Genomic DNA, 144,179 nt, shown 5'->3' with positions numbered 1-144,179 from the left:
TTTTCTGAGTATCCATCCATCGGTTCGCTTCCGCTTATCCTTCTTCAGGGTTGCGGGGAGCGCTGGAGCCTATCCCAGCTAGGTGAGAAGCAGGGTACATCCTGGACAGGTCGCCAGTCTGTCCAGTCAACCTATTTCCAATCAACCTATCCCCACTTATTTTCCCCACTAATTTAATGCTGCATTCAAAGAGAAATAAAAAGTCAAAATTCTGTACATTTTGTGCATTTTCATAAGCAGTCTTCATATCAGTAGGTTTGAAGAACCAAATATTGTAATTTTGCCTCGTTACACCACTGTCAGGGTTCCTGGGTGGTTTTCAGTTTTGTCATGTTCAGTTTATTTTTCACATCCATGTTTTTCACTTCCTGTTTTTTGTGCCAGCCTGTCTACCTGTGTATTGTGTTCCAGTTTATTCCATGCATCATTAGTCAGTCAAGTTCAGCCGCGTACTCACCTGTCTCCAATCGTCGTCATCGTTAGTCTTGTATTTAAGCCCTCAGTTCCCGCCAGTCCTTCGTCTTGTCATTGATGTTGTCATTCCCGTGAGTGCCGTATGCGCAGTCAGCCATTCGTAGGCGGCATCCTTTGGAGGACCCGGCCTTCGTGGTCTACGTGCGCTTGGTCCTTCGAAGGATGCAGCCTACGTTTTGGGACACAACTTTTCAGTTGTCCAGTCAGTCAGTCGTCTTATGTTCTGTTCATTTCTCCATTATCTACAATAAATCACCAATTCTCACCTAGCAGCGAGTTCTGCGTTTGGGTCCTCTCTTCCTCTCATCCACACACACCCATGACAACCACCACACAGGATTTTAATGAAAAATTCTACCCTTTAATTTAAGATGTTTGACCAAAGTATTCCATTAACTGCTCCATTTTCACAGGATCATTTGTAACTTGAAAAACTAAATATTTTTAAACAAGATATTTTTTTCTGTTACATTTTCCTTTTATCAATAATTTATCACTGGCCCGATGATGCCCATACAAAGAACATGGTCAGGCCTTGAAGCCATATGCTCAAATCATAGCTTGTACTGGTCAGATCTAACACTTTACCTAAGAAAAACACAGATTCTTTAAGGCACTTGAGGACATGAAGAGAATTCATAAATGGCCATGAAAAACAGCACGCCCTGTTAAACACGGCAGCCACATTCCCAGAGGAAAGAGTCATGTATGCTGAACTATAATAGGCAGTGGATAATTCTACCATGAAGGAAAATAAGTGTAAAAGTGTTTTCATCACTGAGCCTTGGACCAAGTCCAACCTCATCAGGAGGGTGAATTTATTTCAGAGTCAGAAATGCATTGGCTTTAATTTCACGCTGCACGCATTTTGATACCAGCAAAAGGAGAGGGCAGAAAGGAGGGACAGAGAGAGAGAGAGAGAGACAAAGAAGTACAGAGAGAAAATATGAAGTTTAATTTTCTGCCAAAAAGAATTAAAGTTGATACACTTACAAACAAAAGAGGGAAAATAAGATAAGGGGACAGGGGGAATGGAATAAACACTTTATATAAATTCGGAGGAGGTAATTGGAATTTTGTTTTGGAAATAATTTAATTCATTCAGAATTTAATGTTCGGCTTTGTATAACCCGTCTTCATGAATGCTGCAGTGCTTGTAAAATGTCTCCATTTTATTTCTGGATGTAGACTCAAAGGAAGACTATTAACAGAAGGAACTGGTACTTTAAGAAAAAAGAAATACTTTGTTGTGAGCCTGTATGTGTGTGTGTATTTTTAGCTCTTATATTGGAGAGAAATGCTCCGTTTTAATCTCTTGGATGTGCCATGCCTCTTGGTGTCTTACATTTGGCCACTTTTAGCATGGTGATACTTGCCAGGTAAGACTCTGCCTGCGCAATGAGCTGCTGGGTGTTTTACTTGTGGCCTTTGGTCTTTTTGCATCGTGTCCAAAGCTTTTCTCCATTGTTTGCACGAGTATGACATGCAAAAGGAATTAGTGTAAAGGTGTATTGTGACTTTAATAAAAGGACTCTATCATGATTTTGTGTAGCCTGATAATATATACCAATCACTGACAGGTGAAGTGAATGACACTGACCATCTCTTCCTCATGCACCTGTTAGGTGGTGGGGTATTTTAGGGAACAAGTGAATTAGAAGCAGGAAAAATAAAACTGAATAACCGAGATGGTGTATTAGCAAAGTCACTGTTTAACTGGTTTCTTATGTACTAATCTGCAAAGGCAGACTGTAACAAAGCAAAAATAGTTTGTTACTAGAATTTTCAGCTATCTGCACTTTATTTGAATATTTATTTTTCTCGCAACTTTAGCTATTATACATTCTAAAACAGATATCTGTCATTTCCATCCCTTGCATTTTCAAAAAAGGTTCATTAGTTTAGGTTTAAGCCATTTCAGGGGAGTTATTTCCTCTCCCTGCAAACCTTCAAACATCAAACCAATTTAAATTAAAATTGACAGAACAATAACACATAAACAACAGTGTTATTGGTGTATCCATAACCACTGCTTATCACACAAAAGATGCAAGACACAAAAGCATATCATTTCTGTATCATTTATTGTACGAAGGTGTTAAAGTGGGTTGGAATGATCCAGAATTATGTTTCTTTGTACAGATGTAAATGAAGTTGCAGTCACAGTACAGCTCCAGCATTTAGCTGGAGCAACAGAAGAGGAGCAATCTTTTTTTAAGGTAAGGTAATTTCAAATGCAACATTTCTAACAGCTCAACAAATACCAGCAAACACACAAAGTGTTTCTGTGCAAACTGTGACACAGTGTGTCTGCTAGCTAAAGGTAATGCTGTATTACTCAGGGAGAGAAAATAATGTGAGATGAGGAAGAAGAGAGATTACATTAGAAGGTAAGGAACGTGCAGTGATATTTGATAAACTGGAACTGTAAAGCTTACATCTAATGTCCTCATTTAGTTTAGTTTAGTTTTCTGTTTTTCCTGTCAGATAGAGGATCCATACATGACATGAGGTTGAAGTTAATTTTCTCAAATTGTGAGTGTCCTGAAAAAGAAACTGAAGTATATTAACTTTTTGTTATTTAAAGGTTGCATGAAAACAAAGCAAAGTGCACAAGAGGTTGATTTTCAGCACTGTGATGAAGTTTAGTATATAACAGTAATGCACTATGTTGTAAGGCAGTTGTGATGTTCATGGTTACTGGTAGGTTACATCAAAGCAGATATCATCATTTAAGTGGATAATGGAGATTAGATTAACTCTATATTTATACCACCTTTGTAATATCTAGGATGGGACCATGTGCCATAATGTCTTCCTGCTCTAAGCCAGAATGCATAATTCATGTAATTTAACACTCAATAAGGAGCAGTGATCCTGCCCAGGTTCTGGCAAGTTATAGGAAGTTTGAGATCATTGACTGGGATCTGATAGGTGGGGAAGCAGTGGTTTTGGATGTGTGCTGGTGGGTAGAGGAGGGTACAGCCTCAGTCCTGATAGTTGGAGGACAGTGATGGAGGAGAAATGACAATGGCTGATAGTTGCTGGGTGATTGAGCATTTACAGTCATGATAGCAGGCTTGTTAGCACGTTGGGAGCTGTTCATATACTTGTTTGGGGGTTGCTTGAGCCTTCAATTGTCCAGTATGGTTCCTTTCCATTTTTTCGACTTGGTGCCAGAATGGCCATCTTTTAAATGTTTGCAGCAGTTTGCTCTAGCAGCACTGCCATATTGTGCTGTTTTGCATTTTTCACACATGCTGACAAACTTGATGATGACAGTTAGAATATATTCTAATATCACAAAAATTAGAAAATAGCTTAATAAATCCAAAGATGCCACAAATGCTGTCGCTCTTATAAAGCAACTGCAGCCTTTCGCCTCGAGATGATGTCTTCACTGGGTGTTTTGACCCTTAACTGTGACACCCACCATGTCACCAGTACATATCATTTGTTGTGTGTGTGTGCTTTTAGAAGCTGATAGTAGCTCTTAAAAATGCACACAGCTCTTGGTATTGTTCACGTAAAGAACAAACAACAAAACGAACACCAATAAACTAACATTTAACAAAGTATTTTGAAAATAATTTCCCAGAGGACCTACTGAGTTGAGCATCCATTCAGCTATCCTTTTTTTTGAAAACTTACCTAACATCCTAGTTAGTCACTGGGAAACTTTGTGTGGACCAATAGAGAAGATGCTAACAATCCCCATCCCTTCGGCTCTCCAGTCTCCAGCTGAATTGAAACTGGCCACTTGACAAACCAAAAATCCCTCAGAAAAAAGTACTTTAGGCTCTGTTAGAATTTTCTCTTTCTTAGCTTGCAGCAGTCTGCTGTCTGCTTTACAGTACCTGCCAAAAGCAGAGAAACTGCTGCATATAAGCATATCAATACAATACAGGCACAGAGCGTCACTTCATTCATGTGATTATTGCACAGATGATAAAAAAGAAGTCTTAGACATTACATAAAAAAATTCAGCTTGGTTTTTAAAAGATCCTCAAATCAGCCATTGACTCAATGTTTCATTTTTTTTTTTCTAGACAGAGGCCTAGGGATGCTCTAAAAATGACAACTGCACGGGAAGCTTGTTGCACAGCTGAGTCACCGCTCTGCTGCTTGTGTGTGGGAGATGTATATGCAGGGCAAAGGTAAGCAGACTGCAGAGCAGGTACCTCCCATAAACACACACGACCTGGCAATGTGTCACAAAAAGTATGGCATATTTAGCAGTAGCTGATTGTCTGTACCCTGTGATAGACTGGAGACATGTCCAGGGTGTGCACTGTCTCTTGACCCATGTCAGCTGGGATAGACTTCAGTGCCCCCGCAGCCCTGGGGATAGTTGGATACGTGGTTAAGAAACTGAATGGATTCTTTCCTGATTTTCTAGGATGTAAGGATATTTATGCATGGTTAAATATTTCTTTGTTGTACTGATGCTTCATGGGGATGTTGGAAAGCCCGTTTATTCCCCCCTAATGGTGCCACATTTGTAAGGAAGATGCATTTGTGGGTTGAGCAGCAACGTTGAGTATGTGGGTTGCGACAAAAAAACCACTTGCCAGATCTTCTCTGCTGGTGCCAAACAGCTTATTCTGCTATTGACTCTTTTTTTGGAGCTTCTAGTTCTGACACATATCACCTATAAATAATCACTGAAACACTAAGTGCTATATCATATAACCTTTTTGATATTTTTTGCCTGGAGCATTGCATTTGGACCCAAAACCATTTTAGCTATAACAGCATTTGAAAATGATGAGAACAGTTGGGAAGTAAAAGAACATTTGCTAAAATTTCCCTTTGGAGAGATTTGTGTCCTGTGAGGCACCAGAATTTTTTTAGACATCCTAAACCAAATAATTAGGAAATAAATGTGTTTTTAATTAAATTTGTTGGGTGTTAAAAAGGTTTTCCACACCTCATAGAAGAAAAACCCCACTTTCTTAGAGTGGACAGGTTAATCTAGCACACATTGGTGCGATAGTGGACTGGACGACACTAGCATAGATTTTACCAGCTCTTATTCTGGAGAGGTTGCTTATGTAATCTGGGCCATTTCTGCTTTATCAGTGATCAGAATGGATGATGCAGACATTCTGGCCTATTAGTATGGTACTACAGGCACTTAGGTAAAGTACCTGTAGTACAATTAAGGGATTGATATCAGGGATAAGAGTCATTTATTGATCTGATAACCTTTGAAGCAGCTGTACACAGTTAACATATTAACACTATAGGTGTATGAGGTGAAATCATTGTCCCTTAAAACACAATGTGCTGCGAACATTGATTTTGACTATTGTCTGTGTCCAGCAAATCTGATAAACCTCTTCAGCAGTTAAATGTGCCACTGTGTTCAGAAATGAGCCATTATCCTTATCTGTATGAGGGCTGATCATCTTCACTAAGTTTAAGCAGATAATAAGAGTTAAATGAAAATGCCATAAAACCAAAATAGTGAAATAGACGGTGCTTTAGGTTTGCCACTATGCATGCATCCACATCCAAACCATGTGCAGGTATTGGATACATTGTTAAAAAGAGAATGTTGACTAAAGTAACCTTTAATCACTAATTTAAATATGATTTAATTAGACACAATCAAGATATGATCTTCTGCAAGGCTCTACTCTTCTTTACCAGTGCCCTGGTAACCCACTGCTCATCGAGCATGTGACTCTGTTACAGAAAAGGCCCAAGTAAATGTCATGTCTACATGTCGCTCTTTATTTGCAACTCAACATGCTGGATTCTTGAGATAAACTTAAAAACGTTTTGTATCAAGTTCTGTAATTTTAGGTAATTTGTAAGAAAATAGCAGAGCAAACGATTAGCCTGTTAACTTTGCAGCGAAACAGAGAGGCCATCAAAGGGTGCCTGCAGCCTGTAGAGCAAGCAGCCCTTTGCTGACTGAGCACTCAGCAGTCACAAGCATGCATCCTGACACATAAAGGCAGACACTGAAACCATCGCATCGTAATGTGCCTCTATCTTTACGACATGTTCATATTGAATTTGTGCTACAAACTATGTGGTGGCATGAGGACGATGATGGATGACTTACAAAACCGAGTCCGTCATGGAGATGCATGTTACATGCACAACTGAGAAAGCAATTACGGCAGATATAATTCTCACATATACACAAATGTCAACCCGCTAGTGTCGTTCCTCTTCATCCGACTTCCCCTGCCGGTCTGTGTCTCCTTCACTGCCACTTCCTTTTTCAAATATTTGAACAACTCAAGCAACACCGTGGGTATTTGATGTGATTCATTCATTCAGCAGACTCAGAAAGACATGCAGCAGTGTATGAGAAGGATACATGGAGAGTGATTACACTTAAAGAAAGCCGTGCCCTTTATATTTGTAATGTAAGTTTCTTTGAAGGTCGACTAAATGGTTTAAAGAAATGTTTGTACACTGCGTTTAAAGCACTTTGTTCATTTGCCTTTGCATACGTGAACTTGGGTGACGTCCCATTCTTAATCCATAGGGATGAGATGTGAGACAATCCTTTGCAGCTATAACAGCTTCAGCTCTTCTGAGAAGGCTTTCCACAAAGTTTAGGAGTATGTTTGACCATTCTTCCAGAAGCCAAACCCTGATGTTGGATGAAACGCCCTGAAATGCAGTCTCTGCCCTAATTCATCCCAAAGATGTTCCATCAGGTCACAACTCTGACCTTCCTTATCGAGCTTGTTCAACCGCGTTTTTATGGACCTAACTTAGTGCGCTGGTAGACAGTCATGGTGGAACAGGAAGGGGCCATCCCCAAACTGTTCCCACAAAGAAGAATGAAATTTTCCGAATTGTCTTGGTATGCTGAAGGAGTTCCTTTCACTGTAACTTAGGGACCAAACCCAACTCCTGAAAAACCTCCCCACACCACAATCACCCCCAGCTGTTTGTAGAAGCAGTCTGCATGCCTACGTGCTTGATTTTATACAACTGAGGCCATGGAAGTGATTGGAACACCTGATTTGGATGTGGTGAGTGAATACTTTTGGCAATATAGTGAGGTTAGTGAGCACTTAAATTGCTTCACACCAGGAAAGGAATGTAAGAAGGTGTTGATTACACGAAAGGTGGCAGGCTCCATCAATTACTCAAACAATAATAATGATAAAGTTGCAGCTTGCTCGTCTTCTAACAGAGAGAAGGAAAAAATCCCCCACTGCTGTGCCCCACCTTGCTACTTTTGACCAACTCCCCTCTTTTATTTTCTCAGTGCAGTATTCCTGAGCTCTAATACAGAATTAGGACACCCTCCCCCCAAAAACGATGTCTTGCATACACAAATCATCTACTGACTGGTTCTATTTCCAATGAATAAAACACTAACTTGTCTTTACTGTGACATCTGTGAGATGTTAATTCATAAAGCAACTCAATAAAAGGTCCAGGATTCAGGGAGCCTATAAACACACCAAAAAACAACCCTATTTCTTTCTCCCGTCTTGGCTGTGCGCACACACACACACACACACACACACAATTTGCTAAGGCAGACAGTTGTTGTTTTAACCCATGTAGGCATACACACACACAGGCTTATAGGATACTTACGCTCACACTCCTTATGAGACTTGAGATGACTGTGTTGCTATAGTAACATGAGTAGTGAGATACATGGAGCATCTTGTTTGGTCACTGCCCTTTTCAAAGAATTGTCCCCCGAGGCACTGAAATGAGAATGTAGCCTAAAGATGTGGACTATATAGGACTGCAGCAGCTATAGAAAAGATCTGAACATGTTGAACTCTGTGTGTGTTTGTGTGTTCAACTCTCTGGCCTCAGTGCATTAAATAAGTACTTGTTCAATGCGGCTTGGACACAGTGTAACTCGTGGATTTGTAGACACAATTTACTGATTTTACTGTCCCCTAAAACATCACATGCAGGAAATCATTAAGTACCTGTTTTAAAAAGGGTACAGAGGACTGAAAAGTTGCTCTATGGATACAGTGTGTGTGTAATTGTGCCCGCTCAAGACGAGACTATGGGGAAGAGACATATTGTGGCAGATTACAGGTTGCAGCTTTTGTCCCAAAAAAATATGAGCAAGTAACTGAAGTTATTTGATACAGGAGCCATTGACAAAATAAATAAATAAATGAACAATAACCCGTCAAACTATCAGAACCTTTCCAGCTCATTTTTCCTCACACTTTCAAAGGCCTGTTTGAGTGGAAAGACTTTGTTTTAGGATTTAGGTTAGACCTAGGTTCATGTTAGGGTTAGGATAAGTCTACTCTACTGAGCAATTATTCAACATGCCTATTTCACCCATTTATACTTTTTTCTGCATCTAATTGTTTTCTATCTAACGTTCTGAAAACATTAATATGGTGACGAATGCATTAGAGAGCAACCTGGGGATCAGTATCAAGGATACATAGGTTTGCGTACTGGTGCAGCCAGGGATTGAACCACCAACCTTCCAAATATTCAATGACCTACTCTGCTTTATAAGCTGCAGCCACCCAGGCCTAAGGTTACGAGGCATGGAGATGCTTGACTCTCAGTTTGTCATAGCAGAGGCTATGCCAGTGAATTTTCTCAAAAAGGCTAAACAAGCCTATATGTATGAGCAGGCCCCTCAAGATAGGTAGAAAATGTACAGACGGACATCCAGAAATTACTCAAATAATTAGGTGTGTTCTTTAGACTGTAATTAGATGCAATTGTCATGCAATTCCTTCTTAGTCGAATCTATCTTGCAGTATCAGTTGGTTAGCCTTGGTAAAAGTGCATTTTTGCATGCTGTTTTTGAGCATTTGAAAATATGTTGAAGAGATTGAGCATCATATGAAACATCACATTTGATTGTTTATGTAGCGTTTCTGTCTCTAAAGATTCCTTGTGTTCCATTTGTAATGTGGAGCTACCTCAGTGTTAAGTGGAAGCTGTTGCAGCAGCTTGTTTACACAGCACAAGTGGTGTGTCAAATAAAATAGGTACATCATTTTGGGGAAATTCATCATTTGCATCGGAGTCATGTTGCAGTGTACAATTAGTCCCCAATTCAAAAGACACGGAGCATTATGTGACGTACTCCGGTGATCTGTGAGCCACAATCAGTCACCTGTTCCAGATTAACTATCACTGTCTGAATCAGGGTGTGAATGCTTTCATTTTGCAACAACTTTCAAGCAAATGACATTAAATTACTTCTTTTCACTGAAAATCCACTAACACAATTAATGTGATACATTTACTGTGTATTTGCTGTACTTCACTATGCCCTTATAACACAGCAGTGGCATTTCAGTTCTGTCAACATGACTATCATTAATGGTGTGCGAGAATTGAATTTTGGAATCTGTAGACTGATTCATGATTGAGTGGTTCTGAGGCTGTAAATCAAGTCTGGCAGGATAACAAATAAATTGCATCAATATTCAATTGTTCACCTTGCAATTTAAGTCCTGTCTGAACTGTGGGATTATGTAAAGAGACAGATCGTTAGGATGTGAAGGTCGTGGCAGTGCATTGTTGTAGTGAGTCATACTGTCATGCAGAAGCCGACATCCTGCAAATTAATGTTTGTATTCATCATAACCACCATCTTTCTCCTGCCTTAACAAATCTGGGCGTGTTTACCATGAGCACAGCAAGCTTTAGATATTTTAGCCTAAATTCTGTAGTTCTCGTGTGATTTGTAGTACATGCATCAGCTTTTTGCTTTATTGTCCAGTACTAATTGTGTGGATGCTTTAAGCATCCACACTATTGAGTTCCTGTTTCTCTTTATTGTGTGGATGCTTTAAGCATCCACACTATTGAGTTCCTGTTTCTCTTTAGTCTTTATTATTCCGGGTGTTTCCGTACACTTTTCGCCGTGGATCTACTTCCACAATTTTTGTGCTATTTTCACCGTTCAAACTCTAAACTGTTCTGCTCTTTCTGCTAATGCCGGCTATGACTTTTGGTGTTTATTGCTATTATACTTTTTAAAATATTACACTTTTTTCCTTTAATTTGTCCCATTGAAATGAATGGGAAACTTCCACAATTCTGCTAAAACGTTCTTGTCTTTGAAACTTAACTACTTCCTCATACTTTCACCTAGAAACTCCATTCAAACTTTAAAACGTTCTCAAATGATTGGGCTATTCCTGTGTGATTCAGCTTTTTCAGATCTTCTACCGTTTTCATCTTATCTCTCTTTAAGTCTTCAGTTGCAAAATTGTGATTTTTCAGAAAATACATGCGTTGCTATGGTTGCTATGCAATTAAGTCAGAGGGGACAGTGAAACTGTTTGAATTTTCTCTTCATGTCCAAACAACTTCTTGCTGCTCGCTCAATTTCCACTCAAGCCCCACAAATTATACATCAAAACGTAGGTATTTTTGCTGGCTTTCAGAAAATGTCCCTATCATTGTTGTGGGACTCATAGATATTTTGCAAATCTCCTCAGAGTAACACAAAGTGTGAAAACTCTCCATATAAACTCAATGGAGAGTTTGTTCAAAATCACCGCTGGATTTCTGTAATGAGAGGCATTTTCAAATTGTCATATCTCCTTAACGAAGCAAAGTTAAGACATGAGGCTTGTCCCCGTATATCTTCAGACACTCCTGACGCTCACAATTCAAGAATTATTTTCTCACCTATTACCGTTCTGAGATGAGTTAGACTTGTTTGAGGGTAGGAAATTTGTCCCTCGCTCAGATTTCATCAGATTTCAAATTCTGGAAATGAGTCACTTTTTTCTCTCATCATATCTTTTTGATGGATTTCCACAGAGCCCTGAAAATTTCCATGACTGTTCACCAAAGCCTGCTGTTTCTTACGGTGAAAGAATGATTTTGATGCTCCATATAGATTTAGAGTTACCAAAGGTTGTTTGAGAGCAAGTCAAGGCAGTTTTTGCTTCGCCTCTACTCAGTTACAGTGTATTACAAGTCATATATCTTTAATAATTTATATTTTATCTCTGAATTATGAAGACCTGAAGATTCCCCCATCTCTTCTGAACAAAACAATGTCTGAATGACCGTTCTAGCCTCTACGGTTAGGAAATTATGGCCATTTGTTCGAGGGGAATCCTGAATGTCAGAAATACACTGAAGAAAACTCACACCTCTCTCTGTGTCTGCGTGTGTAAGGGCTGACTACAGCAGGTGCAGCTAATTTAACTGACCTACATATACCAAGCCCAGACTCTCAACAGCTCCTGTTCCCTTTACTGTCTGTGTATGTGTGTCTGTGTATCAATATTTCTCCTATGTTTAGGTATTACTCCTCAATCATAGTATTTCTGCTAAAGCAAAGTACTTCTACTACATCTTAGTACTTCTGCTAAATCATAGTATTTTTTGAAAAATCATAGTATATTTGCCAAATCATGGTATTTGTGCAAAATCATGGTTTTGGGGCCAAATCATAATATTTCTGTTATGTTATAGTATATGTGCTGAATATATTATATGTGCCAAATCACAGTATTTATACCAAATTATAGTATTTATGCCAAATTACAGTATTTCTGCTAAAAAGCAGAAATAGTCCTTTTTAGCAGGAATTTCTGCCAAAAGATAGTATTTATGTTAAAACATAGTATTTCTGCTAAATCAGAGTATTCCTGCCAAATCATAGTATTTGTACTGAAACATAGTACTTCTGCCCAATCACATTATTTGTACTAAATGATAGTACTTGTGCCAAATCATAGTATTTGTGCCAAAGCATCGTATTTGTATGGAGTCATAGTATTTCTTCTAAATCATAGTATTTCAATCAAATCTCAGTAGTTGTTGTTAAAACGCAGTATTATTGCTAAATCATAGCATTTGTGCCAAATCATGGTATTTGTGCAAAAACATAGTATGTCTGCAAAACCATAGTATATCCCTTATGTTATAGTATTACTACTAAGGCATAGTATTTCTGCCAAATCATAGTATTTGTACTAAATCATAGTACTTGTGCCAAATCATAGTATTTGTTGCACATCATAGTATTGGAACCAAAACATAGTATTTGTCCCAAAGCATCGTATTTGTATGGAGTAATAGTATTTCTTCAAAATCATAGTATTTCAATCAAATCTCAGTAGTTGTGTTAAAATGCAGTATTATTGCCAAATCATAGTATTTGTACCCAATCATAGTATTTTTGCCAAATTGTGGTATTTGTGCCCAATTAATAATTCTGTTATGTTATAGTATTACTACTAAGTCGTAGAATATCTGTTATGTTATAGTGTATCTGCGGAATATAGTATATGTGCCAAATCGTAGTATTTATACCAAATCACAGTATTTATGCTAAAACATAGTATTTCTGCCATATTGTGGTATTTGTGCAAGAACATTGAACTGTTATGTTATAGTATTACTACTAAGTCATAGTATTTCTGCCAAATCATAGTATTTGTGTGAATTTGTATACTGTAATATCACTGTAGTATGTAGTGGCTAAGTAGGGGGTGTTTACAGTGTAAATAGGTCATCTCTTGTGTTGGAGTGCCCTCTTGTGGCGCCTTTTGGGTAGTGCCTTAGTAAACGTGAACCCTGTAAGAAGTGGTATCAGACTGATTTGTAGTGGAGGAATTTCTTGCCAGTGTTCTTAATCATAGAAACCACACCATATCACCTCTCCACATCCTCCTACTGTATGCCATGCCTCCCTGTACCATCCATCTGACCGCCAATAAACTCCACCTGTGGTAATCTAATCCCTGGATGTCAGCCTCTCCTTCTGACCGAGGATAGTTACTATTGCAGCACCACCCAGCATTAAACTGACGTACACCATTCTGTACAATAGTATTTGTGCTAAAAAGTAGTATTTCTGCCAAATCATAGTATTACTGCTATTTCATACTATTTAAGCGAAATTACAGTGTTTCTGCAAAAACATGTTTGAGGGGTGGAAATCTGTCCTCCTCTCATTTTTCAAACTCCGAAAATTAAGCCATTTCTTCTCTCGTCATGTCTCCGCCACGGAGATACAAAGAGCTATGTAAATCGTAGTCAAAGTACACCAAAGTCCGCTGATTCACCCAGTGCAAGAATTATGCTTCTATCCCACCTAGTTTTTGAGTACAAATTTATACACTATCACAGACCGGTAATTCATATTGATAATTTATTACAATTCTGCAAAGTTTTATGATTTTAGCAGCTTTTCTAATATGGACCTCACATTCTTGTTAACAGTCTATGGCAGAAATACATACAAGTACACAGCCTGATGAAGCAGACAGAAGCAGTACCTCTGATTGGTTCAGCATTTTCACCTCTTATCAGCACAAATCTCAGCCTCTTCTGATGTTTTCATTAGAATTGTAAGCTTTTCCACCTTTTTTCAGTTACGTGAGAACCAGTTTGGCTCAATGAGTAGCTGAAAAATGTCAGCCTCTTCTGCTGTTTTAGCAGGATTTCAGAGTTCAGCTTTTTCACTTGTTTTAAGCACAAATTTCAGTTTCTTTACCTCATTTCACAACAAAGTTCTTCCTCTTCACCTCTTTTCTGCTAATTTGAGCTTCTGCTCCACAGTGCACATTGTCCCTCTCATCATATCTTTGCTTGTGACCAGAACTCATTTGGCTCAGAGGGTAGGGCATCTGCCGTGAGACCCGGTGGCAGAGGTTTGAATCCTACCTGTGACAGTTGCTACACATGTTCCCTGCTTGCATGCGCTCTGCTTTCTTGTGTGTCACTGCTCTCCAGTGTGTCATTACACATACAGCCATCTTCAGCAAGTACTTCTGCTTCTACACCTCTTTTCAGCTCATCTTTTTGCTTCTTTGCCTCTTTTCAGCAGAAATTCTTCTGATTCACCTCTTTTCTGCCAAATGTTTAGCTTTTTCAGCTCTTATCAGCACAATTCTAAGCAGCTTCTGCTAATTTCACCACAATTGTCACTCTCTCCAACTCTTCTTTGTGTGAATGAGTTTGGTGCAGTGAGGTGAATTGCCGCCTTTAGACCAGAAGGGCAATGTTTTTTGTTGTTTTTTTTTTCAACTTTTTCAGCTTTTTTCAGCAGACATCTTCAGCGTTAAGGCATCCACACAGCATTTTCGCAGGAAATGCAAATTTTTCTAGTTGTGTGGATGCCTTAATAGGCATCCACACTATTGAGTTCCTGTTTCTCTTTATTCTTTATTATTCCGGGTGTTTCCGTACACTTTTCGCCGTGGATCTACTTCCACAATTTTTGTGCTATTTTCACCGTTCAAACTCTAAACTGTTCTGCTCTTTCTGCTAATGCCGGCTATGACTTTTGGTGTTTATTACTATTATACTTTTTAAAATATTACACTTTTTTCCTTTAATTTGTCCCATTGAAATGAATGGGAAACTTCCACAATTCTGCTAAAACTTTCTTGTCTTTGAAACTTAACTACTTCCTCATACTTTCACCTAGAAACTCCATTCAAACTTTAAAACGTTCTCAAATGATTTGGCTATTCCTGTGTGATTCAGCTTTTTCAGATCTTCTACCGTTTTCATCTTATCTCTCTTTAAGTCTTCAGTTGCAAAATTGTGATTTTTCAGAAAATACATGCGTTGCTATGGTTGCTATGCAATTAAGTCAGAGGGGACAGTGAAACTGTTTGAATTTTCTCTTCATGTCCAAACAACTTCTTGCTACTCGCTCAATTTCCACTCAAGCCCCACAAATTATACATCAAAACGTAGGTATTTTTGCTGGCTTTCAGAAAATGTCACTATCATTGTTGTGGGACTTATAGATACTTTGCAAATCTCCTCAGAGTAACACAAAGTCAGAAAACTCTCCATATAAACTCAATGGAGAGTTTGTTCAAAATCACCGCTGGATTTCTCTGATGAGAGGCATTTTCAAATTGTCATATCTCCTTAACGAAGCAAAGTTAAGACATGATGCTTGTCCCCGTATATCTTCAGACACTCCTGACGCTCACAATTCAAGAATTTCTTTCTCACCTATTACCGTTCTGAAATGAGTTGGACTTGTTTGAGGGTAGGAAATTTGTCCCTCGCTCAGATTTCATCAGATTTCAATCTCTGGAAATGAACCACTTTTTTCTCTCGTCATATCTTTTTGATGGATTTCCACAGAGCCCTGAAAATTTCCATGACTGTTCACCAAAGCCTGCTGTTTCTTACGGTGAAAGAATGATTTTGATGCTCCATATAGATTTAGAGTTACCAAAGGTTGTTTGAGAGCAAGTCAAGGCAGTTTTTGCTTCGCCTCTACTCAGTTACAGTGTATTACAAGTCATATATCTTTAATAATTTATATTTTATCTCTGAATTATGAAGACCTGAAGATTCCCCCATCTCTTCTGAATAAAACGATGCCTGAATAACCGTTCTAGCCTCTACGGTTAGGAAATTATGGCCATTTGTTCGAGGGGAATCCTGAATGTCAGAAATACACTGAAGAAAACTCACACCTCTCTCTGTCTCTGTGTGTGTAAGGGCTGACTACAGCAGGTGCAGCTAATTTAACTGACCTACATATACCAAGCCCAGACTCTCCACAGCTCCTGTTCCCTTTACTGTCTGTGTATGTGTGTCTGTGTATCAATATTTCTCCTATGTTTAGGTATTACTCCTCAATCATAGTATTTCTGCTAAAGCAAAGTACTTCTACTACATCTAAGTACTTTTGCCAAATCATAGTATTTCTGCTAAATCATAGTATTTCTGCCAATTCATAGTATTTTTGCAAAATCATGGTATTTGTGCAAAATCATGGTTTTGGGGCCAAATCATAATATTTCTGTTATTTTATAATATATGTGCTGAATATATTATATGTGCCAAATCATAGTATTTATCCCAAATTATAGTATTTATGCCAAATTACAGTATTTCTGCTAAAACGCAGAAATAGTACCTTTTAGCAGGAATTTCTACCAAAAGATAGTACTTCTGCTAAATCAGAGTATTTCTGCTAAACCAGAGTATTCCTGCCAAATCATAGTATTTGTACTGAAACATGGTACTTCTGCCCAATCATAGTATTTATACCCAATCATAGTATTTCTGCTAAATCATAGCATTTGTGCCAAATCATGGTATTTGTGCAAAAACATAGTATGTCTGCAAAACCATAGTATATCTCTTATGTTATAGTATTACTACTAAGGCATAGTATTTCTGCCAAATCATAGTATGTGTGCCAAATCGCAGTATTTATACCAAATCACAGTATTTGTGGTAAAACATAGTATTTCTGCCATATTGTGGTATTTGTGCAAGAACATTGAACTGTTATGTTATAGTATTACTACTAAGTCATAGTATTTCTGCATTGTTATAGTATTTGTACTAAAACGTAGTATCTCTGCCAAGTCATAGAATTACTGCAATTTCATAGTTTTTTTTAGGAAATCTGTTATGTTATAGTATTACTACTAAGTCATAGTATTTCTGCCAAATCACAGTATTTGTGCCAAAGCATCGTATTTGTATGGAGTCATAGTATTTCTTCTAAATCATAGTATTTCAATCAAATCTCAGTAGTTGTTGTTAAAACGCAGTATTATTGCCAAATCATAGTATTTGTACCCAATCATAGTATTTCTGCTAAATCATAGCATTTGTGCCAAATCATGGTATTTGTGCAAAATCATAGTATGTCTGCAAAACCATAGTATATCTTTTATGTCATAGTATTACTACTAAGGCATAGTATTTCTGCCAAATCATAGTATTTGTACTAAATCATAGTACTTGTGCCAAATCATAGTATTTGTTGAACATCATAGTATTGGAACCAAAACATAGTATTTGTCCCAAAGCATCGTATTTGTATGGAGTAATAGTATTTCTTCTAAATCATAGTATTTCAATCAAATCTCAGTAGTTGTGTTAAAATGCAGTATTATTGCCAAATCATAGTATTTGTACCCAATCATAGTATTTTTCCAAATCGTGGTATTTGTGCCCAATTAATAATTCTGTTATGTTATAGTATTACTAATAAGTCGTAGAATATCTGTTATGTTATAGTGTATCTGCGGAATATAGTATGTGTGCCAAATCGTAGTATTTACACCAAATCACAGTATTTTTGCTAAAACATAGTATTTCTGCCATATTGTGGTATTTGTGCAAGAACATTGAACTGTTATGTTATAATATTACTACTAAGTCATAGTATTTCTGCGTTGTTATAGTATTTGTGCTAAAACGTAGTATCTCTGCCAAGTCATAGAATTACTGCAATTTAATAGTTTTTTTTAGGAAATCTGTTATGTTATAGTATTACTACTCAGTCATAGTATTTCTGCCAAATCATAGTATTCGTGTGAATTTGTATACTGTAATATCACTGTATTATGTAGTGGCTAAGTAGGGGCTGTTTACTAAGTGCATCAGTGTAAATAGGTCATCTCTTGTGTTGGAGTGCCCTCTTGTGGCGCCTTTTGGGTAGTGCCTTAGTAAACGGGAACCCTGTAAAAAGTGGCATCAGACTGATTTGTAGTGGAGGAATTTGTTACCAGTTTTCTTAATCTTTAATCTGTATGCATGTTGTAATGCATACCCTGTTCTTAATCATAGAAACCACACCATATCACCTCTCCACATCCTCCTACTGTATGCCATACCTCCCTGTACCATCCATCTGACCGCAATAAACTCCACCTGTGGTAATCGAATCCCTGGATGTCAGCCTCTCCTTCTGACCGAGGATAGTTATAGTATTTGAGCCAAATCATAGTATTTGTGCTAAAACATAGTATTTCTTCCAAATCATAGTATTTGTGCCAAAGTATAGTATTTCTTCCAAATCATAGTATAACTGCACAATAAAGGTTCTTGAGCCACATCAGTGTTTGTGCCAAATCTTAGTATTTCTTCTAAATCCTAGTAATTCTGCTCAATGATAGAATTTCTGCTATGCTTTAGTACTTTTTTCCTAGATTGTAGTACTTCTGCTAAGTCAAAGTATTTCATGTAAATCATAGTATTTCTACCAAGTCCCAATGTTTCTGCTAAATCATAAATAATGTTTTAGTACAAATTGTATGATTTGGTGGAACTTTCTGCTATGATTTGGCAGGAAAAAAATATTATTTAGTATAAATACTAAGTTTTAGCAGAAATGCTATGTTTAAACTTTAAAAAATTCTGCTATTTCTGCTGATGTGTGTTATGACTTTTGACCATTGAAATGAATGGAACACATTATCAATGTGGTCACTGATTTTGCATGATGGGCTGAGCTGTGCTTTACCTCAGTGAGATAAGCATCCGTTCTCAGACTGGGAGGCCTGGGTTCAAATCCAGCTTATGGCAACATTTCTTTCACTTAACAGTTAAACTTTTTTTAAACTCTTTTCAACACAAATTTCATTTTATTCACCCCTTTTCAGCAAAATTTTCAGTTTTTTTAACCCCTTTTCAGCACAAATCCAAACTTTATCAGCTCTTTTTCAGCAAAAACCTCTTTTCAGCAGAATTCTGCTCATTCAACTCTTTTCAGCAAAATTTTCAGTTTTTTCTGCTGTTTTCAGAAAAAAACTCTTTTCAGCAGAATTCTGCTCATTCACCTCTTTTCAGCAGAAATTCTGCTGATGGAACTCTTTTCAGCAGAATTTTCACCCCTTTTTTTTTGCCCAAATTCTGCTAGCACAATTGTCAATCTCTCCACCTTTTCTTTGTGAGAAAGTGTTTGGCTCAGTGAGCTAAATAGCTGCCCTTTGATCAGGAGGGCCAGGTTCGAATCCTGCTCAGGGCATCTTTTTTTTTTTTTTTTTGTTTCAACTTTTTCAGCTTTTTTCAGCAGATATCTTCAGCCGTTAAGGCATCCACACTGCATTTTCGCAGGAAATGCAAATTTTTCTAGTTGTGTGGATGCTTTAAGCATCCACACTATTGAGTTCCTGTTTCTCTTTATTCTTTATCTTTATTATTATTATTCCGGGTGTTTCCGTACACTTTTCGCCGTTAAACTACTTCCACAATTTTCAGCCGATTTTCACCGTTCAAATTTTAAGCTATTCAGCTATTTTTGCTCTTTCCTGCTATGATTTTTGCTATTTTTAACTATTATACTTTTTAAAATATTCCACTTTTTTCCTTTAATTTGTCCCATTGAAATGAATGGGAAACTTCCAAAATTCTGCTAAATTTTGCTTGTTTTTGAAACTTAACTACTTCCTCATATTTTCACCTAGAACAACCATTCAAACTTTAAAATGTTCACAAATTATTGGGCTATTCAGGTATGATTCAGCTTTTTCAAATCTTTTACTATTTTACTTTTATGCCTCTTAAAGTTTTGAGTTGCAAAATTGTGATTTTTCACAAAATACATGTGTTGTTATGGTTGCTATGCTCTTGGCTTCCAGTGTGCCACTGAAGGTTTTGCAATTTTCACTTCATGTCCGAACAACTTCCTGCTACTTGCTCAATTTTCACTCAACTTCCACAAATTATACATCAAAACGTAGGTATTTTTGCTGGCTTTCAGAAAATGTCACCATCATTGTTGTGGGATTTATAGAATTTTTGCAAATCTCCTCAGACTAACACAAGGTCAGAAAACTCTCCATATAAAGTGAATGGAGAGCTTGTTCAAAATCACCGCTGGATTTCTGTAATGAGAGGCATATTCGAATCGTCATATCTCCTTAACGAAGCAAAGTTAAGACATGAGGCTTGTCCCCGAATATCTTCAGACACCCCTGACGCTCACAATTCAAGAATTTCTTTCTCACCTATTACCGTTCTGAAATGAGTTGGACTTGTTTGAGGGTAGGAAATTCGTCCTTCGCTCAGATTTCTTCAGATTTAAAACTGTGGAAATGAACCACTTTTTTCTCTCGTCATAACTTTTTGTTGGATTTCCACAGAGACCTGAAAATTTCCATGATTGTTCACCAAAGCCTGCTGTCTCTTACGGTGAAAGAATGATATCGATACTCCAAATAGATTTCGAGTTACAAAGCGTTGTTTGAGGGCAAGTCAAGGCAGTTTTTGCTTCGCTCTACTCAGTTATGGTGCATTACAAGTCAAATATCTTTAATAATTCATATTTTAATGATAAATTGTAAACACTGGAAGATTCCCCCATCTCTTCTGAACAAAACGGTGTAAGAATGACCGCTCTAGCCCCTACGGTTTGGAAATTATGGTCATTTGTTTGAGGGGAGTCCTCACTATGAGAAATAGGCTGCAATAATCCTGTGCCTCTCTGTGCTGCGTGTGTAAAAAGAGGCACATGTTTTGGCGGGAAAAAGTACACAGGCTCTCTGATTGGTGGATTCAAATTCAGCAGCTCCCAGGCTGACCTAGAAACTTACTTCTCTCTCCCTGTGCATTTTTTTTGCTGATTTTTTCATTTAACAAGTATATTTGAGGGACCCTCAGCATGTTCAGCATTTTTTCAGCTGTCCATTTTGCTTTTCCAATTTTTCTGTTTAACTTATTACTATTGTGCTAAATCATACTATTTCTGCTATTTTATAAGATTTGTGCCTAATATAGTATTTCTGCTAAATTACAATATTTCTGCTTTTTATACTATTTGTGCTAAAACATAGTATTTCTACTAAATGTAGTATTTATGCTTAATCATACTATTTCTGCTTTTTATGGGATTTGTGCCTAATATAGTATTTCTGCTTTTTATAGGATTTTTGCTCAAACATAGTATTTCTACTAAATGTAGTGTTTATGCTTAATCATCCTATTTCTGCTTTTTATAGGATTTGTGCTTAATATAGTATTTCTGCTAAATTATAGTATTTCTGCTTTTTATAGTATTTGTGCTAAAACATAGTATTTCTACTAAATGTAGTATTTATGCTTAATCATAGTATTTCTATATATTTCTGCCAGGTCCCCAGGCAGCCAATCCTCTGTGAGGACTGAGAAATTCAAATTTTCAAATCAGGGCCTGCACGGCTTCCCAGCCAATCATATATGTGTCCTGAGGCATTCAAATTTGCATATTGGGGCCTTCATGGCTTCTAAGCCAGCCAATCATATCTGAGGGCTGAGGAATTCAAATCCACAAATCAGGGCCTGCACAGCTTCCCAGCCAGCCAATCATGTATGTGGGCTCCAGGCATTCAAATTTGCATATTGGGGAATTCGTGGCTTCTAAGTCAACAAGTCATCCATGTCATATATCTCTAAAAATTCATATTTTAATGATAAATTGTCAACACTTGAAGATTCCCCCATCTCTTCTGAACAAAACGGTGTAAGAATGACCGCTCTAGCCCCTATGGTTAGGAAATTATGGTCATTTGTTTGAGGGGAATCCTCACTATGTGAAATAAACTGAAAGAAGCAGGTCTATGTCTCTGTGCTGCGTGTGTAAAAAGATGCACCTGTTTTGGCGGGAAAACGTAAACAGCCTCTCTGATTGGTGGATTCAAATTCAGCAGCTCCCAGGCTGACCTAGAAACTTAGTCCTCTCTCCCTGTGTGTGTGTGTGTGTGTGTGTGTGTGTGTGTGTGTGTGTGTGTGTGTGTGTGTGTGTGTGTGTTTAGTGGGAGAGAGAGGACCCTGCCCTTATTTGACAGCATGTCATTGTAGGATTTAAATTGAACATAGTTAGACTGGTTGACTGGATTAGAGCCTGTGTTTGTGTGTCCCTCTGTGCATTTGTGTTTCAATAAGTTATTACTATTCTGCTAAATCATAGTATTTCTGGTACTTTTCGGTACTTGTGCTAAATACAGTATTTCTACTAAATCATACTATTTCTGCTTTTCATAGGATTTATGCCTAATATAGTATTTCTGCTAAATTATAGTATTTCTGCTTTTTATAGGATTTGTGCCTAACATAGTATTTCTGCTAAATTATAATATTTCTGCTTTTTATAGGATTTGTGCCTAACATAGTATTTCTGCTAAATTATAGTATTTCTGCTTTTTATACTATTTGTTCTAAATTATAGTATTTCTGCTTTTTATAGGATTTGTGCTTAATATAGTATTTCTGCTAAATTATAGTTTTTCTTCTTTTTATAATATTTGTGCTAAAACATAGTATTTCTACTAAATGTAGTATTTATGCTTAATAATAGTATTTCTATATATTTCTGCCAGGTCCCCAGGCAGCCAATCCTCTGTGAGGACTGAGACATTCAAATTTTCAAATCAGGGCCTGCACAGTTTCCCAGCCAATCAAATAAGTGTCCTGAGGCATTCAAATTTGGATATTGGGGCCTTCGTGGCTTCTAAGCCAGCCAATCATATCTGAGGGCTGAGGAATTCAAATCCACAAATCAGGGCCTGCACGGCTTCCCAGCCAGCCAATCACATATGTGGTCTCAGGCATTCAAATTTGCATATTGGGGAATTCGTGGCTTCTAAGTCAACAAGTCATCCATGTCATATATCTCTAAAAATTCATATTTTAATATTAAACTGTCAACACTTGAAGATTCCCCCATCTCTTCTGAACAAAACGGTGTAAGAATGACCGTTCTAGCCCCTACGGTTAGGAAATTACGGTCATTTGTTTGAGGGGAGTCGTCACTATGAGAAATAGACTGCAAAAATCCTGTGTCTCTCTGTGCTGCTGCGTGTGTAAACAGATGCACCTGTTTTGGTGGGGAAAAGTGCACAGCCTCTCTGATTGGTGGATTCAAATTCACCAGCTCCCAGGCTGACCTAGAAACTTACTTCTCTCTCCCTGTGTGTGTGTGTGTGTGTGTGTGTGTGTGTGTGTGTGTGTGTGTGTGTGTGTGTGTGTGTGTGTGTGTGTGTGTGTGTGTGTGACAGAGAGACAGAGAGAGAGAGAGAGAGAGAGAGAGAAAGGCTTTTAATGGGATGATCTCATTCTAAGATTTAAATTCAATATATTTAGACTGGTTGACTGAATTGGATCTTGTGTGTGGGTCTCTCTTTGCATGTGTGTTTCCTCATGTGTACATATTTGTGATTGTGTGGCTGTAATAAATTTTTTTGCAGATTTTTGTCATTTAACAAGTATATTTGAGGGACCCTCAGCATGTTCAGCATTTTTTCAGCTGTCCATTTTGCTTTTCCAATTTTTCTGTTTAACTTATTACTATTGTGCTAAATCATACTATTTCTGCTATTTTATAAGATTTGTGCTTAATATAGTATTTCTGCTAAATGTAGTATTTATGCTTAATCATACTATTTCTGCTTTTCATAGTATTTGTGCTTAATATAGTATTTCTGCTAAATTTAGTATTTCTGATTAATTATAGTTTTTCTACTAAATCATAGTACAGTATTTCTGCTTTTTATGGGATTTCTGCTAAATTATAGTATTTCTGCCAAATTATAATATTTGTGCTAAAACATAGTCTCAATTTAAAATTACAATATTCATAGTTCATCACAGTGTCTCTGGTAAATCACAATATTTCTGCTCTGTTGTACTATTTTTCTAAATCATAGTGTTTCTGTAATGTTTAAGTATTTTTGGCTAAATATATTCTTTCTGTTATCTTATACTATTTCTCCTAAATTCTTGTATTTTTGAGAAGTTATCATGTTTCTGGTAAGTTACAATATTTCTGCTAAATTCTGCTATGCTATTGTATTTCTGCCAAGTATTATGTTTCCTCTAAGATATTGCAGTTCTGCTAAGTTATTCCATTTTAGCAAACTTCTTTTGCTTCTGCAAAGTTTTTACAATTTCTGCAACTTTTCAGCTTTTTCAGCTACTTTTTGCATACAGCTTCAGCTTTAATATAGTATTTCTGCCTTAATAGGCATCCACACTATTGAGATCCTGTTTCTCTTTCTTCTTTATTGTGTGGATGCCTTAATAGGCATCCACACTATTGAGATCCTGTTTCTCTTTCTTCTTTATTATTATTCCGGGTGTTTCCGTACACTTTTTGCCGTGGATCTACTTCCACAATTTTTGTGCTATTTTCACCGTTCAAACTCTAAACTGTTCTGCTCTTTCTGCTAATGCCGGCTATGACTTTTGGTGTTTATTACTATTATACTTTTTAAAATATTACACTTATTTCCTTTAATTTGTCCCATTGAAATGAATGGGAAACTTCCACAATTCTGCTAAAACTTTCTTGTCTTTGAAACTTAACTACTGCCTCATACTTTCACCTAGAAACTCCATTCAAACTTTAAAATGTTCTCAAATGATTTGGCTATTCCTGTGTGATTCAGCTTTTTCAGATCTTCTACCGTTTTCATCTTATCTCTCTTTAAGTCTTCAGTTGCAAAATTGTGATTTTTCAGAAAATACATGCGTTGCTATGGTTGCTATGCAATTAACTCAGAGGGGACAGTGAAACTGTTTGAATTTTCTCTTCATGTCCAAACAACTTCTTGCTACTCGCTCAATTTCCACTCAAGCCCCACAAATTATACATCAAAACGTAGGTATTTTTGCTGGCTTTCAGAAAATGTCACTATCATTGTTGTGGGACTCATAGATATTTTGCAAATCTCCTCAGAGTAACACAAAGTCAGAAAACTCTCCATATAAACTCAATGGAGAGTTTGTTCAAAATCACCGCTGGATTTCTCTAATGAGAGGCATTTTCAAATTGTCATATCTCCTTAACGAAGCGAAGTTAAGACATGAGGCTTGTCCCCGTATATGTTCAGACACTCCTGACGCTCACAATTCAAGCATTTCTTTCTCACCTATTACCGTTCTGAAATGAGTTGGACTTGTTTGAGGGTAGGAAATTTGTCCCTCGCTCAGATTTAATCAGATTTCAATCTCTGGAAATGAACCACTTTTTTCTCTCGTCATATCTTTTTGATGGATTTCCACAGAGCCCTGAAAATTTCCATGACTGTTCACCAAAGCCTGCTGTTTCTTACGGTGAAAGAATGATTTTGATGCTCCATATAGATTTAGAGTTACCAAAGGTTGTTTGAGCGCAAGTCAAGGCAGTTTTTGCTTCGCCTCTACTCAGTTACAGTGTATTACAAGTCATATATCTTTAATAATTTATGTTTTATCTCTGAATTATGAAGACCTGAAGATTCCCCCATCTCTTCTGAATAAAACGATGCCTGAATGACCGTTCTAGCCTCTACGGTTAGGAAATTATGGCCATTTGTTCGAGGGGAATCCTGAATGTCAGAAATACACTGAAGAAAACTCACACCTCTCTCTGTGTCTGTGTGTGTAAGGGCTGACTACAGCAGGTGCAGCTAATTTAACTGACCTACATATACCAAGCCCAGACTCTCCACAGCTCCTGTTCCCTTTACTCTCTGTGTATGTGTGTCTGTGTATCAATATTTCTCCTATGTTTAGGTATTACTCCTCAATCATAGTATTTCTGCTAAAGCAAAGTACTTCTACTACATCTTAGTACTTCTGCTAAATCATAGTATTTCTGCTAATTCATAGTATTTTTGCAAAATCATGGTATTTGTGCAAAATCATGGTTTTGGGGCCAAATATTTCTGTTATTTTATAATATATGTGCTGAATATATTATATGTGCCAAATCATAGTATTTATCCCAAATTATAGTATTTATGCCAAATTACAGTATTTCTGCTAAAACGCAGAAATAGTACCTTTTAGCAGGAATTTCTACCAAAAGATAGTACTTCTGCTAAATCAGAGTATTTCTGCTAAACCAGAGTATTCCTGCCAAATCATAGTATTTGTACTGAAACATGGTACTTCTGCCCAATCATAGTATTTATACCCAATCATAGTATTTCTGCTAAATCATAGCATTTGTGCCAAATCATGGTATTTGTGCAAAAACATAGTATGTCTGCAAAACCATAGTATATCTCTTATGTTATAGTATTACTACTAAGGCATAGTATTTCTGCCAAATCATAGTATGTGTGCCAAATCGCAGTATTTATACCAAATCACAGTATTTGTGGTAAAACATAGTATTTCTGCCATATTGTGGTATTTGTGCAAGAACATTGAACTGTTATGTTATAGTATTACTACTAAGTCATAGTATTTCTGCATTGTTATAGTATTTGTACTAAAACGTAGTATCTCTGCCAAGTCATAGAATTACTGCAATTTCATAGTTTTTTTTAGGAAATCTGTTATGTTATAGTATTACTACTAAGTCATAGTATTTCTGCCAAATCACAGTATTTGTGCCAAAGCATTGTATTTGTATGGAGTCATAGTATTTCTTCTAAATCATAGTATTTCAATCAAATCTCAGTAGTTGTTGTTAAAACGCAGTATTATTGCCAAATCATAGTATTTGTACCCAATCATAGTATTTCTGCTAAATCATAGCATTTGTGCCAAATCATGGTATTTGTGCAAAAACATAGTATGTCTGCAAAACCATAGTATATCTCTTATGTTATAGTATTACTACTAAGGCATAGTATTTCTGCCAAATCATAGTATTTGTACTAAATCATAGTACTTGTGCCAAATCATAGTATTTGTTGCACATCATAGTATTGGAACCAAAACATAGTATTTGTCCCAAAGCATCGTATTTGTATGGAGTAATAGTATTTCTTCAAAATCATAGTATTTCAATCAAATCTCAGTAGTTGTGTTAAAATGCAGTATTATTGCCAAATCATAGTATTTGTGCCCAATTAATAATTCTGTTATGTTATAGTATTACTACTAAGTCGTAGAATATCTGTTATGTTATAGTGTATCTGTGGAATATAGTATGTGTGCCAAATCGTAGTATTTATACCAAATCACAGTATTTATGCTAAAACATAGTATTTCTGCCATATTGTGGTATTTGTGCAAGAACATTGAACTGTTATGTTATAGTATTACTACTAAGTCATAGTATTTCTGCCAAATCATAGTATTTGTGTGAATTTGTATACTGTAATATCACTGTAGTATGTAGTGGCTAAGTAGGGGGTGTTTACAGTGTAAATAGGTCATCTCTTGTGTTGGAGTGCCCTCTTGTGGCGCCTTTTGGGTAGTGCCTTAGTAAACGTGAACCCTGTAAGAAGTGGTATCAGACTGATTTGTAGTGGAGGAATTTGTTGCCAGTTTTCTTAATCATAGAAACCACACCATATCACCTCTCCACATCCTCCTACTGTATGCCATGCCTCCCTGTACCATCCATCTGACCGCCAATAAACTCCACCTGTGGTAATCTAATCCCTGGATGTCAGCCTCTCCTTCTGACCGAGGATAGTTACTATTGCAGCACCACCCAGCATTAAACTGACGTACACCATTCTGTACAATAGTATTTGTGCTAAAAAGTAGTATTTCTGCCAAATCATAGTATTACTGCTATTTCATACTATTTAAGCGAAATTACAGTGTTTCTGCAAAAACATGTTTGAGGGGTGGAAATCTGTCCTCCTCTCATTTTTCAAACTCCGAAAATTAAGCCATTTCTTCTCTCGTCATATCTCCGCGACAGAGATACAAAGAGCTATGTAAATCGCAGTCAAAGTACACCAAAGTCCGCTGATTCACCCAGTGCAAGAATTATGCTTCTATCCCACCTAGTTTTTGAGTACAAATTTATACACTATCACAGACCGGTAATTCATATTGATAATTTATTACAATTCTGCAAAGTTTTATGATTTTAGCAGCTTTTCTAATATGGACCTCAGATTCTTGTTAACAGTCTATGGCAGAAATACATACAAGTACACAGCCTGATGAAGCAGACAGAAGCAGTACCTCTGATTGGTTCAGCATTTTCACCTCTTATCAGCACAAATCTCAGCCTCTTCTGCTCTTTTCATTAGAATTGTAAGCTTTTCCACCTTTTTTCAGTTACGTGAGAACCAGTTTGGCTCAATGAGTAGCTGAAAAATATCAGCCTCTTCTGCTGTTTTAGCAGGATTTCAGAGTTCAGCTTTTTCACTTGTTTTAAGCAAAAATTTCAGTTTCTTTACCTCATTTCACAACAAAGTTCTTCCTCTTCACCTCTTTTCTGCTAATTTGAGCTTCTGCTCCACAGTGCACATTGTCCCTCTCATCATATCTTTGCTTGTGACCAGAACTCATTTGGCTCAGAGGGTAGGGCATCTGCCGTGAGACCCGGTGGCAGAGGTTTGAATCCTACCTGTGACAGTTGCTACACATGTTCCCTGCTTGCATGCGCTCTGCTTTCTTGTGTGTCACTGCTCTCCAGTGTGTCATTACACATACAGCAAGCACTTCTGCTTCTACACCTCTTTTCAGCTCATCTTTTTGCTTCTTTGCCTCTTTTCAGCAGAAATTCTTCTGATTCACCTCTTTTCTGCCAAATGTTTAGCTTTTTCAGCTCTTATCAGCACAATTCTAAGCAGCTTCTGCTAATTTCACCACAATTGTCACTCTCTCCAACTCTTCTTTGTGTGAATGAGTTTGGTGCAGTGAGGTGAATTGCCGCCTTTAGACCAGAAGGGCAATGTTTTTTGTTTTTTTTTTTTCCAACTTTTTCAGCTTTTTTCAGCAGACATCTTCAGCGTTAAGGCATCCACACAGCATTTTCGCAGGAAATGCAAATTTTTCTAGTTGTGTGGATGCTTTAAGCATCCACACTATTGAGTTCCTGTTTCTCTTTATTCTTTATTATTGTGTGGATGCTTAAGCATCCACACTATTGAGTTCCTGTTTCTCTTTATTCTTTATACTTTATTATTGTGTGGATGCTTTAAGCATCCACACAATAATAAAGAATAAAGAGAAACAGGAACTCAATCTCAAAACTCTCCATATAAAGTCAATGGAGAGCTTGTTCAAAATCATCGCTGGATTTCTGTAATGAGAGGCATATTCGAATCGTCATATCTCCTTAACGAAGCGACTTTAAGACATGAGGCTTGTCCCCGAATATCTTCAGACACCCCTGACGCTCACAATTCAAGAATTTCTTTCTCACCTATTACCGTTCTGAAATGAGTTGGACTTGTTTGAGGGTAGGAAATTCGTCCTTCGCTCAGATTTCTTCAGATTTAAAACTCTGGAAATGAACCACTTTTTTCTCTCGTCATAACTTTTTTTTGGATTTCCACAGAGACCTGAAAATTTCCATGACTGTTCACCAAAGCCTGCTGTCTCTTACGGTGAAAGAATGATATCGATACTCCAAATAGATTTCGAGTTACAAAGCGTTGTTTGAGGGCAAGTCAAGGCAGTTTTTGCTTCGCTCTACTCAGTTATGGTGCATTAGAAGTCAAATATCTTTAATAATTCATATTTTAATGATAAATTGTAAACACTGGAAGATTCCCCCATCTCTTCTGAACAAAACGGTGTAAGAATGACCGCTCTAGCCCCTACGGTTTGGAAATTATGGTCATTTGTTTGAGGGGAGTCCTCACTATGAGAAATAGGCTGCAATAATCCTGTGCCTCTCTGTGCTGCGTGTGTAAAAAGAGGCACATGTTTTGGCGGGAAAAAGTACACAGGCTCTCTGATTGGTGGATTCAAATTCAGCAGCTCCCAGGCTGACTGAGCTAGAAACTTACTTCTCTCTCCCTGTGCATTTTTTTGCTGATTTTTTCATTTAACAAGTATATTTGAGGGACCCTCAGCATGTTCAGCATTTTTTCAGCTGTCCATTTTGCTTTTCCAATTTTTCTGTTTAACTGATTACTATTGTGCTAAATCATACTATTTCTGCTATTTTATAAGATTTGTGCCTAATATAGTATTTCTGCTAAATTACAGTATTTCTGCTTTTTATACTATTTGTGCTAAAACATAGTATTTCTACTAAATGTAGTATTTATGCTTAATCATACTATTTCTGCTTTTTATGGGATTTGTGCCTAATATAGTATTTCTGCTTTTTATAGGATTTTTGCTCAAACATAATATTTCTACTAAATGTAGTGTTTATGCTTAATCATCCTATTTCTGCTTTTTATAGGATTTGTGCTTAATATAGTATTTCTGCTAAATTATAGTATTTCTGCTTTTTATAGTATTTGTGCTAAAACATAGTATTTCTACTAAATGTAGTATTTATGCTTAATCATAGTATTTCTATATATTTCTGCCAGGTCCCCAGGCAGCCAATCCTCTGTGAGGACTTAGACATTCAAATTTTCAAATCAGGGCCTGCACGGTTTCCCAGCCAATCATATATGTGTCCTGAGGCATTGAAATTTGCATATTGGGGCCTTCATGGCTTCTAAGCCAGCCAATCATATCTGAGGGCTGAGGAATTCAAATCCACAAATCAGGGCCTGCACGGCTTCCCAGGCAGCCAATCATATATGTGGCCTCAGGCATTCAAATTTGCATATTGGGGAATTCGTGGCTTCTAAGTCAACAAGTCATCCATGTTGTATATCTCTAAAAATTCACATTTTAATGATAAATTGTTAACACTGGAAGATTCCCCCATCTCTTCTGAACAAAACGGTTTAAGAATGACCGTTCTAGCCCCTACGGTTAGGAAATTATGGTCATTTGTTTGTGGGGAGTCCTCACTATGAGAAATAGGCTGCAATAATCCTGTGCCTCTCTGTGCTGCGTGTGTAAAAAGATGCACCTGTTTTGGCGGGAAAACGTAAACAGCCACTCTGATTGGTGGATTTAAATTCGGCAGCTCTCTCCCTCTGTGTGTGTGTGTGTGTGTGTGTGTGTGTGTGTGTGTGTGTGTGTTTAGTGGGAGAGAGAGGACCCTGCCCTTATTTGGCAGCATGTCATTGTAGGATTTAAATTGAATATAGTTAGACTGGTTGACTGGATTAGAGCCTGTGTTTGTGTGTCCCTCTGTGCATTTCTGTTTCAATATGCCTCCATATTTGTAATTTTGTAAGTTATTACTATTCTGCTAAATCATAGTATTTCTGGTACTTTTCGGTACTTGTGCTAAATACAGTATTTCTGCTAAATCATACTATTTCTGCTTTTCATAAGATTTGTGCATAATATAGTATTTCTGCTAAATTATAGTATTTATTCTTTTTAAAAGATTTGTGCCTAACATAGTATTTCTGCTAAATTATAGTATTTCTGCTTTTTATACTATTTGTGCCTAATATAGTATTTCTGCTTTTTATAGGATTTGTGCCTAATATAGTATTTCTGCTTTTTATAGGATTTGTACCTAATATAGTATTTCTGCTTTTTATACTATTTGTGCCTAATATAGTATTTCTGCTAAATTATAGTATTTCTGCTTTTTATAGTATTTGTGCGAAAACATAGTATTTCTACTAAATGTAGTATTTATCCTTAATCATAGTATTTCTGTATATATATCTGCCAGGTCCCCAGGCAGCCAATCCTCTCTGAGGACTGAGACATTCAAATTTTCAAATCAGGGCCTGCACGGCTTCCCAGCCAATCATATATGTGTCCTGAGGCATTCAAATTTGCATATTGGGGCCTTCATGGCTTCTAAGCCAGCCAATCATATCAGGGCTGAGGAATTCAAATCCACAAATCAGGGCCTGCATGGCTTCCCAGCCAGCCAATCATATATGTGGCCTGAGCCATTCAAATTTGCATATTGGGGAATTCGTGGCTTCTAAGTCAATAAGTCATCCATGTCATATATCTCTAAAAATTCATATTTTAATGATAAATTGTCAACACTTGAAGATTCCCCAATCACTTCTGAACAAAACGGTGTAAGAATGACCGCTCTAGCCCCTACGGTTAGGAAATTATGGTCATTTGTTTGTGGGGAGTCCTCACTATGAGAAATAGACTGCAATAATCCTGTGCCTCTCTGTGCTGCGTGTGTAAAAAGATGCACCTGTTTTGGCGGGAAAACGTAAACAGCCACTCTGATTGGTGGATTTAAATTCGGCAGCTCTCTCCCTCTGTGTGTGTGTGTGTGTGTGTGTGTGTGTGTGTGTGTGTGTGTGTGTGTGTGTGTGTGTGTGTGTGTGTGTGTTTAGTGGGAGAGAGAGGACCCTGCCCTTATTTGGCAGCATGTCATTGTAGGATTTAAATTGAATATAGTTAGACTGGTTGACTGAATTGGATCTTGTGTGTGTGTCTCTCTGTGCATGTGTGTTTCCTCATGTGTACATATTTGTAATTGTGTGGCTGTCATAAATTTTTTTGCTGATTTTTGTCATTTAACAAGTATATTTGAGGGACCCTCAGCATGTTCAGCATTTTTTCAGCTGTCCATTTTGCTTTTCCAATTTTTCTGTTTAACTTATTACTATTGTGCTAAATCATACTATTTCTGCTATTTTATAAGATTTGTGCTTAATATACTATTTCTGCTTTTATAGGATTTGTGCTTAATATAGTATTTCTGCTAAATGTAGTATTTATGCTTAATCATATTATTTCTGCTTTTCATAGGATTTGTGCTTAATATAGTATTTCTGCTAAATTTAGTATTTCTGATTAATTATAGTTTTTCTACTAAATCATAGTACAGCATTTCTGCTTTTTATGGGATTTGTGCTAAAACAAAGTATTTCTACTAAATGTAGTATTTATGCTTAATCATACCATTTCTGCTTTTTATAGGATTTGTGCTTAATATAGTATTTCTGCTAAATTATAGTATTTCTGCCAAATTATAATATTTGTGCTAAAACATAGTCTTAATTTAAAATTACAATATTCATAGTTCATCACAGTGTCTCTGGTAAATCACAATATTTCTGCTCTGTTGTACTATTTTTCTAAATCATAGTGTTTCTGTAATGTTTAAGTATTTTTGGCTAAATATATTCTTTCTGTTATCTTATACTATTTCTCCTAAATTCTTGTATTTTTGAGAAGTTATCATGTTTCTGGTAAGTTACAATATTTCTGCTAAATTCTGCTATGCTATTGTATCTCTGCCAAGTATTATGTTTCCTCTAAGATATTGCAGTTCTGCTAAGTTATTCCATTTTAGCAAACTTCTTTTGCTTCTGCAAAGTTTTTACAATTTCTGCAACTTTTCAGCTTTTTCAGCTACTTTTTGCATACAGCTTCAGCTTTAAGCATCCACACTGCATTTTCGCAGGAAATGCAAATTTTTCTAGTTATTGTGTGGATGCTTTAAGCATCCACACTATTGAGTTCCTGTTTCTCTTTATTCTTTATTATTGTGTGGATGCTTTAAGCATCCACACTATTGAGTTCCTGTTTCTCTTTATTGTGTGGATGCTTTAAGCATCCACACTATTGAGTTCCTCTTGGGACTTCCGTACACTTTTTGGCACTTAACTACTTCCGCAACTTTCAGCCGATTTTCACCGTTCAAATTTTAAACTATTCTGCTATTTCTGCTAATGTGTGCTATGTCTTTTGGTATTTTTCACTATTATACTTTTTAAAATATTAAGCTTAATTTGTCCCATTGAAATGAATGGGAAACTTCTGCAATTCTGCTAAAATTTGCTTGTTTCTGAAACTTAACTACTTCCTCATATTTTCACGTAGAACAAGCATTCAAACTTTAAAATGTTCACAAATTATTGGGCTATTCAGGTATGATTCAGCTTTTTCAAATCTTTTACCGTTTTACTTTTATGCCTCTTAAAGTTTTGAGTTGCACAATTGTGATTTTTCACAAAATACATGCGTTGTTATGGTTGCTATGCTCTTGGCTTCCAGTGTGCCACTGAAGCTTTTGCAGTCTTCTCTTCATGTCCGAACAACTGTTTGCTACTTGCTCAATTTTCACTCAACTTCCACAAATTATACATCAAAACGTAGGTATTTTTGCTGGCTTTCAGGAAATGTCACTATCATTGTTGTGGGATTTATAGAATTTTGGCAAATCTCCTCAGACCAACACAAACTCTCAAAACTCTGCATAGAAAGTCAATGGAGAGCTTGTTCAAAATCATCGCTGGATTTCTGTAATGAGAGGCATATTTGAATCGTCATATCTCCTTAACGAAGCGACTTTAAGACATGAGGCTTGTCCCGGTATATCTTCAGACACTCCTGACGCTCACAATTCAAGAATTTCTTTCTCACCTATTACCGTTCTGAAATGAGTTGGACTTGTTTGAGGGTAGGAAATTCGTCCGTCGCACAGATTTCTTCAGATTTCAAACTCTGGAAATGAACCACTTTTTTCTCTCGTCATAACTTTTTGTTGGATTTCCACAGAGACCTGAAAATTTCCATGACTGTTCACCAAAGCCTGCTGTCTCTTACGGTGAAAGAATGATATCAATGCTCCAAATAGATTTCGAGTTACAAAGCGTTGTTTGAGGGCAAGTCAAGGCAGTTTTTGCTTCACTCTACTCAGTTATGGTGCATTACAAGTCAAATATCTTTAATAATTCATATTTTAATGATAAATTGTTAACACTGGAAGATTCCCCCATCTCTTCTGAACAAAACGGTGTAAGAATGACCGCTCTAGCCCCTACGGTTAGGAAATTATGGTCATTTGTTTGAGGGGAGTCGTCACTATGAGAAATAGACTGCAATAATCCTGTGCCTCTCTGTGCTGCCTGTGTAAACAGATGCACCTGTTTTGGCGGGAAAACGTAAACAGCCACTCTGATTGGTGGATTCAAATTCAGCAGCTCCCAGGCTGACCTAGAAACTTACTTCTCTCTCCCTGTGTGTGTGTGTGTGTGTGTGTGTGTGTGTGTGTGTGTGTGTGTGTGTGTGTGTGTGTGTGTGTGTGTGTGTGAGAGAGAGAGAGAGAGAGAGAGAGAAAGGCTTTTAATGGGATGATCTCATTCTAAGATTCAAATTCAATATATTTAGACTGGTTGACTGAATTGGATCTTGTGTGTGTGTCTCTCTGTGCATGTGTGTTTCCTTCTGTGTACATATTTCTGATTGTGTGGCTGTTATATATTTTTTTTGCTGATTTTTTTCATTTAACAAGTATATTTGAGGGACTCTCAGCATGTTCAGCATTTTTTCAGCTGTCCATTTTGCTTTTCCAATTTTTCTGTTTAACTTATTACTATTGTGCTAAATCAAACTATTTCTGCTATTTTATAAGATTTGTGCTTAATATACTATTTCTGCTTTTAATAGGATTTGTGCTTAATATAGTATTTCTGCTTTTTATAGGATTTGTGCTTAATATAGTATTTCTGCTAAATGTAGTATTTATGCTTAATCATACTATTTCTATATATTTCTGCCAGGCAGCCAATCCTCTGTGCGAACTCAGACACATATCACATATCAGGGCCTGCACGGCTTCCCAGCCAGCCAATCATGTCTGAGGTCTTCCGTTTCCTCTCTCGTCATATCTCAGCGACGGTTGTACAAAGAGCAATGAAAATCGCAGTCAAAGTACACCAAAGTCCGCTGATTCACCCAGCACAAGAAATATGCCTCTAGTCCACCTAGTTTTTGAGTTACACAACGTTTTGTAACTCCAAAAAACGGCGTTTTTCGCCTCTCACCGCGATCTAATTCTGACTCCTCATCACCCTGTTTTTCAAGACGGCTCCTCTCTTTCCCAGTGGCGCAGTTGGTAATGACACGGGTCTGCAAGCCAAAGATCGTGGGTTCGATTCCACCTTGGTCAACATGTTTTTTTCCCTACAAATTAATACACTGTCACAGACCAGTAATTCATATTCATCATTTATTACAATTCTGCAAACTGTTATGATTTTACCAGCTTTTCTAATATGGACCTCACATTCTTAACACTCCATGGCACAAATACTCTTCCCTTTAGGCTCTGTGTATGTGTGTGTGTATCAATATTTCTCCCATTTTAAAGTATTACTCCTCTATAATTGTATTTCTGTTAAATCAAAGTACTTTTACTACATCTTAGTACTTCTGCTCAATCATAGTATTTCTGCTAAATCATAGTATTTCTGCTACTTTTTGGTACTTGTGCTAAATACAGTATTTCTGCTAAATCATACTATTTCTACTATATTATATTTTTCTTTCTAAATATAGCATTTCTGCTATATAATTGTATTTATGCTATGTTATAATATTTGTGCTAAACCAGAGTATTTGTGCTGAAACATAGTATTTCTGCCAAATGATAGTATTTCTGTCAAATTATAGTATTTGTGCTAAAACATAGTATTAATTTAAAATTACAATATTTATAGTTCATCACAGTGTCTCTGGTAAATCACAATATTTCTGCTAAGTTCTGCTATGCTATTGTATTTCTGCCAAGTATTATGTTTCCTCTAAGATATTGCAGTTCTGCTAAGTTATTACATTTTAGCAAACTTCTTTTGCTTCTGCAAAGTTTTTACAATTTCTGCAACTTTTCAGCTTTTTCAGCTAGTTTTTGCAGACAGCTTCAGCTTAAAGCATCCACACTGCATTTTCGCAGGAAATGCAAATTTTTCTAGTTCTTTATACTTTATTATTCCAGTTGCTTCCGTACACTTTTTGGCACTTAACTACTTCCACAATTTTCAGCCGATTTTCACCGTTCAAATTTTAAACTATTCTGCTATTTCTGCTAATGATCGCTATGATTTTTGCTATTTTTTGCTATTATACTTTTTAAAATATTCCACTTTTTTCCTTTAATTTGTCCCATTGAAATGAATGGGAAACTTCCAAAATTCTGCTAAATTTTGCTTGTTTTTGAAACTTAACTACTTCCTCATACTTTCACCTAGAACAACCATTCAAACTTTAAAATGTTCACAAATTATTGGGCTATTGATGTATGATTCAGCTTTTTCAAATCTTTTACCATTTTACTTTTATGCCTCTTAAAGTTTTCAGTTGCACAATTGTGATTTTTCACAAAATACATGCGTTGTTATGGTTGCTATGCTCTTGGCTTCCAGTGTGTCACTGAAGGTTTTGCAATTTTCACTTCATGTCCGAACAACTTCTTGCTACTTGCTCAATTTTCACTCAACTTCCACAAATTATACATCAAAACGTAGGTATTTTTGCTGGCTTTCAGAAAATGTCACTATCATTGTTGTGGGATTTATAGAATTTTGGCAAATCTCCTCAGACCAACACAAGGTCAGAAAACTCTCCATACAAAGTCAATGGAGAGTTTGTTCAAAATCATCGCTGGATTTCTGTAATGAGAGGCATATTCGAATCGTCATATCTCCTTAACGAAGCAAAGTTAAGACATGAGGCTTGTCCTGGTATATCTTCAGACACTCCTGACGCTCACAATTCAAGAATTGTTTTCTCACCTATTACCATTTGGCCATGAATTATGTTTGTTTGAGGGTAGGAAATTTGTCCCTCGCTCAGATTTCTTCAGATTTCAAACTCTGGAAATGAACCACTTTTTTCTCTCGTCATAACTTTTTGTTGGATTTCCACAGAGACCTGAAAATTTCCATGATTGTTCACCAAAGCCTGCTGTCTCTTACGGTGAAAGAATGATATCGATACTCCAAATAGATTTAGAGTTAGAAAGCGTTGTTTGAGGGCAAGTCAAGGCAGTTTTTGCTTCGCTCTACTCAGTTATGGTGCGTTACAAGTCAAATATCTTTAATAATTCATATTTTAATGATAAATTGTTAACACTGGAAGATTCCCCCATCTCTTCTGAACAAAACGGTGTAAGAATGACCGCTCTAGCCCCTACGGTTAGGAAATTATGGTCATTTGTTTGAGGGGAGTCGTCACTATGAGAAATAGGCTGCAATAATCCTGTGTCTCTCTGTGTGCTGCAGGCACCAGTTTTGGCGGGAAAAAGTACACAGCCTCTCTGATTGGTGGATTCAAATTCAGCAGCTCCCAGGCTGACCTAGAAACTTACTTCTCTCTCCCTGTTTGTCTGTGTGTGTGTGTGTGTGTGTGTGTGTGTGTGTGTGTGTGTGTGTGTGTGTGTGTGTGTGTGTGTGTGTGTCAGAGAGAGAGAGAGAGAGAGAGAGAGAGAGAGAGAGAGAGCCTTTTAATGTGATTATCTCATTCTAAGATTCAAATTCAATATATTTAGACTGGTTGACTGAATTGGATCTTGGTAAACATTTACCAAGATCCTCTTCTTTACCTGCCACTGCTACTCTACACTGTGAGTACAGGCTGGACCCCACAGAGTGTGTGCATGTCTGCAGTGAGGATGAAAGCACAGACGACATGGCAAATAAGATTGAGACAGCAACAGGTGAACAGGCAGCCGACCAGGAGTGGCATCAGTTCCAGAGGCCAAGATTACATCTTCATGTTTAAGAGGTTTGTTATATGAGGGGTGAAACTGTGCAGAGAGAATCCTCAAAGGAACGAGACAGACTGCAGACGTGAGCACAGGGACAGACATGGAGTTTAACGCAGCTGGAGAAAACTGCAAATTGAAAAACTTTAACTATAGGCCTCATGGCCTCGTTGTCCACCCTGACGCTCCCTGGTACCCTCAACAGGGTACCTAATTATGCAACCAGGTACCCTGTTGATTTACCATTAAGATTGCATTAGATGAGAAGAAGAAACTGGAGAGTGCATGTGTTTGCTGTGACCAACATACTGAACATTTAACTTGGCATCTTTAAATCACCCGTACTTTTTTAAGACCACACAATAGAAATCAAATTATTTTTAAGAGAGAAGTGCATAGTTAACAGTTAAAGGTAACAGCAGCATCAGAGAGAGCGTGGACTGGTATTACTTTCATGTTCACACGCTGATGCACTTCTCTCTTAAAAATAATTAATTATTAAGAATATGTGTAATGGTTCAATAGATTCTGATTTAAATGTCCATAATAATTAAATGATCATTATTGTGCATCCTACAATTCAAGATTTAGAGCTGTGTGTTTGTATGAATTCAGCTTGCTGTACTTATAGAGTAAAATTATACAAATCCACTATTTAACAAAACAAATTATGTTGTTTGGCTAAACAGATTGAGTTTGTTCTATAACATAATTATTCAACAATTGAAAATACAAAACAATATAATTGCACATTTATCCAAAAATGGTGCAATTACTTATTTCATAGGTCTGATATTGTTTGTTAAATCTGGTGACACAAACACAGTCAAAAATTCATTGTTGGTGTAACATGTGGCTCTTTTTAACTTTGACTAATGATGTGCTGGTAAAACAAATAAAAAAATATGTTAATTAAAAAATGTTTTTGTTTAGAAAAAGGACTGAAATTACATGGAAACTGTCACCTTAAAGTGTAATTTTAAATACCATCACAAACAGATGTTTTCCAAACAGTTAACAAAGCTGCAGCACATCCGGTCACTGCATCTAAATCTAAAAGAAGACAAAAACATATCAAATATAATTTACACAATGGAAGACTTTTGATTTAATAAATAAGCTCAAAATAAGGGTTACCTTTAAATATTTGTGGGAAAAATCTGATGCTACCCCAAGAATACAAAGCCACACTGGAAACGATGACAGGCTTGCAGCCCTCTGTCTTCCTGGAGTGAGGTGCCTGATCAGTAGTACAAGAATTATGCTTCTAGTCCACCTAGGTTTTGAGTTACACAACGTTTTGTAACTCCAAAAAACGGCGTTTTTCGCCTCTCGCCGCGATCTAATTCTGACTCCTCATTACCCTGTTTTTCAAAACAGCTCCTCTCTTTCCCAGTGGCGCAGTTGGTAATGACATGGGTCTGCAAGCCAAAGATCGTGGGTTCGATTCCACCTTGGTCAACATGTTTTTTTCCCTACAAATTAATACACTGTCACAGACCAGTAATTCATATTCATCATTTATTACAATTCTGCAAACTTTTATGATTTTACCAGCTTTTCTAATATGGACCTCACATTCTTGTTAAGACTCCATGGCACAAATACTCTTCCCTTTAGGCTCTGTGTATGTGTGTGTGTGTATCAATATTTCTCCCATTTTAAAGTATTACTCCTCCATAATTGTATTTCTGTTAAATCAAAGTACTTTTACTACATCTTAGTACTTCTGCTCAATCATAGTATTTCTGCTAAATCATTGTTATTATGCTATATTGTAGTATTTCTGCTCAATCATACTATTTCTACTATATTATATTTTTCTTTCTAAATATAGCATTTCTGCTATATAATTTGTGCTGTATCATAGTATTTCTGCCAAATTATAATATTTGTGCTAAAACATAGTCTTAATTTAAAATTACAATATTCATAGTTCATCACAGTGTCTCTGGTAAATCACAGTATTTCTGCTATGTTGTACTATTTTTCTAAATCATAGTGTTTCTGTAATGCTTAAGTATTTTTGTCTAAATATATTCTTTCTGTTATCTTATACTATTTCTCCTAAATTCTTGTATTTTTGAGAAGTTATGTTTCTGGTAAGTTACAATATTTCTGCTAAGTTCTGCTATGCTATTGTATTTCTGCCAAGTATTATGTTTCCTCTAAGATATTGCAGTTCTGCTAAGTTATTCCATTTTAGCAAAGTTCCTTTGCTTCTGCAAAGTTTTTACAATTTCTGCAACTTTTCAGCTTTTTCAGCTAGTTTTAGCAGACAGCTTCAGCTTTAAAGCAATTCAGAATTCATGATTACAACCAATATGTAGTAGAATAAAAGAAACAAATGTGCAATGAACATATCAGGAGTCGCTGTTAAAAAGTCTCATAGCAGTGGGGTTAAGGGACCTCCTGAACCTCTTGAGTCCTGCAGTGGAGTGAGATGAACCTCTGCAGCTCCTACTGTGAGGATGCTTAGGCGATCACCAACACCAGCTCCTTGGTGTTGGTGTTCAGCAGAAGACTCTTCTTACTACTGCAGTCAGTTAAATAAATCTATCATAATAAAGTACATTTTAACATAATGACCTTATGTTTATTTATGTCTTTTAACCATTATTTCAAATTCAAAGAATCCTGTTTGAAACATTTATTAAACTTATAGAATTAAATTTCTGCTAGTTGCTTTTTGTTGCAAAAAAATCTAGTATAATAATATTTAAATTTACATATATTTTTCACGTTTTCCATGCCAATTTTGTGTAATTGCGGAGTTTCCCACTACCCGTGAATGCCTCTTTTTTTAACGTCTCTGCCTGACTCCTGAATCTCCGTCCACTCTCAGCTCGATCCCCACCGGTAAGCGCTGCTTCTCTGTCTCTCTTTTCTGAAATGAAATGTCTATAAGCTGTATGAGGGATTTACCCAGTTGTTGTTAGTGACTTATGAAGCCAGTCGAAGTATAAGTCATGTTAAAGTAACACAATGGCTGCTTTTTTAGTGAAACGTTGTAATTTTACTATTTAAAAGGAGTGTTTGGTATGCTAGCACTAAGTGCTAACGCCTAGCCTAGCTGCTATAGGCCCAGTGTGAAATTAATATGGTTCATTTGATTGTTTATTACAGTTATTGTGTTGTATTTGGTTCATTCGGTGTGTTAGTGTTTCTGAGTCTGTTAGGGAAGCTGAAGTTAATTCTCTTCACAAATCAGTCAGTTAAAAACGGCCTCATTCTTTCGGTTGTAAGGTAATGAGCCGTCATTTTAGAACCACTGATTAGCTGCTGAAGCAGCAGGGTCGGCAACTTCAAAGGAGCCATTTTACCGCCATTAGCTGTGTCCCAAAACGTCGGCTGCATCTTTCGGAGGACCCAGCCTTCGCGGTCTACGTGGACCGAGAAGGCTGTGAAACTGGACGGTCTAGCCTTCAGATTTGCGTCACCGCTGTCTCGCGGGAGTTTAATAAACTCGGCCGTCTGCTCCTTGCTATTTAAAATATAACAGGACACTGGCGTAAATTCTCGACCGTTTAACGTTTATTGAGCTATGTGAAAATCCCGGAGGACCCACCGGATGGATTAATAAAGCTTTATTTAATCTAATAATCTAATAACTTTGATCTCAGCCAAACCGATTTACTCCAGAACAAATAAAACACAGAAAAAGGCAAACAATTACATTTTTAAGTTATCAGAGTGACTTGTATATCATGTTTAACCTGAGTAGCGAAAGAGCGGGGGTCTGAACCCCCCTCCCAGCTTGCCATCGAGCTGGTGGGTGACAGACGTCTCTGAAAACGTCGGCACACTTTTGCAAATATGCGATGTCTTGATAAACCAAGCAGATATTTACACCGCTACTTTCTCGCCTAAAAATATGTTAAAAGTTTATTCGGGGAAATGAAGGACTCATTTGTCGGCCGCATTTGAGACAGCCTTCGTCGACTGGCTGTGACATAATCGGCCTTCAAATGCGGCCTCCAGAGGATGCAGCCGACATTTTGGGACACAGCTTCTGACTGAAAGCCGGGAGAAAAAGAGTCACGTGCCTGTACCGGTGTGTTTTTGTGCTGTGGGTTAATTAACAGAAGGGAGAGAGAGAGTGAGGATGAAACACATAATATAAGAATAATAACATCTCTTAACAAGAAGTTTTTTTTAATTAGGTAATTTTAGTTTTTTAGTTAAATTTTAAGAACTGTTTAACAAACACTTGTTTGTGCAGGTTGTTTTTTTTTTTTTTTAAATGAAACCTACACCTGCAGCTCTGTTTAACTTCTCACTTTGTGAAAAACTAACGAAATATAAAAAAGTCCACCTTCAAATAAATAAAATGCAGCAGTGCACCATTAATATTATAAATATGATATGTAGATATTTAAAACAACAGCATATTAAATGATACTGTGTGCAGGTGATAATATTTTTAGGAAGCAGAATTTGAATGCAGACGAACTCAAACGTTGAAGCCTACAAAAATATCATCCAAGCTTTCATTTATGATTGTTCATGCTTTGAAATTGTGATGTCAGAATTTGATAAAGTGTGCAGAGCTAGGTGTAGCAAATCATTGCTTATTAAATCTACTGTGTTATCTAATAGCACCAAACTAATAGAGCTATCACATAACTGAGAAACGTGTGTGGCTTATTACAAATGGATGAAACCACATTTTACCTTAATGAAGACAGTAATCTTTAATAAGGTGTAGAAAAAGGTGAGTTGTTTGTTGCTGTGATAAACAAAGAAGTGTACTGAATCTTTTGGACTACACAGAGTGATGCAGTATTGACTGTGATGCTGATTTGAGTTGTCTCATTCTGTATTTTTGTGCTTTGTCTTTTGTTACACAGAGTGAAAGAGATCTTTGGTTTTGCCTTTGCTGGTAAGTAAACAGTGATTGTAACTGAGGGAGTATGAACCTGGCATTGCGTAGCACATTTGGCAACTTACATACAGTAGTTTGACTTTTTGTGATATGTTTCCATTTACTGATGGGCAAAAACACAAAGTCAGGATTTATTACCTGTAGCAGCAAAGCCCTCACACAGGACCTCTGACTGTCCCTGAAAATGTCCCTGAAGTTTAATAGCCCATTTATGTATGATTTAAATTTCTTATGGCTTATTGAATCCAAACATAGGTAAATGTCAGTTGTTCATTTTCTCCTTATGTTTGTGGATTTAAGTAGCAGACAAAACAATGAAAGTGTTTTAGGGGAGTCAGTATAAGTGGTTGCTCAAACACTTAAGAGCTGCACAGGTATTGATTCATATTGTCTCTCAAATTCTGCTGATGTGTTACATTAAAGTCAGAACACTGTAGAAGTATTTTGTACAGTTAAGCAATAATGAAAAACTAAGAGAACCAGAGATGTGAGTGGACATTGTTAGGTACATTACAGCCAGTGTGTCTAATTAGTTTATCACTTATTTGGTGAATATAATGTGTTTTAAAATTTAATAGAAAAGTTGCCAAAAAGGTACACTGCAAAATACATAAATATTCCTAGCAACAGGTATAATGAAAGGACTTTTTAGTGTAAAAATTTAAGACATTTAATTTTAATTACAAAACATGGTGCACCTCTGCTATTGTAACATGTCAATATTTAAAACTATTTTAAGATTTACATATTCATATCAGACATGACGAGGTTTTCTGTTGCTTCTGATTTATATAATTATTTTGTATCTAACATTTTTAAAAGTTTTGGCTTTCACACTTTAGTAGTACTGACCTGTTGTAGAAAATGTTGGAGCCACAAAGCTTCTGTGTAGGAAATATTTGGTATATCCTGCACTTGTGCCAACAAATATTGGTGGCTATTCTTTATATTTCTGTAGTAATGAATGCTTTTATTACACTTGCTACAGCCATGTGAGACGCTGCAGTTCATTTATCGCCTCTTTAGACTACAGTAAGCTCATAAAGCCTTAAATAAATTAAGAATTTTACTAGTTAATTTATGTCACAGTAAATTGGATTGTGTGTGAAGAGGCTCAACAGTCTGAATCATCAAACAGTGATCTGATGAATTGTTTCCTTTCTCTAGACTGCTGATCTGATCGTCTCCAGTCTGGTAAGTAAAGGTTTGTCTGAGGTACAGTGCTGGGAAATGTTTCTCATTATAGGACATTCAGTTTAGTGGAGTGAGTCAGCACAGCTCTTGGGAATAATCAGATCGTAGAAAAGTCTGTGTAAACATTTCCAGACTTACAGATCTCTCTTATCATCATAGTACATTTTTAATTAGGCCCTAATATCGGCCATGCTAAGTTTATTGTAGATTTAGTGGAGTGTGTATTAAACATGCCCCATATTTGACTGAAAAATGTAGAAACTGCTGTTTAGGAGTCATCTGTCTCCAAATTTTTCATTTTGCCAAAAGTCATACTGAGTAAATTATTTTTTACTTTTATGTTAACGGCTCCCCAGACATTATGATATACTGTTGAACCAGGTAAGTACACACAGAAACGGGAATTTGAGACCTTTGGGCATTTAGGATCATGTGAGTTGAGTGCTGTGAAGTGTTTAAAGCAGGTGGTCTGAAACTGTCTGCTCTGACTTCATTGTGTGGGTTTAGCTTGACCATATAATGTTTATAGTAAGTTACTGTAGCACCACATCTTGGTTTACAGACTGTGTTTGTTTTTATTGTGTTAATAGAATGCAAAAATGTCCTTAGAAATGTTCCACCACCATATGATAAACATTTTCATTCAGTTGAATCTAATAATGTACTGTACGACTCTTCAGTGTGTAATGATATATGTGTTCTGTATTTTTCGGACTGTAAGGCGCACTAAATTCTAAGGCACATTAAGCCAAACAAAACAGATAAGTGAAACTTTATTCAACTCATTTACAATAACTCTCAAAATTGTTCAGTTGTAAGACATAAAATACAGAACAATACACTCACTTTTCAGGATTTATGGACTGATGAATGTGGATTGATCAGTTTGAAATCTGCTTCATAAGCATGGCTCTCAACAGGTGCCAGGCCCTTATACACACACACCATATTATGTTGAAGCACAGTACGAATTACTCTACGAGGGTGCTGACTATGGTATCCATGCTCCGACAATACATCAAGTGGTGCTGCTTTGTAGCTTACCAAAGTCATACTAAAACATTTGACAGAGTGCCGTGTACCACATAGAATTGGTTTAAAATCAGTAAGCACAACCATACATAAGGTGCACTGTCTATTTTTGAGAAAATTAAAGGCTTTTAAATGTGCCTTATAGTCTGAAAAATACGGTAAAGCCAGGTTTATTGGAAGTGTGTCTAATTCCACTTTCTTTCTGTCTTACAGGTGACCTGCTGCAGAAAACCCTCTCCCTCTATCATTAACAAGCAATTCAGTCTGTCCTATCACTCTCCCTCTCCCTGCTCAATCTTTTTTGACAAGCCATTCTATCTTCTATCCATTCTCCGCCATGTGCTCTATCTAATTTGACAAACTTGAACCTGAGTTGAAACGCAATCCTGTGACTTGAAATCCAGTTTTACCAGAATCTAAGTTTTTGGAATTGAAGTTACCTGAACTTTGTCAGTCTGTATTCAGAATTCTGAGAGATCTCTGCTCTCACTGCTCCATCTTTCCTGTCGTTAAACTCTCTCACATCCAGTCATTTTTCTGGAAATCACAAGTAGAAAGTTAAAATTACAGTAGTAGAATTACAGTACAGTAGAACTCACAGTAGAAACTACTTACACAGCCCTACATTTGTCATTTTAATTTTGCATTACACTTTGGAATAAACATTGATTGGCTTACAGGTGCAATTGCTTTGATAAATTATATAAAATATACACCTCTTAAAGGTTTATTTGTAATAAGACAATCTGGTTATTTTGTAATATATACATTCAGACTGCTCTATTTACATAAATATTAAATTAGATTCAAATACATTTTTCAAGTCTGTTTCATTGACTATAACATTTGACTACAGTAAGTTTATACTAATATTATTTAAGGACAAACCCATTTCTATTACTCAGTGTAAGTATTGAGTTACAATTGTCATTGAGAAGCTGCCCTGAGGACCCAGACTTCCTGTTTCCTGACTGCTGCAGAACATCCAGCTGAAGAATCCTCATCGCCTGTCATCTGATCACCACACCACCACAGCTCCTTATATTTGCTTTAGATTTTAGATATCTCAAAGATTTACACAAAGTCTACTTCAAAGCTAAGAGTTTTATTATAGCCTGTTGATTGTTGAGATTTATTCTGCATATTACTTCACAGAAGTATAGACCTATTCATTAACCAGTCTGGTTAAAAAAAAAGAAGTAATAATATACAGTTGTTGAAAAAGCTACAATAAAACGTTTTTAAGGATCTTTCAATAACTTTTATATTGAGTTTGTATTTAAGCCAGCCTTTTACATCAATTAAACGGTCATAAGAACACTTTACCATTTGTATAGTTGATCCATTTAATAGAAACTTGAGGAGTTTTTCAGTGTTTACAGGTTGAGTTTTGTATACATTTGTGTATAAATACATATAAGGTCCAGTTTGTACTTGCACAAAATGCCAAGGAAAGGTCAAAGGTCACAGTCCCAGAAGCTTAGATGGCAAAAGCAGAAGGAACAGGTAAATCTTTCTCAGACCGGTGAGCAGGTAAAGGTGTCTGTTACAAGTATTCCCAGTCCAGAAGTGCAGCTCAGCGTTCAGACGGCCGCAGTGTCTTATGCAGATGTGGTAAAGAGAGGTGTTTGCTCATCATCTGTGCCAAATGCTAAAGTACAACAGGTAATCCAGACTGAACCCCAGCTAACTGTGCAAACGCAGCATGATGGAGAAGCTCCAGGACCGTCTCATGTACAGGTTACAAACAGTGAAAGTCGTCCACGAGTGAGTAGCATCTGTGCGTCTCGAAGCCAGGCCAATGCTAAGTATGGAAAGTACCGGAATCAGCAATGCATGGCGAACAGTTTGGTTTTCCTGTCATTCTTACACGAGGATGAATTCATTACCAGAGCAGATCTCAACCGTGTGTTGGACAAAGGCCATGCCGTGTATTCAGATGCCAGAAAGAGGTTTGTGAACAGCGTGTTTCTAGCCTGTGATGAACTTCCCACTGTGATCATCAGCCGCAGACACGAGTATCAAGTCGACATGTCTCAGTTTGCTCTTTATGGCACATTTGACGGTACAGATCATCTTCCGAGCCTTGAACAGGGACTACAGTGTTTGGCTTCAGACATTTGCTATGCTTTGCTAGTCATGGGAGGAACAGCCATTGCAGTTTCCAGGCTGACTTCAGGTGAATACGCATATTTTGATCCTCACCCACGTAAGTCTACAGGAATGCCATTGTCGCTAAGTGTAAGTGGTGGAACTGCAGTTATGTTAAAATTCACACGTCTTAACGACATGATTGACAGGATCAAACGTTTGTACCGAATGTTTTGCATCGCACCAACCTGCACTTATGAGCTACAGCCTGTTGAGTTCCACAGTGAAAACGTTGCTGACCAAAGAAATGCTGATGAAAACAGACAAACAGCTACAACTGTTCCAGCACCAGCTTTAAATGAACCTAAATTTGAAACCCCCAAATCCACTGAGAAAACACAGAAAACTGTGGCCGACACTTTAGCTACTGAAGTGATGTCATCCAGAGTGGATTATTCAAATGAGCCAGCTGCTGAGCTGAACAATTCTGATTATTTAGAAATAGAAACCTCTGCATCTTCTGTAAGAGACACTCAGGTAATAAAAGATTCTGTTCCTCTGAATGATTTAAACACTGCCTCCTGTTTAACTATGACAACAGATGAACTCTCACATAAACTGTTGAAGCATAATAAACAGCAAAGGAGAAAGATTAGGAGACGACTGTTGGTCCAAGAAAAACTACCACAGAGAAGGGAAAATCAGAAAAAGAAAGAAAGACAGATGTACGCTTTTGATGAAAGCTTTAAGGCAAAGAAAAAAGATTCTAGCAGAAAGTCTCATGATCCTGATCACAGACAGAAGAAGAGTGTGTACAAAAATAATCTGTGTAAACTCAATGCTACATATAGAGAGAAACAGAGAGAACATTTTAGAAAAATCTATAGAGATAGTGCTAAAATTAGAGAGAGAAAAAGAGAACGTGTCATAAGGATGTATAAAGAAGATTCTTCATTCAGAGAAAAGCAGAAGGAACGTATAACAAGAACATATAGAGAATCTCCCATTTTTCGAGAAAAGCAGAAGGAACGTATGAGAAAAACATATAAAGAATCTTATAGACAATCTCCTATATTCAAAGAACAGCAGAAGGAACGTATAAGAAGAAATTACAGAACTTGTGCTGGATTCAGAGAGAAACATAAAGCTTACATGAGGTCATATGTTTCTAACCTATATAAAGAAAGTGTAGAATTTAGACAGAAAAAAAAATGTTACATCACTAAACGTTATGGAGAAGAGAGACAATTTCAGCAGCAACACAAGGACAATATGAGAGAACGAATGAGAGTAAAATATTGGAACAGTATTTCTTTTAGACAGATGCATAATATCAGATGTGCAATGAAAATAAAAAGAAAATATCGTCAGATGCATCGACCAGCTGACAGTTTACAGTGTCATCCAGAGAACACTTTAATGAATGAGGCCATATCTCGTTTCAGATCCAACATTAAGTCAGCACCATCTTATGTTTGTACTGTTTGTCTAAAAGCTTCTTTTCCTAATCAGGTGAAAATCTGCAAAAGAGAAAATTACTCAAAACACCAAATTGTAGCTCAGCAGTGTCTAACTGGTAAATTTGTTCATGTGTGTGATGAAGCATGTCATGATCACTGCAGCTTTCCTGTTGAGAGAAAAAAGGAGTATATCTGTCACACGTGTCACAGTTCCCTCAAAAGTGGACGCATGCCAAGACTTGCTGCTGTCAACGGTTTAGAACTGCAGGATATTCCAGCTGAACTGTGCGATCTCAACATTCTGGAGAGACATCTGATTGCCAAATGCATACCATTTGCTAAGATTATTCCACTTCCAAAGGGCAGACAGAGACTCATACGTGGTAATGTGGTGTGTGTACCATCTGAAGTCCAACAAACAGTTGACAGTTTACCGAGGATCAGAAGCCAATCACAGATCATGAGGATAAAGCTGAAAAGACGACTGTGCTACAAAGGCCATCAGCTGTTCCAGACTGTCACCTGGTCTAAACTCATTCAAGCCCTGCGTAAACTCAAACAAATTCATCCACAGTACACAGATATTATTATCAGAGATGATGCATTGCTTTGTGATCCAACGTTACCTGATGATGACAGCAGTGATGAAGCCAGCATGGGAAGTGATGATTATGATGAAGCAGATTTAATGGAAATTGACAACTATGAAAAAGATGCCCTTTTGTGCGAAAGTGAGTCTGAAAGTGAACAAGCTATTAATATGCAATCCTGTGATGAACAACCAGAGGAACAAAATCCTGATGAACCAGAAAGTGATTTGAACAATGGAGGTTTTGCTCTAGAAAGTTGTCTGCAGCCTGTTGACATTTCAGAAGAGATTCTCTGTTTCACTGATAACACATATTGTGTGGCTCCTGCAGAAAGAAACAATCCTGTTAGCTTCTTCAGAACTCCTCATTTGGAAGCCATGGCATTTCCTGTGCAGTTTCCTACCGGTCAGAATACACTGGATGAAAAGAGACTTCTTAAACTCACACCAAGTGCTTACTTCAAGTCAAGGCTTTTCAACATTGATGCAAGATTTGCTAAAGACACAAATTACCTGTTTTTCTCACAGTTTGTCACTGAAATACATTTGGCTAATTCCAGCATGACAATACAGCTAAGGAAAGGTAAAACTATGACCAAAGATGGACGCAAAATCACATCGGGAATGTTACAAAGTAAGACAGAAGTAGAGAAGCTGGTAAGAAATAAAGATGCAATCAGATTTATGCAGCCACTCAGAGGAACTCCAGCTTACTGGCAGAAAACTACCAAAGATTTATTCAGTATGATTCGTCAAATAGGAACACCTCAGTTCTTTGTCACTTTCTCTGCTGCTGAGATGAGATGGCCTGAAGTGATTCAAGCAATAAAGAGACAGCAAGGTGAAGAGGTTGATTTTGAAGCCCTGGACTGGTCAGAAAAGTGTGAAATTCTAAGATCAAATCCAGTAACCACCATGCGAATGTTTGATAAACGTGTTGAGGCTTTGTTCAGAGATTTGCTTTTTTCTCCTGCACAGCCCCTTGGTGAGATCATTGATTACTTTTACAGAGTTGAGTTCCAGCACAGAGGTAGTCCGCATATACACATGTTGCTGTGGATTCGAGAAAAGGTAGAAGCAGATGTGGATGATGACCAAACTGTCTGTGACTTTGTGGACAGATACATCTCAGCTCAACTCCCTGATCCAGAAAAACAACCTGAACTGCACAAAAAAGTCTCTGAACTACAAAAGCACAGCAAGAACCACACAAAGACATGCTTTAAGAGTGTGAACTCTGGTTGTAGATTTGGGTTTCCAAAACCACCATCCACAAGAACAATGATTGTGAGACAGGATGAGGATTCAGACACTGAAGCTGCAAAAGCCAAACTCAGACCTTTGTTGAACCTGCTGAAGGAACCTGAAGCTGCTTCCCTCACCATAGAGCAGATTCTGTCACGATGCAACTTGACAATGAATGAGTATGAACAATGCCTCCAGAACATAAACAAGAAAACAGCTCTGATTCTGAAACGTGACCCAAAGGACTGTTGGATCAACAATTACAACCCAGACCTGCTTGAAGCCTGGAACTCTAATTTAGATGTCTCATTCATTTTGAATGCCTATTCATGTGTAGAATACCTCTGTAAATATATAACAAAGAAAGAATCTGGCCTCTCTGAATACCTGAAGACAGTTATTGATAACTCTGGAAACAACATGGTCAATGAATGTGATGAAATGAGAGCTGTGATGCAGGCTTACTCAAAAAAGAGAGAGATCAGCGCACAGGAGTGTGTGACTCGAGTCTGTGGCCTAAAAATGAAAAAATGTTCCCGCAGTGTTGTATTTGTACCAACAGATGATAACCCAGTAAAAATGAGTCGGCCCATGAGCTTCCTGGAAAGCACAACACATGACAGCTGTAATATTTGGATGACAAGTTTGAGTGATAAATACAAATGCAGACCTGAGACCCCAGAATATGAGGAAATGTCGCTGGCTGATTTTGCTGCCCTGTGCCGGTTGGTGAGTGGTCCAAATGAAGGAAAAGATGTGCTTCCTCTTCTAAACCAGCTTGGATTTGTACAAAGGCGAAAGAATGATAAACCAGCTATAATCAGGTATTACCACTGTTCACAGGAAAAAGATCCTGAGCAATATTATCGTCGACTGTTGAGACTTTACCTTCCACACAGATCAGAGCAGGAACTGAAACCACAATGTTTCCAAACCTATCAGTCCTTCTACAACTCGGGTTTTGTGCGACTTCCATGTTCAGACCACAGTGAGTCTGTGAAACGGATTGTGAAAAGAAATAAAGACAAGTATGAGAAGAACTCTGAGGATATTGAGAGTGCACTGGAAGAGTTTGAACAAAATAGGGATGTTGTGATCGATGAATGGTGTAATCTTGCTCCTGAATCTGAAGTTGTGAGGCTGCAATGTGATGAGAATCTTCCTGAGAGACATTCTGATGATGAGAACGAACAGGAGAATGTCCCTGACTACAGTCGTCAGTCTGATGCTGTAACAGAGATCAGAGCCATCAGAGAACAACCTGCAGTAGATCCAGCCGTGGTACGTGTAATGTATCAGAATCTGAACCAGAAGCAGGCCTGCGTGTTCTATACTATAAGAGACTGGTGTATTCAGCGAGTTTGTGGTTTGAACCCAGATCCATTTTTCTTCTATATCAACGGTGGTGCAGGAACTGGAAAGTCACATCTGATTAAATGTATTCACTCTGAAGCATCAAAGATCCTGAGCAGACTGCCTGCTAATGCAGAAGAAGCTGACATATCAAATCCAACTGTTTTACTTACTTCATTTACCGGGACAGCAGCTTTTTCTATCAATGGCTCTACATTACATTCTCTACTGAAACTACCCAGGAGTCTGAAACCACCCATTCAAGGACTTGGTAACCAACTGGATGAAGTCAGATCTGAGCTGATGAATGCAGAAATTATTGTTATTGATGAGATTTCAATGGTTTCAAAACCCCTTTTTGCCTATGTGGATGCAAGACTGAAACAAATCAAAGGCACTCAGAGACCTTTTGGTGGAATGTCAGTTTTAGCTGTTGGAGATTTTTACCAGCTGCCACCAGTGCGACAGTCTAAACCTCTCTGCGTTTACGATCCAGAACAGATTGACCTATGGCAGGAACATTTTCAGATGATCACTCTAACCGAGATCATGCGTCAGAAAGATGATGTGGCCTTTGCAGAGATGCTGAACAGGATTAGAGTGAAAGAAAAGACGGATGAGCTTTCTCAGTGCGACAGAGATTTGTTGTCACAGGCTGTGACTGCACCAGAAGAATGTCCAACTGAGGTCTTACACATTTATGCCACCAACAAGAATGTGGAATCCCACAACACAGATACCCTGAAGAAGCTTCATTCAAACATCATAATCATCACTGCAGACGATTTCCAGAAGGATAAACGTACAGGCAGAATGGAACGAAGAGACAAACCATTTACAGGTGGGAGAAATGATTTACCTGACACTCTGAATGTTGCTGAAGGAGCTCGAGTCATGCTGACCAGAAACTTGGACACACTAAACGGTTTAGTCAACGGTGCTTTTGGTATACTGGTAAAGGTGGTGAGATCTGAAAATGATGGACACATAATCAAACTGGGGCTCAGAATGGACAACCGGCAGCCTATGAGACACAACCGCAGTGCTAATGCAGCATCTGATGATCTGGTTTACATTGAGAGAGCAGAGGAGAGTCTGAAGTTTAAAGGAGCGGTACGCAGACAGTTTCCTGTAAAGCTAGCATTTGCCTGCACAATTCACAAAACTCAGGGTCTTACAACACAGACAGCTGTAGTTTCAATGAAGAACATTTTTGAACCAGGTATGGCTTATGTTGCTCTCAGCAGGGTGACGTCTCTCAGTGGACTCTATTTGCAGGACTTGGATGAGAAAAAGATTTACTCCAATCCCGAGGTAACTGCAGCGCTCCAAACCATGAGACAAGCCAGTGTTGAGGAAATGATGCCTCTTCTTCAGGTCAGAGAAACAGCCAGCAGACTTGACACTCTTACACTGATCCATCACAATACGGAGGGTTTGCCATCTCACATCAGTGACATCAAGAGTCATCATGAAATGTGTTTAGCAGATGTTTTGTGTCTCACAGAGTCTCACCTCCAAGGCTCCTTTGTTGCAGACAGTCTTCATTTGGACGGCTACACCATGTTCAAACGCAACAGACATGTGTCCTACACAAACTTTCCTCACATGGCCAGCAGAAGTGGTGGTGGAGTTGTTGTGTATTTGAGGAATCATTTTCAGGTTCAGGTAAAACAGTATCTGCATAATGTCACTGATCTTGAGTTTTTAGTGTTGAAGGTTCAGGCTCCATTCCCTGCACTCATTGCTGTTGTGTACAGACCCCCTGACTACAGTTTGACACCATTCATGCAAAACCTGGTAAGTCTTTTAGATTCCCTTGAAATAATGGACTGTCACCCAATCATTGTGTGTGGAGATTTTAATGAGAACCAGTTGCAGAGTGGAAGAAAACAGATTCTGGAGCAGTTTCAGTCGAGAGGGTATTCACAGCTGATCACTTCTGCCACTACAGACAAGAACACCCTGCTTGACCTCATTTTTATTTCTCAGCCAGATCAATGTCTCCATTCCGGTGTTCTGAGATCATACTACAGTTACCACAACCCTGTGTTTTGTGTCCTGTCCTCGAGCCAATCATGAAGTCGTCTGGTGAGTTTTGAAACAATTACAGATCATGTTTGTTACAGAGTTTACTGATTGTAGAGTATGAAAAATATTTTTCATTGGAAAAAATTGTCTTCCCTACTCTGTCTGTAAGAAGACCCTTTCTTATTGCAATGTTATTAATCATGTCACCAAATCATGGCTGTACTTCATGCAGAGCCGGGAGATCTGCTTTCTGTTATCATGCACCTCAGATCTGAAATATACTGCATTAAACGGACATAATTTATTTTTTATTCTCATGTTTTAAATGACTAAATCTACTTATACATTTTTTCATGGATGTTAATTGTCATCTCCTTTTTTGATACTTTTTTTACTCTGACGTATGTATCTCAACAAACGAGATCTTCCCCTCCAAGATGCTTTCAAATATGAAATAGTAAATAAATAAATCACAGATAAATGCAGGTATTTATTATGGGTCACATGAATAAATACAGACAATTATATTTTCTTGATTATAGTAAATTTTGTAGAATCAAATGTTTTTTGGATGAATGAGGTTTTGCTTATCATGTTTTACAGGTAAAAAATGTTAAAAGTTTTAAACTATCTTTAGGCTACCAGAGATGTCTATAATTATACATTATGTAGAGAAAAACATTTTTACAGCTTACAGAATTTGTATAAAAACTGATTTAGAAGTACATGGAAAGTTTCTGCATCCATTTTCTGACTTGGCCTTTATCTGGGTGGGTTTGGGTTTGGGTGGATAAAGGCCAAGTCAGAATTCTCTGAGCAGCTGGAAAAAGCTGCTAATAAACAAAGACATCAGAAAGCGGGGGCTTTAGGTGTAGCCCCCGCTTTCTGACGCACTAATTAGATTTAGTAACTGACACCCCATACCAGCATTATATAGACACTTGGGGGCTGAGATGGGTGGGTGGGGAGGGGGGGTGGGTGGTGTTAAAAGCACTTTATGTTTTGTAGATGTATTTTTTTCAGACAGGGCACACACAGTCCTGTTTCCTTTGTGGGAAAACCTTCAAACTTCACCATCCTCAGCTGAAACAACAACATCTTAACACCATCTTCATGAACTGCTGAGCCAAACCTGATCCATCAGTGCTGGACTGCACAGATAACTACATGCCACACAGAGACTGCTGTTTTATGAACTGCCATACCAGTATGTCTTCAATGGAGAAGATGACACACCCATCACCTGACCTCCTGCCTGATCTGGAGACCATCATGATGCTGCCACACTACACACCTCTGAGACCATGAATGATGACTCCTACTGAGGAAACTGTATTTCCTGTCAGAGATGCTCAGTGATCCTCAGAGCAGAGAGAGGTATGATTCTTTATCTTTGATAAAAAATGTCAGTGTTTTTAATTCAATTAATTAATTAAAATCCTGTTTAGTGCATAAATAATTCCACACTCAAATGATTATACTTGTTGACACTTTTTGAGTTTTAATTCACATTATGGATTACAAATCTATGCTTTTTCTACTCTGTCTCTCTGTGCAGGTATTGCTGTCTTCTGAGTTCTTCAGTGTCCCAACTGAGACATTCAAACCTCATTGCAGAGCTCATGTCTTTCCTCACCATCATGTGAGTGTGAGATTGCTCTGGATTCTGGTTATGTGGCCTGCAGCACCTATAAGGTATTTCAACATTGTTCATTGCATAACTTATTTGTAGTTTTTAGGCCTTAACACAAATAAAATGTTCCTTTTTCTGTATTTTTTAGAACAAGCTCGTCCAGTGTGCCTGCATTCCAGCTTCTTAGACTCTACTCAAGTGGACAGAGTATCAGTGTTTGGCCACTCTTACAGACACCGACTTCTGTCAACTCACTGCTACTGATCAGGCACCTGACTCCAGGAAGACAGAGGGCTGCAAGCCTGTCATCGTTTCCAGTGTGGCTTTGTATTCTTGGGGTAGCATCAGATTTTTCCCACAAATATTCAAAGGTAACACTTATTTTAAGCGTAGTTATTAAGTCAAAAGTCTTCCCTTGTGTTAATTTTATTTTTTTTATTTGTTTTTGTTTTCTTTTAGATTTATGTGCAGTGATCGGATGTGGTGGAGCTTTGTTAACTGTGTGGAAAACATCTGTTTGTGATGATATTTACAATGAGGCTTTAAGGTGACAGTTTCCATGTAATTTCAATCCTTTTACTAAGCAAAAACATGTTTGCAATTAACATATTTTTTTCAGTTTTGTCTTTTGGATTTATGGTTAACATTCCTCTGTGACAGCAAATACTAAACTGGTCCAAGTAACCAGCATATCATTGGTCAAAGGCAAAAAGGACCACATGTCACGCTAGCAATGAATTATTGACTGTGTTTGTGTCACCAGATTTAACAAACAATATCAGACATATGAAACTGAACTCTGGATTAATGTGCAGATTTTTTTTGTGTTTTTTTTATTGTTGAATAATTATTTTGTAGAACAAACCCAATCTATTTACCCAAACAATGTAACTTGTTTGGGTAAATAGTGGATTAATATATCTAAGTCTATAAGTATAGCAAGCTGAATTCATACAGACACACAGCTCTAAATCCTGGATTGTAGGATGTACAAAAATGATCATGTGATTATTATGGACATTTAAATAACTATATCTATTGAACCATTACATGTATTCTTTTTAGAAATTACACAATCTCAAAATGTGAAAAAAGAAAGTGTTTAAGAGAAAAAATAATGTGTGTTTGTATGAATCCTGCCTTAGTATGGGGTGTCAGTAACTACATTAGTATAGAGTAGGTCTAACAGTGGTTTTCCACATCTGCTCTAATACAGCGGTCCCCAAACTTTTTTGCGCCATGGACCGGTTTATGCCCGACAATATTTTCATGGACCGGCCTTTAAGGTGTCGCGGATAAATATAACAAAATAAAACTAGTACCGGTACCGAAAAAAAGAAAATTTATTCATAACACACGTCAAAAGATCCAGGAAAACCGAGTAAACGATAAAAACGATAACAAAATAACGCTGAAAACCGATAAAAACCCTGAAAACGATACATTTCACACCTGAGCCTCATCTCTCGCGGCCCGGTACCAAACGACTCACGGACCGGTACCGGTCCGAGGCCCGGGGGTTGGGGACCGCTGCTGTAATATATATAGATAATGGGTCAGACATATAAAGTCATTTTGAAAAGTTCATAAAGGTCACATCCATTTATATGTGTTCCTCTTTATCATTTTATATCTGGTCACACAGCTGACTTGAGTTTTGATCAGAGTAGAACCATAACATTCATGCTAATGGTTCTGCTGTTTACAGTTACTTTATGATGGATTTCAGCCTGGTCACAGCACTATGTGAAAAGATGTTAGAGGTAAAGTTAGGAAAATTAATACCTCATCATAAGTCACTCTCTAACGCAAAGCAGTGATTATTTTTCACTGTAATTTATTGCACAACAATGTTCTTTATTTGATCCTTGTTTCTTTAAATATGCACATCGATTGTTCAGCTGTGTGACTCTCCACACCTCAAATATATCACAATGTGGACTTCATTTTGACAGTATTTTGTAGATTGATGCCATATTTATCATCAAATCAGGAAACTGTAAACTAATTGAAAAAATGAAGCTTATGAAAATTTTAATGTGGCATAGGAACATGTTGTTTATCCTTGCCGAATGGTATTTAGACAAAACTCCAGCAAATCAGAGGATATATTTTTGTCTCTCACTTGCTATATATGTGTATATTTTTGCAGTTAATAGCCTATCATGTGTCTGCGCATCTTAGGGCCATAAACATAAACATGGCAAACAAGGATATGTTCACAATTCCAACAAATGCTTCAATTGTTTGTATAGATGTTAGATTAATTTCATTTGCATTTTCTATTAATATTTTTCTGTTTGTCCCAAATGGTATTTTTATTTCTTTATGCCATTATTGTAATCATTGGAAACAACTGAGTAAATATTTTGTATCATATGTTTCTAAAAATATTTGAATGTTCTACTTTTCTACTACTGGTTTTCTACTTTCTAAACTTTCTGCCACTTTTTGGCATTTCAATAACATTATTTTTGGGTGTTTTTATCTCTGACCGCAGCATCTTGTGCATTTATTACCTAAATGTTGTTTGTGTGGGTTTTGCTTTTGTTTTGTTTTTTTGCCATTTTTAGATTTCACCAGCTGTGCAAACTCTGCAATTTTACCTTGGTTTTGTTCCACATTAGTTTATCTGCCGGCATGTTTTCTTCCTTTTCTAATGTTTTTGGTAATTTTTCACAGTTAAACAAGTAACTTTGAGGTTACTTCAGCATTTTCAGCTGTTATCTGTTGACAGTTTTGCCTAATTATTACATTTCTGCAAATTTCTAGCAGTTCTGATAAGTTGTAATATTTCTGCCAAGTTTTTAATTTTCTACTAAATTATTTCTGCTAGGTTACACTACTTTTGTTTGTTATGTTATGTTATGTTAAGGTATGTTATTTTAAATTATTGCATTTCTGCTAAGTTATTACATTTTTCTTAACTTGATATTGTTCTGCAAAGTTATTAAAATTTCAGCAACTTTTTAAACACTGACTTTGATTTCTTCAGCTTCTTCAACTATTTTCAGCAGACAGCTTCAGCTTTACAGTTTCCTCTAAGTTATTGCAGTTCTGCTAAGTTATTACATTTTCGCAAAGTTCTTTTGCTTCTGCAAAGTTTTTACAATTTCTGCAACGTTTCAGCTTTTTCAGCTATTTCTTGCATACAGCTTCAGCTTTTAAGCATCCACACTGCATTTTCGCAGGAAATGCAAATTTTTCTAGTTGTGTGGATGCTTAAGCATCCACACTATAGAGTTCCTGTTTCTCTTTATTCTTTATTATTGTGTGGATGCTTTAAGCATCCACACTATTGAGTTCCTCTTGGGACTTCCGTACACTTTTTGGCACTTAACTACTTCCACAATTTTCAGCCGATTTTCACCGTTCAAATTTTAAACTATTCTGCTATTTCTGCTAATTATGGCTATGTCTTTTGGTATTTTTCACTATTATACTTTTTAAAATATTAAGCTTAATTTGTCCCATTGAAATGAATGGGAAACTTCTGCAATTCTGCTAAAATTTGCTTGTTTTTGAAACTTAACTACTTCCTCATATTTTCACGTAGAACAACCATTCAAACTTTAAAATGTTCTCAAGTTATTGGGCTATTCAGGTATAAATCAGCTTTTTCAAATCTTTTACCATTTTACTTTTATGCCTCTTAAAGTTTTCAGTTGCAAAATTGTGATTTTTCACAAAATACATGCGTTGTTATGGTTGCTATGCACTTGGCTTCCAGTGTGCCACTGAAGGTTTTGCAGTCTTCTCTTCATGTCCGAACAACTTCTTGCTACTTGCTCAATTTTCACTCAACTTCCACAAATTATACATCAAAACGTAGGTATTTTTGCTGGCTTTCAGGAAATGTCACTATCATTGTTGTGGAATTTATAGAATTTTGGCAAATCTCCTCAGACCAACACAATGTCACAAAACTCTCCATAGAAAGTCAATGGAGAGCTTGTTCAAAATCACCGCTTGATTTCTGTAATGAGAGGCATATTCGAATTGTCATATCTCCTTAACGAAGCAAAGTTAAGACATAAGGCTTGTCCCAGTATATCTTCAGACACTCCTGACGCTCACAATTCAAGAATTTCTTTCTCACCTATTACCATTCTGAAATGAGTTAGACTTGTTTGAGGGTAGGAAATTCGTCCTTTGCTCAGATTTCTTCAGATTTCAAACTCTGGAAATAAACCACTTTTTTCTCTCGTCATATCTTTTTAATGGATTTCCACAGAGACCTGAAAATTTCCATGATTGTTCACCAAAGCCTGCTGTCTCTTACGGTGAAAGAATGATATTGATACTCCAAATAGATTTAGAGTTAGAAAGCGTTGTTTGAGGGCAAGTCAAGGCAGTTTTTGCTTTGCTCTACTCAGTTATGGTGCATTAGAAGTCAAATATCTTTAATAATTCATATTTTAATAATAAATTGTCAAGACTGGAAGATTCCCCCATCTCTTCTGAACAAAACGGTGTAAGAATGACCGCTCTAGCCCCTACGGTTAGGAAATTATGGTCATTTGTTTGAGGGGAGTCGTCACGATGAGAAATAGACTGCAAAAATCCTGTGTCTCTATGTGCTGCGTGCACCTGTTTTAGCGGGAAAAAGTATACAGCCTCTCTGATTGGTGGATTCAAATTCAGCAGCTCCCAGGCTGCTTGACTGAGCTAGAAACTTACTTCTCTCTCCGTGTGTGTGTGTGTGTGTGTATGTGTGTGTGTGTGTGTGTGTGTGTGTGTGTGTGTGTGTGTGTGTGTGTTTCCTTATGTGTCCATATTTGTGATTGTGTTGCTGTTATATATATTTTTTTGCTGATTTTTTTCATTTAACAAGTATATTTGAGGGACCCTCAGCATGTTCAGCATTTTTTCAGCTGTCCATTTTGCTTTTCCAATTTTTCTGTTTAAGTTATTACTATTGTGCTAAATCATACTATTTCTGCTTTTTATAAGATTTGTGCTTAATATAGTATTTCTGCTAAATTTTAGTATTTCTGCTTTTTATAGTATTTGTGCTAAAACATAGTATTTCTGGTAAATGTAGTATTTATGCTTAATCATACTATTTCTATATATTACTGCCAGGTCCCCAGGCAGCCAATCCTCTGTGAGGCCTGAGACATTCAAATTTACATATCAGGGCTTGCACGGCTTCCCAGCCAGCCAATCATATATGTGGGTTGAGGCATTCAAATTTGCATATTGGGGCCTTCGTGGCTTCTAAGCCAACAAGTCATCCATGTCATATATCTCTAAAAATCCATATTTTAATGATAAATTGTCAACACTTGAAGATTCCCCCATCTCTTCTGAACAAAACGGTGTAAGAATGACCGTTCTAGCCCCTACGGTTAGGAAATTATGGTCATTTGTTGGAGGGGAGTCCTCACTATGAGAAATAGACTGCAAAAATCCTGTGTCTCTCTGTGCTGCGTGCACCTGTTTTGGCGGGAAAAAGTACACAGCCTCTCTGATTGGTGGATTCAAATTTAGCTGCTCCCAGACCTAGAAACTTGCTTCTCTCGCCGTGTGTGTGTGTGGGTGTGTGCGAGACACACACACACACAGAGAGAGAGAGAAAGCCTTTTACAGTATTCTGCAAACTTTTATGATTTTACCAGCTTTTCTAATATGGACCTCAGATTCTTGTTAACACTCCATGGCACAAATACTCTTCCCTTTAGGCTCTGTGTATGTGTGTGTGTATCAATATTTCTCCCATTTTAAAGTATTACTCCTCCATAATTGTATTTCTGTTAAATCAAAGTACTTTTACTACATCTTAGTACTTCTGCTCAATCATAGTATTTCTGCTAAATCATAGTATTTTGCCAAATCTTGGTTTTTGTGCCAAATCATAACATTTGTCTTATGTTATAGTATTAAAACTAAGTGGAGGAATTTCTGTCATGTTACAGTATATGTGCTGATTACAGTATTTCTGCTAAATCATAGTATTTCTACTATATTATATTTTTCTTTCTAAATATAACATTTCTGCTATATAAGTGTATTCTGCTATGTTATAATATTTGTGCTAAACCGGAGTATTTGTGCTGTATCATAGTATTTCTGCAAAATGATAGTATTTCTGCCAAATTATAGTATTTGTGCAAAAACATAGTTTTCATTTAAAATTACAATATTCATAGCTCATCACAGTGTCTCTGGTAAATCACAGTATTTCTGCTATGTTGCACTATTTTTCTAAATCATAGTGTTTCTGTAATGTTTAAGTATTTTTGGCTAAATATATTCTTTCTGTTATCTTAAACTATTTCTCCTAAATTCTTGTATTTTTGAGAAGTTATCATGTTTCTGGTAAGTTACAATATTTCTGCTAAGTTCTGCTATGCTATTGTATTTCTGCCAAGTATTATGTTTCCTCTAAGATATTGCAGTTCTGCTAAGTTATTCCATTTTAGCAAAGTTCCTTTGCTTCTGCAAAGTTTTTACAATTTCTGCAACTTTTCAGCTTTTTCAGCTAGTTTTTGCATACAGCTTCAGCTTTAAAGCATCCACACTGCATTTTCGCAGGAAATGCAAATTTTTCTAGTTATTGTGTGGATGCTTTAAGCATCCACACTATTGAGTTCCTGTTTCTCTTTATTCTTTATTATTATTGTGTGGATGCTTTAAGCATCCACACTATTGAGTTCCTGTTTCTCTTTATTCTTTATTATTATTATTCTAGTTGCTTCCGTACACTTTTCGCCGTTTAACTACTTCCACAATTTTCAGCCGATTTTCACCGTTCAAATTTTAAACTATTCTGCTATTTTTGCTAATTCCTGCTACGATTTTTGCTATTTTTAACTATTATACTTTTTAAAATATTAAGCTTTTTTCCTTTAATTTGTCCCATTGAAATGAATGGGAAACTTCTGCAATTCTGCTAAATTTTGCTTGTTTTTGAAACTTAACTACTTCCTCATACTTTCACCTAGAACAACCATTCAAATTTTAAAATGTTCACAAATTATTGGGCTATTCAGGTATGATTCAGCTTTTTCAAATCTTTTACTGTTTTACTTTTATGCCTCTTAAAGTTTTGAGTTGCAAAATTGTGATTTTTCACAAAATACATGTGTTGTTATGGTTGCTATGCTCTTGGCTTCCAGTGTGCCACTGAAGGTTTTGCAATTTTCACTTCATGTCCGAACAACTTCCTGCTACTTGCTCAATTTTCACTCCACTTCCACAAATTATACATCAAAACGTAGGTATTTTTGCTGGCTTTCAGAAAATGTCACCATCATTGTTGTGGGATTTATAGAATTTTTGCAAATCTCCTCAGACTAACACAAGGTCAGAAAACTCTCCATATAAAGTGAATGGAGAGCTTGTTCAAAATCATCGCTACATTTCTGTAATGAGAGGCATATTCGAATCGTCATATCTCCTTAACGAAGCAAAGTTAAGACATGAGGCTTGTCCCCGTATATCTTCAGACACTCCTGACGCTCACAATTCAAGAATTTCTTTCTCACCTATTACCGTTCTGAAATGAGTTGGACTTGTTTGAGGGTAGGAAATTTGTCCTTCGCTCAGATTTCTTCAGATTTCAAACTGTGGAAATGAACCACTTTTTTCTCTCGTCATAACTTTTTGTTGGATTTCCACAGAGACCTGAAAATTTCTATGACTGTTCACCAAAGCCTGCTGTCTCTTACGGTGAAAGAATGATATCGATACTCCAAATAGATTTCGAGTTAGAAAGCGTTGTTTGAGGGCAAGTCAAGGCAGTTTTTGCTTCGCTCTGCTCAGTTATGGTGCATTAGAAGTCTAATATCTTTAATAATTCATATTTTAATGATAAATTGTTAACACTGGAAGATTCCCCCATCTCTTCTGAACAAAACGGTGTAAGAATGACCGCTCTAGCCCCTACGGTTAGGAAATTATGGTCATTTGTTTGAGGGGAGTCCTCACTATGAGAAATAGGCTGCAATAATCCTGTGCCTCTCTGTCCTGCTGTGTAAAAAGATGCACCTGTTTTGGCGGGAAAACGTAAACAGCCACTCTGATTGGTGGATTTAAATTCGGCAGCTCTCTCCCTCTGTGTCTGTCTGTGTGTGTGTGTGTGTGTGTGTGTGTGTGTGTGTGTTTAGTGGGAGAGAGAGGACCCTGCCCTTATTTGGCAGCATGTCATTGTAGGATTTAAATTGAATATAGTTAGACTGGTTGACTGGATTAGAGCCTGTGTTTGTGTGTCCCTCTGTGCATTTGTGTTCCAATATGCCTCCATATTTGTAATTTTGTAAGTTATTACTATTCTGCTAAATATAGTATTTCTGCTTTTTATAGGATTTGTGCCTAATATAGTATTTCTGCTTTTTATAGGATTTGTGCCTAATATAGTATTTCTGCTTTTTATAGGATTTGTGCTTAATATAGTATTTCTACTAAATTATAGTATTTCTGCTTTTTATAGTATTTGTGCTAAAACATAGTATTTCTACTAAATGTAGTATTTCTGCTTTTTATACTATTTGTGCTAAATTATAATATTTCTGCTTTTTATACTATTTGTGCTAAATTATAATATTTCTGCTATTTTATAAGATTTGTGCCTAATATAGTATTTCTGCTAAATTACAATATTTCTGCTTTTTATACTATTTGTGCTAAAACATAGTATTTCTACTAAATGTAGTATTTATGCTTAATCATACTATTTCTGCTTTTTATGGGATTTGTGCCTAATATAGTATTTCTGCTTTTTATAGGATTTTTGCTCAAACATAGTAGTTCTACTAAATGTAGTGTTTATGCTTAATCATCCTATTTCTGCTTTTTATAGGATTTGTGCTTAATATAGTATTTCTGCTAAATTATAGTATTTCTGCTTTTTATAGTATTTGTGCTAAAACATAGTATTTCTACTAAATGTAGTATTTATGCTTAATCATAGTATTTCTATATATTTCTGCCAGGTCCCCAGGCAGCCAATCCTCTGTGAGGACTTAGACATTCAAATTTTCAAATCAGGGCCTGCACGGTTTCCCAGCCAATCATATATGTGTCCTGAGGCATTCAAATTTGCATATTGGGGCCTTCATGGCTTCTAAGCCAGCCAATCATATCTGAGGGCTGAGGAATTCAAATCCACAAATCAGGGCCTGCACGGCTTCCCAGGCAGCCAATCATATATGTGGCCTCAGGCATTCAAATTTGCATATTGGGGGAATTCGTGGCTTCTAAGTCAACAAGTCATCCATGTCGTATATCTCTAAAAATTCACATTTTAATGATAAATTGTTAACACTGGAAGATTCCCCCATCTCTTCTGAACAAAACGGTGTAAGAATGACCGCTCTAGCCCCTACGGTTTAGAAATTATGGTCATTTGTTTGAGGGGAGTCCTCACTATGAGAAATAGGCTGCAATAATCCTGTGCCTCTCTCTGCTGCGTGTGTAAAAAGATGCACCTGTTTTGGCGGGAAAAAGTACACAGGCTCTCTGATTGGTGGATTCAAATTCAGCAGCTCCCAGGCTGACCTAGAAACTTACTTCTCTCTCCCTGTGCATTTTTTTGCTGATTTTTTCATTTAACAAGTATATTTGAGGGACCCTCAGCATGTTCAGCATTTTTTCAGCTGTCCATTTTGCTTTTCCAATTTTTCTGTTTAACTTATTACTATTGTGCTAAATCATACTTTTTCTTCTATTTTATAAGATTTGTGCTTAATATAGTATTTCTGCTTTTAATAGGATTTGTGCTTAATATAGTATTTCTGCTTTTTATAGAATTTGTGCTTAATATAGTATTTCTGCTTTTTATAGAATTTGTGCTTAATATAGTATTTCTGCTTTTTATAGGATTTGTGCTTAATATAGTATTTCTGCTAAATTATAGTATTTCTGCTTTTTATAGTATTTGTGCTAAAACATAGTATTTCTACTAAATGTAGTATTTATGCTTAATCATAGTATTTCTATATATTTCTGCCAGGTCCCCAGGCAGCCAATCCTCTGTGAGGACTTAGACATTCAAATTTTCAAATCAGGGCCTGCACGGTTTCCCAGCCAATCATATATGTGTCCTGAGGCATTCAAATTTGCATATTGGGGCCTTCATGGCTTCTAAGCCAGCCAATCATATCTGAGGGCTGAGGAATTCAAATCCACAAATCAGGGCCTGCACGGCTTCCCAGGCAGCCAATCATATATGTGGCCTCAGGCATTCAAATTTGCATATTGGGGGAATTCGTGGCTTCTAAGTCAACAAGTCATCCATGTCATATATCTCTAAAGATTCACATTTTAATGATAAATTGTTAACACTGGAAGATTCCCCCATCTCTTCTGAACAAAACGGTGTAAGAATGACCGCTCTAGCCCCTACGGTTAGGAAATTATGGTCATTTGTTTGAGGGGAGTCGTCACTATGAGAAATAGACTGCAATAATCCTGTGCCTCTCTGTGCTGCGTGTGTAAAAAGGATGCACCTGTTTTGGCGGGAAAAAGTAAACAGCCACTCTGATTGGTGGCAGTTCTCTCCCTCTGTGTCTGTCTGTGTGTGTGTGTGTGTGTGTGTGTGTGTGTGTGTGTGTGTGTGTGTGTGTGTGTGTGTGTGTGTGTGTGTGTGTGAGAGAGAGAGGCTTTTAATGGGATGATCTCATTCTAAGATTCTAATTTAATATATTTAGACTGGGTGACTGAATCTCTCTGTGCATGTGTGTTTCCTTATGTGTACATATTTGTGATTTTGTGGCTGTTATAGATTTTTTTGCTGATTTTTTTCATTTAACAAGTATATTTGAGGGACCCTCAGCATGTTCAGCATTTTTTCAGCTGTCCATTTTGCTTTTCCAGTTTTTCTGTTTAAGTTATTACTATTGTGCTAAATCATACTGTTTCTGCTATTTCATAAGATTTGTGCAAAATATAGTATTTCTGCCAAATATAGTATTTCTGATTAATTATAGTTTTTCTACTAAATCATAGTACAGTATTTCTGCTTTTTATAGGATTTGTGCTAAAACATAGTATTTCTACTAAATGTAGTATTTATGCTTAATCATACTATTTTTGCTTTTTATAGGGTTTGTGCTTAATATAGTATTTCTGCTAAATTATAGTATTTCTGCTTTTTATAGTATTTGTGCTAAAACATAGTATTTCTACTAAATGTAGTATTTATGCTTAATCATACTATTTCTATATATTTCTGCCAAGTCTGTGTGAGGACTTAGACATTCAAATTTTCAAATCAGGCCCTGCACGGTTTCCCAGCCAATCATATATGTGTCCTGAGGCATTCAAATTTGCATATTGGGGACTTCATGGCTTCTAAGCCAGCCAATCATATCTGAGGGCTGAGGAATTCAAATCCACAAATCAGGGCCTGCACAGCTTCCCAGCCAGCCAATCATGTATGTGGGCTCCAGGTATTCAAATTTGCATATTGGGGAATTCGTGGCTTCTAAGTCAACAAGTCATCCGTGTCATATATCTCTAAAAATTCATATTTTAATGATAAATTGTCAACACTTGAAGATTCCCCCATCTCTTCTGAACAAAACGGTGTAAGAATGACCGTTCTAGCCTCTACGGTTAGGAAATTATGGTCATTTGTTTGAGGGGAGTCGTCATTATGAGAAATAGACTGCAATGATCCTGTGCCTCTCTCTGCTGCGTGTGTAAAAAGGATGCACCTGTTTTGGAGGGAAAGAGTGCACAGGCTCTCTGATTGGTGGATTCAAATTCAGCAGCTCCCAGGCTGACCTAGAAACTCACTTTTCTCTCCCTGTGTGTGTGTGTGTGTGTGTGTGTGTGTGTGTGTGTGTGTGTGTGTGTGTGTGTGTGTGTGTGACAGAGAGAGAGAGAGAGAGAAAGGCTTTTAATGGGATGATCTCATTCTAAGATTCAAATTCAATATATTTAGACTGGTTGACTGAATTGGATCTTGTGTGTGTGTCTCTCTGTGCATGTGTGTTTCCTCATGTGTACATATTTGTGATTGTGTGGCTGTTATAGATTTTTTTGCTGATTTTTTTCATTTAACAAGTATAGTTGAGGGACCTTCAGCATGTTCATCATTTTTTCAGCTGTCCATTTTTGCTTTTCCAATTTTTCTGTTTAAGTTATTACTATTGTGCTAAATCATACTATTTCTGCTATTTTATAAGATTTGTGCCAAATACCGTATTTCTGCCAAATATAGTATTTCTGATTAATTATAGTTTTTTCTACCAAATCATAGTACAGTATTTCTGCTTTTTATAGGGTTTGTGTTTAATATAGTATTTCTGCTAAATTATAGTATTTCTGCTTTTTATAGTATTTCTGCTAAATTATAGTATTTCTGCCAAATTATAATATTTGTGCTAAAACATAGTCTTAATTTAAAATTACAATATTCATAGTTCATCACAGTGTCTCTGGTAAATCACAATATTTCTGCTCTTTTGTACTATTTTTCTAAATCATAGTGTTTCTGTAATGTTTAAGTATTTTTGGCTAAATATATTCTTTCTGTTATCTTATACTATTTCTCCTAAATTCTTGTATTTTTGAGAAGTTATCATGTTTCTGGTAAGTTACAATATTTCTGCTAAATTCTGCTATGCTATTGTATTTCTGCCAAGTATTATGTTTCCTCTAAGATATTGCAGTTCTGCTAAGTTATTCCATTTTAGCAAACTTCTTTTGCTTCTGCAAAGTTTTTACAATTTCTGCAACTTTTCAGCTTTTTCAGCTAGTTTTTGCATACAGCTTCAGCTTTAAGCATCCACACTGCATTTTCGCAGGAAATGCAAATTTTTCTAGTTCTAGTTGCTTCCGTACACTTTTCGCCGTTAAACTACTTCCACAATTTTCAGCCGATTTTCACCGTTCAAATTTTAAACTATTCTGCTATTTTTGCTAATTCCTGCTATGACTTTTGCTATTTTTTGCTATTATACTTTTTAAAATATTAAGCTTTTTTCCTTTAATTTGTCCCATTGAAATGAATGGGAAACTTCTGCAATTCTGCTAAATTTTGCTTGTTTTTGAAACTTAACTACTTCCTCATACTTTCACCTAGAACAACCATTCAAATTTTAAAATGTTCACAAATTATTGGGCTATTCAGGTATGATTCAGCTTTTTCAAATGTTTTACTGTTTTACTTTTATGCCTCTTAAAGTTTTGAGTTGCAAAATTGTGATTTTTCACAAAATACATGTGTTGTTATGGTTGCTATGCTCTTGGCTTCCAGTGTGCCACTGAAGGTTTTGCAATTTTCACTTCATGTCCGAACAACTTCCTGCTACTTGCTCAATTTTCACTCAACTTCCACAAATTATACATCAAAACGTAGGTATTTTTGCTGGCTTTCAGGAAATGTCACTATCATTGTTGTGGGATTTATAGAATTTTCGCAAATCTCCTCAGACCAACACAATGTCAGAAAACTCTCCATATAAAGTGAATGGAGAGCTTGTTCAAAATCACCGCTGGATTTCTGTAATGAGAGGCATATTCGAATCGTCATATCTCCTTAACGAAGCAAAGTTAAGACATGAGGCTTGTCCCCGAATATCTTCAGACACCCCTGACGCTCACAATTCAAGAATTTCTTTCTCACCTATTACCGTTCTGAAATGAGTTGGACTTGTTTGAGGGTAGGAAATTCGTCCTTCGCTCAGATTTCTTCAGATTTCAAACTGTGGAAATGAACCACTTTTTTCTCTCGTCATAACTTTTTGTTGGATTTCCACAGAGACCTGAAAATTTCCATGATTGTTCACCAAAGCCTACTGTCTCTTACGGTGAAAGAATGATATCGATACTCCAAATAGATTTCGAGTTACAAAGCGTTGTTTGAGGGCAAGTCAAGGCAGTTTTTGCTTCGCTCTACTCAGTTATGGTGCATTAGAAGTCAAATATCTTTAATAATTCATATTTTAATGATAAATTGTAAACACTGGAAGATTCCCCCATCTCTTCTGAACAAAACGGTGTAAGAATGACCGCTCTAGCCCCTACGGTTTGGAAATTATGGTCATTTGTTTGAGGGGAGTCCTCACTATGAGAAATAGGCTGCAATAATCCTGTGCCTCTCTGTGCTGCGTGTGTAAAAAGAGGCACATGTTTTGGCGGGAAAAAGTACACAGGCTCTCTGATTGGTGGATTCAAATTCAGCAGCTCCCAGGCTGACCTAGAAACTTACTTCTCTCTCCCTGTGCATTTTTTTGCTGATTTTTTCATTTAACAAGTATATTTGAGGGACCCTCAGCATGTTCAGCATTTTTTCAGCTGTCCATTTTGCTTTTCCAATTTTTCTGTTTAACTTATTACTATTGTGCTAAATCATACTGTTTCTGCTATTTTATAAGATTTGTGCTTAATATAGTATTTCTGCTTTTAATAGTATTTGTGCTTAATATAGTATTTCTGCTTTTTATAGAATTTGTGCTTAATATAGTATTTCTGCTTTTTATAGAATTTGTGCTTAATATAGTATTTCTGCTTTTTATAGGATTTGTGCTTAATATAGTATTTCTGCTTTTTATAGTATTTGTGCTAAAACATAGTATTTCTACTAAATGTAGTATTTATGCTTAATCATAGTATTTCTATATATTTCTGCCAGGTCCCCAGGCAGCCAATCCTCTGTGAGGACTTAGACATTCAAATTTTCAAATCAGGGCCTGCACGGTTTCCCAGCCAATCATATATGTGTCCTGAGGCATTCAAATTTGCATATTGGGGCCTTCATGGCTTCTAAGCCAGCCAATCATATCTGAGGGCTGAGGAATTCAAATCCACAAATCAGGGCCTGCACGGCTTCCCAGGCAGCCAATCATATATGTGGCCTCAGGCATTCAAATTTGCATATTGGGGGAATTCGTGGCTTCTAAGTCAACAAGTCATCCATGTCGTATATCTCTAAAAATTCACATTTTAATGATAAATAGTTAACACTGGAAGATTCCCCCATCTCTTCTGAACAAAACGGTGTAAGAATGACCGCTCTAGCCCCTACGGTTAGGAAATTATGGTCATTTGTTTGAGGGGAGTCCTCACTATGAGAAATAGGCTGCAATAATCCTGTGCCTCTCTGTGCTGCTGCGTGTGTAAAAAGATGCACCTGTTTTGGCGGGAAAAAGTACACAGGCTCTCTGATTGGTGGATTCAAATTCAGCAGCTCCCAGGCTGACCTAGAAACTTACTTCTCTCTCCCTGTGCATTTTTATGCTGATTTTTTCATTTAACAAGTATATTTGAGGGACCCTCAGCATGTTCAGCATTTTTTCAGCTGTCCATTTTGCTTTTCCAATTTTTCTGTTTAACTTATTACTATTGTGCTAAATCATACTGTTTCTGCTATTTCATAAGATTTGTGCTTAATATAGTATTTCTGCTTTTAATAGTATTTGTGCTTAATATAGTATTTCTGCTTTTTATAGAATTTGTGCTTAATATAGTATTTCTGCTTTTTATATGATTTGTGCTTAATATGGTATTTCTGCTAAATTATAGTATTTCTGCTTTTTATAGGATTTGTGCTAAAACATAGTATTTCTACTAAATGTAGTATTTATGCTTAATCATACTATTTCTGCTTTTTATAGGATTTGTGCTTAATATAGTATTTCTGCTAAATTATAGTATTTCTGCTTTTTATAGGATTTGTGCTAAAACATAGTATTTCTACTAAATGTAGTATTTATGCTTAATCATAGTATGTCTATATATTTCTGCCTGGTCCCCAGGCAGCCAATCCTCTGTGAGGACTTAGACATTCAAATTTTCAAATCAGGTCCTGCACGGTTTCCCAGCCAATCATATATGTGTCCTGAGGCATTCAAATTTGCATATTGGGGACTTCATGGCTTCTAAGCCAGCCAATCATATCTGAGGGCTGAGGAATTCAAATCCACAAATCAGGGCCTGCACAGCTTCCCAGCCAGCCAATCATGTATGTGGGCTCCAGGTATTCAAATTTGCATATTGGGGAATTCGTGGCTTCTAAGTCAACAAGTCATCCATGTCATATATCTCTAAAAATTCATATTTTAATGATAAATTGTCAACACTTGAAGATTCCCCCATCTCTTCTGAACAAAACGGTGTAAGAATGACCGTTCTAGCTCCTACGGTTAGGAAATTATGGTCATTTGTTTGAGGGGAGTCGTCATTATGAGAAATAGACTGCAATGATCCTGTGCCTCTCTGTGCTGCGTGTGTAAAAAGGATGCACCTGTTTTGGAGGGAAAGAGTGCACAGGCTCTCTGATTGGTGGATTCAAATTCAGCAGCTCCCAGGCTGACCTAGAAACTCACTTTTCTCTCCCTGTGTGTGTGTGTGTGTGTGTGTGTGTGTGTGTGTGTGTGTGTGTGTGTGTGTGTGTGTGTGTGTGTGTGTGACAGAGAGAGAGAGAGAGAGAGAGAGAGAAAGGCTTTTAATGGGATGATCTCATTCTAAGATTCAAATTCAATATATTTAGACTGGTTGACTGAATTGGATCTTGTGTGTGTGTCTCTCTGTGCATGTGTGTTTTCTTATGTGTACATATTTGTGATTGTGTGGCTGTTATAGATTTTTTTGCTGATTTTTTTCATTTAACAAGTATAGTTGAGGGACCTTCAGCATGTTCAGCATTTTTTCAGCTGTCCATTTTTGCTTTTCCAATTTTTCTGTTTAAGTTATTACTATTGTGCTAAATCATACTATTTCTGCTATTTTATAAGATTTGTGCCAAATACCGTATTTGTGCCAAATATAGTATTTCTGATTAATTATAGTTTTTTCTACCAAATCATAGTACAGTATTTCTGCTTTTTATAGGGTTTGTGCTTAATATAGTATTTCTGCTAAATTATAGTATTTCTGCTTTTTATAGTATTTGTGCTAAATTATAGTATTTCTGCCAAATTATAATATTTGTGCTAAAACATAGTCTTAATTTAAAATTACAATATTCATAGTTCATCACAGTGTCTCTGGTAAATCACAATATTTCTGCTCTGTTGTACTATTTTTCTAAATCATAGTGTTTCTGTAATGTTTAAGTATTTTTGGCTAAATATATTCTTTCTGTTATCTTATACTATTTCTCCTAAATTCTTGTATTTTTGAGAAGTTATCATGTTTCTGGTAAGTTACAATATTTCTGCTAAATTCTGCTATGCTATTGTATCTCTGCCAAGTATTATGTTTCCTCTAAGATATTGCAGTTCTGCTAAGTTATTCCATTTTAGCAAACTTCTTTTGCTTCTGCAAAGTTTTTACAATTTCTGCAACTTTTCAGCTTTTTCAGCTACTTTTTGCATACAGCTTCAGCTTTAAAGCATCCACACTGCATTTTCGCAGGAAATGCAAATTTTTCTAGTTATTATTGTGTGGATGCTTTAAGCATCCACACTATTGAGTTCCTCTTGGGACTTCCGTACACTTTTTGGCACTTAACTACTTCCACAATTTTCAGTCGATCTTCACCGTTCAAATTTTAAACTATTCTGCTATTTCTGCTAATGTGTGCTATGTCTTTTGGTATTTTTCACTATTATACTTTTTAAAATATTAAGCTTAATTTGTCCCATTGAAATGAATGGGAAACTTCTGCAATTCTGCTAAAATTTGCTTGTTTTCGAAACTTAACTACTTCCTCATATTTTCACGTAGAACAAGCATTCAAACTTTAAAATGTTCTCAAATTATTGGGCTATTCAGGTATAAATCAGCTTTTTCAAATCTTTTACCGTTTTACTTTTATGCCTCTTAAAGTTTTCAGTTGCAAAATTGTGATTTTTCACAAAATACATGCGTTGTTATGGTTGCTATGCACTTGGCTTCCAGTGTGCCACTGAAGGTTTTGCAGTCTTCTCTTCATGTCCGAACAACTTCTTGCTACTTGCTCAATTTTCACTCAACTTCCACAAATTATACATCAAAACGTAGGTATTTTTGCTGGCTTTCCGAAAATGTCACTATCATTGTTGTGGGATTTATAGAATTTTGGCAAATCTCCTCAGACCAACACAAAGTCGCAAAACTCTCCATAGAAAGTCAATGGAGAGCTTGTTCAAAATCACCGCTTGATTTCTGTAATGAGAGGCATATTCCAATCGTCATATCTCCTTAACGAAGCAAAGTTAAGACATAAGGCTTGTCCCAGTATATCTTCAGACACTCCTGACGCTCACAATTCAAGAATTTTTTTCTCACCTATTGCCGTTCTGAAATGAGTTAGACTTGTTTGAGAGTAGGAAATTTGTCCTTCGCTCAGATTTCTTCAGATTTCAAACTCTGGAAATGAACCACTTTTTTCTCTCGTCATATCTTTTTAATGGATTTCCACAGAGACCTGAAAATTTCCATGATTGTTCACCAAAGCCTGCTGTCTCTTACGGTGAAAGAATGATATCGATACTCCAAATAGATTTAGAGTTAGAAAGCGTTGTTTGAGGGCAAGTCAAGGCAGTTTTTGCTTTGCTCTACTCAGTTATGGTGCATTAGAAGTCAAATATCTTTAATAATTCATATTTTAATGATAAATTGTCAACACTTTAAGATTCCCCCATCTCTTCTGAACAAAACGGTGTAAGAATGACCGTTCTAGCCCCTACGGTTAGGAAATTATGGTCATTTGTTTGAGGGGAGTCGTCATTACGAGAAATAGACTGCAAAAATCCTGTGTCTCTTTGTGCTGCGTGCACCTGTTTTGGCGGGAAAAAGTGCACAGGCTCTCTGATTGGTGGATTCAAATTGAGCAGCTCCCAGGCTGCTTGACTGAGCATGAAACTTGCTTCTCTCTCCCTGTGTGTGTGTGTGTGTGTGTGTGTGTGTGTGTGTGTGTGTGTGTGTGTGTGTGTGTGTGTGTGTGTGTGTGTGTGTGTGACAGAGAGAGAGAGAAAGCCTTTTTATGGGATGATCTCATTGTAAGATTCAAATTCAATATATTTAGACTGGTTGACTGAATTGGATCTTGTGTGTGTGTGTGAGAGAGAGAGAGAGAGAGAGAAAGAGAGAGACCCTCTTTAGGGCAGCATCTCATTGTTGGAAAAAATATAATATATTCAGACTGGTTGACTGGCATAGACCCTCTGTGTGTGTCTCTCTCTCTGTGCATTTGTGTATACATATTTGATTTTGTGTGTATCTGTTGGCTGTTCCTTCTTGTTTTTTAAATTTATTTTTATTTCTTTATTTTTTTTTTCACAGGTGAATAACAATTAGTTTTGAGGGAACTTAACCATGTTCCGTTTTTTTTTTCAGCTTGTCATCTTACATTTTCCAGTATTTTCACTTAAGTTATTACTATTCTGTTCAATCATAGTATTTGTTCTAAATCATTGTTATTATGCTATATTGTAGTATTTCTGCTAAATCATACTATTTCTACTATATTATATTTTTCTTTCTAAATATAGCATTTCTGCTATATAATTGTATTTCTGCTATGTTATAATATTTGTGCTAAACCAGAGTATTTGTGCTGAAACATGGTATTTCTGCCAAATTATAGTATTTCTGTCAAATTATAGTATTTGTGCTGAAACATAGTATTGATTTAAAATTACAATATTCATAGTTCAACACAGTGTCTCTGGTAAATCACAGTATTTCTGCTCTGTTGTACTATTTTTCTAAATCATAGTGTTTCTGTAATGCTTAAGTATTTTTGGCTAAATACATTCTTTCTGTTATCTTATATTATTTCTCCTAAATTCTTGTATTTTTGAGAAGTTATCATGTTTCTGGTAAGTTACAATATTTCTGCTAAGTTCTGGTATGCTATTGTATTTCTGCCAAGTATTATGTTTCCTCTAAGATATTGCAGTTCTGCTAAGTTATTCCATTTTAGCAAAGTTCCTTTGCTTCTGCAAAGTTTTTACAATTTCTGCAACTTTTCAGCCTTTTCAGCTAGTTTTTGCATACAGCTTCAGCTTTAAAGCATCCACACTGCATTTTCGCAGGAAATGCTAATTTTTCTAGTTGTGTGGATGCTTTAAGCATCCACACTATTGAGTTCCTGTTTCTCTTTATTCTTTATTATTATTATTATTATTCTAGTTGCTTCCGTACACTTTTTGGCACTTAACTACTTCCACAATTTTCAGCCGATTTTCACCGTTCAAATTTTAAACTATTCTGCTATTTCTGCTAATTTACGCTACGATTTTTGCTATTTTTAACTATTATACTTTTTAAAATATTAAGCTTTTTTCCTTTAATTTGTCCCATTGAAATGAATGGGAAACTTCTGCAATTCTGCTAAATTTTGCCTGTTTTTGAAACTTAACTACTTCCTCATATTTTCACCTAGAACAACCATTCAAATTTTAAAATGTTCACAAATTATTTGGCTATTCAGGTATGATTCAGCTTTTTCAAATCTTCTACTGTTTTACTTTTATGCCTCTTAAAGTTTTGAGTTGCAAAATTGTGATTTTTCACAAAATACATGTGTTGTTATGGTTGCTATGCTCTTGGCTTCCAGTGTGCCACTGAAGGTTTTGCAATTTTCACTTCATGTCCGAACAACTTCCTGCTACTTGCTCAATTTTCACTCAACTTCCACAAATTATACATCAAAACGTAGGTATTTTTGCTGGCTTTCAGAAAATGTCACCATCATTGTTGTGGGATTTATAGAATTTTTGCAAATCTCCTCAGACTAACACAAGGTCAGAAAACTCTCCATATAAAGTGAATGGAGAGCTTGTTCAAAATCACCGCTGGATTTCTGTAATGAGAGGCATATTCGAATCGTCATATCTCCTTAACGAAGCAAAGTTAAGACATGAGGCTTGTCCCCGAATATCTTCAGACACCCCTGACGCTCACAATTCAAGAATTTCTTTCTCACCTATTACCGTTCTGAAATGAGTTGGACTTGTTTGAGGGTAGGAAATTCGTCCTTCGCTCAGATTTCTTCAGATTTCAAACTGTGGAAATGAACCACTTTTTTCTCTCGTCATAACTTTTTGTTGGATTTCCACAGAGACCTGAAAATTTCCATGATTGTTCACCAAAGCCTGCTGTCTCTTACGGTGAAAGAATGATATCGATACTCCAAATAGATTTCGAGTTAGAAAGCGTTGTTTGAGGGCAAGTCAAGGCAGTTTTTGCTTCGCTCTACTCAGTTATGGTGCATTACAAGTCAAATATCTTTAATAATTCATATTTTAATGATAAATTGTAAACACTGGAAGATTCCCCCATCTCTTCTGAACAAAACGGTGTAAGAATGACCGCTCTAGCCCCTACGGTTTGGAAATTATGGTCATTTGTTTGAGGGGAGTCCTCACTATGAGAAATAGGCTGCAATAATCCTGTGCCTCTCTGTGCTGCGTGTGTAAAAAGAGGCACATGTTTTGGCGGGAAAAAGTACACAGGCTCTCTGATTGGTGGATTCAAATTCAGCAGCTCCCAGGCTGACCTAGAAACTTACTTCTCTCTCCCTGTGCATTTTTTTGCTGATTTTTTCATTTAACAAGTATATTTGAGGGACCCTCAGCATGTTCAGCATTTTTTCAGCTGTCCATTTTGCTTTTCCAATTTTTCTGTTTAACTTATTACTATTGTGCTAAATAATACTATTTCTGCTATTTTATAAGATTTGTGCCTAATATAGTATTTCTGCTAAATTACAATATTTCTGCTTTTTATACTATTTGTGCTAAAACATAGTATTTCTACTAAATGTAGTATTTATGCTTAATCATACTATTTCTGCTTTTTATGGGATTTGTGCCTAATATAGTATTTCTGCTTTTTATAGGATTTTTGCTCAAACATAGTATTTCTACTAAATGTAGTGTTTATGCTTAATCATCCTATTTCTGCTTTTTATAGGATTTGTGCTTAATATAGTATTTCTGCTAAATTATAGTATTTCTGCTTTTTATAGTATTTGTGCTAAAACATAGTATTTCTACTAAATGTAGTATTTATGCTTAATCATAGTATTTCTATATATTTCTGCCAGGTCCCCAGGCAGCCAATCCTCTGTGAGGACTGAGAAATTCAAATTTTCAAATCAAGGCCTGCACGGCTTCCCAGCCAATCATATATGTGTCCTGAGGCATTCAAATTTGCATATTGGGGCCTTCATGGCTTCTAAGCCAGCCAATCATATCTGAGGGCTGAGGAATTCAAATCCACAAATCAGGGCCTGCACAGCTTCCCAGCCAGCCAATCATATATGTGGTCTCAGGCATTCATATTTGCATATTGGGGAATTCGTGGCTTCTAAGTCAACAAGTCATCCATGTCATATATCTCTAAAAATTCACATTTTAATGATAAATTGTTAACACTGGAAGATTCCCCCATCTCTTCTGAACCAAACAGTGTAAGAATGACCGCTCTAGCCCCTACGGTTAGGAAATTATGGTCATTTGTTTGAGGGGAGTCCTCACTATGAGAAATAGGCTGCAATAATCCTGTGCCTCTCTGTGCTGCTGCGTGTGTAAAAAGATGCACCTGTTTTGGCGGGAAAACGTAAACAGCCACTCTGATTGGTGGATTTAAATTCGGCAGCTCTCTCCCTCTGTGTCTGTCTGTGTGTGTGTGTGTGTGTGTGTGTGTGTGTGTGTGTGTGTGTGTGTGTGTGTGTGTTTAGTGGGAGAGAGAGGACCCTGCCCTTATTTGGCAGCATGTCATTGTAGGATTTAAATTGAATATAGTTAGACTGATTGACTGGATTAGAGCCTGTGTTTGTGTGTCCCTCTCTGCATTTCTGTTTCAATATGCCTCCATATTTGTAATTTTGTAAGTTATTGCTATTCTGCTAAATCATAGTATTTCTGGTACTTTTTGGTACTTGTGCTAAATACAGTATTTCTGCTAAATTATAGTATTTCTGCTTTATTATACTATTTGTGCTAAAACATAGTATTTCTACTAAATGTAGTATTTCTGCTTTTTATACTATTTGTGCTAAATTATAATATTTCTGCTTTTTATACTATTTGTGCTAAATTATAATATTTCTGCTTTTTATACTATTTGTGCTAAAACATAGTATTTCTACTAAATGTAGTATTTCTGCTTTTTATACTATTTGTGCTAAATTATAATATTTCTGCTTTTTATACTATTTGTGCTAAATTATAATATTTCTGCTTTTTATACTATTTGTGCTAAATTATAATATTTCTGCTTTTTATACTATTTGTGCTAAATTATAATATTTCTGCTTTTTATACTATTTGTGCTAAATTATAATATTTCTGCTTTTTATACTATTTGTGCTAAAACATAGTATTTCTACTAAATGTAGTATTTCTGCTTTTTATACTATTTGTGCTAAATTATAATATTTCTGCTTTTTATACTATTTGTGCTAAATTATAATATTTCTGCTTTTTATACTATTTGTGCTAAATTATAATATTTCTGCTTTTTATACTATTTGTGCTAAAACATAGTATTTCTACTAAATGTAGTATTTCTGCTTTTTATACTATTTGTGCTAAATTATAATATTTCTGCTTTTTATACTATTTGTGCTAAATTATAATATTTCTGCTTTTTATACTATTTGTGCTAAATTATAATATTTCTGCTTTTTATAGTATTTGTGCTAAAACATAGTATTTCTACTAAATGTAGTATTTATGCTTAATCATAGTATTTCTATATATATCTGCCAGGTCCCCAGGCAGCCAATCCTCTGTGAGGACTGAGAAATTCAAATTTTCAAATCAGGGCCTGCACGGCTTCCCAGCCAATCATATATGTGTCCTGAGGCATTCAAATTTGCATATTGGGGCCTTCATGGCTTCTAAGCCAGCCAATCATATCTGAGGGCTGAGGAATTCAAATCCACAAATCAGGGCCTGCACAGCTTCCCAGCCAGCCAATCATGTATGTGGGCTCCAGGTATTTAAATTTGCATATTGGGGAATTCGTGGCTTCTAAGTGAACAAGTCATCCATGTCATATATCTCTAAAAATTCATATTTTAATGATAAATTGTCAACACTTGAAGATTCCCCCATCTCTTCTGAACAAAACGGTGTAAGAATGACCGCTCTAGCCCCTATGGTTAGGAAATTATGGTCATTTGTTTGAGGGGAATCCTCACTATGTGAAATAAACTGAAAGAAGCAGGTCTATGTCTCTGTGCTGCGTGTGTAAAAAGATGCACCTTTTTTGGCGGGAAAACGTAACAGCCTCTCTGATTGGTGGATTCAAATTCAGCAGCTCCCAGGCTGACCTAGAAACTTAGTCCTCTCTCCCTGTGTGTGTGTGTGTGTGTGTGTGTGTGTTTGTGTGTGTGTTTAGTGGGAGAGAGAGGACCCTGCCCTTATTTGACAGCATGTCATTGTAGGATTTAAATTGAACATAGTTAGACTGGTTGACTGGATTAGAGCCTGTGTTTGTGTGTCCCTCTGTGCATTTGTGTTTCAATAAGTTATTACTATTCTGCTAAATCATAGTATTTCTGGTACTTTTCGGTACTTGTGCTAAATACAGTATTTCTGCTAAATCATACTATTTCTGCTTTTCATAGGATTTATGCCTAATATAGTATTTCTGCTAAATTATAGTATTTCTGCTTTTTATAGGATTTGTGCCTAACATAGTATTTCTGCTAAATTATAGTATTTCTGCTTTTTATAGGATTTGTGCTTAACATAGTATTTCTGCTAAATTATAGTATTTCTGCTTTTTATACTATTTGTTCTAAATTATAGTATTTCTGCTTTTTATAGGATTTGTGCTTAATATAGTATTTCTGCTAAATTATAGTTTTTCTTCTTTTTATAATATTTGTGCTAAAACATAGTATTTCTACTAAATGTAGTATTTATGCTTAATAATAGTATTTCTATATATTTCTGCCAGGTCCCCAGGCAGCCAATCCTCTGTGAGGACTGAGACATTCAAATTTTCAAATCAGGGCCTGCACAGTTTCCCAGCCAATCAGATAAGTGTCCTGAGGCATTCAAATTTGCATATTGGGGCCTTCGTGGCTTCTAAGCCAGCCAATCATATCTGAGGGCTGAGGAATTCAAACCCACAAATCAGGGCCTGCACGGCTTCCCAGCCAGCCAATCACATATGTGGTCTCAGGCATTCAAATTTGCATATTGGGGAATTCGTGGCTTCTAAGTCAACAAGTCATCCATGTCATATATCTCTAAAAATTCATATTTTAATATTAAATTGTCAACACTTGAAGATTCCCCCATCTCTTCTGAACAAAACGGTGTAAGAATGACCGTTCTAGCCCCTACGGTTTGGAAATTATGGTCATTTGTTTGAGGGGAGTCCTCACTATGAGAAATAGGCTGCAATAATCCTGTGCCTCTCTCTGCTGCGTGTGTAAAAAGATGCACCTGTTTTGGCGGGAAAAAGTACACAGGCTCTCTGATTGGTGGATTCAAATTCAGCAGCTCCCAGGCTGACCTAGAAACTTACTTCTCTCTCCCTGTGTGTGTGTGTGTGTGTGTGTGTGTGTGTGTGTGTGTGTGTGTGTGTGTGTGTGTGTGTGTGTGTGACAGAGAGAGAGAGAGAGAGAGAGAGAGAGAGAGAGAGAGAGAGAGAAAGGCTTTTAATGGGATGATCTCATTCTAAGATTTAAATTCAATATATTTAGACTGGTTGACTGAATTGGATCTTGTGTGTGGGTCTCTCTGTGCATGTGTGTTTCCTCATGTGTACATATTTGTGATTGTGTGGCTGTAATAAATTTTTTTGCAGATTTTTGTCATTTAACAAGTATATTTGAGGGACCCTCAGCATGTTCAGCATTTTTTCAGCTGTCCATTTTGCTTTTCCAATTTTTCTGTTTAACTTATTACTATTGTGCTAAATCATACTATTTCTGCTATTTTATAAGATTTGTGCTTAATATGCTATTTCTGCTTTTATAGGATTTGTGCTTAATATAGTATTTCTGCTAAATTTAGTATTTCTGATTAATTATAGTTTTTCTACTAAATCATAGTACAGTATTTCTGCTTTTTATAGGATTTGTGCTTAATATAGTATTTCTGCTAAATTATAGTATTTCTGCCAAATTATAATATTTGTGCTAAAACATAGTCTCAATTTAAAATTACAATATTCATAGTTCATCACAGTGTCTCTGGTAAATCACAATATTTCTGCTCTGTTGTACTATTTTTCTAAATCATAGTGTTTCTGTAATGTTTAAGTATTTTTGGCTAAATATATTCTTTCTGTTATCTTATACTATTTCTCCTAAATTCTTGTATTTTTGAGAAGTTATCATGTTTCTGGTAAGTTACAATATTTCTGCTAAATTCTGCTATGCTATTGTATTTCTGCCAAGTATTATGTTTCCTCTAAGATATTGCAGTTCTGCTAAGTTATTCCATTTTAGCAAACTTCTTTTGCTTCTGCAAAGTTTTTACAATTTCTGCAACTTTTCAGCTTTTTCAGCTACTTTTTGCATACAGCTTCAGCTTTAAGCATCCACACTGCATTTTCGCAGGAAATGCAAATTTTTCTAGTTATTATTCTAGTTGCTTCCGTACACTTTTTGGCACTTAACTACTTCCACAATTTTCAGCCGATTTTCACCGTTCAAATTTTAAACTATTCTGCTATTTCTGCTAATTTACGCTATGATTTTTGCTATTTTTAACTATTATACTTTTTAAAATATTAAGCTTTTTTCCTTTAATTTGTCCCATTGAAATGAATGGGAAACTTCTGCAATTCTGCTAAAATTTGCTTGTTTTTGAAACTTAACTACTTCCTCATATTTTCACCTAGAACAACCATTCAAACTTTAAAATGTTCATAAATTATTGGGCTATTCAGGTATGATTCAGCTTTTTCAAATCTTTTACTGTTTTACTTTTATGCCTCTTAAAGTTTTGAGTTGCAAAATTGTGATTTTTCACAAAATACATGCGTTGTTATGGTTGCTATGCTCTTGGCTTCCAGTGTGTCACTGAAGGTTTTGCAATTTTCACTTCATGTCCGAACAACTTCTTGCTACTTGCTCAATTTTCACTCAACTTCCACAAATTATACATCAAAACGTAGGTATTTTTGCTGGCTTTCAGAAAATGTCACTATCATTGTTGTGGGATTTATAGAATTTTTGCAAATCTCCTCAGACCAACACAAGGTCTCAAAACTCTCCATATAAAGTCAATGGAGAGCTTGTTCAAAATCATCGCTGGGTTTCTGTAATGAGAGGCATATTCGAATCGTCATATCTCCTTAACGAAGCGACTTTAAGACATGAGGCTTGTCCCCGAATATCTTCAGACACCCCTGACGCTCACAATTCAAGAATTTCTTTCTCACCTATTACCGTTCTGAAATGAGTTGGACTTGTTTGAGGGTAGGAAATTTGTCCTTCGCTCAGATTTCTTCAGATTTAAAACTCTGGAAATGAACCACTTTTTTCTCTCGTCATAACTTTTTTTTGGATTTCCACAGAGACCTGAAAATTTCCATGACTGTTCACCAAAGCCTGCTGTCTCTTATGGTGAAAGAATGATATCGATACTCCAAATAGATTTCGAGTTACAAAGCGTTGTTTGAGGGCAAGTCAAGGCAGTTTTTGCTTCGCTCTACTCAGTTATGGTGCATTAGAAGTCAAATATCTTTAATAATTCATATTTTAATGATAAATTGTAAACACTGGAAGATTCCCCCATCTCTTCTGAACAAAACGGTGTAAGAATGACCGCTCTAGCCCCTACGGTTTGGAAATTATGGTCATTTGTTTGAGGGGAGTCCTCACTATGAGAAATAGGCTGCAATAATCCTGTGCCTCTCTGTGCTGCGTGTGTAAAAAGAGGCACATGTTTTGGCGGGAAAAAGTACACAGGCTCTCTGATTGGTGGATTCAAATTCAGCAGCTCCCAGGCTGACCTAGAAACTTACTTCTCTCTCCCTGTGCATTTTTTTGCTGATTTTTTCATTTAACAAGTATATTTGAGGGACCCTCAGCATGTTCAGCATTTTTTCAGCTGTCCATTTTGCTTTTCCAATTTTTCTGTTTAACTGATTACTATTGTTCTAAATCATACTATTTCTGCTATTTTATAAGATTTGTGCCTAATATAGTATTTCTGCTAAATTACAGTATTTCTGCTTTTTATACTATTTGTGCTAAAACATAGTATTTCTACTAAATGTAGTATTTATGCTTAATCATACTATTTCTGCTTTTTATGGGATTTGTGCCTAATATAGTATTTCTGCTTTTTATAGGATTTTTGCTCAAACATAATATTTCTACTAAATGTAGTGTTTATGCTTAATCATCCTATTTCTGCTTTTTATAGGATTTGTGCTTAATATAGTATTTCTGCTAAATTATAGTATTTCTGCTTTTTATAGTATTTGTGCTAAAACATAGTATTTCTACTAAATGTAGTATTTATGCTTAATCATAGTATTTCTATATATTTCTGCCAGGTCCCCAGGCAGCCAATCCTCTGTGAGGACTTAGACATTCAAATTTTCAAATCAGGGCCTGCACGGTTTCCCAGCCAATCATATATGTGTCCTGAGGCATTCAAATTTGCATATTGGGGCCTTCATGGCTTCTAAGCCAGCCAATCATATCTGAGGGCTGAGGAATTCAAATCCACAAATCAGGGCCTGCACAGCTTCCCAGCCAGCCAATCATGTATGTGGGCTCCAGGTATTCAAATTTGCATATTGGGGAATTCGTGGCTTCTAAGTCAACAAGTCATCCATGTCATATATCTCTAAAAATTCATATTTTAATGATAAATTGTCAACACTTGAAGATTCCCCCATCTCTTCTGAACAAAACGGTGTAAGAATGACCGCTCTAGCCCCTATGGTTAGGAAATTATGGTCATTTGTTTGAGGGGAGTCCTCACTATGTGAAATAAACTGAAAGAAGCAGGTCTATGTCTCTGTGCTGCGTGTGTAAAAAGATGCACCTGTTTTGGCGGGAAAACGTAAACAGCCTCTCTGATTGGTGGATTCAAATTCAGCAGCTCCCAGGCTGACCTAGAAACTTAGTCCTCTCTCCCTGTGTGTGTGTGTGTGTGTGTGTGTGTGTGTGTGTGTGTGTGTGTGTGTGTGTGTGTGTGTGTGTGTGTGTGTTTAGTGGGAGAGAGAGGACCCTGCCCTTATTTGGCAGCATGTCATTGTAGGATTTAAATTGAACATAGTTAGACTGGTTGACTGGATTAGAGCCTGTGTTTGTGTGTCCCTCTGTGCATTTGTGTTTCAATAAGTTATTACTATTCTGCTAAATCATAGTATTTCTGGTACTTTTCGGTACTTGTGCTAAATACAGTATTTCTGCTAAATCATACTATTTCTGCTTTTCAAAGGATTTATGCCTAATATAGTATTTCTGCTAAATTATAGTATTTCTGCTTTTTATAGGATTTGTGCCTAACATAGTATTTCTGCTAAATTATAGTATTTCTGCTTTTTATAGGATTTGTGCCTAACATAGTATTTCTGCTAAATTATAGTATTTCTGCTTTTTATAGGATTTGTGCTTAATATAGTATTTCTGCTAAATTATAGTTTTTCTTCTTTTTATAGGATTTGTGCTAAAACATAGTATTTCTACTAAATGTAGTATTTATGCTTAATAATAGTATTTCTATATATTTCTGCCAGGTCCCCAGGCAGCCAATCCTCTGTGAGGACTTAGACATTCAAATTTTCAAATCAGGGCCTGCACAGTTTCCCAGCCAATCAAATAAGTGTCCTGAGGCATTCAAATTTGCATATTGGGGCCTTCGTGGCTTCTAAGCCAGCCAATCATATCTGAGGGCTGAGGAATTCAAATCCACAAATCAGGGCCTGCACGGCTTCCCAGCCAGCCAATCACATATGTGGTCTCAGGCATTCAAATTTGCATATTGGGGAATTCGTGGCTTCTAAGTCAACAAGTCATCCATGTCATATATCTCTAAAAATTCATATTTTAATATTAAATTGTCAACACTTGAAGATTCCCCCATCTCTTCTGAACAAAACGGTGTAAGAATGACCGTTCTAGCTCCTACGGTTAGGAAATTACGGTCATTTGTTTGAGGGGAGTCGTCACTATGAGAAATAGACTGCAAAAATCCTGTGTCTCTCTGTGCTGCTGCGTGTGTAAACAGATGCACCTGTTTTGGTGGGGAAAAGTGCACAGCCTCTCTGATTGGTGGATTCAAATTCGCCAGCTCCCAGGCTGACCTAGAAACTTACTTCTCTCTCCCTGTGCATTTTTATGCTGATTTTTTCATTTAACAAGTATATTTGAGGGACCCTCAGCATGTTCAGCATTTTTTCAGCTGTCCATTTTGCTTTTCCAATTTTTCTGTTTAACTTATTACTATTGTGCTAAATCATACTGTTTCTGCTATTTCATAAGATTTGTGCTTAATATAGTATTTCTGCTTTTTATAGAATTTGTGCTTAATATAGTATTTCTGCTTTTTATATGATTTGTGCTTAATATGGTATTTCTGCTAAATTATAGTATTTCTGCTTTTTATAGGATTTGTGCTAAAACATAGTATTTCTACTAAATGTAGTATTTATGCTTAATCATAGTATTTCTATATATTTCTGCCTGGTCCCCAGGCAGCCAATCCTCTGTGAGGACTTAGACATTCAAATTTTCAAATCAGGTCCTGCACGGTTTCCCAGCCAATCATATATGTGTCCTGAGGCATTCAAATTTGCATATTGGGGACTTCATGGCTTCTAAGCCAGCCAATCATATCTGAGGGCTGAGGAATTCAAATCCACAAATCAGGGCCTGCACAGCTTCCCAGCCAGCCAATCATGTATGTGGGCTCCAGGTATTCAAATTTGCATATTGGGGAATTCGTGGCTTCTAAGTCAACAAGTCATCCGTGTCATTTATCTCTAAAAATTCATATTTTAATGATAAATTGTCAACACTTGAAGATTCCCCCATCTCTTCTGAACAAAACGGTGTAAGAATGACCGTTCTAGCTCCTACGGTTAGGAAATTATGGTCATTTGTTTGAGGGGAGTCGTCATTATGAGAAATAGACTGCAATGATCCTGTGTCTCTCTGTGCTGCGTGTGTAAAAAGGATGCACCTGTTTTGGAGGGAAAGAGTGCACAGGCTCTCTGTCTGATTGGTGGATTCAAATTCAGCAGCTCCCAGGCTGACCTAGAAACTCACTTTTCTCTCCCTGTGTGTGTGTGTGTGTGTGTGTGTGTGTGTGTGTGTGTGTGTGTGTGTGTGTGTGTGTGTGTGTGTGACAGAGAGAGAGAGAGAGAGAAAGGCTTTTAATGGGATGATCTCATTCTAAGATTCAAATTCAATATATTTAGACTGGTTTACTGAATTGGATCTTGTGTGTGTGTCTCTCTGTGCATGTGTGTTTTCTTATGTGTACATATTTGTGATTGTGTGGCTGTTATAGATTTTTTTGCTGATTTTTTTCATTTAACAAGGATAGTTGAGGGACTTTCAGCATGTTCATCATTTTTTCAGCTGTCCATTTTTGCTTTTCCAATTTTTCTGTTTAAGTTATTACTATTGTGCTAAATCATACTATTTCTGCTATTTTATAAGATTTGTGCCAAATACCGTATTTCTGCCAAATATAGTATTTCTGATTAATTATAGTTTTTTCTACCAAATCATAGTACAGTATTTCTGCTTTTTATAGGGTTTGTGCTTAATATAGTATTTCTGCTAAATTATAGTATTTCTGCTTTTTATAGTATTTGTGCTAAATTATAGTATTTCTGCCAAATTATAATATTTGTGCTAAAACATAGTCTTAATTTAAAATTACAATATTCATAGTTCATCACAGTGTCTCTGGTAAATCACAATATTTCTGCTCTGTTGTACTATTTTTCTAAATCATAGTGTTTCTGTAATGTTTAAGTATTTTTGGCTAAATATATTCTTTCTGTTATCTTATACTATTTCTCCTAAATTCTTGTATTTTTGAGAAGTTATCATGTTTCTGGTAAGTTACAATATTTCTGCTAAATTCTGCTATGCTATTGTATTTCTGCCAAGTATTATGTTTCCTCTAAGATATTGCAGTTCTGCTAAGTTATTCCATTTTAGCAAACTTCTTTTGCTTCTGCAAAGTTTTTACAATTTCTGCAACTTTTCAGCTTTTTCAGCTACTTTTTGCATACAGCTTCAGCTTTAAGCATCCACACTGCATTTTCGCAGGAAATGCAAATTTTTCTAGTTCCAGTTGCTTCCGTACACTTTTTGGCACTTAAGTACTTCCACAATTTTCAGCCGATTTTCACCGTTCAAATTTTAAACTATTCTGCTATTTCTGCTAATGATCGCTATGACTTTTGCTATTTTTTGCTATTATACTTTTTAAAATATTCCACTTTTTTCCTTTAATTTGTCCCATTGAAATGAATGGGAAACTTCCAAAATTCTGCTAAATTTTGCTTGTTTTTGAAACTTAACTACTTCCTCATACTTTCACCTAGAACAACCATTCAAACTTTAAAATGTTCACAAATTATTGGGCTATTCATGTATTATTCAGCTTTTTCAAATCTTTTACCATTTTACTTTTATGCCTCTTAAAGTTTTGAGTTGCACAATTGTGATTTTTCACAAAATACATGCGTTGTTATGGTTGCTATGCTCTTGGCTTCCAGTGTGTCACTGAAGGTTTTGCAATTTTCACTTCATGTCCGAACAACTTCTTGCTACTTGCTCAATTTTCACTCAACTTCCACAAATTATACATCAAAACGTAGGTATTTTTGCTGGCTTTCAGAAAATGTCACTATCATTGTTGTGGGATTTATAGAATTTTGGCAAATCTCCTCACACCAACACAAGGTCAGAAAACTCTTCATACAAAGTCAATGGAGAGTTTGTTCAAAATCATGGCTGGATTTCTGTAATGAGAGGCATATTCGAATCGTCATATCTCCTTAACGAAGCAAAGTTAAGACATGAGGCTTGTCCTGGTATATCTTCAGACACTCCTGACGCTCACAATTCAAGAATTGTTTTCTCACCTATTACCATTTGGCCATGAATTATGTTTGTTTGAGGGTAGGAAATTTGTCCCTCGCTCAGATTTCTTCAGATTTCAAACTGTGGAAATGAACCACTTTTTTCTCTCGTCATAACTTTTTGTTGGATTTCCACAGAGACCTGAAAATTTCCATGACTGTTCACCAAAGCCTGCTGTCTCTTACGGTGAAAGAATGATATCGATACTCCAAATAGATTTCGAGTTACAAAGCGTTGTTTGAGGGCAAGTCAAGCCAGTTTTTGCTTCGCTCTACTCAGTTATGGTGCATTAGAAGTCAAATATCTTTAATAATTCACATTTTAATGATAAATTGTCAACTCTGGAAGATTCCCCCATCTCTTCTGAACAAAACGGTGTAAGAATGACCGCTCTAGCCCCTACGGTTAGGAAATTATGGTCATTTGTTTGAGGGGAGTCGTCACTATGAGAAATAGGCTGCAATAATCCTGTGCCTCTCTGTGCTGCGTGTGTAAAAAGATGCACCTGTTTTGGCGGGAAAAAGTACACAGGCTCTCTGATTGGTGGATTCAAATTCAGCAGCTCCCAGGCTGACCTAGAAACTTACTTCTCTCTCCCTGTGCATTTTTTTGCTGATTTTTTCATTTAACAAGTATATTTGAGGGACCCTCAGCATGTTCAGCATTTTTTCAGCTGTCCATTTTGCTTTTCCAATTTTTCTGTTTAACTTATTACTATTGTGCTAAATCATACTATTTCTGCTATTTTATAAGATTTGTGCAAAATATAGTATTTCTGATTATTTATAGTTTTTCTACTAAATCATAGTACAGTATTTCTGCTTTTTATAGGATTTGTGCTAAAACATAGTATTTCTACTAAATGTAGTATTTATGCTTAATCATACTTTTTCTGCTTTTTATAGGATTTGTGCCTAATATAGTATTTCTGCTAAATTGCAGTATTTATGCTTTTTATACTATTTGTGCTAAAACATAGTATTTCTATTAAATGTAGTATTTATGCTTAATCATACTATTTCTGCTTTTTATAGGATTTGTGCTTAATATAGTATTTCTGCTAAATTATAGTATTTCTGCTTTTTATAGTATTTGTGCTAAAACATAGTATTTCTACTAAATGTAGTATTTATGCTTAATCATAGTATTTCTATATATTTCTGCCAGGTCCCCAGGCAGCCAATCCTCTGTGAGGACTTAGACATTCAAATTTTCAAATCAGGGCCTGCACGGTTTCCCAGCCAATCATATATGTGTCCTGAGGCATTCAAATTTGCATATTGGGGCCTTCATGGCTTCTAAGCCAGCCAATCATATCTGAGGGCTGAGGAATTCAAATCCACAAATCAGGGCCTGCACAGCTTCCCAGCCAGCCAATCATGTTTGTGGGCTCCAGGTATTCAAATTTGCATATTGGGGAATTTGTGGCTTCTAAGTCAACAAGTCATCCATGTCATATATCTCTAAAAATTCATATTTTAATGATAAATTGTCAACACTTGAAGATTCCCCCATCTCTTCTGAACAAAACGGTGTAAGAATGACCGCTCTAGCCCCTATGGTTAGGAAATTATGGTCATTTGTTTGAGGGGAATCCTCACTATGTGAAATAAACTGAAAGAAGCAGGTCTATGTCTCTGTGCTGCGTGTGTAAAAAGATGCACCTGTTTTGGCGGGAAAACGTAAACAGCCTCTCTGATTGGTGGATTCAAATTTAGCAGCTCCCAGGCTGACCTAGAAACTTAGTCCTCTCTCCCTGTGTGTGTGTGTGTGTGTGTGTGTGTGTGTGTGTGTGTGTGTGTGTGTGTGTGTGTGTGTGTGTGTGTGTGTGTGTGTGTTTAGTGGGAGAGAGAGGACCCTGCCCTTATTTGGCAGCATGTCATTGTAGGATTTAACACTAGGAAGGCCCAGAGCCCAGCCATTTGGCTTTTCTACCTTTAAAACCCGGAGAGCAGCCAAATGGCTGGTAGGCTTTTAGCTAAGCTTTAGCTTCAGGCAAGTGGAAGCTAAATTGGCTAGTCATTCATATGTAAATTGGGTTGTTACCTGGGAATTCTGGAGGGAGGGGAGTGGGGGTGTGTGGATGAGGGGGTGGGGGAGCTGCTAAAAGCGGTGAGCTTCCTTTTGTTTCATCTTGATGCATTCTCAATCATCCAGGGAAACAAATCTCCAAAAGTCACCAACTTGGAGTGTTTCAGTTTGCCATCTTAGGGAGAAATCAACACACATGGGTGTATGTCCTTTGTTGCTGAGATTTATTGATAAAAACAGTACAAAAAATCAACCATTTGTACACATTTTTACAAATAATTATAAAAAGTGAGTGAGTACATTTCAACATTTTCAGCAATCACTCACAATCCTGGCACTGCCATGGTATCTGTAGTCTGCATTTACCACATGTGTATCTGTTGCAGTGAACACATCGCACAGTGGCATGATTGTTCTTGCAATTGTGTTTGACCTGACACATGGCTCTTTTTCCAGGGCTAGGTGTGGAGGGTTGTGTCAAAGGCAACTGTTCTTTTCTTGCCTTCTTCGCAGCTACATGAGAGTGAGCTAACTCCCTTGCAAGCTCCACCAGGAAGTCCACCCGTCTTTCCTTCGTCCCGGAGCATGCTTGATACAGCACATGTGCATTCAGTGCTGCCATGTCAATCATGTTATAAAACACGGCAACTGGCCAGCGCCGTGTTCCTCTGCGGACAGTGTACTCCCGAACCATCTGGTCCATCACATCCACGCCACACTTTGTTTTGTTGTAAAGGGTGACAGTGTTTGGCTTCCTTTTGGTAGTGTTATCAGTCTGAACCACGCCGTGCATGCTGCTAAGAATATAGACTGTCTTCTTCCGTTTGGCCGCATACGCCGTCAGCGTGGCAGCAGAGGTTGAAAACACCTAAGAAATAAGATAAATTGTTATTTCCATAGCACTTTTACACACAATGAAACACATAAACATAGAACCAGAAAAGACCTGCAACATACCTGAGTGGTGAATTCATTGCGATCTGTCTGTCTAGTGGATTGAGGAATTTCCCTGCGAATCTTGTTGACTGTGCCGAGGATGGTGGTTTTCCGTCTAAGAAGTTTTTGCGCAAGTGAAAGCGATGTGAAAAAATTGTCCGTGGTAACATTTCTGCCCTTGTCTAGGAATGGTTCCATCAGCCTCATTACTACATTTTCAGAAAGTCTCTCCCCAGTGGGACGACTGGGGTCCTTGCCAAGATATGGGAAGACATTGCAAATGTACTTGGATTTTAGGTCGCAAGCCACCCAAAACTTGATCCCAAACTTGTCCGGAAGCTCCGAAGGCGACTCGTGATATTTCTCCTGGCCTTAGCCGTTGGCTCTCCATCTGCAGCGTACGCTTCTATTGGGGTGAAAGGGAGACAGGTCCCCACCTGTTCTTCACGCCACACTGTGCCATCTTTCGCTGTCTCAGTCCCCAAACAAGCTCTCTTTTTAGGTGCAGAAGCAGTCTCCTCATCTGCAGTGTGAACAAATTCAAATTGTGAGCAATGGGAAGGTCCAGTATCTCCTCCTCTGTATCAGAATAATGTCTGAAATATCTTACTTACAAACTACATCCACTTACTTATTTGAAATGAAATAGGAAATAACATGAAATGCAACTAACCGGAAGACTGATCAGACAGCTCTGAGTCCGAATCCGGCTGAACTTGTAGGTCTTCTCCATCCGAGTCACAAGGGTCGACTTCCCTCAGGATCATTTCCAAGGCCTGCTGAGTGGTGAGTCTTCTCTGCATTTTCTTTCCTTGGAGAGGAGGTCCGTACACCACAGAATTCTTCAGGGCAATGAAGGATTAGGCTAAGTGTAGTGAGATTGTATCATATATATAGGGCTTGGCTTCCTGATCAATGCTCCACTACCAAAAGGAAGCCAAGCCCTGCCACCCTTTACAACAAAACAAGGTGTGATCACATTGATGCCACAATGGACGACTGATCAATGCTCCACTACCAAAAGGAAGCCAAGCCCTGCCACCCTTTACAACAAAACAAGGTGTGATCACATTGATGCCACAATGGACGACTGATCAATGCTCCACTACCAAAAGGAAGCCAAGCCCTGCCACCCTTTACAACAAAACAAGGTGTGATCACATTGATGCCACAATGGACGACTGATCAATGCTCCACTACCAAAAGGAAGCCAAGCCCTGCCACCCTTTACAACAAAACAAGGTGTGATCACATTGATGCCACAATGGACGACTGATCAATGCTCCACTACCAAAAGGAAGCCAAGCCCTGCCACCCTTTACAACAAAACAAGGTGTGATCACATTGATGCCACAATGGACGACTGATCAATGCTCCACTACCAAAAGGAAGCCAAGCCCTGCCACCCTTTACAACAAAACAAGGTGTGATCACATTGATGCCACAATGGACGACTGATCAATGCTCCACTACCAAAAGGAAGCCAAGCCCTGCCACCCTTTACAACAAAACAAGGTGTGATCACATTGATGCCACAATGGACGACTGATCAATGCTCCACTACCAAAAGGAAGCCAAGCCCTGCCACCCTTTACAACAAAACAAGGTGTGATCACATTGATGCCACAATGGACGACTGATCAATGCTCCACTACCAAAAGGAAGCCAAGCCCTGCCACCCTTTACAACAAAACAAGGTGTGATCACATTGATGCCACAATGGACGACTGATCAATGCTCCACTACCAAAAGGAAGCCAAGCCCTGCCACCCTTTACAACAAAACAAGGTGTGATCACATTGATGCCACAATGGACGACTGATCAATGCTCCACTACCAAAAGGAAGCCAAGCCCTGCCACCCTTTACAACAAAACAAGGTGTGATCACAGGGCTTGGCTTCCTTTTGGTAGTGGACAATTGATCAGGAAGCCAAGCCAAGGTAAATGCAGACTACAGATACCATGGCAGTGCCAGGATTGTGAGTGATTGCTGAAAATGTTGAAATGTACTCACTCACTTTTTATAATTATTTGTAAAAATGTGTACAAATGGTTGATTTTTTGTACTGTTTTTATCAATAAATCTCAGCAACAAAGGACATACACCCATGTGTGTTGATTTCTCCCTAAGATGGCAAACTGAAACACTCCAAGTTGGTGACTTTTGGAGATTTGTTTCCCTGGATGATTGAGAATGCATCAAGATGAAACAAAAGGAAGCTCACCGCTTTTAGCAGCTCCCCCACCCCCTCATCCACACACCCCCACTCCCCTCCCTCCAGAATTCCCAGGTAACAACCCAATTTACATATGAATGACTAGCCAATTTAGCTTCCACTTGCCTGAAGCTAAAGCTTAGCTAAAAGCCTACCAGCCATTTGGCTGGTGGCGGGTTTTAAAGGTAGAAAGGTAGAAGCCTGGGCCTTCCTAGTGTTAAATTGAACATAGTTAGACTGGTTGACTGGATTAGAGCCTGTGTTTGTGTGTCCCTCTGTGCATTTGTGTTTCAATAAGTTATTACTATTCTGCTAAATCATAGTATTTCTGGTATTTTTCGGTACTTGTGCTAAATACAGTATTTCTGCTAAATCATACTATTTCTGCTTTTCATAGGATTTATGCCTAATATAGTATTTCTGCTAAATTATAGTATTTCTGCTTTTTATAGGATTTGTGCCTAACATAGTATTTCTGCTAAATTATAGTATTTCTGCTTTTTATAGGATTTGTGCCTAACATAGTATTTCTGCTAAATTATAGTATTTCTGCTTTTTATACTATTTGTTCTAAATTATAGTATTCCTGCTTTTTATAGGATTTGTGCTTAATATAGTATTTCTGCTAAATTATAGTTTTTCTTCTTTTTATAGTATTTGTGCTAAAACATAGTATTTCTACTAAATGTAGTATTTATGCTTAATAATAGTATTTCTATATATTTCTGCCAGGTCCCCAGGCAGCCAATCCTCTGTGAGGACTGAGACATTCAAATTTTCAAATCAGGGCCTGCACAGTTTCCCAGCCAATCAAATAAGTGTCCTGAGGCATTCAAATTTGCATATTGGGGCCTTCGTGGCTTCTAAGCCAGCCAATCATATCTGAGGGCTGAGGAATTCAAATCCACAAATCAGGGCCTGCACGGCTTCCCAGCCAGCCAATCACATATGTGGTCTCAGGCATTCAAATTTGCATATTGGGGAATTCGTGGCTTCTAAGTCAACAAGTCATCCATGTCATATATCTCTAAAAATTCATATTTTAATATTAAATTGTCAACACTTGAAGATTCCCCCATCTCTTCTGAACAAAACGGTGTAAGAATGACCGTTCTAGCCCCTACGGTTAGGAAATTACGGTCATTTGTTTGAGGGGAGTCGTCACTATGAGAAATAGACTGCAATGATCCTGTGTCTCTCTGTGCTGCTGCGTGTGTAAACAGATGCACCTGTTTTGGTGGGGAAAAGTGCACAGCCTCTCTGATTGGTGGATTCAAATTCACCAGCTCCCAGGCTGACCTAGAAACTTACTTCTCTCTCCCTGTGTGTGTGTGTGTGTGTGTGTGTGTGTGTGTGTGTGTGTGTGTGTGTGTGTGTGTGTGTGTGTGTGTGTCAGAGAGAGAGAGAGAGAGAGAGAGAGAGAGAGAGAAAGGCTTTTAATGGGATGATCTCATTCTAAGATTTAAATTCAATATATTTAGACTGGTTGACTGAATTGGATCTTGTGTGTGGGTCTCTCTGTGCATGTGTGTTTCCTCATGTGTACATATTTGTGATTGTGTGGCTGTAATAAATTTTTTTGCAGATTTTTGTCATTTAACAAGTATATTTGAGGGACCCTCAGCATGTTCAGCATTTTTTCAGCTGTCCATTTTGCTTTTCCAATTTTTCTGTTTAACTTATTACTATTGTGCTAAATCATACTATTTCTGCTATTTTATAAGATTTGTGCTTAATATACTATTTCTGCTTTTATAGGATTTGTGCTTAATATAGTGTTTCTGCTAAATGTAGTATTTATGCTTAATCATACTATTTCTGCTTTTCATAGTATTTGTGCTTAATATAGTATTTCTGCTAAATTTAGTATTTCTGATTAATTATAGTTTTTCTACTAAATCATAGTACAGTATTTCTGCTTTTTATGGGATTTGTGCTAAAACAAAGTATTTCTACTAAATGTAGTATTTGTGCTTAATCATACCATTTCTGCTTTTTATAGGATTTGTGCTTAATATAGTATTTCTGCTAAATTATAGTATTTCTGCCAAATTATAATATTTGTGCTAAAACATAGTCTCAATTTAAAATTACAATATTCATAGTTCATCACAGTGTCTCTGGTAAATCACAATATTTCTGCTCTGTTGTACTATTTTTCTAAATCATAGTGTTTCTGTAATGTTTAAGTATTTTTGGCTAAATATATTCTTTCTGTTATCTTATACTATTTCTCCTAAATTCTTGTATTTTTGAGAAGTTATCATGTTTCTGGTAAGTTACAATATTTCTGCTAAATTCTGCTATGCTATTGTATTTCTGCCAAGTATTATGTTTCCTCTAAGATATTGCAGTTCTGCTAAGTTATTCCATTTTAGCAAACTTCTTTTGCTTCTGCAAAGTTTTTACAATTTCTGCAACTTTTCAGCTTTTTCAGCTACTTTTTGCATACAGCTTCAGCTTTAAGCATCCACACTGCATTTTCGCAGGAAATGCAAATTTTTCTAGTTAACATTGTTTTGCAATAGCGATAACAGAAGCCCTTTCTTTATATCATATTCAACTTCTCTCATGTCCTGGGTCCAGAGGGGATTACTTCTAAAGAAGACTGAGGTATGCTGACAAGTCTTGGTCTTCAATCTTAGAAATATGGCTCTCTATACTATCTATACTATATTTATATCTGTCTAGGTCCTCAGTCATCTTGGTCATGATAGTCTTAAGAGCCTGAACAGATGACGAGTGGACTTCTTTAGGTTTTTTGGAAGACGTTTCACCTCTCACCCAAAAAGTTTTGAATCAGAAAAGGTGGAGAGTCTCAGGTATTTAAACCTTAATAGGGGTTCTCCTTTAGAAGGTGGTTGTTGACCCATTATTAATCATATGCGTCATCACAGGAGCAAATGTGAGAAAAAAAGGCATGGGTCATTACCACTAAAGGTTTTTAACCACCCATTACAGACCTTCCACCGGTTGGTTTCAGAGCTGAAGAAGCCTCTTGGATGAAAGGTGAGACATCTTCAAAAAAAAAACCTAAAGAAGTTCAGCTGCCTTCTTTTCTAGCTCTTAAAATAACTATATGTATTCGTGTTGAACAAATATAACACTCCAGAGCAGATTATATTTAGAGTTTTGGTTTAAAATCAGCTTTAAAAAATACCACATGGATGTAAGATATTTTCTAGATGAGATTTTCCATGATCATTACGTTGAAACCAAGCACACCATTGTTTTTCTTGTGACATTACCAATAAGTTTGATGTGTCACATGGCCCTCTTCCTATTGAAAAAACAAAAGTTGTATCCAAGATGGCCGACTTCTAAATGGCCACCATGGTCACCACCCATCTTGAGGAGTTTGCCCCCTCACATATACTAATGTGCCACAAACAGGACTTTAATATCACCAACCATTCCCATGTTATTACGGTGTATCCATATAAATGGCCCACCCTGTAGTTTGTCTTTGACTGTATATATTTTCTCTTTTGTTTTTCCTTGGTTCTTTATTTATAGCAAACTCTTTTTCTTTGTTAAATAATTGTACCAGTCGTGAGTCGTTCTGGTGACAGACCTCATTGTTGTAGCCTTTCTAGCAGTCGTAATAGCTCTGAATAGATTTTCTGTGATTACAACTGATAAAATGGCGTACACCACATGGCCAGTGGTCATGCCTGGCAGAAACACAATGGATTCAAAATTCACTGCAGTCAAACTAGAGACAAAAGGTTGACCTGCAGAATCTTTATAACTTGTCAAATAAACACAAAGATAACAATCTTAATAATGTTTAGCTTAGTCCTAAACTTCATTAAGCATTTTCCAGGGTGTAAATGTGTAGACAGTTCTTTTAAACAGACCGTCAGTCTGACAGGCAGAAATACAATTCAAGAGAAAATGCAAAGAAGGGTAGCAGTGAAATCATGAATTCTTCATAAGGTGTTACAGCTCAATATTAAGAAGGTGTTGTGGTGACACTGTGCACCCAGTGCATAGCTAGCAGGTTTATATGAATGCAGGCTGTGTGGGTGGTGATGCACTGTGGTCGATAGGATTCACACCGGGCCTTCAATATCACAGCATCACGCAGTCTCTTCAGCTCAAAGCTCCATCTTAACAGAGGTAATCATTTATCCTCTGTGGATCCACTGAAATGACTGTCTGTCTCCCACACACACACACACACACACACACACACACACACACACACACACACACACACACACATTAGTCAGTTCTCCCTCTCCCCTGTGACACCATCTCAGATAGAGTGATGAAATGATTTTCTCCTCCAGTGCTTTTCAATTCACATTAGGGGGAATATTGTGCACCCCCCTTTTTAAATGGCTACAGGTAAATCAAACTATATTGGGTGCACTGAAAGCTAACCCTTGTTACTTTATCCGTACGATCTACAAAGAGGCAGATATGTGATTGCATGTAAGTGCAATGGGAATGCAAAGCCTATATTTGATTTATTTTCTCTTGAATCTTAGAGGATGAAATATTTTAGAATATTGCTAAAACAGTGAAAGTGCATTTGCCGCATACATTTACATCGTCTTAATGGATGCTGCATTTGAAGACAGCAATCAAGTCTGCCAGCAGCTATACCAATGTTCTTTTCTCGTTTCAAAGTTTGCTCGGATGGGGAGCTAGCACGGCTTCATTAGCAACAATTTATAGCGGCAACAACAAACCCACACGTACACACAAACTCAAAGAAGTCAGAGTTTCCTGTTAAAAATGCCTGCAGTAAAACCCTTGAACAAATAGCTCTCCAAACAAGAACAAAGCACTACAAAGCAAATCAACGGTTGATGCCAGCTTAATGACATCTGGGAATTAAATCACTTTCGAGAGCTGCAGTCAGGTAACTCAAAAAAGAAAAAAAGAAAAAAAAGAAATACAAACAAACTCTGCATTTCAAACTGACGGCACATACCGAACACATTTCTTCTCCTTCAGCTTCCACCTGCCACTGGATTGATGTCCTGACAGCTGTTTTTGTAGTCCTAAAAATAGTTGAGAATAGCTTTGTTTTGGCCCGAAGATCAGCACAGAACTTTAAAAACTGCAGTCTGCAATTGACACAACATTTAATGCAGCTTTCTTGATTTCACTCACACGTTTTTTTTCTAGCGATTGATCCTGAAGTAGAAGTAGTGGTTGCATGAAGCAGTGTCTTGGAATAAGTTGGGTTTTTGAATTTTTTTTTCAGCTTCACATAATAAAAGTTTGCCTTTAGTCCAGCAAGATGTCTGTGAAGGTTCTCAGTCATCCAGGTCATCGTAGTCAAAGGAGCTTGCAAAGAAAAGCGTCTGGACTTCTTTAAGTTACTTGAAGACGTTTCACCTCTCATCCAAGAAGCTTCTTCAGTTCTAAGGTCAAATGGTGGAGAGTCCCAGATATAAACCTAGTGGGAGTAACCCCCCACAGAGGGACAAAAGGACCCCCTGATGATCCTCTAATCGCCTGAGCCAAGGTGTGAAACTGGGTGTGGGTCCCAATCAGCCAGAGTTTCGGGTGAGTTCATTGTGAAACCTGGCCCCACCTTATCATGCGAATTCCTGAGGTCAGATGGCCCAGGGTGTGAGTGGGCGTTAAGGCGTCTGGGAAGGGATCTCAAAACTGGATTATAGATGGCAGAGAGTTGGTGTCGTAAACCCCCGCCTCTGTTCAAAGATGGTCGCTCACAGTGGACATAGATGGCTTCTTTCACTCCTCTTTCAAACCATCTGTCCTCTCTGTCCAAAATGTGAACATTGGCATCCTCGAAAGAGTGTCCTTTATCCTTAAGGTGCAGATGGACTGCTGAGTCTTGTCCTGTGGAGGTGGCTCTTCTGTGTTGTGCCATGCGTTTGTGAAGTGGCTGTTTAGTCCAGCAACTAAGTCTTCAACTCTGCAACTCTGGGTCCACATTATCCACACACTATGATATAGCCAAGATGGGAATTATAGTCTTACTAGAACCCTGCACAGGCTTCTATAAGATTTATATAATTGAACAGATTTGCTAAGAAGTCAAGCACAGCTGCAGTGCACATTTCCTGTGCGCCTGCAAGTCGCTTTGCAGCCCACCTCCACAACAGCTGCTCCTTTTGTTTTGGATCTGACTTAAAGAGTAGCAGACCTCTTACATGGATCCACATGGAAAGGCAGGCAGGAATGATTATTCTGTCTTATGCAGTCATGCACGTAGAATGGAATGGCAGAACGAAGCCACACTGCCAAAATATAAGTTACTGCAGCTGGAACTAACAATAGTCCCTCAACTACAGTGGTGCTGACTGAACTGAATTCTCTAAGGCAAGTATAATGATCTCCAGGGTAATAGTGCCAACTAGTAATTGATCATCTCAGTACAATTTTCAAATATAGCTGACTCAGAATTAAAGATATGCCAATGACAAAAAGAATGAAGGCTTGTCAGTCCAACAAACTTCCTCCCCCATTGTTTCCCTAATGAGTTTTCCCTAAGCTACATAACAAGGATTTTGTTGTTGCTTAAGTCAGCCTTACAAATTACAGCATTGTCCTTGTAGACATCCATGTGAGCATATATGCACTTGACTGTGGAGCATTCTGATTCTTAGTTTAGTGGATGTAACGTTTCTCACAACTGGTTTGTTGTGAATAGTGTTCATATTAAACTGATGTGTGTGTATATATTTACACACATTTTATCTTTAAACATGCAGGTATTATTCATTTATGTTTGGATGTATCTCCAGTTCACCTGAAGGACCTCCAAAGGTTACAGCTTTCACTACCCTACACGCTTTAACTACTCTGGAACAGCTCTATGTGGGTGTCATGGTGTAGGAGGATGGAAGTGATATTATTTGTCTGACCACAGAACAGTTTTCCACTTTGTCTCAGTCCACTTTAAATGAGCTTTAGCCCAGAGACAACAGCAGTATTATTAGATCGTTTACACATATGGTTTCTTGTTTGCATGACAGAACTTTAATCTTCAATTGTAGATGTGACTGAAATAGATGCCAGAAATCACTGTCTGTGAACACGGATCACAGACAGTGATTTCTGGACGCGTTCCTGAGTCCATGCAGTGATTTCCAACACAGAATCATTCCTGTTTTTAATGCAGCGCCTCCCGAGGGCACAAAGATCACATGGATCCAGTACTCATTTCTCCAGTTCTCAGAATCTCCAACATTTTTGGAAATGGCTTTCTACGTTAAACGTTGCTAATAATGCAACAAATAATTTTATTTGAATGAATTTTCGGAAGCACTTGAAACTATGCATTTAACTATATTCAGCAGTTCATTTTGGAATTAAGGCACGGCGGGACCACAGATCTGTTTTGAGCCATCTTTATTCAACATATGTCACACCACCACAACACCCATCAACCCCTGAGTCCCCGTGGGCGTGATTGCGGATGCCATGCAGGTGCATCCTCACGGCACCGCAGACCACACCCCACCACACAAGCTTACATGTGTTGTTACAGTATATACAAGGTCCCTGGTTTTTCAAATACAACGAACACAAACCCATCCTCAGGGAGGGTAGCAATATGTGGCACTGAAGATAGAATTTAATTGTTAACCTCACAGGAATATTGTAATTAGGTGAACATGAAAATTCAGGTAGCCAAAAATCTTGTCTAAACATGTAACTCTTAGGAAAGTCAACAGCAGTCAAACTTTGAGAAATATTGAAAATGGATTCAATCATGTTGCCTTGATATTTTGAGTTTTCCCAGCTTTTTCTTTTTAACAGTGCAGAACATGAGGCATTAACTCCAGCAGCAATGATACACATCAAATACAAACCTTATTTAAAAATTCTGTGAATATTGTCACATCTTAATTATGAACTTTACCCCAAAAACTATAGCCGGTTTACATCTCACACAGAAAGCAGAAGATTGTCATTTAACGGGATCAAATCACAGCAAAGTAATTATTTAGGTTGACATACCTCATAAAAGAAGACAACCAGCTGCCCCTGAGCCTCTCTCTTTTCTCTGACCCACACTCACACAAACTCAATCACATGGGGGGATAGGGATGATGGGAATTATGAGTCCAGTGTAATTACCCATAGTTCTCTGTGCGACATCTGTTCATCTGATAAGCCTCGGGTTCATCGATCTCTCTTAAAAAATCAGTCAGCTCTGAGAAATTGGCGTGGATCTCTGGCATGAAATGACCGGGCTTGGCCCGTTGGCTGAGGCTTGTAAAAGTCTGTCTGTGTGTGCACAGGCTAAAGAGCTGAAGTGCAATTTAAACAGTGTTAGCTGCTACAAACTGTCACTGTGGGGTTCAGAGTTTGCTTTTTATTACAAAAAAGAGAGAGAGCAGCTTAAATATGAGCGATGCCACATTGTACCGCATCTTCAATATGATTTGAGGGTAGGAGCTAGTGCAACAGGACTGAATGAATGTCTGATTCTCTGTTTGTTTTAAATATAGGCACCCAGACAGTCCTCGTCACAGGTCTTGTTCAAGGCACATCTGGCACTGCGGTTGCCTGCCTGAACATTTGCTGTGTGTACTCATCCACAAAATTTGGATTTTCTGGAAGTTATGCAAACAATTCACGTCCCTGTGAAAACAAAAACAGCAAAGAGAGCATTCAGAGGTGGAATCACAATTTTAGCTGATCATAACATGACTGATCTAGAAAAGTGAGAACAAGGGGAGTGAGAACACATTTTTATATATGTAAGAATTAGTTTTCACTCAAATCTAAAATACTATTTAGTCTAGTATAAACATAGCATGAAAGAGCAATAATGTATTGTATGGATATTGTGTAGCAGGAGTTTTCCCAGTATTCACGCAGGACTTGCGTATTTAGATAAATCCTTCTGCATTTTGTTAAGCATTTAAAACCCTTTCACAATAATACATCTGATATACATCCAGAGCAGAGCTGTGAGGCATTAAAGTAGGAAGGAAGAAAAAACACTGCACAGGAAAGACAGGCAAGTTAAGAGAAAGAGAGATTGCCACCTTCAATTCTCTGCTGAGGAATAAAGAGATCGCTACCCTCCATTTCACAAGTCTGTCCCTGATGAGCTGGTTTAGTCGGTTCTGTTTAGTGATGGGCCAGCCACAATTACGGGCAATCCACTTAACTGGTGACAGCTTCCCTAAACGTGATAAATTACACTGGCGGGCAGAAATAACATTCTAAACTTTGGTTTGATGAATTTGGTCTCTGTTTGGTTCCAAAACTTTGCAAGTTAATGAGTGAAGTCCCACAGCTCCCGAGCTTTTAATTGGTGTATTTTGTTGTGAGTGGCTATTCTGAGGTGTGTTAAAGACACATCTATCTATCTATCTATCTATCTATCTATCTATCTATCTATCTATCTATCTATCTATCTATCTATCTATCTATCTATCTATCTATCTATCTATAAATTAATTAAAAGATAATTGCACAAAAATCAAAGATTAACACATTTAAAGGCAAATTGATTAAATTATCCAAATAAAATTGAGTGAATTACAAAGTAAAAGATTATTAACCTCTTTAATATTTCAAAAAAATGGATTTACTGAAATAAAAGAAAACAGTCAAAAGTGAGCCAAAGTACACCAATTAATAATAAATAATGGATTTTTTTTTCTTCAATGAATCTGAAAATGCACTTTGAAAAGAGGCACGGATGTCTGAAACCACCAGAATTAAGAATACAGCGTTTGATCAGACATTTTAAAGGTCAGTCCAATTTCATCATTTGCTTTTTCTCATCCTTTAAGCTGTTTGATTTTCTTAGCCATTGAGCTGCCCCTTCCAGTCCCTCCATTTTCCTCTCCGTGACACACGAATCAGAGAGGGCCACTCGCTAATTTACATTACTTTTTTTCCCCTTTACGTCATTTTACCAAGGGCTTAAGTGTCAAAGGAAGGGACGATAACTACCAAACCTAACAATCATAGTGTGACAAAAAAAACCCCAAAAGGTGGGGTCCTATTATTTACCACAGATGCTATGTGATTATTCTTGGTAGAATTTAAACAAGAGGTAAATAGCTTAGTTATACTATTTTACTTTACTGCTTTGGACTAACCTGTTCTTCTACATTTATCTTCAGCTATGACCACACACCATATTTCATGTTAAGACATGACACTGCTGTCAGCATCTGTTTTCCAAAATGCTGATCTAATTCCTTACATGAGTGTGCTAAATGCCCAGCAAGAGACTTTCAGATCCTGGCATCTGCCCTATGATAGGTCTGGCTGGCTGGCAGAATGGATGGATATATAAAAGCATATTAAATAAAACAATATACTTCATAAAGACTGATCTATATTATTTATGTGGTAAAATATCTCTGTTTCTTTTTTTATTTCTTTCTAAATGTATTTCTGTCTCTTGTGACTCACTCATTCAAACACACAGACACTTTCATTCTTCACTGTTATTCTTTCCCTCTCTTCCACCCTCCACTCTCGTGTCTCTCGTGTATATCTCCATTGTGACACACACACACAGAATCGCTGACATTTCTACCCTTCTTTCTCTCTCTCTCACTCTACTCTTTACCTCTACCTCTACCTAGCCTCTCTCTACTTCCATTCCCCCCCTTTCTCATTCTAATGCATGGCTGTATATTTGGCCTTTGTCGAGACACCCTCACTCCTGGAGGATGCTCCTGGAATCAATTTGGGTGGCCTGTGCCAAGCCACTGATCAACAATTTACAGGCCATCAACTGCTGAGGCTGCTGGGAGGCTGTTTAACTGGTAGATTATGTGTCTGACATGACAGAGCATTTACAGCAGGTTTAGTCCCAGCTTTAAACACAAAGAGGACTACCTCTGACATTAGCTTACATTGCTGTTTGTGCAATTCCATACTATTCACAACAGTTTTATTTAACTTGCAGTTGCTTTCCTGTTTGCTGGCACACTACCTTTTGGGACCTGAGCAGATTTAATCTATGATTAAGTTTGTAACACAACTGTACTGGAGCAAAACTCTAAACCTGGACCCTGTGGCCGATCAGGTGAGGAGTTTGGATTTAACTTTTTTAAGAAAACATTAGAGAGACAAAAAATAATAATCAATGCACCTACAGAGCAATGAACAAAGCACCAGTACACTTCATTGCAGTGAATTTCATGCAACACATTTGACAGAGGTGAGATTGAAACCTGCATGAATAAATTTAGACCTGCAAATTCATTAGACAATCCTTGCATGCCTTTGTGATTTCTTTTTATTGTTCTTGTGAACTCCTAAATTGGGAGTGCACAACTTAAGAATTCTGTAGTGCTGTATCCATAGAGAATAATTAAATTCATCGGGGCTCTCGCATTCTCTCTTGACACTATTTGCGCGTGCAGAGAAAGGGAAAGCGGATGAGAGCAGAAAGAGAGAGAGCAAGCTTGAGAGACAATTGGGCAGTTCAAACGACAAACAGGCAGAAAGGAATGTAGTGGTTGCCATGCGACGGCCATATATAGTGGTGATGGCCTCGGTAATGCTACCTGGCGTTCTGTTCAGTGATTTAATCAGCTCTCCCAGCCAGCCATAAATCATCATCAGGGCGAGTTACAAAAGCTTAAAGGAGAAACACTGACAAACCCAGAATTCACAACACTGTTGCTGAAAAAATAAGCTTGTTTCTCTGACTTCTGTCCTCTTCTACTCTTTTGTCCAGAACAATTACATGGTTCAGTGTATGGTCGGTGATTGTTTTAAAGATTAATGAGCAGAGCCAGGTTTGTAGCGGGGAGGACACTAAAAATGGTTGCAACATCAGTGTTACCAAGTGAACAAAAAAAGACTTCATGATGCATTTATATTAAAATGTACCCATCAGTAAGTCTAACAGCCATGTGTGATCATTTTTACGTGTCATGTTTTTTCAATAGGAGGATTTGCAATCAACAGCCAGAGCAACCTTCAGTTAACCAAGCTCATCTCTGCTGACATCTTGTGACATTCCTTTAAGGCATCTCTGGGCACTGATGGTGTATACTTCAAATTACAAAGGCTATGAAAAAGTATTTCACTGTAGCACAAAGTTTCAGCAAATACGGGCAGTGCATTATCATCAATATAAAGTTATTTTTTTTATTGATATAATAATTATTTCATGTTAGGCAGATAAAAAAAACTTGAATGCACAAAATGCCAGCAGCCATACATGCCCATAAGATAACACTGACTTTACCACCTTGACAGATGATGTAGTATGCTTCAGCTATTGCTCTCCTTATCAGTATTTTTCCTCTTTCTATCAATCGTGTATAAGTTAATCTTTATAAACTCTCTGTACTTTCATTTATGAAGACATCTCTTGATTGTAGACTGAAACGCCTACCTCCTCAAGAATTTTCTTGGCTTAGTTAGATGTTGTGAAGTTTCTGTTCTGAACCATTCATCACTTTGAATCAACTTTGGCTATTAGGTCTGTTCATTTGACATACAATAACAAGGGAATGGGCCTCACCTTGCCATGAAACTACTTGTCAGTTAATTATTAATTAAATTTGAGGGACTATGTATAAAAATGGCTCAAATCCCTAAAAATTTAATTTAATCTCTTTGTCAAACCCCCTTGAATTAAAGCTGAAGATCTGCAAAACTACAAAAACTGTTACTTTATCCAGCAAATTATGGACCTAAGTACATTTGACACTACTACTTGTACTACTCCTTGATGTTTCCATATTTAATATAATCTACAAGATGAACTGGCAAATTTAAATCCCATTAAATAACCTATGACCTATACCACGCATTGGGGAAATCCCAACATCAGCAAAACTTTTATTGTGTTTTATATCACCAATTAGTTGTTTCTGTGGTATTCCACTGAGTAATATTTGTAGATTTAGCACATAGGGCAGAGAGATCCTCATCTGTGTCATCTAAAGTTGCGCCCTCCAACTCCCCTTTAAATACAGGACAGATGGCTCCTGTGCAAAGAAAGCTGTCTGAAGTAAGAAGGAAGCACACACAAACACGTGCACCCACACAGACACAGCAGCAGGTAGACTTAACCATAGGTCTTATCAGGTTGCCCCAGCTGTGTTGCCAGACGCTAGCCTCTGCTCACCGTCTGTCTGCCATAGTTAAACTGGGGGTGTTTAAAATTAGATTTAACATCGATCATTTCCACGGCCTGAATAGGGCCTGGTGTCAGAGGGTGGCAGGGGCAATCCCTCACCCACCGTCTGTCTGTCTTGCCTTAACACAACATCAGTCAGTCTTGGGAGAGATGGAGAAAGGAAAACAAGTAAAGGAAGATAAAGCAAAGTTGTCCAACTGAAAAAGGGGAAAAGCAAAAAAGGAGGGAAGAATCGGTGGAACAGGTGACGAAAATAAAGATGAAAGGAAGAAGACAAGACTGTAGAATAGATTGTAGCACCTTATTTCTTTTTTATCCTTTAAAAACAGATAAGGTACATGAAGAGCAAATAGAGATTTGTTAAGTTAAGTTTGAAACAATTCTGTTAATTTATTGCATTGTTACTGCTCTTCAAAGAATAAGACTGCAGTGGTGGAGGCTGCAGGTTCCTGACAGTTGTGTCATTTACATGACTTATTTGCATGGTAATTGTATTTCATGCTACGTTTCCCTTTATGCAGTGTTACCACCAAGGTAGAGGAGGAAGCTGATCTGCATATTAACAAGCTACATGGTAAGTAATAGCGACACAATTTTGGATTATAGACTGAGTATATATTCTGTCCCTGGATGTTTTTACCATATTTTATCTGAATTACTTACATTCTTACACTATGTGACACAATTTTTTTAAACTATTTTTATTATTATTAGGACAAGATATTGAGATTAATTGTGCTTGGAATCTGCTGGAGCCATTCTTCCAGTTTTGGGGTAATAGCTTCTCATGTTCCTGTTACTCTGGACTTTACCTTCCTTATCTGCTCCAGTTATTCCTTCAGCCCCTGGTACTTCTCTGTTTTCCTATACTCGTGTTGCTGTGTGCTGGAATTCACACATCTGTCACAATTATGGTCTTCTGCTCCTTTTTAGCCACCACTATGTCTGGTTGGTTGGCCACCAGGTGCTTGTCGGTCCAAACTCAAAGTCCCACAGGCCCCGTTGTTCTCAGCCACCCTTTGTTGTGTCTCCCATCAGGACTTGGGAACTTCTAGACCATATGCACAGATGTTCCTCCACACTATCCCAGGCATTTGGTTGTGCCTCTTAGTGTATGTGGTCCCAGCATTCATCTTACATCATGTGTTGGATAGTCTCCAGGGGACCTTTGCACAGTCTGCAATGTGGGTCTTATCTCCTGAGCTAGACTGTTGCCTCTATGGACCTGGTGCTTAGGGCTGTTCTTATCCTGCCATGATTAGAACCTCTGTACTTTAGGACGGACTTTTGGCAGGATTTTTTTTAAGTCTGCCACTTCCTTTTTCTGTGGATGGTACATCCCATGCAGGGGCTCGGTCATCCATGATGGTTTCTCTTTCTGTTCTGCATCACCATCTGTCTTCAGCTGCCTGAGGCATTCTTGGAGCAGCTCATCTCAGGAGGCCATCTTCCTGATGTGTTTGCAGATGGTGCCTGTTTCATCTTGGATTGTGCAACTGATGGTCACTAATTCTCACCCTCCCTCTTTCTTTTGATAAAAGAGCCTGGACTTCGGGTGACCTCTGTGCATTGCAAGACATTTTTGTGCCTTGACATCAATGGAATCTGTGTCCTCCTATCAGTCCATCATCTCAGTATATTCTACATTTAACTGTGACTTGTGGAATTGCCTTCGAGTTTCCACAGTCAGTCCGAATGAGTTTCTAATGAACGTTATCAGTCTACACTTAGCCTTGTACAGTGCCAAGCACTCCACTATCCATTTGGAGAGCACTGAGTCGCAGGTGTTCTTGAAGTCAATCCAAGTGGTGCTCAGGTTTGTTTGCCTCATCTTAAAGTCATAAAATACTGCTCGGTCAACCAGGATCTGGTGCTTTGGCTCTTTGGTATTATTTCCAATGCCTTTCTGAGCTTTCCTCATATGCTTACTCAGCTTGGTTATTAAGATGCTGTTCTAAAAGTCTGAAAGGACCTTCCATGTTGTGGAGGAGCAGATCATTTTAATAGTTACTACCAACAATAGTTTGATGGTGTTGTACCCTTGTGGGAATCCATTGTGACTGGGATTGTTCTGCCTTGTGTTAGCCAGTTTGGATGACTGCCTGTTGGCAGCAGACCCCTTATTTGTGCTGCCAGACAATCATAGAATGCCTTAGCTTCTTCTGCCATGGATCATGTCATAGCCTGGTGCTGTGCAGCTCATTTATTCTAGAGATTTTATTGTTGGATGTGTGTCTTTGTAAGATCGACTGGTTCTTGCTTGTTGTTGTCTGCTCTAATGTCCACCAGTCGCTTGGCATTGGTCTTGGACTTCTTTACCCCAGATGTTCCCCCAGTATTGCTCAGTCTCAGCTGTGCGTGGTCTGTCTGTGTGCTACTATTACCTTGTAGGTGAGAGCACACCCTGGATGGATATGTGGAGAACAGGCCATTTATTCTCTTGACCTTTGCTTCTCTGGTATCTCTTCAGCATTGTAGCTAGAGTTGTGGCCTTTGTTTGGCACTTTGTAGAGCCTCAGTATTGAAAAGCTTGTTGTATCTTATACGCAAGTGTTTCTAGGTGCTTCCATTATTTCTATATTGCTCACCACCATTACCACTGTGTTATAGCCTCTTTGATCCAACTTTGATAGTACCAGACTCCTGTTGACATTATTGCACTGAACAATTAGGTGCTTTTTGGTTAGTGGGGATTCTGGTTTTCTATTCATAGATAGTTCCCAGATGTTTTGCATATAACCTCTGTTACTAGGTCAGCTGGCACAGTCGCATGTTCCACTAACCTGCTCCTCATCAGCATGTCCTGGTTCTTCAACAGCTGATGTGGGTCTTGTTAAGCTGGACGACCTTTGAGCTGGCAAGCCTTCAGTTATGCATCTTGCATTCATGTTTCTAGTAGTCAACTTCCAGATAGCCTTATTTTACCCACCTTTGGCTGATCACTAATCATCACCTTTTACCTTCTGGTGATTTTAATGTTTTTACAGTTTTATTGCCAATATTTTGGGTAACCTTCGATACATGTATTTTCTGTGAGCAATTATATCAATTATGATATTTTATTCACTCATTGGTTACCATACTTTTAAATGCTTTCCATCCGATATGAAAAGGAACAAATACCTTTTTCTTTCTTAAACAATTTTTTAAACGCTTATGATTCTTTTGTATTTACCGTTTTATACACAGTAAATTTATTTAAAGTCTTTCTAAAAATTTCACATCACTAATAGATGATTTTCCTCTCAATGGAATTTTTAATTCCACATACTTAATGCTTGCAGTGCTTGTTCTTGGAATAGAAGCAAATGTGGAAATATTTTTATAAAATTCTACTTAACATAACATAGTGTTACTATGTACTACTGTAGATAGATAGATAGATAGATAGATAGATAGATAGATAGATAGATAGATAGATAGATAGATAGATAGATAGATAGATAGATAGATAGATAGTGTCAAAGAAAGCTCAGTTTGGATTAGTCACTTCTATGCGGTGCCATACCCTTTGCCAGTCAAGCAGCACATCCTTTAATGAAATACACAATGAAGCTTTTCCAAGCATGACATTCTCTCAGTAATGCCATCCATCCACCACATCCTAGTTATGGCCTTGCAGCAGTAATGCCCACTCATTGGACTGTGCTAATACCATCAGCATCCTTGTTATGTTTGTGAGGCATGGCCTTGCCGAATGTGAGGAACATTGATTTTTATATCCCTGCTTCCAGCAAGGTTTGTAGTATCTCTAGTCGTGCACCTGGCCTTGCATCTTTATTGCATTTTTGAGTAAATGCAGTAATTAAACAGTCACTGTTTTTCTGATTGATTTGATCAACAGTGTGATAAATTCTGTCCTTTTCATAGAATAGATGCATAACTCAGTCGCAGTTCAGTTAATTCCTTAAGAGGCTTCCTCATTACTGTCTTAATGGCTGTTCAATTAGAGTTTCCATCACTATGAACTGAAAGTGAATTAGTCCAACACTGTAGACTATGAACTGCAGTTAACTATTTGTACAAAAGGGTCATTCGAGGCGTGGAAATGGGTTTTATTTCGGGGATGAACTCATACGGCTGTTACAGTAATGAGAGACTAGGTGTTTTTTCTGCATATGGACTTACAATAATACAATAATGTATATACAGTATGGAGTCCAAGGTGAGCTGAGGCTTTACATTGTCTAACATACAGGGATCTGTGTTTTATGACTAACTACATTATATGCTAATAAGATTTCCATGATATTGCAAATATTACTATATTGTTAGCATACCACATAGTGAACATTAAGCTTTCTATTTGACAGCACTGTCAGCATGAGCGACATGCAGAGCTGCTAGCAAGGCTTTGTTCTCTTACATAAACACTTCCAGTTCAGGTTTAAGATAATATATAATGTATATAATCCCCAGAAGTGTGTGTGTCAGAGTATACCTGTCTTGATGAGCTGACATGAGCTGTCTTTTGCCATATATGCCCTTTACTGCCAAACAAACATAGTTAATTTTTCCTTTTTCCCCCAATAATGTCTTCTTCCCTCTTGAACCCTTTGTGATATCCATCAATCCTTAACTGTTGAGGGACACACTCATTTCACAGGTCAATTAATTTTAATCAGACTGTGTCAATTTAATCTGGGTTCAAACCGCTAGACGGACACTTTGTGAAAATCTCATTAACCTTCCCATTTCCAATCTGCTCACTTCATCAGTGGGGCACAGCAATGACTCAGACATTTTCAAACCCACGCATTTTCTGTCAGTAAACAAACTCGTGAATTTGGATAATGTCACAAGAAAAAAGATGCCTAAGAGAGGAAACATGTGACCCCCCCCCCCACACTGACAATGACACTGACATTGACTTAGTGTCCTCCGGTAGGTGTTTTAATAGCAATAACACTGGCGAGAAAATCAATGTGAACTCAAGATAAGGTTATGGTTAAATGATTGCTTTGAGGGTAAGGGGCGACTGCGGCAGCAAAAGAATGGTGATGGTTAATGCAGGATACGTGTGACGGCACTGAAACGCTTGTTAAACAAACGTTGTCCCGATCAGGCCAAAAAAGTAAATCTGTCACACTGCGTTCACGCTGCTCAGACAAATGCTGCTACTGGGATATCTTTTCTTTCACCTGATTTTTTACTTTTATTACTTTTATTTTATTTTTGCTGAATTTGAATGGAAATCTAAGCGATTAATGGGTGGCTATTAACACAAAAATAAGTTGGTTTGCATGGCTATGTTGTGAAACTTTCTGAAGCCAGTTAATTAATTCACACCGACATCATGATGATTGTTTTCCTCTCTCTCTGTCTTGCCAGTTCTCATTCTGGCCACAACTATTTTTGGCTCTTTTCATGTTTACAAGTTAATGCAACACTCTCTATACTCCCCCAGCAACAGCTATAAATACATTGATTGCCAATATAGTCAGACAGCACATCTTAAGAATTATTTCAAGAGAGCATGAAACAGTATTTTAAGTAGTTTTTTGTGCTCAAGCAGACGAGACAGTCTAGTCAAGTATATTACATGGTGTTGTTTTTTTCTTTTGGCCATTTCATCCAATTAATATAGCATTACACGTGGATCATCACTGATTAGTAGATACCATGAGGATGTCGGATCTTTGTGCTAAAATGCCCTCTAATTATTTTACCCCTGTCCCACCATGTGCTTTGATTTTAGTCAGTGTGACAGATTTTTACCAACAGCTAAATCATTTTTAGTGCAGCGTAGGTTCTCTGAGATTAATGTCTCCATTAACCAGCTGTTTGTATGCTTTCTGTTGCAAAACCTCCATTTTTACAATCTGCAAAATCGTGGAGAGAAAGTGTAAATGAGCTTTTGATTGTACAACACTCTCTTTAAGTAAATGAAACAATACATAATTACATTTTAAACATGTGCACGCAGTATTTTGAAATGTTATTATCCCTATTTTTGATATTGTAAATAAACAATTGCTCTCTATTTTATATAAAATGGTAACATTGCAATCATGACTAAGCAACTGTATGCATGCATTATGTGCAACTAATTTGATTTTACAGATGGAAAACCAACATATTTACACTGGCTACACTGTTGTTAGTTATTAACATGGTTATATTACAGCTTTTATTTAGTGCTCCATTAAAATTTACCAGACTTCAAAGCAAAACCCTGCGACACTATAGAAATATGCTGTTGTTATATGGTGAATCTTTAGGCACGACAATTATATCTTGTCAGCTGAGGTTACACACACTTCATTAAGCTTTACTCTCATTCCAACTAATGCTTAGTGGTTTTTATTTTAAAGGTTTCAGTGTGCTTGGCAGACCAAATCGAGTGCACCCAACCACTACGGCCAAGTACTCATTATTTGGACTTCAGTGTCGTGGAGAGCTGATAAGATGCAAACTCATTTGCATGAGAGGCCAAGACACCCTTCAGAAACCATAGAGCCGTGCAGGAAAGCCACTATACTCAACACTGGCCTTTCATCTCTATCTCTATCTCCTTTACTCTTCTATTCTCTTTCTTCCTTCTAGCACACACTCACAATGCCAGGCACAAAGAATAACATGCATGCACTGCAAAAAAAGAAAAAGAAAAAAGACAAGGTTGGCAAGAGATTTTATTTGGAATGAAAGCTTATCAGGTTCATTTTACAATAGCTACCATAGCTTGCAGACTTGTAGCAGTATGTTAACTCTTTCAGGACATTTGTTTTGTAAAAAAGAGAAACTGTCTCACTGAGGGTTTTTTGTGGGGGGTTTTCTTTGGGGGGTTCATGATTATTCTCTGAAAAAGGTCATTTTGAAGAATTAAAGAGCAGCTGCACAAAATTTCCCTGAAGTAAGGGTGATCATTCTTGGTACAAAATACAAGACATTACCTGGCTTGTCATTTTTATAGTGTAGGAATATGAAGACACACTCACATACACACAAACACACGCTTGTATGGGTGCTCCTACTCCTGCTCTCACTTTCTCATAAAAGCACTCACTGGCCTTTTTAGTATTCTGATGGGGTTTGTGATTCTCTGTCAACATTTGACTTCACAGGCTGTGGGGATCAGACTCATACAGAGAGAGGCCAACTGCCTGTGGCTCACCACGGCAAAGGACTATTGATAGGGATTACACAGACAAAGGGACAGACTGACAAAATGCCATATAGACGGACACCTGGTCTCCTTACACTTGAAGTGAAAAGACATTTGACGTTAAATAACCTGGATTGGCAGGTACAAAATCAGAAACTGTAAGAATCAACTCCTCTTATTCTGTCATCATTTGAGCTACAGTGGCCCTTTATGGTCAAAAACCACAAGAAAGACGGATGATCAGAAAACAGACAAATAATCTTGCTAATTACAGCAAAGACCTTTTTTATGCCTTGAAGATATATATATGACAAGCAGTTTTTGCTGTGAGGGGCTTAACAGTAATTCATATATATATATAGACCCTTTAACATTCATATCACATCCAGTTTGCTTCTGGATATGATTCAGCTGGAGTACATTTATGGCTGACATTAAAATGCGACAGCAGTATACACAGTGAAATTGGATTTCTCTTCCCCTCGCCTAAATGCAGATTGTGTCCTTTACGTCCTTTGAAACTGACAGTAAACATCTCATCTTACTTGTTCACCCACAAGTACCCAACTTTTGACATATATTTTACAATTCAAGCCATGTGTTGGCAGTTTGATGTGTTTTTATCTCTGTGTGTATTTTCTTTATGCGCATTGCTGTTGCTTTGCATTGCCTTTCCAGGTGCATCCTGGGGCATCTGGGAAACAGAGATGGCATCCTGCACATGCGCTCTGCTTTGCTTAGAGAAATATGTAGTGGATTATGTACTGAACACGCTGGTGCAGTAATATCCTGATAGTAGTAAAGCTGCAGAGCTTGTGACCAAATACTGAATATTTAATCTTTACTGATTTAAACTTCTAGTGCATCGTCCTTCCTCTGCATCTGCCACTGACGTGTCCTGGAGCAAGGCACATCTTATCTCTGTTGCAGTTATGCCTTCCAGGTGGACTTGAAATGATGAAACATTGTGCTTCTCTCCCTCCAGAGCAAGCTCATTTCTTACTGTCATGATCACAGCTGCTAACTCAGTGCTCACGCTGACCTCTCACATCTGTTTTCATTACCCCAACCCCAGCCTCTGTTTACCTATAATAAGTAGAGCGTAATGGGTAAAAACAATAATGTTACCAGTGCTGGGTCAAGTTCCCCATTTGCAAAAAGAAGAGGTCCCTGAAAGATTGTTGGGGGGGGTAAGTCATATAAATCCTAACTTGCTTCTACTTTCATTTTCATCATCCTGTAGAAGGAATTTGGATAAGGGGTTTTCTTATTCTTACGTATACTAAACCCATGTATCTACTGTATGTTCAGAGTTTGGGTTTAAAATCAACTGGAAGTTCCATGTTTTTACAGATTCTTTTATTTAAAGCATGTTTTAAATGTAATAATTCACCTGGTGGGGACGTTTTAGATGTGCACCTTAAGCCATACCAATACTAATCTATTGCCCTCATCATCTGAATACAGTTCTCTCTGAAGAGCAAAGATTATTGCAGCTTTTTGCTCTTCACTGAGATAAATTTAACACTTAACACGCCTTCAAAGAGTACTCCAAGTAGAGAACCGTTCAAAACGTGTGCTGCTAAGCTTGTTGTGTGCCAGACTGGTGACACAAGTTGTGATCTCTGACTGTAATTCTTGATCTAAATTAGGTTCAGCGAGGCAGAAAATCTCCTGGTAACATTGTCTCTGTGCTACATCCACTAGAAATGCAGATCCTGTTAGCCAGAAGAAAATGTTAGCTGGTCACCTGGTTGCACGATCAGCTGGGTAGTTGTTGGTAGACACATTTCCACTGGTTTGCTCTTGTGGGCTGTTTGATCTGTTGCACACAATTGTGAACATAAACGTAAAAGCGTCTTGACTCATTTAAGTTTTAGCCAAGCACTACTCTGCTATGTGTCATGGTCTCTGTGCCTGCCCGGCCGGCCCCACAAGGCTACATGTGTTGTTTGGTTTTCTCTCTCTCTCTCTCCCTCTCTGCCTGGGTGGAGCTCACTGTGGGCTCACACACCTGACAACAATCAGCTGTCATCACCTGGAGCACTATTTGAGGCTGGAAAACAGATCCTCTCGTCGCTAGATGATTGTACTACAGACGTTAGTGTTTCTCCCAGCTCCTGTGCTTTAGTATTCTTGTTTGTGAGTGATTTCCCTTTCCTCTGCTACAGGCTTTCCTCCCCGGACCTGTGACCTCCCTGCCGTATGAGCGTGTGTGAGTTTGGGCAAGAAGACGTGAGAGAGTGTGAGAGAGCTTCCCCGTGATTTTTTTTTTTTTTGTTCCTTTCATTATTATTTTGTAGCTGTTCCCAGTTTAGGTTTTTGTTAGAGTAGTTCTCTGCGATGCTTTGGTTTGCATTTTGCCTTTCATTATTAATAAACTTTCTCACAGCTACGGTGTCGCCCCTGCTTGCGTTTGGGTCCAAATCCTCTTTCTCCTGACGATTTGCCTCCCAGATCGTGACAGTACGAGCCAGCCCATAGCTCAGTCTCCTGCTCAGTCGCCTGCAGTTCAGCCTCCTGCTCCCCAACCACAAGCTCCTCTTCCACCACAACTGTCACGACAGTCAGCTGCTCAGGCTCCAGTTCAATCACTCAGTCTGTAGCCCAGTCTCCAGTGTCCCTGCCAATCCAGTCAGCTGCCCAGCAGCCTTCAGCTCAGTCTCTAGCCCAGTTAGCTGTTCAGCCTCCTGTTAAGTTGCCCTTGGTTTAGTCATTACTGTAACCACCAACTCAACTTCCATTACAACCATCATTACTGCCTTCAGCTAAGGTTGTAGCCCAGTTAGTCACCCAGCCTGCAGTCCAGTCAGCCACTCCACCACCTCTGACACGTCACCACAATCATCTCCACTCCCCATAGATCAGCCCTTAGCTTCGCTCTCTGTAGCTCAGTCTTCAGTTCTGTCAGCCACTCAGCCACCTGGTCAGCTACACACTCAGCCAGGGGTCTCAACGCCTTCTGGCCCTGCATCAGCTCCTGCTGGAGTCTCGACTGAGCCTATCCAACACTCTGCAGCTCCCAAGCCGTCATCTGCAGACGTGGTGCATGCGCAAAACACCAATGCCGAATTAACTTCTTTTTCTGTCACCCATCTGGAATACTTCTTAAGCTTATGGTTAGGGGTAGGGTTAGGTTTAGTCGCAAGTCACCGTCAAATTATGATACGGGTAGGATGTTTTGTCAGAGTAGGATGGTTTCTCAGAACACCGGCCTCCCGACCTGCTCAGTCACCGCCGCTACCTTCCACGCGGTTGGCCTGCTTAACTGACTTCTGGACTTTTGGAGCTGTCGACTTCTGGGTCGTTTTCACTTTGAGCTCCTGTGCTGCTGTCCTCCGGCACTCTGGATTATGTGTGGGCTGTTGCTGGAGCATCAGTGCCATTGTAGACGCCCTTTTTGGACTCTTGTTCCCTGTTGTTGAACTTTTGCTCCTTGTTTTTCATTTGTTTCAGGTACGGGAATTTCTTCTCTATTATTGGGAGTTAAGTTTCACTCAATAAGTAATAATAATAATAATAATGGATTGGATTCTAGGAGTACGTCACCATCTAGAGCTATCACAAAGTCCATGGCCCTTCTTCCACTGTGTGTATTACGCTAGGACGTGTTTTCAAGGTGTAAGAAGAGCCGGCTCCCTGAATGCTGAATATGTCAAAGAAAGCAGACCTGACTAGTAACTTGTTACTAACCATATGTGAGGGTATGACAAGTTACACATACAGCTTCTTCCTTTTTTTCAGGACATCCTTTAGGATATACATTGATTAAACACATCTTTGAACATGTTCAGAGTTGGACTCTGAATAGTGAATAACAGCCTTGCAATCTCTAGCTTTATGGTTTGTAGACATGCAGCATTTGTAGCATGAAATGCTCTTTGAGAAAACTCTTCCTCTCATCCATAGTTTTCATTCTGAAACCCCTACATTTTTCCAGAGTAATTGTTTTCTTGTAAATCATACGATGCTTGTCTGGATCGATGCCAGGCATTTTGCCATCTGGAGATCTGAAGGCTTCAACCTCTGTCTTATTAGCAGAGATGGGAAACATGGTCTTCCACTGATTATCTAAAATTCTCTCAGATTTCAGGGGGGCTGCACTAGAGCTCTGGAGGGAAAAGCTTTGGTCTGTTCTCATTACTGCATGATAGTTAACAAATTTAACAAAGAATGAGACTGGTGGGTAATGAACAAAACGATTTTGTTTGTATTTGGTGCCTTCAGTAACCCGTGACTCTTGAAGGTTTTGTGGGAGCTTTTCCAGAATTGAGTTGATTCCTCTTGCTGAATTGAGGATGCTCAAACCAGATAGGTAGCCCTAATTTTTTGCTGCATCTACCTCAAGGAAAAGATCAGCAAGCTCTTGAAGATGTCAGTTATCTACGGAGCCCCGCAGGGGACATGGGAGAAAAAAAAGATTAAGACTGACTTTTGCTCGCAAAACTTTTGCGAGATCTCGCAAAACAAACTCGGGATCTCGCAAAACTTTTGCGAGATCTCGCAAAACTTTTAGCCGCATTCTTCCCTTTAGCTCGAGACCTACTACAGCCGGGAGGAACACCGCTTTCCCGGCACATCGTGCCTCGACCTCCCGGTCGGCTTCGAGCCAGCGTCCGAAGAATGCGGCTAAAAGTTTTGCGAGATCCCGAGTTTGTTTTGCGAGATTTCGCAAAAGTCCGTCTTAATTTTTTTTTCTCCCATGTCCCCTGCGGGGCTCCGTAGTTATCTTTATTAGAGATCTTTGGGAAGTTCTCAAGACATTTGAAAAGCAAAGCTTCGATGACCTCTGGAGAACTTCCCGAAGTTCTTATCTAACCGTTGCCACAATCTGTCAAGATCAGCCGCTGGATTATTGACGTAGACTGCTCTCGTTCTTAAAGCATGCTGAAGTTATTCCCCCCTCCAATCCATTTGGTAAGTAAGTCTAGTTCCTCGCTAGGTCTAAGATTTAAGCTTTTTTTTTTGGAGTTGCGAAAGGTTGACTTCCTTTTTTTTTTTTTTTTTTTTTTTTTGCCTGTCCCATTTGGTTCTTTAGCCATCAGAATTGTTGTCTGAAGACCAACAAGGATACCCAATGGATTTACTTTGCCAAATGGATCTTCGTGGCATTGCCGTATTGGTCCATTTGGTCGATCTTTGTTTTTATTATTTATTATATTTTATTTTCAGATGTTACAGACGGTACAGACATGAGTGAGGGATAGGAAAGGGAGAAAGAAAGAGGAAGGAAAGGAAAAACAGAAGGGGAGAGGGACAGTGAGAAAGGGGGGGAGAAAAAAAATAAGAATCTCCTGGATCACCTGTTGAGAGAAGAATAGAAAACAAGCAAAAAAACAAAAAAAAAAACAAAGCAACATACTAAACACAACACCATCGCATTAATCTAGCTAAGTGTAAACAGCAGTAAATACTAAATATTCAATGTTGTTGTGCAGTACGCAGGACAGATGTGCTTCGAAGTAGCAGCCAAGAAAGGTGTAATTTAAGTCTACGAGCAGTGAACACCCGTGTGCATACCTGTGTGGATCAGCGTGCTTGTATTCCAAAGGTTTCTCCATGTAACGATCTGCTAGGGAGTGTGGGGGGGGCACAGCCCCGTCCTCCAGGGTATGAAGCAGGTATGGAGGAGATCAAAACTCCAGACATCCAGAGGCCCCCAGAACACAAGAGGCCATAGAAGACCAACAGAGGGGCAGCCGCGCCACTGTCCCAGCAAGAGCTGAGGAGAGTCCCAGATGAGGGCTCACTCAGCTGCCGCGGAGCAGAAGCCAGGGGGAGTTGCAGTGATGCGCCCGTGAGCTCCGCCGGCAGCCAGCTGTGCCTGAGTGACCGAGCCCCAGGCCGAGAGGCCGGGGGCACCCCACCTCCAAAGTGGCCCGAGCGAGCCCCAGGTTCCAGGCCCCGATAAGCGGCCGCCAAGGAGTGAGCCGGTGTGTACCTGGACGCCCACCCCCAGACACAAAGAACCACCAACGCACCGACACCTGAGGGAGTCCGCCACCGGCAGGGGAAGTGGTGGAGGGGGGGAGATAGGCCTCCAAACCTTGGAGGGCCTGAGGTGTCCCCAGAGGTGGCGTCTGATACCCAACCTGACATATAGACACAGACATACAGGCACACACAGACACAAACATCCATTCCCCCCCTCATGCTCTCATATGCACTCACTCCACACTCAACCAACGTGGAGACAGACATAAAGAGACGCTGTACACACGATCACACTCCCCAAGCGTACTCTACAAACCGGGTCTAGGTACCCTTGCCCCTGGAGGGGGGAACTGCACCCAGACCCAGGTGGTGTTACCCTTTTCCCTGCGGTGGGGAGAGGCAGACCGCCCCGACTCCGTAGCAGCAGGGAGGCCCCACACTCCAGACCGCAGTCGGACGGCCAACTCCTCCTACTAGCCCTCCCGCTCCAGCAGGCCGCAGAGAATGGGGGTGGGAGAAGACTCCAAACCTCCCTCCACCCGCTCATTGTAGTGTTGATGCATGTGTGTTCTAAGGTGTAATTAAAACCCAGGAGGGCATGGAGCTACCTGCCAAGAAGCAGCAGGTAAGCGCATAGTCCCTCCTGATAGCCCTCAATGTCTAAGTGTATTTAAAATTGAGAGGTGGGCAACGACGCCAGGGGTGAGGTGTACACCCTGATGGTAATATGGACTCCGTGATTGTGCCCACCCCCAAGATCCTATATGTATGTGTAATGAGAGTGTGAATAATGTGAATGTCTAAGTTGTGGGATAAAATTGAGGCAGAGGCAGCCAGAAGGGGACAGAGGTTGACTTCCAACAGTCAAATACTCTGCCGTAAGAAGATCATGATGAGCAAGGAAGGCAGCAAGGTCCGAGACCTCTGTAAAAAATCTGTTTAGGTCTGCCACTGATTTCATGAGGACCCCACTGTGAAATAAGAATGGGCAATAGGCTTTAAGGTTGGCGTGAATGATGGTTGCAGTGTCTTGAAATTGTTGGGGTGTGTGAGGAGAGAAAGAAAGGCTGCAACATAGGTTGGCTGGCATATGTAACACTTTTATACCAAGACTCTGAAGTATTCTTCTTTTCATCTGCTGATGAAAGAAGTGTGCATTGATGTATTCATCAGTGTGTTGTTGTGACACAGCTGGAGATAAAGGAGGGCCAGTGATGATAACATGACTTTTACCATCTTCATTGTCTGCAGCAGTTAATTCTTTATGTGCATTAAGCATTGCAGCAATGTAAGCTATCTCAATTTCCATGTCTATTTGATGTCTGGCAAATTCTGTTCTGCTTCTGCTTTAGCCTGCATTTCTGCTGTATTTCGGCTTGCATGTGATTTGCAAGAATGATGTGAAGACACTGACTTTGCTGATTAATCTTTACACTCTAACCTGACCTCCAGGTTTGAAGCTTCATTTGGATCTGGAGGATCTGACACGTCAGTACTTCACAAAGATGTAGTGTGCATCAAATCCACCATGACGTTCTTGATGTATGGTAAATCTTTTCACTCTACAGAACACCTAACACCACTGAACAAAGTCCAACTTTTAAGTTACAGCAGCGCAAACTGTGAATCACACTGTTATTATTCCATTGGTGATGGAGAAAATATAGAAATGTACTACTATTTGGTCCTCATGTTGCTTTCTCGATTTTACTCGATACGAATTAAGGAATTGACTGGTTAGATTTGTATGTTATTTATCACCAACAATATGTATTAAATCAATAAAATTAGTTTCACTTTGATCGTCCCACAAACTAAAGTGTTTTCCACATCCATGTTATTAGGCTGTTAGTCAGTAACCTGTGTTTAAAAAAATAAATAAATAAAAAAAAGAAACCCCACAAAGGGTAACAGGTATTTAAACCCTTACGGGGGTTGTTGACCCATTATCATTTGGCTCATCACATTATGCCACACGGGCCAGTCAAGCGATACTGACCCATGTGAAAAAAGACATGGGTCAGTATAGCTAGAGGTTTTAGGTGAAACCACTGTGAGACCTTGCCTCATCCTATCATGTTGAGAAAACATGATATTGAGGTCAGCTGATGCAAGATGTGTGTGGGTGTTAAGGCACCTGGGAAGGGATCTCAAAACTGCATTCTAGGTGGCTGATAGTTAGTGTTGCCTTTTCAATCTGCTGTTTCCTGCCTCATTTAATGTCTTTTGTGCCAAATGTTCTTTTCCAAATATAAAATCTACTGAAATCAAGTTGTGAGATTTTACACACTGCAAGTTCATTAACTAAAAAGTTCATTGTTATGTTGCGCTTAACACATGTAAGAGTATACACTAAAAGTAGAGTAATAAATGTTTATGTTAATTCCATGTTCTTCCAAAGAATAAAAGCTGTGTTCACTTTATGATGTCAGTATATTTGTTTTTTACTCACTTCTTTTTTCTGTGTAGAGCTGGGAAGTTTTCAGCTCATGCTAGTGCTGACAAGTTCGCTTGGTAGGTTCACATGTGATATTAAGTGGGTGTTTTTGGTCATTTGTGTGTTAGAATGTTTCTTGTTTCTTGCTTCTCAATTCAAAGCTTTCATTATTGTTTTGATTAGCTAGGATTCAGGCATAAGAAGATCTCTGATACACTTAATAATTATGCTGAGTAATAAAAACTTTGCTGCTTTTAGAAACACTGGGATTTGACTAATCTATGCATAGTATGAACACAGTGTGTGCACAGAATTGAGGTTTTTCACAACAGTTTAGATGTTTGCTAAAATATTTGACAGAAAATCTGCTTTCTCTCCACCCACTAACTGGCAGAAATTAATCTTTGAACCCAAAGCTTAGATGATGATGCACTGGTGTGCATTGTGAAATTTTCTGAACAGCTAATCCCACTATCAGATGTCTGCATTGTGGAAATGCGATTATACATGTGGAAACATTTGTGGGGAAACGATAAAGAAATTCTCAGTGGGCGCCACTACAACTTTCTGTGTCCACTCGTGTAATCGTGTATGCATGTGAATTTATGTGCATGCAAAATGTCATTCAAGACAAGCGAGGCTTCAGGGGACTTGGTGCCGTGTGTGCATGCTGAGAAGGCGTGATGCAGGGATTAATCCGTAGGGATTTCTGTAGTGCTGTGAATAATTCATTAAAAATCTGAGTTAATGACACATTTGATTTTCAAGCAGCACTTCTGACTTGAGCTCGAGAGTGGGGTTATGAGTGAATACGGGGATTTGAAAAAGATGTCCGTGTGTGACAAAGACCCAATTGGGTGTGTTGGAGTAATATTGGGATTTTTTTTCTGTATGTCCATTATGAATTAATCCCCACTGCTTTGTATGTAGAGCGAGTGTATATGGAGATTGGACATACATATTCAGAATGTATATACACTTGTAATTTTTGCAATCCACAAGGTAGTGGGGGGCAGGAGTGCAGGCATGGATAGACCTTAAATATGGCACCAGGCTATCAGAGCACATTGCTATAGAAGGACTATAACCATTCTGAAACAGAAGCCCCCTGTATTTTATTGCTCTGTGACTTTAAATCAGGTCTTCCGTTGGTATACACAAGGGTGCGCAGATTGATTAATTAAATTTTCATGCCTTTAAGGAGCTGCTAATCAATCTAAAACACTTTCATCAGTATCTGTTTCATTGGAGTTTTTGTATCACATCTTGTTCTAAATTCTTTTTCACAGGCTTTTCCATCCAGCCAAGAACAGTGTGTGTGTGCATGTGTGTGTGCGTGTGCATGCACACAAGCCCCTCCGATTAAATACCGCTGGTTTGCTATCACCCAAAGGCGTGGGCCACCACCACAGCACACCACAGCCATCATATTCATAATGGAGATAAAATTAATTTGCTTTCCCCTCCTCTATCGCTTCCTGCCACTCTCCACCTCCTCTATCGCTTGTTCTCTCTCCCTGCTCTCTCTCCTCCTACACCATTCCCTACATACATTTATCTCTATAGTGTGTGTCCTGCCATCTTCTGTGTCTCTTTGTTTCACTGCCATGTTACAGCAGGCCAGGCAGCAGCCTACAGCCTCTATCGGTGTCAGGTTTGTGAACCGCACAATGGAGAGAGAGGCTATTAGGTGCTTTCTGGCTCCTCTGAAAACGTTTGTAGCAAATAGGCTTGAGCTTGTTCTTGCGTTTCTTATCAGGAAAACACCATGCTTCAGTGTGCACATCCATCCATCCAAAGTTGTTCTTCTTTGTTGGTTAAAATGTATTAGCATAATTTAAAAAAAAGAAATTTTACTTATGCAACCCATGCAAATGAGCACCTGCTAATGAACTGCTGTTTAACAGTCAAGGAAAAGCTGTATAAGAAAAAAAGGAAAATTTATCATGAACTTCTTTTTTCCAAGCATGGGAATACAAGCCATATAGATCCTCTCAAATAGCTGTGAGAGGGACAGAATTCTGAGATTAAAATCAGAAATGTCAAGTTTTAATCTGATGTTTTTCTCAGAATTCAGTGAAAAATAAGAAATCCCCACTGTTTTTTTCTAGTGTACCTAATCCTCTTCCATAGACATGCACTTTGACTCCCACAAATAACTCTGAATTTACTGGGGTAGTCCATTGTGAAATAATTCTACCCGTATAGATGATTTCCCTTACGATGCAGGGATTTTATTTTAAATAATTTAGATATGTGTGTTTTTCTTTATAAATCCCTTCCGAGATGCACTGGCATTCACAGTACCTTTCTGAAGACCTTGTCATGTGGAGTTGAGGAACGACTCAGCCCTCACTAGGGGCAAGATCACTGAGGCAGTTGGCTGGGTCTCTAGGCTGGATGAGGTTTGCCTTGAGTTCCTAAAGGCTCCGGATGTAGTGCATGCTTTTACAATGTCATGTGGAGATCTGGGACGATGTCTGTGGACTGGTAGACTGGGGTGGTGGTCCCCATCTTTGAGAAGGGGGACCAGAGGATATGCAAGGATGTGTGGGAGTTTGCTCAACCTATCTAAATCAGAATCAGAATCAGAATCAGAATCAGAATCAGAATGGGTTTATTGCCAGATGTTGAGGTTTACAACATTAGGAAATTGCTGCGGTGCTTCAGTGCAGACAATGAGAATTAAAGTGCTATGTAGAAAGAAAGATATGTGCATGCGATATACATGAGATATATACATGAGAATAAGAATTATGAGTGCTACGTAGAAAGATATATACATGAGTGCAGGTGGTGATCAGTGCCAAACATGAAATGATGCAGTGACACAGCGTAGGGTCATGTGTTAGTGGCGGGGACAGTCGTGTGGTTATTGTTCATGTGTCCAACAGCAGAGGGGAAGAAACTGTTCTTATGGCGAGAGGTTCTGGTGCGAATGGACCGGAGCCTCCTGCCTGAGGGGAGCAGGTCAAACAGACTGTGTCCAGGGTGAGAAGGGTCAGCTGAGATCCGGGCTGCACGCCGCAGTGTCCTGGAGGTGTACAGGTCCTGCAGAGATGGGAGTCTGCAGCCAATCACCTTCTCAGCAGAGCGCACAACACGCTGCAGTCTCTGTTTGTCCCTGATAGTGGCTCCAGCGTACCACACGGTGATGGAGGAGGTGAGGATGGACTCGATGATTGCAGTGTAGAATTGCATCATCGTCCGTGTTGGCAGGTTGAATTTCTTCAGCTGCCTCAGGAAGTACATCCTCTGCTGGGCTTTCTTAATGACGGAGGTGATGGTGGGCTCCCACTTCAGGTCCTGGGTGATGGTGGTACCCAGGAAGCGGAATGAGTCCACAGAGGTGATGGGGGTGTCAGTCAGGATGATGGGGGGGAGTGGGGCTGTGTGCTTCCTGAAGTCCACAATAATCTCCACTGTCTTCTGGGCGTTCAGCACCAGGTTGTTGTGGCTGCACCAAGACACCAGACGTTCAACCTCCCTCCTGTAGGCAGACTCGTCCCCGTCCGAGATGAGTCCAATGACGGTGGTGTCATCTGCGAACTTGATTAGCTTGACAGACTGGTGGGTGGAGGTGCAGCAGTTGGTGTACAGGGAGAAGAGCAGAGGAGAAAGAACACAGCCCTGAGGGGAGCCGGTGCTGATGGTCCGGGAGTCCAAGACATTCTTTCCCAGCCTCACGTGCTGCTTCCTGTCCGTCAGGAAGTCAGTGATCCACCGGCAGATGGGATCAGGCACATTCATCTGGGAAAGCTTGCCTTGGAGATGGTCTGGAAGGATGGTGTTGAAGGCAGAGCTGAAGTCCACAAACAGGATCCTGGCGTAGGTTCCTGGGGAGTCCAGATGCTGCAGGATGAAGTGTAGGGCCATGTTGATGGCGTCGTCTACAGACCTGTTGGCTCTATATGCAAACTGCAGGGGGTCCAGGAGGGGGGCCGTGAGGGTCTTGAGATGGGAGAGAACCAGGCGCTCAAATGACTTCATGACCACAGATGTCAGAGCCACGGGTCTGTAGTCATTTAGTCCAGTGATCCTAGGTTTCTTGGGGACAGGGATTATGGTAGAGGACTTGAAGCAGGCAGGCACATGACATGCCTGCAGTGAGGAGTTGAAGATGCCAGAAAACACTGGGGCCAGCTCGTTTGCACAGTGTCTGAGGGTGGCAGGAGACACACCGTCTGGGCCGGGAGCTTTCCGAGCATTCAGACTCCTAAACTGCTTCCTCACATCTGCTTCATGAATATGAAGAGTTGTGGTCGGAGGAGGTGGTGTGAAATCCTCTTTTGTGTGGGGTGAGGGGGCGGGTGTTGCAGGTGAACAGTTTGAAGGTGGTGATGGCTCTATGGAGGGGGGAGAGGTGGGGGAATGAGTGTCCAAAGTGCCTCTATTGTTGGGGTCGTTGGAGGTGTGAAGGCTGCCTGATGGCTCGTCAAAACGGCAGTAGAAGTCGTTAAGGGTGTTGGCTAAGAGCAAGTCATCAGTGGAGTGGGGGGTTTTAGGCTTGTAGTTTGTAATATTCCTAAAACCTTTCCACACAGAGGCCGAGTCATTCTCTGAGATCTGCTGCTGCATCTTCTCAGAGTGCTGATGTTTGGCAATGTCCACTTCTTTAGTGAACCTGTACTTGGCCTCTCTGTAGCAGTCCCTGTCTCCGCTTCTGAACGCCTTACTCTTTTCCAGCCACAGCTTTTTGAGTTTAGGAGTAAACCAGGGTTTGTCGTTGTTATAACTCACCCTGGTGCGTGATGGCACAATGCTGTCCTCACAGAAGTGGATATAGGAGGTGACAGTGTCCGTAAACTCGTCCAAGCTGTTAGAAGCAGCCTTCATTGTGTCCCAGTCTGTGGTCTCCAAACACGTGCGAAGCTCCTCCACAGCCTTGTTGCTCCACAGTTTTTTGGTCCTCACGACAGGTTTGGAGAGCTTCAGCCTCTGTCTGTACGTGGGGATCAGGTCTTGGAGAAGACCTAGGCATAGCCAGGTTGGGGGAAGGCTTTCACTTTGGTTGCCTTAGATCCTATCCTACCTCTGGTTTTTGCAGATGATGTGGTTCTACTGGCTTCGTCAGGTGGTTAAATGAGAATGAGCAGCTTCAAATCTGAGGCCATGGCTCTCAGCCACAAAAAGATTAAAGTGACCACTCAGGGTCAGAGACAAGTTGCTGCCCCAAGTGGACAGTTTAGGTGTATCGGGGTCTTGTTCACAAGGGATGAGACAGGGGAGCGTGAAATTGACAGATGGATGAGGTCACGGCTGCAGTGATGTGGACTCTGCACTGGTTCATCGTGTTGAAGAGAGAACTGAACATAAAAGCAAGGCTATGAATTTACTGGTTGATCTACGACCCTACCCTCACATATGGTCACAAGCTCTAGGTAGTGACTGAAAAGAATGAGATTGCAGATGCAAGTGGCGGAAATGTGTTTCAAGGAGTGCCTGGGCTTTCCCTTAGAAATTGAGTGAGGATCTCAGCCATTGAAGAGAGGCCAGAGTAGAGCTGCTACCCCCGCAACCTGGCCCCAGATAAGCAGAAGAATATGGATGGAAGAAAGAATGACATGTTGATAGTATACTGTGAAGTACAACATACAAAGCTTTACCCAAAATAGAAGCAAAATTGATTTTAAAATAGATCAAAAAATACTTGCCGTGTTAAATCTGACAGCAGAAAATGCAGACACCACCAGAAAAATGAAAAGAAAAAAGCCCAAACATTATCTAATGCAACGATATGCAGAAATCTCTCTGGTTAGGGTTAGATAAAAGTATAATAGCAGCTTTATGAAAAGGCACATAACCCAAATAATAATAAAGCACCTTTTTACTTGTACAACAAGCAATTCTTGACATATTCTGCAGACTATAACACAATATACAAAATTGTATTTTTACGATTTCCTAACAATCAAAGGAATACGGTGCAATTTCTATTTAGTTTGCTATGTTGAAATAAAATTAATTTATTATCAAATGTTCCTCCATCCAAGGAGGATAGCAAAGCTTATTTCTTGTTCATCCACAGAGAACTACTGTACATCATGACCAAACAACTTGTTAATTCTTTAGTTTTCTGGAAATCTAAGTAAGGTAAGTGCTTAATGTGCGTTGTTGGAGAATGGGGCTTTTAAGTACTCAAGTAATTCAAATCATGTTTGAGAGGAGAGAAAATCATTTGATTGCACCACTTGACTTAGTGAGGGGGAAATGATAAGGCCAATCGGCTGTCATCATCATCTCTCGCTCTCTCCCCCTTTCTCTGTGTCTCTCTCGCTCCTTCTCTGAATGTTTTTTTTTTTAATAGCATTGCCACTCTGAATTTTGAACACACTTATGCGTGTCTCCACAGCATGATACAATCACACTGACCTCATGTGATTTAATGTAATCAGCCTTCTCAGCTTGTGTGAAATTGTATTGTTCTGTTTCAAGGAAAATGCTGTGCGATTCTGTGTAAAGGGATCGCACAGCGTCGAACCAGAATAATTCTGTGGGGGAAACGAGGCAGTGTCATTAGGCAGACGGCTGTGTGTGAAAAGCTTTTGGCTCCTTCAGGGATAGCAAAACGTGTTAATTATTGCGTGGAACAGAAAGTGTTTGTAATCATGCAAGCTTCAAGGAAGGCTTCATTCAGAGTAAATACTCTAGTTGACATGTTTATATAAAAATATTACACTAGATACACAATATACACCTTTCTGACGATCCCCTTAAAGAGTTAATTAGTGCTTCAGCTGAACTCATTAGTAGATTTGCTGAAAAACAATAAATTAATTTTATTTGATCTTAGCATACAGTTTATTTTGTAACACAGTAAGAATGTTTGACAAAGAAATATTTAAAAAAATACAACATAATACAATAAGGTCTAACATCTAAGATTAAAAAGACATGAACTTGTCTGTAGAGTTGTATCTTCTCTGTTGTTTAAATGTAAATTTGTTCCATCCATCAGAAGCTTATTCAAGTAAGTCAAGTGGCAGCCATAATTTAAAACTTAAAAGCATATCTGTGTCTGAAGTTTCCAGGAGACCACGAGCTGCTGAGGAGCATTTTGAATGCAGGGAACCTTCACAATGCTCTAAGTGAAATTCAATTTTATTTATATTGCACCAAATCACAGCAAAAGCCACCTCGGGATTCTTTATGTAAAAACCTTACAATCATTGAGAGAAAACCCCAACAATCAAATGACCACCTATGACCAAACACTTAGTGACAGTAGGACGAACACGAGCTGCTGAAGAGCATTTTGAATGCAGGAAACATTCACAATGCTCTAAGTGAAAGTGTCAGAAATCAATTTCTTTGCGTTTGTAAGTAAGTGAGGTTTTCTATGACTTAAATCATGGCTATGGGTCTTAGGGCACTGTAAAAGAAAATTTAAAAAAGAAAGAAAAGTACACTATATTAACAAAAGTGTTAGGAACTTGTGTGTCACTGCAGTCTTAATCCAAAGAGTTTAATGTGATGTTGGCCTACCCTTTGCACCCTCTTCTGGGAAGGCTTTTCATAACATTTAGGAGTGTGTTTATTGGGATTTTTGACCATTCTTCCAGAAGCACATTTGTGAGGTGAGACGCTGATCAACTAATATATTTGCAATACTGTGCATTACAGTCACTTTGACTTGACTTAGGTACCGGTGTTACAATATTTCTGTTCTATTAAACTATCTCAGTAAAGCATGACAGTTTCAATGTGACAGTGAGCCATCATGCACAATACCCTTCAACTGAAGCCAAATGGAAGTCAGCAATTAATCATTTCGTCTTATAAACTGCTGGTTTTTCTACAGTGACTTGTGTGAAAAAGACCCTGTGATAAAAAAAAAAAAAGTTAACTTTAATTATTTAAAATTTTAATTTTAAGTGCCTTACACTGTGTGTGTCTGCTTTGCTGGATCAAATCATATCATGTCCTGTGTCCCAGATGACTATACATTTAACTCATGGCTCAGATATCTGCTCTCTTGAACTTTTCACATTTTGATGACCTCCATAGTCACTATATTCTTCGTCTTTCACCATCCAGCTTTCGGTCATCAGAAGATGCATGTGGCTCATTGTCATTGTTCACATGCATACTATACAACTGTAAGCAATATAAATATTAATAATGCACCTGGACGTTTACCTTATTGTATACTTGGTAAATAACCACAAACAGGCATTGGGATTGGGAGTATCAGTATAAATACTTTTTCATCATCTATTTTTTGTCTTTTTTTTAACCCAAATTCATTTGTCAAACTCATAAAAAGAGCCTTCTCCAGGTCCCTGATTCAAAGCTTTGTATTCATCTGAAACTGCCTCTCACCAGCCCCGGGATTTCCATATAAAGTCCTCTTTTCACCCTCATGCTCCCTTTTATTCTCTTTTCTCTCTTTTGCCTTTGATCAAGTGCATTTTCCCTCGTGTTTGGTGGGACGTCAAGCTTGACTGCCTGGCAGTGGCCTTCCTTTTAAATGTTGTTTTTATTGCTCTACTGTCACAGATCACTGGCCAGAGACTGGAGTGGCAAAGGAGGCTTCTACACCATGCGGCACTCATACATTTCTCAATGACGCTCACTGAAAAGGTGATTTTCTGCTTGTCTGGAACAGTGGGACAGTTTGGCATATGAAGCATCTTCTGTTATGAATGCACCAAAATTGAGCCTATAAGACCAGGATTCAATGTTGTGAGGTCTGATGAGGTAACAGTCATGTGTAATTTAGTTGTATTATTAAGTGGGCTTATTTCAGCATTGGCAACAGAGCCCAAAGGATTTTGTTGGGAGGGGAAACATATTTTTGTCAAGATGTATTATCAGTGGTGGATGAAGTAGCTTATTAATAATGCATCCATATGTACACATATTCTGCTAAACCAGAACAATGACATAACCACAAAAATGAAAAAAATTTAGGTTTAATGTTTTAAATGCATATTCTAGAATGTTGTATCCAACTTCAAATTAATTTTATTCATATTGCACTAAATCACCCACCTCGGGATTCTTTATTATGCAAACCCTACAATCATTGAGAGAAACCCCCAACAATCAAATGACCACCTATGAGCAAACATTTGGCGACAGTAGGAGGGAAAAACTCCCTTTTAACAGGAAAAAACCTCTGGGAGAAACAGGCTCAGGGGGGAGGTAGCCATCTGCTGCAACCACCTGGACGTGAGGAGAGGGAGACAGGACAAAAGACACACTGTGTAGAAACAGCCAGAGATGATCAATAACTACGTAACTGAAATAAATATATAAACACATGGAGAGTAAAAAGAGATGAGTGAAGAAGTAACACTCAGCACATCATAAGAAGCCTCCAGCTCCAGAAATGTTCTATTGGTGTGAAATGGTATTATGAGGCCTTTAAGATAAGATAGGGCCTGATGACGCAAGACTCTTTAATCTTGCTGTAGCATTTAGGATCAACTGAAGCTTTGTAGTCACTTTTTAGGACACCCTGATAATAATGAATTCATTTATTGTATTGTGTTATAACATACAATTATAATTGTATGATAACATACAATCAATGTGTTCCCGTTACTGCTTGTTTAGAGGATCTAACTTTCAAGCACTGCCATTGATTTGCAGAATTCTTTTTGGGCAGGGGGAGGGGCCCTAAAAGTAACCATACTTTTAACTTCTCCAACTCTGATGGTATCAGCCCCAAGTTTCTTCAGACCCGTGTCTGTTAACCTAAGTCAAATTTACAGCTCACGTATAAGGCAGCATATGATACTGGCGTTGAAGTAGAAGCCGACATTATCAGAGCTTGAGAACTGTTGACCACCACATGTGACTGGAGTGATTGGATGTATTAGTCATGGGCAGAAGGAGGAGTATAGAGCACTAGTGAATGATTTTGTGGCATGGTCTTGGAGAAATAATCTGCTTCTGAACATGAGTAAGAAAGAGTGAGAGGGAGTGGATATTGTGGATGAATATAAGTACCTGGATGTCCAGATTAACCACAGACCTCGAAAACCCACACAGAGGCTGTATACAAGACAACAATGTCCTATGGACGCTGAGACCTTCCCGATAGAAAATGATGGAGATTTTTAATCAGCCAGTTGTGGTGGTTGTGGTGTGCGCTGTTGGCTCTGTGACTGGCTGCAAACTGGACACATTTAAAAAGTGATCACTGAAAAAACTATTTTCAGTCATTCATAACCCTGATCAACTTCATCACCGCTTACAATTTCCGCCAACAGACTGATTCAGCTCCGCTGCCACAAGAACAGATACAGGAAATCTTTCATACAAGATGCAACAACCTTTTATAATGCAATTCAGATATCTGACATACAGTGATCTGCTTTTTCATTTGAACATTTTATTGATATTTAAGGTGGTTTTTCCCCTTTATTACTGATTTAGAAATATTATGTATTTCTTTACCATTGCTTGGAATTTCAAAAATATGGGGAAAATAAAGTATTTCTTAATATTATTGTTGTCTATAATAGTGTTTGTCCGCTGTACTGTTAAGCAAATTAAGTTATATTTGCAAGTTTGGTTAAATCACTTATGAGAAAATGAATAACACAGATACAACGGAATACAAATAATCCTAGTACAATTGTTCACTACAGGCACGGAGAGACATGGAAGTCCAGTCAACGGGAGAATTCAGCAACAGCATGGATGATGATGTAACGATGACAGTAACTTTGAAAATAATCAAAATCCCTGTCCAAATAATCGCTCCGACACTTTACGAAGATGGTTGAAAACTCTGCTCATGCAACGTCAACGTTTACGACAATTCGTTGCTACGGCAATGAGTGAAGACTGTTTTACGGCAGGCATGTGTATGCAGGGAGCTTGTAGTTAGCGGAATAGCTGTCTACTTAAACTGTGAGAGCGCTTTTTCAACTTTGAAATAAAATTATAAGAAAGCTGAGACTTGTATCCTGGACAAATGGACGTCGGAGAGCTCCTGAACTATCAGGTAGACGTTTCACTCCTGATAATGTGTGTGAGAGCTAACTAAGCTAACAGTAACTTATCTCATTCATTGGGTTGTAAATAAACGCTAACAGTTTAATGTGTGTGAGCATGTAGACTTTTATTTAGCCTCCTTTGTTTGCGTCCTTGTTTAATGATCAGTCAATTAGAACTGAGTGACGCTTGCGCGAAAAGAAAACAACTTTGGATCTCAAGTCCGTGTTTACTAACGCTAGCAGTTAGCCCGTTTGCTAAGTCTGTTAGCTATCTCGCAGCAGCACATCAAGAGCGGGGAAACTTTGCGGACTTCCCTCAGATACATCTGTTTAAAACTAGTTATGCCTAGCAAAGCATTTTGAATCTTTGGGATTCTTTCGTCAGTTAGATTCGGTCTTCTATATGTTATTGTCGAAACAAATGTGTACCTGAACAGTTTCGTTTATCATACAAGGCATACGTACGAGAAATCGACTTCACCCAGTATTTGCATCAAATATGCAAATCGCCATTATATGTCCCATTTCATAAATCTGTATTTCAGTAAAATCTCGTCTTCTACTTAGGCTCACTGTTTAGTTGCAACTTTTTTTTTAATGCCATCAGTTTTCTTAGATTAGTTGTTTGACAGCTGCTTCGATTAACTTGATAAAATTATATGTGCTTCTTTTTTTAAAATTCATTTGAAAAGTCATGATTGAGTATTTCTAGATTGACTTTTCTATAGTTGCGCCAGATATGACCTAGTCAGGTGCTATAATGGTGTATTTCATTGATTGTTTTTAATCTCATTAAATGCCACCTTGCTGAAAACAAGCAACCACATAATTTTGGGCTCTCCCAACACTTTTTCATATATTCATCTTATAGAGTAAATCCCTGTACACACATTTAATGATCCCTTTTCTTGTTGCAGCCTGATAGGGGAGCAAAGCGTCCCAGGGGCGAAGAGGATGGAGGAGCAGGAGGAGATGAAGACTCCAGAGCAGGGAAGCAGCTGAAAGGGATGAGTGCTAGAGAGCTGGCCAGATACAGGGAGGTGGCAGGAGCAGAAGGAGGTGCTGAGATGAGGGAGACTGAAGAGCTCATAGGGGACAAGAAGATAATCCTGGAAAAGCTGATGGACCAGGATGCAGAAGAACCCGAGGTGGGTTATTGTAATTGTTATGTTATTATTATAGAGTTGTTACTCTGGTTTCTTTGGGTGATGAAAAATGAAGAAATGTGACAAAGATCATGAAAATTAAATATGTTCCTTTATTCTCATATGTTTTGAGTTCATAGTTTGCATGGCAATCTTTAAACAGCTTTCACCATACTAGCATGCTTCATCAGGACATAAGCCATATTAGCAAATTCAGATAGATTTACACAAACGCTACTAAAACAAACACAAACATGCTATGATTAAAAATGTTTCAGCCAGATTTATACCGAATCAGACTTATTAGATGTTATTTGTTGGTATACTCTGCATGCATTGTGTCTAAATGTAACTACCTGTGACATCTGTGTCGGTGGAGTAATTAGAACAGATTAAGATTGACAACATTAAATAGACAAAAGTTCAGTTTCTTTAACATGTGGGAGCACATCTATTAAGTCAGACTTACTCAAGAGCGTGTTTGTTTCCTGTAAACAACACAAACAACAGACTTAAATGCATTGGCATTCTTTGTGAATGGTGCATTGATAATATAAAAGAGCAATTTAATTCAAATGGAATACAGTGTTAAATGACAAAGCTGACTAATTTCTTTTAGGCAATCTCTGCTTTAGTCAGGAGGAAATAATTCACACTCCTTTGTTGAAGACAAATGTGAGATTTGATGGTGCTGCCACTAACTCAAATTCTCCTCTTCACTACTGCTGCATCCTGCCTTTGGGTCTGATTAAGAGATCCCTCTTTTTACATCATTTAAAGTCACGCCATTAAACAAGACTTGGCCACTGCGGTCATGTCTGTTTATTGTTCTGTGACCTGTTAAAGTCGGTTAATTAAAAAAACAAAAGTAAACGTCCATTTATAAAGTGTCTTTGTATTTTTTATTTTTGTTCCAAGCTGCTTAGTCTGCAGTACCAGCTTAGAATAATAAGCAATAAATGATATAAACTGTCAGATGATTATTGTAGTGGGCACACAAAGCTTTTTATAGCCACTTTTCACTTTCCTTTTTCATAGTTTTCTGTGATTCCCCACTGGTTTCCCTGCCCAAATTTCCCTTTCAGTTTCATATTGTTCATTAATCTTTCTGGTTGATTTCTATCCAGGTTTCTGCTTTAAAAAAAGGAATTGCAAAATGGTTTATTCCTGAAAGGTCTTTGAGAGGTCCTCTTGCTCCACTGGGGTTCAAACTTCCCATACATCAATCCTCCAATCACAAAGTTGCCAGTCTTGCCAGTATTGCTGGTCCCATATTCAGTGACCACACTGGGTGTGCAGTCAGTCTGCAGGGTCTAATGCTCTTATGGCTTTGACAAACCAAACAAAACTAGATTACTATAACCAGGATCTGCTGTCCTGAATCACCCAGTTAATCTTGGATCTTTCAAGAAACTTGGAGAGAGTGAGACTTGAATTGAAACACCTAACATGGTGAAACAGCATAAAAATAAGTTCCAGGAAAGGTTGTTTTATTCTACATTGTTATCTGTCCAGCACTGCGGAGGTTTATAATCCATCAGGAGGTCAAACACATTCTCTTTTCACTCAGATGCATTCCTTCTGATTGAACAAAATGTCTGCACAATTTGCTTCAATCACATGATTAAGGTGACCCTACAGTCTCTTTGTTGTTATGGCAGCAGTTGCTTTAATAATTTTATTTTTCCCTTTTTCTCCCCGTCTTCCCTTCTCCATCTTTTTGCTCCCTTTCCCCTGTGCTAATCAAACAGGCAGAACTGGTCGATGAGAGCTCAGTGAAGAAAATGATCCTGACCTTTGAGAAGAGGTCATACAAAAACCAGGAACTAAGGATTAAGTTTCCAGACAATCCAGAAAAGTAAGCCTATTACAGACAGATTAATAAAGTCTTGTTTGACTTTATTCCAACAAACAAAACTATATGTGGACTTCAGTGGATCTAAAGAAAAAAAGAGGGTCTCAGCATTTCTAAGAAACACTGTCATTATGATCAAACTTATAATGCAAAACTTCTGATTTGTGTTATTAAACTAGGTTCATGGAGTCGGAGCTTGATCTGAATGACATTATCCAGGAAATGCATGTGATTGCTACGATGCCAGATCTCTACCACCTGCTGGTGGAGCTGAACGCCGTCCACTCACTACTGGGCCTCCTCAGTCATGAAAATACTGATATCCTTTCACGTTGAGATTGATTCAGATCACCTCTCTCTATTGAATGTTTTGTTACATAACATTGGTCTTTAAACTTGTTCCCTGTATCATAGAAGTTTACTGTTGTAAACGTAGCTAGTACAAAGAACCAAGGACAGGATAAGAACAATGAATGTGAGCTAAGAGAGTAAAGATGTGTCAACTTTTTATTGAATTTGTTGCACACAAAGCTTGTTGTTGTTGTTGTTTTTTTTTACTATAAACTTGCTTTTACATTAAAACTGTAACAAAATACAATTTACTAAGTGAGTCATATTTCAGATTCAAAACCATATTGGAGTAAATGCATAAACCCTTAAAAATACACAAAATAAATATTACTGTAGCCATTAAAATACCTTCAGTGAAGGCACTGGTACTCAAGATGCATCTCCCAGCAACAAACCAAAAATATAGACCAAACTGGGTGATGAATTTGCATTGTGGGTAAAGTAGTCGCCTGGCTTTTAGAGGAAAAGAGAAAGCATTGATTTTACTTCTACAGTATTATAGGATTGCAGAGTTAAATCAAGTATGGAGTATTGTTATTGGCCTGAGCCTGAGCCACATGTCGCCATAGCCGTGGTGGACCTGCTGCAGGAGCTGACAGATATTGACACACTTCATGAGAGCGAGGATGGTGCTGAGGTACTCATAGATGCTCTGGTGAGTACAAAAGTTTCATGAGTCTCTGATGATATTGATGAAGCAGCACTATTTGGAGTTAGTATTTAAGCTTCTTGGCTCTGGTGGAGAGAAATTGATTGCTTAGTCTTTGTTAATGAATCAAAAGCAAAGTTTCAGTTTAGTCTCACTTAGAAGCATTCATGGTTTTTGGTTTTGTCTTCTTTGTGTGTGGTTTGAAACACAAATTACATTAAATTAAAATAATTCTAATAAAAAGCGTTGTATTAAAATAACTTCAAAGGGGAAACAAATCCACAAACATTAGTTCTTAGTAAAGCTGCCAGTGTCATTTACAGGGGCACAAATGTCTGAAGTTACCTGTTGATTTATTTATTTAAAGTCTTTTTAATTATCTCTCAGCGGTGAGCTGTGACAGTTAAAAAAACATGATGGGATTAGCAACATGACAAGAACTCAGTCAAGAGGAAAAAATGGATTTCAGTATGTAGTTTGATCAGCATAATTATAGCATCGACTCTCCCACTCTTTCTTTTTCGTTCTGTTTTCTTTGTCACCCTCCAGCTGTGTGTGTTGGCATCACTTCACCGTTGATGATCTCTCCCTGTCTCTCCATTTCTGTATATTTAGCCCCCTCGTTCCTTTTTTTTCCTTTTCTAGTTCAGCCTGTCGTGTTGCCGGGCTTTCATAAATATTAGAGTGTCGTGATTCTTGATAGCCCATTATGTTTTTTGACATTTAGATCGACACAGACAAAGGTCAAATTACAATAATATGCGGGTAAAGCCATGATGGAGAAAAGAAATGCATGCCTGTGTTTCTTCACACCTGTCACTGTGACACTTCATAAGAGAATCAGTTGACTTTTTTTCTCTGCTACACTTGACAACTTTGGTTGGGAGTCTTGGGAGTTTTTGAGTAGTTTGATCCCAATATTTTACACGTCCGCGTGGCATTTTGTACATACTGATAAATTCAGTGCAACTTCACGAGGATAGCACTGTTTCTGATGTGAACAAGATGCTAACACCAGACCTGTGTTGTTATTGTTGTTGTTGTTTTTTAAGTATCTATGTTAGCTAATTCAAGTTTATTCATTTACCTGGTATGGACTTAAAAAGTGACAGGAGAAGGGAGCAGGAGATTAACAGACGCTGTGCCAGTCTGTTGTGGTGAAGAGAGAGCTGAGTGTGAAAGCAAAGCTCTCAATTTACTTGTTGATCTACGTCCCTACCCTCACCTATGGTCACGAGCTGTGGGTAGTGACCGAAAGAACAACATCGCGGATACAAGTGGCGGAAATGGGCTTCCCTGAAGGGTGGCTGGCCTCTCCCCTAGAGAAAGGGTGAGAAGTTCGGCCATCCGGAAGGGGTTCAGAGTAGAGCCACTGCTCCTTCACATCGAAAGGAGCCAGTTGAGGTGGTTCAGGCATCTGACAAGGATGCCTCCTGGGTGAGGTGTTCCAGGCATGTCCCACCGGGAGGAGGCCCCAGCGCAGACTGAGGACACGCTGGAGAGATTATATCTCTCGGCTGGCCTGGGAACACCTTGGTGTCCCCCCGGCCAAGCCGAAGGGGGTGGCTGGAGTGAGGGAAGTTTGGACTTCTCTGCTTGGGCTGCTGCCCCCACAACCTGGCCCCGGATAAGCCGAAAAGGATAGTTGGATGGAGGGATGACCTCTGTGGATTTTTAGCACTTTCTATAGATGGTAGATTGGATTTTATAGGTGAAACCAGCACCATGGATCTTTGGTTGTGCTCTTTGAACAATTTCTGCAGTATAGTTGGTAGCATCATCCTGTTCTATTCAATGAGATCACTGCAGAACATTACTCATAATATTAAAGTACCTTCATTGGCTCAGCTTCTTCCTTTAATGCATGTTGCAAGCCCAGTAAACACAGTACCAGCAGCAGAATGTGGGGATATCACATAAGCCGGACCAGTGAAAATCCTCTTTCTATCTGTGTTTAACTGCACATTCAATCCCTGTGATATCTAATTATATGAATGGAAGTGTATTTGTAACAGTAGGTCTCTGTTTTTTAATATGATAAACAAATGTTGCTGTAGTAAATGAAGAAATCTGTCAGAACTCTTTGGGCTCAAAATGTAAAAAATTGTGTAATTTCAGAAAAATGACAGATTAGGTTCTGGTAGCTCAGCTCAAATTGTCCTGTGATTATAAAACAGATGGTTTCTGTTAATTCACACAAAATTTTCTTTCACTGTGATATATTTAAACAAAACAATTATACAGTAGATAGTGGAAAAAAAACAGGAACTTTTGCCATTTATTTTTGTTTATCTATTACTTAATTACTTTTGGCATAGTATTAGTGGCCATGGTGGAGGTCTTTATCTGCACAAAAAACTTTAAAGCTCAAATTTTCCAAAGTTGTCTGAGTGGGTTGGATGGGAGTCTTTCCTGGACCGATTCTGGGACCCAGACCTCCTGATTGACATCCCTGAAAGAACCTGTTTCATTGGACCACACCAACCTGCTCTGTTTTCTGGTTCTCATGCTAACCTTCCTCTTTGCAGGCACATTAAGAGGTAGACACGAATTTTTAGTGTGCAATGTCACCAGCAGACACAGCTCTTTATGTAGCAAGCAGCAATGAATGGTTTGCACATTTGTCAGTTGTGGCCCTCATTAAGGTTTTCAGCAGTTGTGTTATTGTGCTGTTGGTCTGTATAGTAAGCCTTGGGCTTGTTGTCCTTTCTGTAGACATAATGGCGACTGCATACCACAATACCTCACAAGAACTGCCTTCCTTTGGCCTAACGCTGTCGTGTAGTTGTCAAATTCCTCAGCTCATCTCCCTACCTCTCCTTAATAGCATGTGCCACTGTAAATAATTAATGAAATGTATTCATTTTATTGAATGTTTGGATGTATAGATGGTTTCTGTGGTGTTGCCCATGGGGTCTTTCTCTGAAATGGTCTTACAAACACAGAACAGAATATTAATGTTACTTTCTGTGTAAGTATAATATGTTGAAATACTGTTTGTGTTCTAAATAACTGACACAGTCAAGTTAAGAACACATATCCGAGGCCTCTATCTTAGTTATATTGGTGTGTGATAGGAAGAACTGTAGATGAAGCAGGATAAACATCAGAAATTGCTGACAAAACTGGCTTTTGTGTGTGTTTGTGAGCTGGCTTCTTATATGATAGTGACTCGGGTAGCTGTGCAGGGCTCGCAGAATGAAGGAATTTTATAAATGCAGTCCATTTACCATGCAATGGAGCGCCCATAAACCTCACTCTTCTTTACAGCTACTTCCAAGGGAAACAGTTTCAGGGCAGCAAAGGTTGGTTGAATCCATTTGTCTGTCCTCTTTGCTGTAATGCCCTCGGCTCCTCTGTCCTTGCTGCCTGAAGGCCAGGTGGCATCCTTGGTAAGATAAATCAAAATGATCCACGGTGGTCTCCAGTGGCTCATAAATCTGTGTTGACTGTCTTCTTTCATCTATAAGAGTACATTTATCCAGCCCGCTGGCACCTTGCAAGCTTTGTGTGGTTATGAGTCTCCAATCTTGACTTGACTGATAACATTCGGACATCGTCAGAGAGGCTCCAACAGGAAGCAAGCGTCTTCTGCAAAGACAAGTCTTAAAAGTGAACCATCTCTCTGTTATCCCTGGATAGTCTATATACATCTTTTCTCTTCTTTTTTTTTTGAGATTGAGACTATAATTTTGTTTTCAGACAGGGTAGACACAATCATCTGACAGACCTCCAACAAAGTGCAAGGGTGGGAGTGTTTCTAGAACATGAAAAAATATTGTCTCTGCTATGTTACCTTTCACCAAAACCTTTAAAAGATGAAAAATTGTTTCTCCAAAAGTCTGATAAAGTTGTATATGACCTTTGGCAAAATTGTTTTAGAACCGTGACTTGAATTTCATCTTTGTGTGTCTGTAGTTGGAGGGTCAGGTGGTTGCCCTGCTGGTGCAGAATATGGAGCGTCTGGACGAGCAGGTGAAGGAGGAGGCTGATGGAATCTATAACACCCTCGGTAAGGAGACATAATCCAAAATCTTAGCAATGAAACTCCAATTTCTAGTTGTCCTCAAGTAAACTGTCATCACACTCAGGAAGAAAAAACATAAACAAAACAAAACATGGATTTACAGTTAAACAAGGCTACATGTAATAATGTGTTTGTCAGCTAATTCCATACTTTATGCTTGAAAAAAGGTTTTGTCCACTTTGGCTAAAATGACATTGAATAATGGTTTAAAGGACTATACACGGTGCTTTTTCAGCTGTGGAAATAACATGAATGTAACTTTGATTTCCTCAGTCAGGTAATGTCTGAAACTACAGCACTACCACCTGAAATAGGACTGAAATACAGCTAAAGTCATGTTGTTCTCACCTGTCCAACATATATATGTAAAATAAATCAAGCAGTCAGTTGACGTTTTGGCATGAAGCAGTCAAACGTTCATCATGGATTGAGTGGAATAGTAGACAAGTGAAACTGCCCAAACAAACCAGGTGGCAGGAATAAAAATTGGAATTGTTTATTTTTTTAAACAGTCTGTTTCTGTCCTGTTGTTCAGTGGAGTGAATTCAAGTAATTCAAGTACTCCTCAGTAGTCTCATATGATCTTTTTTTTTATTTATTTCTGTGTTGCTTGAATGCTTGAAGTTATCAGATTTTGGCACTTTGCCCTCGTAGTTGTTAATACCAATCCCAAAAGTAAGGTCTCCCGTTTTTTTAGAAATACAAACAACTATTTATTTTCTATAATATTTACATCATTTTAAAGGTTAAAAAATAATTTTCACCTTTTTGGTGGATGCATTTTTGTAGACGCTGCGGCAGTTTTAGAAGGCCTGTGTCATACCAGCTCGCCGCCATGTCCTTCAGGAAGCGTTGAATCTGTCACTTCTTCATCGGAGTAGAATCGTCTACGGGACAAATGTTCTTTCAACTTAGGGAACAGGTGGTAGTCACTAGACCACTTGTGAACGTTTTTGACATCCATGCACGGCTGTCCGTACACTTTCGTCAGTTAGCGTTGAATTTCAACCGGTTTAATGCCTTTTGCGTTCAAAAGTGGAATAACTGCGCGAACCTCACACTTGGCGGTAGCGTTCAACGGGAGCTCCATTTTCAAGGGCTGCCAAGCCAAGATTGAGAATCCCAGCGAAGTCGTGCATGCTTGTTTCGGAGTGGAGAAAGCACCAACCACAACAGTGTGGCAAACAGCCGTACAAACAGTTTCCCCACTGCTTTGGAGATGTTACTTTTGGGATTGCCCTTGTACATATTTCGATGAGTCAGCAGGTTCTTATTTGTTATATTTATTATTTGTTTATAGATACATTTTTTCCACCCACCACATGTTTTATTCGTTCTAATTCTGTGGCTGCACGAATTATGTGACCCTTTGCAGAGTTGATGCTGCAGCATTCTTCTACTTTCTGACTTTATCAGAATAAAATAGAAACAAAAATGTTCTGGTTATTTTCTAAAATACTAGTATTATACGGCAAACAACTCTTACATTTATAGATATTTATACTCATGTTGCACAGTAACTGTGTGCTTTAACACTCAGAGATCCTGTCTAATAACTTTATTTGGTCTGCTGTTTAGTTGCAGTAACAACACTTACAGCTGCTTGTTGAATATCTAGGAGGGAAGAAATTTCACAAACTGACGTATTGTAGCGGTGGCATGCTATCACAGACCCATGACCTGTGAGCTCTTTAGAATGACCCAATCTTTCACAAATGCTGTAAAGCCAGACTGAACAGCTAGGTGCTTGAGTTTTTGTATATATTTATTTTCTTATTATATAATCCTGAGGCAATGGGACTGAAAACACCTGAATTGTGGCCCAACACCTTTGTCCATAATGCATGTAGATATCTGGATCTTCAATAAATGGATGCACTAAAGCCTCCTCAGGCTAGCGGTCTTAAAACTAAAGCTAAAGACATTCACTGCACATTTGTAGTTTTTAAGCAAATAAAATCTTAGTTCTTTTCCCCCCCCCCTTAAAATGTAGTTTTTATTATTTTTGTATTTCAGTGACCTATTTTTTTTCCTACATTTAGTAACCTTAATTAATTTTTAGGGGGCATGTTATGCTGAAGAAAAACCTCTTTTGTTTTTTTTTCTTTTTAATGTGTTTGCCGTAATGCTTGTGTTCAGTTTTTTTCCGCGAACTTCAGAAATCAGTAAATATTTAAGTTGCTCATGTAACACGTAATAAGGGCTACAATTTATACCAAGTTCCAAGTGAGCAGCATAAAGCAATAAACATTGGACGCCACCCTAAATGCAGAGTTGTTCATATGCAAAACAAGGGAGACTCCTATTTGGTGTCCTATCTCAGGTGCTGCAGAGAGTCTGGTCCTAAATTCAACACTATAAAAACAGACTTGGTTAAAAATAGCACCTCAGTAAGATTTGAATATTTTGAGCAAGAATAATTGGCAAAGCGTGCCTTCTTTTTAGAACTGAAACTTTTCGAGAGGGAGGTGTGCCTGTAAGGTGTGTATGAGCCAGGGTTATGTCTTTGGGCAGTGCGGTGACAGGAAGTCCTTGCAGACTTGGGTATACATCATAGAGGCTATAGACTAACTTTATTTGTATTCTGCTAGCAGTGTGTCCCCCTGTTGCCAGCTGCCCTAGAAATTTTCAGTGACAGTGAAAGGAAGCTGTCAATGTCTCTAG

General features: G+C 38.2%; 2 protein-coding genes and 4 long non-coding RNA genes across 6 annotated transcripts in view; 4 read left to right on the top strand and 2 right to left on the bottom strand.

Annotated features, from left to right (window-relative positions):
* The first annotated feature begins 43,234 nt into the window (after positions 1-43,234).
* On the top strand, positions 43,235-45,928 carry LOC308407191. Its single transcript, XR_013973635.1, has 3 exons — positions 43,235-43,253; positions 44,424-44,450; positions 45,696-45,928. It is a non-coding gene; the product is annotated as an uncharacterized lncRNA (long non-coding RNA).
* Positions 45,929-55,237: 9,309 nt separating this feature from the next.
* Positions 55,238-56,917, top strand: LOC308407182. Its single transcript, XR_013973632.1, has 4 exons — positions 55,238-55,628; positions 55,810-55,946; positions 56,033-56,255; positions 56,344-56,917. It is a non-coding gene; the product is annotated as an uncharacterized lncRNA (long non-coding RNA).
* Positions 56,918-57,618: 701 nt separating this feature from the next.
* LOC308406609 (piggyBac transposable element-derived protein 4-like) lies at positions 57,619-92,574 on the bottom strand (the record flags this gene model as incomplete). Its single annotated transcript, XM_080897689.1, has 5 exons — positions 57,619-57,626; positions 91,274-91,703; positions 91,793-92,110; positions 92,209-92,294; positions 92,445-92,574. The coding sequence occupies 5 exons, from the start codon at positions 92,572-92,574 to the stop codon at positions 57,619-57,621; spliced, it is 972 nt and encodes a 323-aa protein (XP_080753815.1).
* Positions 92,575-97,823: 5,249 nt separating this feature from the next.
* On the bottom strand, positions 97,824-99,412 carry LOC308407739. Its single transcript, XR_013973715.1, has 3 exons — positions 99,116-99,412; positions 98,934-99,003; positions 97,824-98,149 (listed from the first exon to the last, which is right to left on the bottom strand). It is a non-coding gene; the product is annotated as an uncharacterized lncRNA (long non-coding RNA).
* A 7,801-nt stretch (positions 99,413-107,213) lies between these two features.
* On the top strand, positions 107,214-113,425 carry LOC308407196. Its single transcript, XR_013973636.1, has 3 exons — positions 107,214-107,304; positions 107,582-107,634; positions 113,375-113,425. It is a non-coding gene; the product is annotated as an uncharacterized lncRNA (long non-coding RNA).
* A 19,894-nt stretch (positions 113,426-133,319) lies between these two features.
* Positions 133,320-144,179, top strand: part of ctnnbl1 (catenin, beta like 1) — a 77,647-nt gene continuing 66,787 nt past the window's right edge. The window contains exons 1-6 of the mRNA XM_080898483.1: positions 133,320-133,496; positions 134,406-134,636; positions 136,385-136,491; positions 136,668-136,819; positions 137,409-137,494; positions 141,407-141,500. Coding sequence (XP_080754609.1) covers positions 133,467-133,496; positions 134,406-134,636; positions 136,385-136,491; positions 136,668-136,819; positions 137,409-137,494; positions 141,407-141,500 — 700 coding nt within the window. The 5' untranslated portion in view covers positions 133,320-133,466. The remainder of the gene's footprint in view (positions 133,497-134,405; positions 134,637-136,384; positions 136,492-136,667; positions 136,820-137,408; positions 137,495-141,406; positions 141,501-144,179) is intronic.

The sequence above is a fragment of the Rhamphochromis sp. 'chilingali' genome, assembly GCF_963969265.1.
Source record: "Rhamphochromis sp. 'chilingali' genome assembly, chromosome: 12".
NCBI classification, from domain to species: Eukaryota; Metazoa; Chordata; class Actinopteri; order Cichliformes; family Cichlidae; genus Rhamphochromis; species Rhamphochromis sp. 'chilingali'.
The sequence above is the reverse complement of the archived record's forward strand: the minus strand, read 5'-3'. Positions and strand labels throughout refer to the sequence as shown.